At 40.6% G+C, this 122930-nt stretch overlaps 1 protein-coding gene and 1 long non-coding RNA gene across 4 annotated transcripts; one reads left to right on the plus strand and one right to left on the minus strand.

Annotated features, from left to right (window-relative positions):
* Positions 1-10613: 10613 nt before the first annotated feature.
* LOC113983427 (versican core protein) lies at positions 10614-109342 on the minus strand. 3 transcript variants are annotated; one of them, XM_039386514.1, is made up of 16 exons: positions 109115-109342; positions 100737-100812; positions 94754-95125; positions 85171-85345; positions 84932-85059; positions 74060-74353; positions 62966-63379; positions 60446-61441; positions 38428-43911; positions 36239-36352; positions 34036-34149; positions 27968-28126; positions 26719-26801; positions 14543-14687; positions 13854-14036; positions 10614-13365 (listed from the first exon to the last, which is right to left on the minus strand). In XM_039386514.1, exons 2-16 carry the CDS (start codon positions 100804-100806, stop codon positions 13235-13237), a joined length of 8862 nt encoding a protein of 2953 aa, XP_039242448.1. In that variant the 5' UTR covers positions 100807-100812; positions 109115-109342; the 3' UTR covers positions 10614-13234. The 3 variants fall into 3 exon arrangements, with proteins under 3 accessions (XP_039242448.1, XP_039242449.1, XP_027568338.2); XM_039386515.1 differs by lacking the exon at positions 60446-61441; XM_027712537.2 differs by having other exon boundaries at positions 60446-63379.
* Positions 78343-87817, plus strand: LOC120324302. The gene is made up of 2 exons (XR_005565506.1): positions 78343-79033; positions 87650-87817. It is a non-coding gene; the product is annotated as an uncharacterized LOC120324302 (long non-coding RNA).
* Positions 109343-122930: the final 13588 nt, after the last annotated feature.

The raw sequence follows: 122930 nt of genomic DNA on the forward strand, positions 1-122930 counted from the left end.
AAAAAGGGAAGAAAAAGAATCTTTCCTTGGATGCTGTTTCTTCTTGCAATAATCCTCCTCTATGTGACATCTAGTGTTCGTTTACTCAAAGGACAAGCCTGTGTGAAGCAAAGGAAAGAAAGAGAAAGAGCCTGGAATCATCCAAGTCATCCAAGTCATCCCAACGGCTCCACCGGGGGGGTGGAGGAAGGTGTATCGTTATGATACAATTATTTGATAACAGGTATGAAATTGCTTTACCTGTTCTAGCAAGATCATTACTAGTAATGGACCTGAAACGAATTAACCCAGTTTATTTCATTTAAAGGATGAATAAAACAGCCTTTCTCAGGTGTTCTCTGGGTAGTGCATGAGGTGGGTTCACAACCAGAAATCAGTTAAGGAAATAAACTTCACTGAGTGAGCTTTAGTGCTCTACAGAGTTACTGACATTTGTAATCTCAGTCCTTGTCAGTGGACAGGTCAAAGAAATAAAACACAGAGGAGAGGCTTTTCAGAGGGTCCTAAAACAATTATAAGGAAAAAAGCTGGACAGTACTTGTGTCCCTCAATCCTCTTGACACTATTGTAAACCCACCCTCAGCTTTGTAACTTCTTTGGAATTCCAACTTTATCAGGGAAAATACAAAATCCTCAAGAGCCTTTCTTGTTGACTGGATGATAGGAAAAAGAAATATGCTTTTAAACATGTGGTTTGTAGTTTCCATTTAAAACAGTATTTGTGGCTTAAGATTAAATTTGCCTTTTTCGCCAAGGCTGTCAGCGAATGTAACAAAAGGCAAAGGTTATAGGAAGGTAGAGGATTTTTTATTCCCTTAACTGATCTAGTTGAGAAAATGACATTTTTACAGGGAAGGGGAAAATGGAAACCCTTAAATCCTCTGTTACAAGAGGAAAACTGAGAAAGAGCTGCTGGGAGTGCAGTGCTTTCTTTTTTCCCCTTAAACTGCAGATGTCTGACTTGAATCTGCATATCACCACATTTTTGCAGTCCATCCATACATAAAAAGTATCTTGCACTGCACCACAGCTACACATCCCTGAAGAAAGCTGTCGTAAAGTCCAAGAATATTCGTACTCCATGCAGGAGAAAACACACAGCACATTTTCTCTGTAAAAAAGCAGAAAAAAACATCAATTCATAGGCCACATGAGGTCACTTTTTCTCATTAACTGGAAACAACAGATGGAGTACTGGAGACAGTTTTGGCCGGGAGCTGCCAGAAACCAAATCAGGTTATCAGAGAGGCACCTGGAATTGCAGAGGACTGTAACTAATCACAGAGCTCATAAAAATAACTCTGCCCATACTCAGCTACTCACAGGGAATAAAACTCCAGAGGAGTAGCAGGGAATCAGATACTTGGGAAGCTTGACTTATAAAGCACTGATATTTTAATTCAAAACCCACCACCACAGTCTGCATGATTAAAAAAAGATAACATAACAACCCCAACATCAGTGGACACTAATCCTTAGGTAGGATCTGTTAAATTACAAATCCCTATAAATCTCTCTCAGGTGACACATCACAGAAACTCATTTCTCCTCCTTTTCCCTTAAATCACCTACTGAAATCCTTAACCACACTTGCCTTTTTATGCCTGAAGGGGAAAGGCTTTGTGTGTGCTTTCTGTAAAGCTCTTGAAGTTTGACAAAACAGCCCTTAAATGGATCTTGTGCTTCTTCAGTAAAATACATAGGGAAGAAGGAAATAAAAGCTGATGTTTCAGGAGTGTTGTGGTACAAGGACAGGCTAATAGCTGAGAGCTTCATATGATGCACAGTGCTTGTTGCTGAAGAGGAGGCAAACATTGCACCCTCCCACTTCAAGGTTAAATCTTAAAACTGGTCCTAATATGGTCAGAAATGCCAGGTTTCTCTTGAAGCAACCAACATATGAAGGAGCAAGGGGGTGGGGAAACAGTATTTTCACTGAAAACACATATTTTAACACTCCCATTAGTGTTTCTTTCTTTTATAAGGGACATGCATTGCAACCATGAAGACTCAAATAGCACAAGAAAAAATATGTTTTTTTTTTCCTTTCAGTTCAAGAAATTTTAACAGGAGTCACAATGAAAAATATGATAAAGAGCACTGGATTTTCCAAAGTTAGTTCACCATAAGATTACTAATAAAACACATAGAACATCTACTTTATGTCTCAATATTGACTTTTTGATGTGTCTGTGCCTGTCTATCACCTGCGAAGCTCTTTTTTTCAGTATCCCATGGAGGCATCAGATTCAACTCTTACACCACAGGTCCTGTAATATTTCTGGGTTCCCCAATCATTCAACTATACAGAATTCATCAAAATGCAAAAATTTTCAGCCTGGTAGTTTCCAAGGAAAACCTAAAACAAAAACAGAAACGAAACAAAAACAACCAACAACAAAAAAAAAAAAAAAAAAAAAAAAAGAACAAACAAACCAACCAAAAAACCAAAACAAACCAAAACAAACCAAAACAAAAAAAAAAAGGAATTATTAGCATTCCAGCATTTCCGAGGTTAGAAATGAATTTTTTAAATATGACAAGTTTAAAGCACAAGGCTGAGACAATCATCATGACACGAGAGTCCTCTGAGCCATGTATGATGCAATGCTGAAGCCTGGAAGAAGGATAGAAAATTAGCAAATAATGTATAGAAAATCTGGCTGTGAGGGTGTTTGGAAAACCCAAGCGCTGGATGTTAATAAAGGATTTGCAGACACACAGGTGATGTAGGATCTCTCTTCCTTTCCCAAAGCCCTCTCTAAGGTGGGGTCCAGCATCTGGGGAGATTCCTTGTGTTACTTGTAAGCCTTAGAAACTAAAAATTGGCCTCTGCTTGCAGCAAACAGAGTTTTCTCATTATACACTTTCTGCCTGAAAATTTGGTCTTGCAGATAGTCATGTTTTGCAGCTTCAACTCTACCATTCTGAACATGCTCCTGAACACACAGAGAAGCAAATCATGCACATTTCACAGGGGTTTTTTTAAGTTGTCTTTGGCTTTGTATTGGCAAACATTGCCTCTGGGCCTAATGCTAATCATACTGCAAAATCAGGTACTGTGTGATGATAATAAATTTGAGCAAAGCCTCACATCCCAAGTGTACTGAACCATTTTCTGTTGGAAATTAGTTTGCACAAGCCCAAATCTAAATGAAGAGCGAGTGTGTGGAGACTTAAATTCTTGTAAGAGCAAGTTCTTTATGTTCATGCATTTCCTCATGATGTTTGAATACAGGTATTTCCATTCAGAATGATGCTATAAAAGTATGTCTTGTTGGCGTTGCTTGATAAGCAATGAATATATTTATTTACTTCTTTTATACTTGTTTATTATATAATAAGCAATTAATACACTTACTTTGTAATCTATCATCTTTTTTTCTTTCTGACTCTGATCCATGTCAGATCAGATTATATAAAACTAGTAATGATACAAAACTGACATTGTAGCCACCCCAAACAATTCTTTCAATAGCTGAACAGCAATATAAATTATTACTGACCAAAAATATGTGCTGTAAATTTGTAAAGCAGCTTACAATTTGGCCCTTCCTTGATTAGTCCCCAGCAACCAAAAGTCTGTCAGTTACTAGGGAATCCATCATCAAGAAGAACAATTTTTTGAGGTGATGAATTCTCCCTAATGGTATAAAATATTTCCTCTGATCAGGTAATTTTTTTCATTTTGAGATTTTGGGGAAAAAAAAATCCTGATTAGTTTTCCCTTTTTTCATTACTTTTCAAGGCTTTTTTCCTCCTGCTTTTGAACTTTCACAAAGCAATTGCACTTTTAAATAAATAATACAGAGAAGGAAATAAAGCTTTTTCACCTCCAACTCCCCGAATGACAGTATCTCAGATGTTAGGCAGCTGCAGGACAGGTTCTAAGCAGAGAGATACAGCCCCGTAAAATGCAAAAATTTCCATTTTGCTACTGTCACCCATTGCTAGCTGTTTCATCCACAGCTGTTTTGCCCTGGGCCACAACTATATAGATTTAATTTTTTTGGCATGTGTGAAGTTGAAGAAGCCCATAATCGTTAATAAAATCCAGGTAGTCCAATTCTCCTTGGAGTTTATCTCATTCTTGAGTGTGGAGAGGCTGATCTTGGAAGGAGACTTACTAATATCCACCAAAACTTAATCCCAGATAATGATTTTATTTGTAATATTTCTCTAGTGTCTTGTTCTCCCTCTTTACCCACTCATGCAACAGATACGTATCTATTTGTAATGTTTGTGCTAAAACTGATGCTTTTCCACATTGCTAAGGAAAGACTGAATAAAACACCTCCTTCTGCTTGCATTCTATAATTTCATAGAATAGAGAATTTGGTTGGAAATTACTTCTAAGCTAATTGAATTCAAGCCAGCACTACCAAGCCCACCACTAAAACATGTCCCTGGTTGCCACACTACATATTTTTTTAACACTTCCAGGGATGGTAACTCCACCACTGCCCTGGGCAGCCTGTGAGAGTGCCTGACCACCCTTTCAGTAAAGAAATTTTTCCTATTATCCAATTTAAACATCCCATAAGCAACAGAGCAAAACAGAGAAAAATGGGTTTCCTTCACCACAAAATGTCAACGGTGGGTTGAGGGAAAAGGGATGCAGGGGTTTGCATTAGATCTTGGTGATGTTGTGCTCCAAGGTTAAAAGCATGGGAATAGCTCCCAAAGGTGACTCCAAAACTTCGCAAAGTATAAGTGCCCACCCAACAAGTTGTGCAGGTAGGTCAAGCTCTAAATGTACCTGCCATAAAACAGCTTAGAGGTGTGAAACTGGGTATTTCACATCCAAATTCAAGTGGGTATCAGTCCCTTGATTTAGAAAGCTTCTTTTTTCCTCTTAACTGTATAATTAAATCCTGATTTATTAATTCATGTTCTGGCCCAGGTTTCAAAGGCGTTTATTTACCTCTGCAAAACCAGGTTACTATAAATCACTGCAAAGGATTCCTTCTCCGCCTGGTCTAGTGGAAGATGTCTCTGTCCATTGCAGGGTTTGTAACAATATGAGCTTTAAGATCTTTTCCAACCCAAACCATTCTGTTATTCTATCATTCTATGAATGTAACTGAAAAAAGGTGAACTTGATTTCTCCCGTTCTAAGAATGGAACATGCCTTTTACTCTGGATTGGATCTGTGTGAAATAAGTACTTTACCTATTTTGAGAACAAAGGTAACAAAGTGAGATTAAGGCTACTAAATATTTGCACTTTGTCTTTACTCTGGGAGAGATTCTTCTTACTATCATGATGATCAATTATATTTAAAAAATTGTCAACATTTATTAATTTATGGAAGTTGGAGATCATTAATTAAAGAAACACACTTCTTGGTGAGGTCAAATGATACCTGTTGATCTATATTGGGGTAGGAGGTTTAACTCTTCACTGGGAATGGTCAGGGTAGGATATTACCATTGTCACATCTGAAGATACACAGGTCTCAAAAACATCTATTATAAAGAAATATATCATAAAAAGTAAAGATATGACATTTCACTGCTACTAAGACTGTTGCTTACGTAAACAGTAATACAGCAGAGGTGAGAAAGGAAAATAGTTTTTTCCTACACAAAATTCACTTGTTTCCTTTTTGTGATCTGTACTCAACATCCACTGAGCACAAGTTGAAAATTTACAGCCAGAAAGGATTATTGCTTATGTGATGTGAGATCAGCTGGAGCCATGTATACATTGGCTATCACACAAAATATCTTTGGGCCAAGATCCAAAGAGGTGTCTCTGCTTTGAGGAATTCACAGAAGTCATCGGGCAGACCTGGTTTTTCAGGTGCAGATGGCACCATACTCTTGTTAAGAAGATAAGGTAAGTGAAGGAAAATAAAACAATGTGTTAATGGATTTCTGTGATTTTATTAATCTCTCCTTTGGAAAATACTTTCTCTTTCTAAGGTTTTTTCTGATGTTGTTACTTGTACCTTGGACTCCCTATATTGAACCTATGAAAACACATATCTCTGATTTTTTTATCCCTGAAAAATAAATATTTACTATATACAACTATAAAACTATGTCCTAAAAGGTAAAAGTAGTGTCATTCTTTGTGCAGTCACATGTTAGTATCCAGTACGCTGCCAATCTCGAAAGACTTTTGTAGACTAAACTCCAGGTTTTTCCTTAGCTTTTGTATCTGGAATCTCTTTTTCAGGAAGAATCTCCCCCTCCACTCCCAAGAGCAGCATAAAGTGATGCTGGACGTCCAAAGCTCTTATCTTTAGAAGTCATTCCACTCCATTAGTATGTTAATGTCACTTCAACTTGAAAAATCCCTGTGTCCATGCTGCCTGTCACTTTAAACTCAAATGTTTGGCTTACAAATGCAAACAGCTGTTCCTAACAATTTTCAAGGACTAGAGAGCGATGGGAAGTGTAGCCTACTATCACAAACACAGGCTAAAAGGCCTGTCTTAAATAAGGCCTTGAAGGATTGAAGTAGCTTTTTAAAAATAATAAAACACCTGTCACCATAGAATGCAGACAAAAACTAACACAAAGTGCACACACATTTAGGCCAGGTTATCAAAAATAGAATAGTGTATGTTTTGTATCATATGTAGCTGCTGTACTGGTTTGTGTTTGCTGCGAATATTACTGTCTGATTGGTCTAAATCCATTGGTATAAATTCAAATTCCTCTCTAATACAAAGCTAACCTAGAATGATTTTACATTTTCAAATCAATACTCTTTTACTTTTCCTCTCATAATTCTTTTGAAATTCACCAAAATCCACATGTTTTGTTAATAGAGCATGGGTTCCCATGGAAATGCACTTTTGGGAGACACAGGGCCTGTTACCCTGCCATGTACTAAAAAAGTCCATGTATTTTGGGTTTTTTGATCCTTGGTAATCCAAGAAGTCTTTTGATTCCTGGATTTTGAATCCTTGGTAAAGATTTGAGCAAATCTGGAAGCTGTCATTGTTTAAGCAGCAGTGGAGGAAGAATTGGGGCTCCAGGGAATCAAAAGGATCCCTCATTCAGCAAGTAAACAGCAGTCAGCAACATCTGGTGCTTCTTGCTGCCTTACTAAGCTTATTAAGAATATATGTTTTGACAAAGATATAGCACATGGGTGAGCCCAAGGTTTGTTCTAACCTGAAGAGAGCAAACTGGGATCCTGCTGCCATTGGAATTAAATCTTCCATTACATGCTTAGAAAAGTCACTTCTCTTTTTTTTTTTTTTTTTTTAATGTGAAAGAACAGGGTCTTCAGTGAACACAAATTCCTCTCTCAGGTCTGCTGCAGATCTTTTTGTGTGACCTCTGCCAAATCACTTAGGAACAAGATGTATGATTATCACCTCAAAGACTATAAAAAACACAGGACCAAAACTCCTGCCATTCTCCTGCTACTGAAGAAAACTATACCATTTATTCCCTTTTCCAAATGGATTACCCTCTGTAGTGGTTTGGACTTTGTTTTCCCCAGAGGCTAAGAAAAGTGGTAGACCCCAAGGGGTGGAAACCCCTGGAAGTTTTGAAGTTCTGCCCAATGGGCGCTCCTGCAAAAATGTCAACATCCCACAAGCTCACCGGAAGAGATGAGTTGTAGTTTTGGTTGTTGAAGGAGTGGTAGCCATGTTGTGAGCCACGAGGAAGGGGCTCTGAGCCCCTCGGGCCCTCTGGGGCCGCCCAGCCCAGGCTGGGGGGATTGCAGAGACTTGGAACAGTCTTAGACTGGGTTAAGTGCCTGTAGTTATGCCAGAAGATGTTTTTCTCCATGGGTGCAGAGCAGCAGCCGACACTGACCAGAGAAACGGTGGCAGAGAGCCAGGACAGATAAGAACCTGAACCGGAGGAGCAGCAGGAACAACATGCAGCACCGCAGAGAAGACTCCTGGAAGGAGAGCTGGGAGAAAGAGAGCCAGCAGCTGAGAGACAGAGTTCTGGGGGTAAGAACTAATACCAGATTCCCCCCAAACTCCTTTGAGACCTCCGAGAAAGGAGGAATAGATGGACTCCTATTTTGGAGAAGAGTTTTGGACATGCAGCACCAGAGAGAGAGAGGAGCTAAGAAGCTCAAAAGACGTCCCGGATCTGGACCGGGACGGCCAGATGGAATGCGGAGGGAGTTGACCTTGGCTCCCCCCTTGCACTGCTGCCACGGTGGCAGCCTGAGAGACAGGGCACAGAGGCCCTGCAAGAGATACCAGACCGTCACGAAGACCCCCCTGTGTCTTCGTGATATGACGTGGTGAAACGACCGTGTCTGGGGTTACGAAGCCCACGGAAGACCCCTTTGCCTGCGTCAAGGGGACCGAGGGAGCTTGGATACCTCCCTTGTGAGTGCTGGTAGCAAGCCAGCCACAGCTGCTGCATGTGGAGAAGACAGACAGATCGCTGTCTTAGAAGACGCTGCTGCTTAAGGACTGGAAGGGATCTGTCCTTCTTTCCCTCCTGGACTTTTATTTGGAGGAGAGAAGAGATCTGATCCATTGTAAATACATATGTCATGGTAGAGATAGTTGTGATCATGTGTATAATGTGATATGGTATTTATTTGTACAGTCATTGTAATATATTCCCTTTCCCCCACTTTGAGTCTGGTGTGTTTTGTCTGGAAAAACCCATCTCACACTAGGTTGAGATTGGGAGGGGGAATGGAGCTAGGGAATTGGATTTTGGGGCTATCTCAAACCATGACACCCTCCTGTCTTAATAAGGACTTTTGGTGCCGTGGATTTCTCATCACTCCATGATGTCACTTCCAGAGCCTTTAATTGCTCATCATCCTGTGGCATCTATGCAGGATGCATCAGTATTTGCCTTCCTTTCATCTTCTTCACTCTTCCAACCACCACAGAAATTCAGCTACAGGACCATTCTCATCTTGAATCCATTTCTTCTAGCTCCAGGCAGCTGCTAATCTAGAGGCATTCTGGTGGTAACATGAGTCCACTCCTGCCTTTGCAATAAATTCCTCACTAACATACCTCAAGGTTCCATTTCTCTGTTCTATCTGCATTCACACAGCAGCAGAGCCTCTGCAGCAGTTATAGCCGATGGCTTCCCCACTTGAAAATATTTGCTATGAAAAACAAAATTTGCCAACAAATTGCACTTTACAAGATCTTAAGCTTCCTTCCAGGTCTACTGGTGAAGTTTTCAAATGATGCACCTTTTTCTGGGTCATATTTCTGTCTTTACTTCTGGGCTCCACCATGCCTGATGTGGCCTTCAAGCTTTTGTCCATGCTTTATCCAAACATTATTTTCAGGAAAATCAGGGTGCTCATAGAGTCCTACACATGTTTCTGCTTACAATCAGTAATAGAGTTGTATATTTTCTCTGGAAAAAAGAATGCATTCATCTTTTTGCACCAGCTGTTGTATTTTCTCTTCCCACTGCCCAGGGACTGTCTCTGCATATGCTCAGAGCAGAGATGTTGCCTCTAGAAATGAAGACGTCTCTCCTAAGAACGTGTCACAGACATAGATCTTAACTATAGCCACAGATTGAACCTCAATGTTCTTCCAGCCACTGCCCTGGCAAAGCAATTTCTTACTGCAAACTCCTCTTGGCAGCACATCCTTTCAGCTGGCAGCCTCTTACCAGCTCACCTGCACCTTGCTGGCCCAGCTGCTGCAATTCCTGGGTCTTGTGTCTCCTCCTATTGTTGTTCCTCCATCCCTAGTAGCTGATGAGTTGTGATGTCTCAGGCAAGGGGTCCCACAGAAACCAAAGTATATCCATGAGTTCTACCATCAGGGAGCTATCTTTTTCTCTGTTGGTTCAAAGAGTTTGTGCATCTTTTTGGGTGTAGCTGGAATTCATGAATGTTTCCACTGACCCGCATCTCCTCTTGCTACTTAAAAGCTCTCCCAGAAGAGTAGGCCTGACTTACTCCTGCCCTGTGTGGTGTGAACCTGTGCAGGATTTGAGCCCCGTGCCCTGGGGTGCACACCAGGAGTCAAATACTGTCAATATCTGCAGGGACAGGAACACATTCAGAGCAGAAACTGTTACTCTCAGGGATTTTCATTGGCTCACAAAATGCAAAATCAGTGTTCAAGTCATGGAATCATGGAATCATTGAATGGTTTGGGTTCGAAGACACCTTAATGATCATCCAGTCCCATTGCCTGCCATGAGCAGGGACACCTTCCACTATCCCAAGTTGCTCCAAGCCCCGCCCAACCTGGCCTTGGTTACTTCCAGGGATGGGGCAGCCACAGCTTCTCTGAGTAACCTGTGGCAAGGCCTCTCCACTCTCACAGGGAATGTTCTCCTCAATATTCCATCTAACCCTGCTCTCTGGCAGTGAGAAGCCATTCCCCCTGTCCTGTCACTCCAGGCCCTTGTGAGATCTCTAGTTCTCTCTTCTCTCTACTCCGATTCCAATACACTTCCACAGACTGGACTTCAGAGATGTTCTACGTAAAGGAATCATGGCCCTCATGGTGGAATTGCCTGGGATTCACAGCAGAGCCAACTCTGTGACATGAGGGTGTGCTTTTTGCAGGGAGTTGGTACTGGAACACTTTGGAGTTTACACCACAATTAGAAAAAGGCTCCAGAGCTGAATAAATTACCATTCTCTGTCTAAATAAACAAGCATGGGTGACAGGGATTTTTAGGTTTTGTTGTTGTTGTTGTTGTTTTTAATAAGGAATGTTGTCAGTCTTATTTTATTATGCATAATAGAAGGTGGTGAAAAAAAATCGATATAAGCTCTGAATCTAACCTAATTAAAACTACAAACACAATGTTATTTGAATGTCTTACAACATTGTTTAAATCCAACAAGTAGACAAGAAAACAACAAATCTATGCAGGGGTTTTTATACATATGGTGAAGAAAACTTGCAAAGTGTTAAAATATATTTTCTGTTCTGTATGTTTCTGGTACGAGGAAGTGATGTGTGGATTACTGTATATTTATGAACAGAGCCTTGACTTTTACAAGCAATAATCAGCTTCAAAACATACAATGTATATCTTAAAATATCCCCTAAAGCTGCTCATACAAAGTCAAATCCAGCACCTACTAAAGTTCAGCCAGCTGACTCTTTGACTGGGCACTTGACCAGGCCCATGGTAATTGTGAAGTACCTGACAGTCTAATTGTATTCATATGAAAAAAAATCACATTGCATAGATTTAAACAGGAAGACATGCAATAACAAGACAAGTCACAGTATAGCAAAAAACCTTGTTTCTTTGGTGAAACAAAAGCATATATAAAAGTTACAAAGATTTTAGACTTTCATTCACAAAAAAAAAAGCCAGACATTCACATTATACACTATACAAGATAATAATATAAATAGAAAAAAGTATTATGTGCATTGTTTGGGGGCAAGGGGTGGGCAATGAACCAGCCAACTGTGTTGGACACACGAGGGTTGAGCAGCCACTGCCTTTTCCTAAGGGATGTTGTCTGAACTGTGATCCCAGTTCCCAACCTATGGCCTGGTCACTCCATGGGCAGCTCTGCCATGTTAGCCGGCTTTCAGCTCTTATCCTTTCCTTTCCAACCTTTTTCATTACAACCCCACATGAACACAAAGGTGTCAACCTCACGTCTGTGTGTATTTGTCATGTTGCTTTAAAAGGTACATCTTAAGGAACTTACTGCTCTTTATCTTCATTTTTTTCCCTTTTTTCCCCCTTTTTTTGTTGTTTGTTTTTGTTTTTTTTTTAAATCTCGTGCCCAAAGGTGTGCAAGGCACTTGGCAGGAATAACAGTCCCTTCTGTGGAGAGGTCGTTCCAAATGTTAACTTCTACTTCACTGTACACATCAAGGCCAGTTATCGCACTAACCAGGGTAAGAAACCATAACAGAAAACTCCTACCTACACACTGCACCAGCTACAACCTAATCATCTCTCTGTGCACACACTTCTCTCTAGAAAGCCAAGATCCTGATTATTCTGTAAGTCACACAGTTCTCACTCATTTAAACTGCAAAACAAATGATCCTGTTGAGCAGGAATTTTGCTCTCTGGGGAAAATAGCAAGTTGAACTGAAAGATGGTTCCAAAAGTGGAGCTCAGGGGCTAATACTGCACTGGCGAGCTCTTTCAATCTTCTTTGTATGGGTAAAATAACATCCAATAAATTAAATCAGTATGGCTTACTTCATTTATTTATGTACGCTTCACAGCTGCAGCATTCATACACAAACATTCATTACTTTATAAAAAGGTTAAAAAATGGTTATATATACAAAATTATTTACTTTTTTGATTTTTGCTTGTTTTTTACAAAAAAAAAATCCCCCAAATACCAGGTCTACCTCCATTTTTGGAATGCAGAGACCTGTAATATAGACCTTGTGGTTAATGTCGTGAAAGTAATTTTTTTCCTTTCTTTTTTTCCTGTTTTTTTTTTTCTTATCTAAAAAAAAAAAAAAAAAAGTAGCCTTGGTTGATAAAGTTAATGTATTAGCACTTGGAATTTTACAGGCTCTCCCTGTCATACAAAACTCCTCCACGCAGTCCTTTCTCATGAGTGGTGAAGCTGGAATGGAGAGCAGAAAAAAATGTTCCATATTGCAGTCCCTAGTTCATGCCTCATGCCACTTTTATGTGCTCTGTCTAAACTTTGTATCTCATGAGCACAAACTGTACCTTGGATGGGAATTGGCACAGTTCTCATTAAAAAAAAAAAAAAAGTCATGTAACTTGTGTGTTTATCTTCACCTGATAACAGCAAATTTCAGTCAGTGAAGTCATTATTTCAACCATTTCCAGCCTAGGTAAACAACATAAAAACAACGTCATAAATGACTGAGGACCTCTGAGGCCGTTCTAACCATAAATATGCCTAAAATTAGTGTGACTTTTCATTTTATATACACGATTTTAAAAACAACACACAAACAACATTAAAATCATCTTATTTACATTTTCATTGGTGCTAAAATCGAGCTGTTTAAATATTGCAGAAGGCTGGTACATATCATTAAAATGGTCCACACCGATGGCATATAGAAAACTAATAATCTTTACAGGCTGGAAATGGTTTCCTTTTATCCCCATAAGCACTTCTCCTCTTTTATTTATTTATTTATTTATTTCTTAGATTTTATGATAAACACCATATCTTTTTTTATTTTTTTGCAAAAACACATTGTGAATACTGCAGTCCGTAGTTTTCAAAACAAGTTGATAATACTCCTATAAGTGATAGAAAAGGCACAGGAAGTTATGACTTTGGCTGAAATGGTGGAGATCTCCCTTTCACCATTTAGCTCTCAGCGCCTTGAGTCCTGCCACGTCCTCATCCAGCGGTGGTAGTGCTTCGACGAATTTAGTGATGTTCCCTTCCCCAGTGAGGAGTGTTTGTAGTAGTACTTCTTAGAGTAAGTCCTTTGGTATGTGGATGCTGCAATGAGAAGGAGGAAATTAAAAAAAAAAAAAAGGGAAATTAGTTTAAAGTTCTTTAATTGGCTACATTTCATGACACAGGTCTGTTAATTCTTGGTTAATTAGAGAGTTATGCTATGAGTGCTATGACTATGAGTGCGATGACTGTGTTACAGGCAGGAGAAGCATCTCTTACACACAGTGGCAGAAAAAATCGTTAGTGATGTTAGGAACCTGTTGATTCCAGAAATTATAACAGTGTTATTGTTTATTTTTAAAGAATCTCAGTGCCTTCTGTAAAGACAGAAAGGAAATATTTTCATTAATATTTTAGTAGTTTTGGAGGGTTGGTGTCCTTTCCTGTGGATAGAGCGAGCAGTGCTGCTGTCATAATCTTTCATACCACATTTGCTCTTCTCTTATTACTTATTAATTACTCATTACTTATTGATCATAAATTATCCTACTGTTTCTGGTCTGGCACCGTTTTGCTTTCAAAGAACTCACGATTCATGCAGGTAATTTTGGGCATGTCCCATCTTCCATTCCCTTGGCATCGGATGGTTGGGATGTGGCGCTGGATGAAACCGTCTTTGCAATGGTATCTGATGAGGGAGTTGATCTCGTAGCGAGGCTTCATCTTTCCAAAGGTCTTGGCGTTTTCCACAACAGGAGGTTGACCACAAGCAACTTGAAGGAAGAGAGAACAACACTCAAAACATCACCCTGCAAACCCACTTTGAGCTGGGACTGCCCTCTGAGCCCTAGCTAAGGGAACGGGTCAAGGGACCTCAGTCAGACCCCTAAGAGGTACATCCAGACAAGGACAGGGGATCAGTCTTTCCTGTAGTTCTCCAGTCTTGTAGACCAAACACAGTAGTGATGTAGATTGGAAAAATGGCAGATATTGTGGTTAGTATCCCCTTTCTGGTTTAAATTGTGATGTAAATTAGAGCCAAAACTGTTGGCACAGTCACACAAAGAAGGGATTTTTCAAAAGCCTGAAAACCAGTGAAGTTACTACAGGCATTTAAAAAAAAAAAAAAGTCTCATTTTCAATATTTCTCATGTCTTCCTCAATGACACTATTTAAAAGGACTTAAAACTGAATCCACCAAGGTCCAAAGAACATGTTAATACAAAGTTTTAAATGCCAGTTTAGAGAATTATGCTTTTTATCACTGGAAAGTTTGTACCTGTTGCTTTCTTGCAGGTGTAGGTCAGGTGATAATTGCATGGTACATCATTCCACTGCCCATTCTCATGCCAGATTATAACAACACAGTCTTCTCCAGCAGAAAAGAAGCTGTCTGGCTGGTTTGGTCTCCAGTTCTCATATTGCTGCAGAGAGGTGAAGCAAAACCATGATCCCCAGTGCTGGAGAACATTCACATTCCATTTAACAGAAGTGCACCTTTGGTGAACAGCAATCTCAGTTGTTTGATTCAGGCTGTTAAGCATGGACTAAATAAAGTTAGATTTATGAAATGCTCCCAGTCTATTAACAGGTTTTCTCAATGGGAAAAAAATATTCTGGTCTAACACCTCATTTACTGTAAACTGATGTCAGGTGAACAAAACAAAGAGACACAATTCAGCACAAGCAAAACTAGATCCTAAGTGTGTCAAAACCACTCTTTCCTACATAGACAGACATGAAGTAGAATGCTAGGAAATAAAGTAAATAGCCCATAACCCTCATTAGTCCATATCTACAAAGTGGTAAATCACAGACTGGCTTTTTAGACTCAGATTATTTATTCTCTGACCTCATTTAATGAAGTCACTCAATGAGATGACGTGCAGAATTAGGTGAAACATAAGTGAATGTTTCCCCAGACCATCCCAGACTGATGTTTCCATTAAAAATGCTAGGTGGCAGACTGAGCACAGACAGCAGCCTTTCGGCCTTAGAAATGGGGATTCAAATACTGCCCTCTGCAGAAGAGCTGACTTCAGGCATCTACGAACATATATACAAATAAGAGCAGAAAGTGACAAACTGGTTTTAAAAGTAGAAATCCGGTTGTTGGTATGTGCAAAACAAACTAACAAAAAAATCCCACAGAAGAATCTTCAAATGGCTGTAAAATATCTGCACAATGTCTTTTTTGGATGAAAATTTGGGAGGATTCAGTCTGTTTTTTCAATCAATCAGGAGGAAAAATAGCAACATAGGGAGTGTCACACCAACTGAAACCTGTGCATCAGTCCTTGTCAGGGACATACAACTTCCTCCCCTAGCAGTCAGCAGAGGTGGCATAATCCTGATCCCTTTTCTCCCCTAACCTTGTTCCCAAACAAAGCACAGTAATTTGAGATTTGCACAGAGCAAAGTGAGAGAAGATTTGGAAACCGTTCCTAGAGATTTTCATTGGGATTTCTGTTGTCTGACTCTGAGAAGGATAAAAATAGATATCTGTAAGAGCTGGAATTCACATAAATGCCAGACATTAACCAGGCAGCTAGCCCCTTGTATGGTCAAAATTACACAGTTTCTACAGTGCTTATATTTTCCTCAGTGCTTACATACAGTGCTTATATTTTCCTCAGTGCTTACATCCTTCTGTCTAGAGCTGGCCTACATAAATGTCATAAAAGTTTAGCTTTCTATTTTTTTAACTTTATTACATAACCCCCATTCACTGCCTGGGTGAACACATTTTAAAAATAAAGTTAACATGCCCCACACAAGTAGTATTTACCTTCCAATGAATCAAACTACGAAAAAATAAATTAGTTAAGTACTTAACATTTTCCTGCCATGTGTCATCTTACTCATCACAGGTTTTAATTATCCAGGCAGTTTAACCATCACAGTCTAAATAAATTTGTTCTGCACTGAGTTTATTACCTCTAATAAACTTCCCCCTTTTTATGTGGAACTAACTTAATTCCATCTTGACTTTCCAGTGTTTAACAATTCTAAACTACAATGAACACTAACTCATTTACCCAGGTCCAGAATCCATTTGCTTTCAAGAACATGCACAGGCACACAAAAATTGAGGAAAGCAGTAAGTCTAATGGTAGAAAATCTGATCAATAATTGAGAGCAAAGGAAAGGCTGCAACAAGCTGTTTCTTGTGGAAATGACACCAGAGAGCTGTTTGCTTCAGCAGGACTCGGAGTGTGGGAATGGAGGATATTTGATGGCTATTGGGGGCGTGTGAGCTGGAGGCGCTCCCACCCTCAGCACACAGACTCCATATGCTCTTGCCTCAGCAAAACGACTCCAAAATATGCATTTGCTTTGCTGGCACGGCTGCAGTGTAATGGCAAAGGATTATATCTGGGCCCTGTGGCTTGTTTAAGAATGTCTAATACCCTCCAGCATAACTTGCTATTACCTCACATCTGATATCATAATTGCACAGATTTATTTTGGCTGAGGACCTCTGATTTTTGCCTAGGTTTAGTGCCAGAGTTGCTTAGCAGAGGAAGTTCCAGACTTCTGAATTGCTTTCTTAGGTCTCCACCCAGATCTTCTGTAGTTTTTCAACTCCTTATTTAGCCACTGATAATGGGACGATGATACAAAGAGATTCTCCCTGTTTGAGTGGAATAAACAGCTAGACAAATAAACTAATATTTTGCTTTCCTTTTATGGATTAGATCTTTGCAGGATCATAAGTATGGTTCTGATTTTCACTTACACTAGTGTAACTCAGGTGTTACTGCACCATGTCCAGTAAATATATATCAGCAAAAGAATTAATGAGAAGAAACCCTTGGCAACGCTCTTAGGTTTTGAGTCTATTTAGTTTTGTCTTATGAATTATACAACTAGGTTAATATGCTAAAGAAAAGCTGATACAACCCTTTTAGTCCTCAGTAGAAATACTTACACCGGGTGATTGCACAGTGACCTAAAAGCTATCACTACCCTGGCTTTTAAGCAGCTTTAGTACAACATTTTTTCTCTGGATTAAAATATAAAGTACTTCCAGACTGCACATTTTTGGACATATAACCTTAATTATGTACATGACTCAAAATCAGAGGAGGTTTGGCTCAAGACATTTTTCTCCTGCAGGCTGTGGAGAGGCAAAGCAACAATGGAATGACAGAATGGTTTGTGTTGGGAGGGACCTTAAAGCCCATCTTGTTCCCTACCCTGCCATGGGTAGGGACACCTTCCACTACCCAAGCCTCATCCAATCCGCCCTTGATTAAGCCTCAGGCTCAGACAGACACTACTGTACCAGCCACTCTGCAAAGCTTTCAGCACCCACAGTGGCAGGAAAATTGGGGCTTTTTCTTAAAAGCCTAAGGTTTCTCTGTAAACTCGTAACTGCAGAACCTAGCCCTGGGGACAGGATTTTGATTCCTGTTACCTCCATTTGGTCCTTGGGGAATCAGTAGTCTGTCTTGCCACCATTTCAGGCTAAAAATTGGAGCTCTTGTTATGCTCTTTATGTCTTTAATTATTCTGTAATAATTAATCTTCCTTGTAGATTTTTTTTCTTATTGTTGTTGAAATCAAAGCCTATACTGTCACATTGGATTTACTTGTTCCAACTTTCTCTGCTAAAGGGCCCTGAAAATTTTCCTGCAGGCAGAGAGTGGATGATCCACGACTTAGAGATGGAACTGAGCTGGAATTCAGCTCTTCAGACTTTCTGCGTTGCATTAGACAATGCACTTGGCTGGCCATTCCCAGTCCATGAAGTGGACTCACAGGGGGAGTTTGGATAGAATGGTTACAAAAGCCCGTGAGGGTATTTTTTTTAAGTTCCACATTTTTGGGAAGGATTTCCTTATATGGCATGGCATTAAGTCACAGCCATGTGGTGTGACAGGTTAGCTTGTCACACAAATCGAGTTAAAGAAGCCAGGATTACAGCAAGAGCTGTAAAGTAGAAAACTTTATTAGCTAGTCACTACTTATTCTCATTCAGATGGCCGCTAATTAAACAGGAGCATCATCTTCCCGTAATGAACAAGATCTCACCTTGAGGGAGATTTGTTATTTAAATTCTCAGATAAGCAACCTTCCTTGACGGACTCATTTCCTTAATAATGGGTAATCCACTCAGTTCTGTCAGGTGTTTGCACTGCCAAGGTGAATCTGGGAGTAAGCAGAAGCTCAGCTTTGTGACACTCCTTCAGAAATTTCAGCCATTCTTTATCTCCAAAAGGCCCATCAAGTGGCTGAGATAATCACTTGGATTTTGCATTCCAAAACATTTAACAAGCGCTGTGTTTAATGAAAGACAATAAAATAAAGTACTGGTGCAAACAAAATTTTACTGCTTGACCTCAGTATTGTGTAATGACCAATAATTTACCTGAAATACTCCTATTTAGATTTACAGGTTAAGGCTTTTGCCTTTGCCTTTCTGGGCAAAGGAAGCTTGTCTTCAGCATGTTTAGATAACCTTAAAGTACAAATAAAACTGTCTTGGCACTTCTTGGCACTTGTTATTGCGATTTTTATTTTCTTTCATTCTGGCTGCTTTCCTATCTTATTCCTTCTTAATGCAAGACTAATGAGGCAAATTTAAAAAAACAACAAACAACAGTGAGAGATGTAGGGACTGGCTGAGTGGGAACTACCTGTGCCATTTCATCTGAAAGTGAAGCAGCATTTCCTGCCTGGTATTTATGACTAAGCCGAGACCACCACTGCAAACCTCATTGGCCATCATCCTTTTTTTTGTTGCTATAACAGGAATACACTTTTTTGTTTTTTTCTTCACAATAGCAGACAAAGTCTTAGAAATCTTTATCAGGAAAGCCCCTGAAAGAGACCCTCACTGTGGAGGTTCTGCTATGATTGAATAGCTCAACTAAAAGTTATATCTCACTTTCAGACAGTCCTGGTAATTACTCAGTGGCTGAACTTCGGCAAAATCAGCTTAAGGTTACAATGAGTACATAGACTCCTCATTTGTGGCTCATGCTACTATAGAGCACTGCTGCTGTTACATGAGATATTTGGAAAGTTTGAACAGGATTGCATTTTCTCTAAACAAAAAAAAAAATCAAACATATTTCTACGAAGATTTGGCAATGTCTGAAATACTTCCATTAACGTCACCTGGTATTTAAATGCATTTATACATTGGGAAAGACAGGAAACTACCTTACAGTGTAGACTCCGTTTCACTAAAGTTCACCCCAGTCCTGCAAAGAATTTTTCTATTTAATTTTATGAATGGGAGCAGTCTGACAGAACTCACCAGAAGAATTCTTGAGACTAAAAACTCCATTCAGTGACTGCTTAAGCACGTACCTTGATTTAGAGGCATAGGTAGTGCCTTAAACTCTGCAGGGAAGATCAGATGCCTGAGAGAGGGACCAAGTTAAGGGTATGTGTAAACCTTTGCTGGGAGAAACTCAAATCAATTTGAAGACAACTGCTGTATTTAAACTTATCTACAAGTACACAACAAAATCACATGTCATGATCCTGATGATTTTTTAGGTCATAGTTGAATAGTTTCCCTCTACCTCTTAATCTGAGTTTTGTTTGCATAGGATTTGGGAAACTGGCAGGGCTTGGCCCAGGCAAGAACCCAACACTTGCCATGACTGAGTCACACTGTGAGCAAGACAAACTCCTGAGAAGAGGTTTGCTAAGGACTTTTGCAAAAGATTTCACTTGAAAGGGTTGGGTTTTTTTGGTAACAGAGAGATGGGATGTATTGAAAAACTCTCTGAGTCCTATGTAGCAGCTCGCAAAAAAAAAGGGACTCTGGAAAACATACACTCGTGTGTACCTATGGATATCCACAAGCAGTGATTGCAGATTGAATAAGCAGGAAGATATATGCAAAAATAAATACTTTGGGAAAGAAATGTAATGAATAGGAGTTAAACTAGTGAAAAAACGCCAGCTGATGAAGCTGAAATATAAAAACACTGTCAATTCTACATTTTGGGAGGAGCCGATTGTGAGGTGGAGCAGATAACCAGTTGACTTTTTTTAAAATAATACCACAGTATGACATTTTTTCCATGAAAAGCGGAAAACAGTGAGCATGGCGATAAACCCCCACTAGGTGACACTGTCTACTCATTGCTGAGTCCAAATACTCACTGGAGTACTCCAAAATTATAATTATTCAGAAAAGACACCTCTTTTATTAACTCTTTCAAAGCTAAGTGAACCCATGGACTTTTATCTGCTTTGTATCATGGTTTTGCTGATTTTTTTTTTTTAGAGTAATAGCTTTAAACATGGTTCATACACTGTACAGTTCAATTTTGAGGGTATGCTATGTGTGCTGGGCTTTTGGAAGTCACTTCAGTAAGAGAATTCACTTCAAAAGTAAGTGGCAAAGAGCTGGTGAAGTTCTCTTGGTACTGGGCACATGTTTTACTGTGGAGGAAAGGTATGGTAGGGTGGTAAGTGTTGGTTGGTGTAATGTTCTTTGGGAGTCACACTGACATAATTATACGTTCCCAAATTGTATAGGGTGTGACTTATTCTTTTTGTGCACAGCTACCAGGAGAGCCACCGGGAAAAAAAAATTTATGTCATTTATGTCAACAATTACTGCAAATTTGAAGCTGCTCAAGATTTTTAGCCCGGAGCCAACAATAATGAGGCTCTGAAGTAACTGCTGACCCCCTTGACAAGAACAAGACAAAACCCCACTTTGTCCAAGAGGACCTCCTATACTGCCTACGGCATCCTGGACCGAAAATATACCTGTCATTAATAACATTATATAGTTCTCCTCCATTTGAGTGCAGGTCAAATGAGCATCTTAAAAAGAGACCGTAATGACTGACTGCAGCACAGAACCAAAACATTTGGTAGGTTTAAAATCTCCTTCTCCAAGGACCCTGTGGGACACGGGTACAATGAGCTTTTTGTTTGCAGCTGACTACAGCACTTTTTTAGTTTGTTTGCTTTATTTAACCCACAGAGGCAGGCTCCTTCCCTACAATACTCTGTGCCTTTTTGAAGGGTTTTTTTTTGTGTTTGTATTCAATGAAGTTACTCTTTCTGAGAGAGGGGTGCGGTTACAGATTTTTTTTTTCTCAAGTTAAAGCTTTCTGATTCACCAGCCAGTGAAGGAGGGAAAAGAGAAGGCTTTGTTTTCACCAGAACTAAACTTCTGGTTGTTTTTTTTTTTTTTTTTTTTTTTTTTTTTTTAAATGTAGCTACCTAACACTGACAACCTGAGCACCAGCTTTGCAGAACACAAAGCATAAGTGCTCCTGTGATGAAGGGAAGGAAAACCAGCTCAGATTCTCTAGGCAGCTTTAAAAGTGGCAATATGCCCCATTACTTCCCTGGCTGGCAGCACTCTCCCAGTGACAGACAATCTGGCCACAGACACTGGCCAGTTCCTTGTTGCAGCACTAATCTTATGTAATGGGGGTGAGCTCACCACCCTGCAAAGTTCTAATTATCAGCAGCATTTTCCAGAGGATGTGAATAACCCCCCTTGTGAGGCACCACCCCAAGTAGCTGTATGGGCTTAATCCATAACATGAATAACTCCTTCTCTGCTGTGCCTGCTCACAAGGGTCCTTAGCCGGGAAAACCCAGCCGTCTAAATACAAAGGGGAAGCTGCCAAAAGCAACACCAGATTTTTCTTTTTTTTTTTTTTTTTTCTGTTTGGATGGGTGTGCTTTACCGCTGTAAAAGTTGGTATTCACAGGCCTAAGTGAACTATTTAAATCAATTTTGCCCAGGGATCTTTTCCAGTGTCACATTTTGTTCTCTTTCCCTTTGATCGATTATTAAATGTCTCCACTGATGATGTAAGTTTTGGTGTTTTGTAGTTTGTATTGCATCACATTTAAAGTATAAAAAGATACGAATAGCATGGACAAATTTCTCTGTCCACATAGTTGTGACTGTTTAGGTCTCTGTGTTTTTCCCAAAGTTGTTTTTATTGCTCAGTGCTTTCCATGATAATTGTGGGATGAAGATTGCCCATGATACATCCTTAAAGAGTTGTTCACTATTCAAGAAATGCTGGGAGCAAAGTCTACAGGAAAGTGCAAGAATAATTTTGATTCTGTAGTTTTCTAAATGCAAATGAAGACAATATTTAGCCATTTTCACTCCAGTACAGAATATAAATCAGAGGAAAACTAATGTTTATCCCACACCAAGAGCCAACAGAACAGCCCTGTAACTACCCTGCAACAGAAGGAAAGAAGAGCTAACAAAATATGCTCTTAAAAATACTATAAAATTCTCTTCTGCCTCTTCAGTCTATCACTGTAATCATACCTGAAATGCCTTGAGCAGAAATTGGCTTGATTTTCAGTGAATAACAAAGGTCTAAAAATGTTGGGGTGTTGCGAGTTCCCTGAACACACTTCAGTACCTGCTCTCACTGCCTTCACCTCTGAGACAAATTATCTGAACTCAGGGACTGAGCAGATAAGCCAAAGTTTTCAGTTTACAAATTCCCTTCCTGCTGCTCCACACAATTTTGGATGCTGCTCCCAGTCCAAGCCCATGACTGTGGCAGTGGCCCTTGATCTCCAGCTCTCAGTGAACTTGCTCCACATGTGAGGATCCCTGAGATTTCCTGAAAGAACATTCACTTTTTTATGTTGTACTAACACAGCTGCCATTAGCTTCTTTCCCTTCATACAAAAAGGGAATGACTTATGCTGCCAAAGTGGTTCATCAGCTCCAGAACATAAATCCACCTCTCCCAACTACCAGAAACATTGAAAAATTATTTCTTTCCTGAACAGGAAAAAAAAAAAAAAAAGAGAATTAAAAGAAAGACAGCAGAAACATGTTGGGACAAATTTCTTCCTGCCATGGGGATACAGTACAGCAAATCAGAACAAATCAGATACGTGGGAGTGGCCAATGGATCCCACAGCTTAGTATAATTATAGCTTATTTTATTCTGCTTATTGGCCTTGGCTAAACTCCAAGCTTAGCCGAGGAGCTCTTTGAAGATATGCTCTGACCTTAATCAAGAAGCTCCCAGTTTTAATTTTTTTTTAAGAATCTGCAAAAAAGACAAATATAAGCAGATTGGTCTGACCAAATGAAATCCAGTATAATGATGTATCAGTTACCTGGAAAGCAATTTCTTTATGAAAAAGTACCACCCGGACTGACAATTAGACGTGAATGCATGAGAGGTATGACACAACTACATTATTCATGTAATTTTTCACTTCTCAAGCCCAGTCTGTCTTTGGGATTTAGTGGATAAAGAATGTTGAAAAAGTGTGTTTTACCAGCATATGGTGAGACTTCATCTACACCACTCAGCTCCTTGCACAAGATTATGTCACTTTGCCTGAAAGGCAGGAAACAGCTAAGCAGTTTTAAATAAAAAAAATCAACAACAACAAAAGCCCAAATCAAAACCCAAAACACTTTACAGTTAAGAAATAAACCTGCCAAAACACCCTAAAAGTACCCAGATAATGATGCATTAGACACTTCAGTGAGGTACATCTAAAAGCCTCTTCAAATTCTCTCTGCAGTAGCAGATCTGCAATACTGTGATTTAGGAGTGGACCAGTGGATAATTTTTTTTGTCTTAAAATTTTTTTTGAATGGAAAACAGGTAGACTCAATGCAGATATGGACAAAAGTCATGTGGGCCAAGAAGTATTAAATACTATTTCTTGCTTTCTCGCTGAATCTGTACTTGCTTCATTATTCAAGACACCAACATTTTTCTTGAGGAATTCTGAGAATCAGAGCATGTATTTACTCTTCATTTATTCCAAGACTTGTTTTCTGTCATTATTTTTGTTCAGCATAATTCCAGTTGATGCACAAAAAGCATGCACAGGAATAGAGGGGCATTTTTGACTGCTGCTGGTTTTGATGAATTGCTAACAGCTAGTACTCTCTAGAGGGGTTAAAAAGAATGAATTCCAAAATATCGAGGGTGTCTGATTATTTTTTTTCCACTACTATGCAACTAAACAATAATTTTCAGTAGATCTGTGAGCCTGTCAAAGGTACTCTACATTCAGTGCACGTTTCCCAGTGAGAACCTTAATTCTATATTCTCATGTACATGCTTTGTCCAACTATCATATTTAATGGTGGCTGGCATTTGGCCTCAGTTAAAAGGAAAAAAAAAGGAAAAACAGAAACAGGCATAAGCTGAAAATGTCAAAAAATTACTGCTTTCCCTCCACTGAGCTCATTGGTTGAAATACCTTTTAGGGGTAAAGTTAAAAAAAAGAAAAAAGGAAATGTATTTGGGTATTTGATCCCTTTTCCAGAAATTGCTAAACAAATACATGTCACCTGGCAAAAGAGTTCCTGTCTATGTGCTGCATATTCCAGTTGGTTTCCTCATGTTTGTGGCAAAGGAGTGATGCAAACCTTGTTCCATGATCTTCAGTAATGGTGCCTGTGGTTCAAGGATTCACAATTCCAGGGGCTTTTTTTTTTTTTTGTTTGTTTAAGAAAGAAAACTCATGTGAAAGAGAAATCACTAAAATTTATCACAGTATGGTGTAAACAATTCCGTCCATAACATGTTTTGCTGCTGCTGCTGTTGTTGTCAATTTGCTTTTTCTTTGAAGAAAGAAAGCATCAGAACAGTGTGGGGTTTTTTTCAATCCAAAACCTCATAAAATCATGTAATCATGATTTGTAGATTAAGTCAAGATCTTATTGGAGAAAATTCAAAGTAGTATCAAGATAAAGATGAAAGTACATAAACTTGTAGATGCCCAACCAGTTTTCTGATAGTATCTCCAAGAAAACTATTATCATGGGGACCCTCAACAGAATTGACAAATTTTCCCCTATGCCAGAAGTGTTAAACAGAATTGTAGATAGAGAAGAATATTTTGGAGAGCACATCAAGCTGGGAAATAAATTTAGAAACAGCTGAAGTACAGATGCATCCTGATATGTAAAACATATGAAGGCTATTTAGGCTTTGACTGTAGGGAAAACCCATCTCTAAACTCAGAAATTCAAGTTACAACCTGAGTGTTGATGTAATAAGTCTGATTTTTATGATCACAAATTGCACTAATGCATTTAACACTATCATGAATACTACTCAGCTGCAACTACATAAAAGAGGCAATTTTTTTACCTACATAGTATTCAAATTCATTGCAAAGTTACAACATCATCAGGGAAATACATTTGATGCATATATTTAATTAGGTCATCATTTCTATTAATCACTAGAGAGGTTATAAATCACTATAACTAGAACTGTGATTAGAAAGTATGAGAAATGAGTTAAAAGCCAGGACAAAGGAACAAATGAGGCAGTTGGTCAGCACCACAGGATGCAGAATCCATATGGAATAAGTTACGAGGGAAATCTATTGAAGCAGTGAACATAAATGATTTCAAGAGACACCTAAATTGTTTCTGAAGGAAGAGACAGAGGGAAGTTGTTAAAACTGAAAGAAAAAGAAAGTGAGATAAAAAAAGATCAATCAAAACAGAAATCTGTTGGACAGATGCTCTTATTCTGTTACTAGAAAATCTTAATTTCTTAAAATTGAAAATTACAGTAAAAATATAACACCACATTTGGTCAGTAGCCTGAATTAAGAAGTAGGATCTCAGTTCTAATTTCAATTTTAATTTGCCTGCCTTGCCCCAGGTGTCTTTCTACATAAGTTGCAGCAACACATGCACATGTGTGTCCAGAGGCTTTCTGATTTCAAAATTCACAACTGGAAAACAAAATAATAAACATAACTAGTTTGGGGGTTTTCCCTTAATGTAATTTTCTTCAATGGGTGCTAAATAGCAATAATTCACCTGCCTCTTCTACAAAAGAGATGGGTTTGAGTTGGAAAGAGCTTGATCACATTCTGCATTCACCAGCTTTTTGATTCTCCTTCTGCTGATTCTCCTTCTTGTTTTAAGGCAGAAAGAGGTATCAACAGCATCCTAAAATGTTATGGGTGAATTATTGGTTGCAGGCCCACTGAACCACCTCAGAATGGCTATTTCTCCACCCCAGCTGTAGAGCTGCCACATAGAACAGGCTCCAGCAATACCTGGGAGGCTCCTTTGTGCACTCCAGAGACCCAGCAGATGCAACAGCTTGAATACCAGATTCAAGAAATGCAACCCAAAAAATGCATCCTGCTCCATGTACAGATGGTCGGGGAACTGCTACACATGCCCTTGTGTAAGACAAGAAGTGCCCAAACCAGCTCCACCAGAGACCCTTAAATTACTACTCTTTGAAATCCTTGAGATTTCTCACACATACAAAAATAGGAAGTAAGAACGAGACTTCGGAACTAAACCACAAAATATTAGTTATCCCAAAGTGATTTCACTGGCTGTTTGCTCAGGTCCATATTTGGTGGCAGTTGTTTTTTTTTTTTCTGCACACAACTTCTCTCCTTGCTGGTGGGAATTTGCTAAGCTACCAGAAAAAGAAATGGATGAGTGATTTCATTTCAAAGGCATCTTACCAGTGGGCTACCATCAGTCCAGCGGAAATCACGCTCAAACATCTTGTCATTGAGGCCAATCCACTGGTAGTCGTGCCCAATACCTAGGGAACCAGAAGGGTATTTTCATTAAGCTTCCCATAAATGGAACAGATTTCACCAAAGAAAATAATTTTACACAGACATGAATCAGACATCCTGTCCTTAAGATTTTTCTACTCATTACACAAACAACTGTTTTACAGACCCTTTGTCAGTTTTGTTTTGTTTTGTTTTAAATTTGGAATGTCTATAAAAATGCAGATTCTCATCTAACATTCTTAAACAACTCTGTCTCTTCACTTCTGCTGGTGTCTACCAAGGGAAACAGAATTAGTTTTCTACCTGAGTGCATATGAGGGGGAGAAAAAAAAAAAGGCAATTAAAATATTAAAATAACAAAATCATGTATTATAATCTACATTTTTCAAGTTTTGGTACGGCTGTGACCTGTGTTGTCTAGATTGAGCAACACGACACAGGGAGACTATTTCTGTATGCCAAAGTAATACAATATATGATGGTGTGGGCATTGATACCATGTGCACAAAAAGATCTTAAGCCTCCAGAAAAATAATGTTTCAAGAATTTCCAATGTCAACATTAAAGTTCCTATCTTCTTCCCCCCATCAAAAAGTGCCCTCTTCTCCCCCAAAAAAGTATTTTCTATGCAACAAAAAATAACTTAATAGTGACAGGGAATTTGTATTTGACTGTAGAAGTAAACATTAAGAACACAAAGTGTGCCTTTTAAACACTCTAAAAGTATATTTTAAGATGGAGTTGTAAAAGCTGAGTAGTCAGCAGGGTATTTCGCCAGCTCTGAATCCTCAGTGACCAGAGTCATGGAATATCCTGAGTGGGAAGGGACCCACAAGGATCATCCAGTCCTGGCCCTGCATAGGACCGTCCCCAAGAGTAACACAATGTGCCTGAGAGGATCATCCAAACGCTCCTTGAGCTCTGCAGACTTGGTGCTGTGACTGCTGCCCTGGGGAGCCTGTTCAGTGTCCAACCACCCTCCAGAGGAAGAACCTTTTCCTGACATTCAACCTAAGCCTGCCCTGACACAACTTCAGGCATCCCCTGGGGTCCTGTCCCTGCTCACACAGAGCAGAGATCAGAGCTGCCCCGCTGGAGGATCTGCAGACCCCCATGAGGTCCTTATATCCTTCTTAAACTTTACCCCCCCAAAGCTGGAGGCAGAGGAGCCCTCGGATGGGTCACATACGGTTGACGAAGATCTGCTCCTCATGGGACAGGATGCTGGTCAGATGAGCCCCCTGGAGCCGACACTCCCGCTCTGCCGTGTCCCACGTGCGCCGGTGCGCGAAGTACTTGTAGCACTGCCCCTGGAACTTGTGCCAGCCATAGTCACAGGTCTCTGTGTCTGTGGCAAACAAATAAACCACTTCTCTGTCAGTGGGTAAGAAACATAGGGAAGTTTTGTGCAAGCTGATGGATTTTCTGTAGGGCAAAGCTCCAAGAAAAAAACCCACCTTTTAAGTAGTACAAAAGCAAACATTCATCCATGGGACCTCATTTGCAGATAGTTCTGTTTACCCAGTTTCAGTAAAAACTGCAAGAATACTACTTATCTAAGGAGTATAACTGCAACTGGAAACTTTGTGAGTTTCCACTGATGGAACTAGGCTCTGTTTGGGCCATCTCAAGAGAACATCATTCATCGCTCTGGATGAACGAAGTGCCTGGATGTTCAACTGCGGTTATTCTACATCTCATCTGAGTTTTCTGAGCCTGTATATGTGAATGAGAATTTTTACTTGCAAGGACAAACAGTTCTTTGAGTTAATGTACTGAATTACTGAATTACTTTTGGAAGAAAATTATGAATGAAAATAATACAAAGGAAAATTACTGTGATTGTTCAGCCCACAGAAGCAAAGACACAATATTGTCTTTCTGAACTTACACTTCCAAATGCTGCCCCAAAACCCATCTTCCTTGACAAAGTCTAACTTAATAAACTTTAGGCATCAGCTTCTTGGGAAGATTGCAAAGCTGGAATACAAAGTAAAGAAATTGTACGTTGTCTGTGCTTCTCTGAGGCATAGTGCTGATAAGAAAGAATCACAGACAGAAGTTCACACCAGCCAGTATGTCCTTCCATCTAAAGATAAATAAACTTGAACCTTGGAACAGGAACAACCTGTAGATTTGATGTTAATTATTTTCTCAAGTTAGGCAGCTGTAAACAGAGTAGATGGCAAGATGGCAAGAAACTGCACCTTTTTGGTTCCAAGTTTGCTAAATGAATCACAGAAAAAAGTCAACATTAATAAGAGGGACAAAACAAATGTGATGTCTGAATGTATCTGAGCTGTGCTTGAGAACGACAACAACTTGCCACTGATAAGAGAGAGTTTTAGGGAGGAGTGGGAGAAACAACAGGGAAAACACAGACAGTTTTGAGCTATGACAGACAAAATGGCATCATAAAGGACACTTCAGCACAAGATTACAGCCTGTTCCAACCACAGCTATCTCACCCTGAGGGGGCTCAGTGGCAGGATGCTGAAGAACAGAATCACAAAGCCTGACTTCCCACACCCCACCCACCCACCAGGAATTTGCCCCTTCCCACCAAGTTTTATCAATCCCTGAACAAAACTGTGTCTGAAAGCAACTCTCTGGCCTTTCCAGAGGTACAAAGGCATCCTGGGTATGAAACTGGATTTCTTATTTTCAGTAAGTCAATATAGTCAATGGTCAATAACAAGCTTTGGTCAAAAGGACTCTTTTTGCATTAGTACAGAAACAGCCAATTATTGCAGAACATGCCAAGGACAGATGACTGAAAATGCCTTAACTAAGACATTACTTAGCTTTGAGATACTACCACAACTGTAGAATAGTTTTTCACCACCCCAGCCGGGTTCTCAATTCATAGCAGAAAGAGGCCATTCACATCCTGAAGCAGAAAAGTGTCTAATTTTATGAAAAAAAATTAAATTCCTCATAACAAAAACTACACTTTAGATGTATATAAATGGACTTAAAAGTGCAAATATGTCACATCAAAGGCTTACTATAATTCCTCTGATACTGGTAACACAGCAGTCATTGTTTTAGGAATTTGGTACCAAAATAATTTCTCGAAAGTCATTAGTACTGACATAAATATAATGAATGCAAAGGCATAATAAAGTTTACACTGGTTATCTTCCTTTTATTTTCAGAAAGTTGAACTGTAGGAAACTGCTTGTGCCTTGAGTAATCTCAGTTACGAAAAAAGAAGTGTAATCTACACTACCAACTTGCTAGATTTTTTTATCTTTTCCCTCTTTGTATTCTGTGTGAGTACAGGATGTAGACACATCTTTAATCTCTGATATCTAGGTAATTTTAAAGCTTAGTCTGCCTTTGGCCTTCTAGAACATTTCTTTAACCACACGAGGCTGACTAACAGTCCTATGTCCTTTGTGAAAGCTCTCCAGGTTTTATTATTTATCTTGTACAGGGACTCCTTTGTCCCACAAAAAACAAGTCAGATAATAACAAGGAGGTTTGCATGCTGAGAAAAACGTGGCCAGAGAGGATTTCCATGTTATTCTAATCAAGCCCTCCCTGACCTCTCCTAGGGAAGGAGTGAAGGATTTGAGAGAAGATCTGCTGAAAGACAGGTAGAGGAGGTAAAGAGGCCTGGAAAAAAAACAAACTGAGAGGACTTTGTTCAGAAAATAAGATACAATGGCCTGAGTATCAATCATAAATAACACAACTTCTCTTCTTAAGATAGAAAGTGTCAAACAGTGACCAGAGTGCTCTTTATTTAAGTGCATGCACTGCAATGCACATCCAACTCCTCCTTCCTATACAAAATAGTACATTGCCTTCCAAAAGAGAAATGTTAAATAACTTCTTCTGCCCCTGTTGGTAGCCCGAAAATCTAGAAAAGCAGAAAAAGACAGGACTGATGGCCATAAAATACATAATGTTCGCACATGAGGGAGAAGAGGGTATTTTTGTTTTGGGTTGGTGAGTGGTTGGGGGTTTTTTTTGTTGTTTCTTTTGCTTTTGGTTTGTTGGTGTTTTTTTTGTTGTTTGGGGTAGTTGAGTTGTTTTTTGTTGTTGTTGTTGTTGCTTTTTTTATTTTTGAGAGGAGAGGTTGATGAGAAAAGGGGAAAAATGAACAGGGAATGGAAGATTCAGGAGGGCAGAGGATGAAAAATGCAAAACCAGCCAAGTAAAAATGTGGAGACTGTTTCATCCCTGCACTCATCAACATCTTTGTCCTCAGCTCATGTAACTTACCAGACAAAGAGAGCTGCAAGGCTGACAGAGAGGTAAGGATTCCATATGGGTATAAACTTTTAGTGCCTTTACTGAACCAGTAAAGCCTAATTGCAGGTGGCTGTAAATTTTCTGACTCAGTCACCTGCAAGCAGAGTAGGTGCAAGCACTTACTCCACATTCATTGTGTACTCAGCCAGGGAGGCAATCACAGATCTCTGTAACCTTATCCCAGAATGTGATGGAAAGACTTAAACACTCATATTTATAGTGTTTTGAAACTTGTCTCACTAGCATTAAGATTTATGACAATTTACGGGAGTATTTGGGTGATGTGTGCAAGGAGTTATTTTCGCAGCTTCGTCCCTCTGTAGCTGCAATCGTACATGTGTGACAACATCTCTAAACTCTGCATTAAAAAAAGAGTTGTCTGTAGGTTTAATACATAGATAAGTACTGCTTTTTCAATAGCTGCAGTAATCTGCTGACAATAGGTCCTTTGTCTTTAAAGAAATACCATAGGGGGCGTAAAGAAAATAAAGACTGACACAGGTACTAGAACATAATGAGAGACTTACTCAGCTGTGAATTTTATCTATGACTCTCTGCCTTCAGCTAATGAACAAATGCCAGAGGCTCATTAGCCCACACTTCTTGAGGAGAAACCCATTTTTCTCATAAATATTCAAAATAATCCCTTCTCAGCTGAAAGACATCAGTAAGAGACCATCTGTTTTCAGAAAGTATCTCTGCACTAAGCCCTTCTCAACTACTTCAATCCCCAGCTACCAAGTCCTAGGAACAAAGTGAATTAAATAAGACTGGAGTAATCACAGACACTGGGATGATGAACTTGGGTTATTAAAAAAAACCATTGTTCCTAATATGATAATTAAGAAAACCCAGTTGTCTTGTCTTTGAAACCTGGAAGAGAACAGCTGGTTGTACCATCCTGAGGAGCCTCATCCTGTACAAACAGGTGTTTTGGGGATATTTATGCATTTTAAGAAGTGATGTTCAGATGTCACCAAGTGTCATGCAGAATGTGCATCTGTACTTTGAAAAGATACAGGTGGTGGGCAAAACAGGGTCTAAGAGAGGTACTCCACTCACTTTTGATCTCATCTGAGCCAGAAGTGATGCTACCTGACTGAGCTAACAATCTAGTTTAAAAGTGAACAACTTCAGCTGCTCTGTTTATAAGACAACTTTAGCTCTCTTCAGGAAGATGTTCCTGGGCTCAGACTGTTGAACTGTTTCCACCTGGCAAAAAAAGGGGTGCCAGGGAGCCAGTCCCATGGCTGAGTCTCAGGACTGATTTCCCTCATCCAGACTGGACCCCCCAGAAGGTTCCTCTCACTCCTACCACCCCAAGCTCCCTGATATGCAGCTGTGATGTCCCCCACTCACATCCCCTCCAAATGCTGACACAGGCACGACACCTCAACTGGAGATCCCTTAGTATTGAGCAGTCTCACAGGGGCATCTGGGTGAAATTCTGAGCTCTGCGTTTCTTTCTGCACCAGTGGTGCAGATGTGATGGAATCACCTCCTACTTTTTGAGCCTCATTTCCAGAGGAAGCCCATGCTCCCTTCTCCTGTTCCCTGGCCCCCCGTGGCATTTTGAATGCTCGGCAGTGTGCCTAAGAAAGCCCTTCAGCTTGACTTTTTTCATTTTTAAGTTTTCTAAAATGAATATTATATTTGAAGGGGAAAAAAAATAATGAAATAAAATCTCGGTGTATTTTTCTGTGAGCACCATCTTTTCTGTGGCACTGAGGCAACACATTCTATCATCCTGGCTGGTCTTTAAATCTAGTGAGGTCAGGACTGGTGCCTTGAAATAAAGCCTGCTTGCCAGACAACCATGTCTGAATCACCAACACAGTTTTATTTTGTCTGGTGGAGCGGAAATTTGGCACTAAAACCTTTTCCCAAATCCCAAACCACTGCAGGACTTTAAGCGGAGGAAATTTAAATTCCAAAGCTGAGAGAGCACAGCTCTGGTTCTGATTGACAAACTAGGAAATGTTCCCATTTACCACCTGAAATGCACTCTCAGGTCATAAAAAGGAGCTTAAAGCTACCATGGTACTCAGAGCCACTCACTGCTATGGATTTGCTGGAATGAAGGGGAGGAGGAAGAGAGTGAGAACATTTATTTCTTTTGTTGTGAAAACACTGTCAATTTATAATTTGGGACACAAGATTCAGGAAATCGTCTCAAGTTGCAAGGTTAGCCAGACTACTGAAAAAGGTTAAACCTTGAAAAGTACTGGTCAGGTCTGAGATTTTTCAGCTCTGACAAACAAATCTCTATAAATTGAGCTGGAAGAGTTTGCAAACTGCGTTTCACTGAAGCTGAGAAACAAACATGAAAATACACAACATTAATTAAACAAATCCAAAGGTTTAGTTCATTCGCCTGTGACCAAAAATATTCAACTGAAGAAAAAGAAAAAAATATTTTCATGAGCTGAGCAAGTACATTTTAATACACCATTTCTTTTCCCATGGAAATACCTTCATTAATTTTATTAACAGAATAGATTTTGCTACCCTAGTCCTCCTCCTACATATTGAGTAAGCATCTCATACTATAAATGTTTCTTGTAAATACAGTGGCATTTCTTGCAGAGAACTTTCTAACAATTACAGAGACATGGGTATTTAACCTTATTTCATCTGCCCAGTTTAGAAAGCCTCTTACAAATTACTTGTATAAGTAACTTACTTGTATAACTATAAATCCTCTACCTACTTTGGCTGAAATAACTACAGAACAAGTAATTTTGAAAATTCTGGGATAAAGCTGTCAAATCTATGGCTCCCAGTGGATGAATACATAATCTGAATTATTCAGTAGAGTATTCCTACATGACTGATGTTTATTGGAGGTGAAGGGTTCTGATATGTCTTACAGTGTGTGTAATTTTTTAAGACAGAAACTCAGTCAGTTTAGGAGGCTTTGCCTAGTTACTCCAGAAGGGTGTTGGAATGGAAAAGGACAACCTCCATCACCACAGGCTGAAGAACACACCTTACCTTGCTCACAGAGAGCACCTATGTAGCTTGGCAGGCACAGGCAGGTGAAGGTATTGAGGCCATCAATGCATGTGGCTCCGTTCCTGCACGGGTTGGACTGGCACTCATCAACATCTGCAGCAAAAAGATAAGAGTGGTTTTACAACCCACCCAGCTCCCAGAAGGTAAATGCTCTTCAGCCTTAGTCACACTGGTGACTGGGACTTGTTCAGCACAGAAGAATAAAACACTGTGCAAGATCCAAGTGGTCACTGTGTGGATGAGAAGAAATGCTGCACCATGCAGCATTTTCCTGTGCTGGTGGAAAATTTGACTTTTGTATGTGACCACAGCACAAAAACTCTCACTAAGCACTGAGGACCTCAAATATCTTCATGAAACTCAAATACTGGAAATCTTATCACGTAGCATCAAACACACTGCTAATTTCAGCCTGCAAATCAGCAGGCACTGGCTTGTTGTTGGCTTGCATTTCTCATTTCTTCCTTGTCTAATCTTATCAAGATGAGGACAAAGCACCATAAAGGCCATATCCCTTAATGACCAGTCAGATAGTAGCAGTCTTGCACAATAAATATGTAACAATTTCTGTCCCCCACTCCTCCAAGGCTAAAACACCTTGTCTTCACCTTTTAAACTGGAGCACTAGTTCATTTAAAGTAATTACTTTGTACATGTATTCATATAGTTTATAAGTTAGTCTGTCTTTTCATAAAGATCATATGATGATTTCTAATGAGTTCTGTTTCTCTGAAACAATCACAACTTAAACTTTAATGCAGATTTTGCAAACATCTCAGTCCAAAGTGAATTGCTGGTAATGATTCACTCATTGAAACATAAGACAGAAGGTATACATATCTACAAACCAAAAAACAACAACTAGGAATAATTGCTGCATCATGAGGAGGGCTTTTTTTAAAAATATTTCTATTTTAAAATATACTCTGTTCAAATTTTTGCTAGGTCTTACTTGCTCCAGTCATTTGGAAAGATCTCGAGGTAATATTTTAGGCTTTATATACAGAATATCCCTGAATATAAGGGCTAAAAATGCTGAGATTTCCTTTCTTAGGTATCACAAAACCTATTTCTACATGGCAATGGTCTGTGGAGAGACACACTCCAATTTTTGGATAAGCCTCTAAAAGTGCTAGGGGACACAAAGTGCACAGATCCTTATTTTATAATTATTATACCTGACCTATGTTTTGCAACCAGAGGATGCCATATTCCTTGACAAAGATTTAAGATGCAGTATCTAAAATGTGATGTCTACCATTAATGAACTAGTGAAATACCAAACTCATCAGGATGAGCTAGGAAAGCAGAGAACAATATTAACTATTTTTAAATCACATACAAAACACAGATTTGTCTTACAGAACACAAATAAAACCATATTAATCCTGACAGCTATGCTGCAGTGATTTCTTCAACCTTTGGGTGGAGTTGAGTTTTTTTCTCCCAACCTATATATGATGAGTTAAACTCATTTTTGCATATTTTTTTTCTTTCAAATTTGGAAGGCAACTGTGTAACAGACAAATCCATGGTATTTATCAGGGAATGAAACCTACAGCTTTTCAACAGTCTAAAGTATCTCTGCACTAAACAGCCAACCTACCACTTTTACCATATTTTGGTTAGATTTCTGGAAGAAAAACTGTTTATTTTACACTGTACAGGTGAGTCTCTGGAAATCCACAGTCGCAGCAGGTACACATGGATGTCACAGGCAGCTTGAAGAGGTCCTCAGGTAGAGTTGTCACAAAAATACCAATCTATACCAAATATGCATATGATTACCATAATATTTACAATTTCCTGGGAAAACAAATATCAGACTGGCATTCAGTACTCATCTTCCCAGTCACTTTTAAGATAAATTTATTTTACCAGCCTTCCAAATAATTACTCCAGGCTCTTAGAGAACTATCCCAAATATTAATGCTTGTTTTGTTTCATTTAGGTATTTTTTAACTTAGTGTTCTGAATTTGAGTTCCTGCACAGCTCTCTCAACCTTTCTGTGCACACATCAGTGCACTTTATGGGGAGAGAGAAAAGAGAGGACCTCCTCTATTTTATTGCTCTTAAGGGACTCACTGCAGAGTTTTTCATATGTCTGTTTATTCTTCAACTTCAAAACTCAGCACTTGTGCAGATCTCATGTAGGAAAACTTTTCTTAGGCTTCATCTTACCTAATTCACACTGCTCTCCACTGAAACCTGGAAGACAGGTACAGATGTAGAATGAACCACGAGAGTAGCAGGTGCCACCGTTGAGGCAGGGGTTGCTCTTGCAGGGATCTTGGCCTGTTAAACAAGTAGAAAAAAATGAATTTGACTTCACAGTTTCAAGGAAATAGTATATTTTCAATTTTTTGGAAGAAAAAAAATCTTCATTGCTGCATTGATGGTGCAGTTTTACTGTGATTACAGAAACTATTAACACTGGAAGTAAGAGTTTTGTAAAAAACAGTAAAGCTTGTCTTCAGGCATCACCATATTTTAACTTTAACAACAAAATATGGCATTTACTAAGAACTAATACAAATTATTTTTAGAATTATGCTTTTTCACAGCAATTTGCACTGTATTTGGCAGTCATGATACTCTAAGGATTTAGTTTGCATGACATGACGCTTAATTATAGCTGAAAACAGTTAAACATATGCACAATGAATGAGAAATGCTTTTCTTTTGAACAGGGTTAGTTTATGCAGAATGACAGGGTACACAGAACATACTACTGGCTGCTGTTGCTTCAGGTCTTTCTTCTATCTGATCAATCAATGCCTGCAAAGTCTTTCTTAGAAATACATTTGAAGAACAAAAATAAAGATACTGAGTACATTTGTAACCGAACTAAAAAGCCAGAGAAAAGCTTACCTGATATGAAATCCTCGGTTGTTACAGGAGATATCATTTAAATAGCTTTTCCTTACAGAACTTTATGCCTTCTAGTGGTGTTTATTTCCACTGAGTTTAGATACCTAGGTATTTGCATTTGATTTCATGCCTAGGAGAACTCATTCACACAAACAAGTGCACACTAAACCATTTCTAAGTGTTAGCTTCTCAGAGTTAGAGGGAAATCCTGAGGACAGTCCTTCTAGGGTACAAAAATAAAGCCCTGGCTTTGAAAATTTACGAAATGGTTCAGAGATTTCTGTAAACCAGAGAAATGAGAAAAATTAAGATTTCTGATTATATTTTCCACAAAAAAAAAATCTGATTATGGTCAATGGAAAAAAAGGTAAATAGCATCTATTTTACCCTTGCAAACCGGACATTCAGTCTTCCTAAAGTACCAAGTTCCCTGTCTAGTCATAGGAATGCAGAAAGTCCAGCTGAAAGCCTCCTGAGGAAACTCTCATGTACATAAGTTTGGGAATATAACTAAATAATTAGGGATTTCACCTTGGAGGTTTTGAAAAGGATCTGATAACATCCATACAAGAGGGTGTTTGTTTTAGGACTGCTTCACTGAATGTCACAAATGTAGGGCTGCTAATGATGTTTATTGTGTGCTTGCTGTCGCTTTGTCCTACTGCAGACTGGATATTTTGCCAGTAAACATTTTCAAGTTGACAGCTACCTGGATTTTTGAGGAAAAATAATACAAACCCCTATAAAATTAAGCCCATTCTTTACTCAGCTATATCCGGACAAAAATTTGGATTGAAGTTACAATACTCATAGAGACCCTACCTGCATCATCCATGTATTTGGTGAAATGGTGCCTAATAACCATCATGAAAAAAACCTCTGTGGCAAGTGATGTCTAATAAAAAGATCTGTAATTTTTAAGAGGCAGACACTTTATCAACCAGTTAAAGCTACAGATAGGCTGAAAACAAGGTCTTGTTTCTCTCTTGTGTGGAAAGTTATCTTGTAGGTTAGGAGGTGCTAATTTTTGTGAAAATTCTGATCTTAAAATGTTCATGAGGGTTTCTTTTTAAGTCAACTGCAAGATGTTAAGAACAACTCTACCTGCAAACCAGTTGTATGAGTACTATCTTCACGCTAGCACAGAAGAGCTATCAGACAAATTATCTGCTTGAAATTGGAAAATTTAATAATTACAGCAGAATTCTCTACCACAACCAGTGTTACTTTCCTGCCTTCTAGAACTGGCTTGTTACCTCAAGTCTGATCCAGAGCTCCACGATGCAAACACTCATGAAGAGCTACTGGGCTGGAGTTTGGAAACCCCCATCCTCCTCCACTCTGCATGGGTTACACCCACGCTAATCTCACAGCTGGAGAGTCCCAAGAGCTGGTGTTATTTCACAGGATGCTCTGGTAGTCACACCTCTCACCAGAGCTAAGACAACACTTTTACAGGTGTAAACACAAGTAACACAGTGATCATATTTGGGAGTTACCTGGGATTTGTACTGCTGTTCCTTCAACTGAACCCACACTGGTGCCAATCACAAAATCTGATCCATTAGTGACTTCAGGAAGGGAAAATGAAGAGGTTACAACTTCAACAGTGTTTGGCTCCTCAGAGCTCATTGTGGACTGTTCATTTTGGTAGGGACGGTTGCCAGGAGCAATGCCATGTGTTGCAATGTTAGAAGAAATTGTTGTGATCTCCCCTCGACCAAACAAAGCTGATTGTGTTTCTGTGCTTCCTTCCAGAAGTTGGGAAGGTGAAGTCAGCTTTGTAACTGCTCCCTGGTCGCGTTTAAATCCTTCACTTTCAATGCTGTTGGGTGAGTTCGGTGTGGAAACGAGTAAGGGGTTCTCTCTCTTAGTAGTCCTGTCTTCTTCTTGGTGGGAATTACTCACTCTCCCCGAGAAAGCTTCAACTTTTGTTGTGCTAACTTTTGGGGCATCTGTGCTCACTCCTTCTCCAAAATTCAGAAAAGCAGTAGGCAAGACATGTGTTGATGAAGAATCTCCAGAAACTGTAGATTCTTCCTCAACAGAAAAATCAGTGACAGGGGTTTCTGTCTCCTCTGTCCTGCCTGTTACCAGCCTGCCAAAGCGAGGAGTACTTTCCATAGCTGTGCTTTCTGGGAAAGACTCAGGAGAAAGCTCCAGCAGAGAAGACTCTGTTGTGTCAAGAAGGTCTGTAGTACGGGGTTTATATGTTGCTGCAATATCAGAACTAACCTCTTTGAAGGATCCTTCTGATGAATGATTGGGCTGATCTGAATCCTTTGTTGATGATGATGATGTACTTGGAATGATTACCTCAGGATACTCAGACACTCCATCAGCTAAATGAACAGTTACTGAGGATGTAGGAGTTTGAGGGACAGAATGAAAACTCTCAGAATCTGTTTCTTCATACTCTGCTGATGCTGATTTTGTGTTTATGTATACCACGGTGTGATTTTTTGCATTTTTGCTCGGTGGTACAGTCACGACCTGGGATGCATGCTGTGTGGTGACAATACTCAACTCAAGCAAGTCAGTTGTCACAGGCTTTTCTAGCTCAGTAGCTAAAACTGTTGTAAGGGAAGGAACCACAGGCTGATAATCGGTTGGTTCTTCTTGGCCCATTCCAGAAAAGTCAGACACAGAGATTGTTTCACTTGGGTCTGCTATTACTCTGTTGTTTGCTGAAGTATTTGGCTCATAGCTGTCTTCTGTGGTGCTGGTTACAACACGTTTAGACTCATAGGGCACCTGAGGGATTCCCAGAGATGGTACTGTAGGAAAGAAAATGCTCAGTTCAGAGAGTTCAGTAGTGGTGAGAGTTTCTGTTGCGACATTCATGGCATTCCCTGAACCCAAATCCATATCATCTGGTTTTGGTCTGTGCCCAGCTGTTACCAATTCTCTGCTTGGTGGACTGGAAGTAATCAAAGAAAGACTATCACCAGATCGAAGGGTCTTCTCTTTGGTTATGGAAAATTTGGGTGTTGAATCATATTTCTCTCCTTTAGCTGTCATACTATCATCATCACTGCCATATGTTGACTGTGTAACAGGATTTGGCATTGTCTGCACACTTATTATATCTTCAGGCATTGATTTTGAGTGATCCATGTCTATAATTGTTGTGTCTTCTGATGGGATTTGAAATCTCTCTTCGATTAGAATGATGTCACCATAAACAGAAACGTTCAATAAAGTGCTTTTTTTGTCATCAATCATGGGAATAATTTTCTCATCTATCCCCGTGTCACTTGCTAGTTCTTCTGATGTAGCTGCCTTTGGATGAACAGTAGATGGATTTGACACAATCTCTGTTTCTTCAGTAAAAAGGGATGCTACTCCTGTGGTCACAGTCTGTGACCCATCTGTCAGCGCCTCTGTAGTCATAACTTTGGAATAAATATGCCCAGGAGCACTAGATGAAGCATTTAGTTCTACTTTTGATACCGGGGGTATTGACAGATGAGTAAACTTGTCAGGAGAAGATGACTCCAAAACAGCAACCCAGCCAGATCCTTCTCCAGAGCTTTCAGGTAATGCTCTGCCTGGCATTTTTGTTGTTGACGTTACAAGACATTCGTCTGCTTGAGGATTGGGAGTTCCATTCAGTATAACAGACCCAGGAGTTACTCCACCTTTAATCACAAAATGTGAAGTTTCCTCTCGTGAAACAGCTTTAGAAGTAGCTGTTGTCCTATCTGTTTCATTTTCTCCTCTCCTATAATTAGTTTCCCGATTGTGAGGTTCTTCAGTTGCCACAAAATAATGGGTCATCTCTTCCATCTGTTTGGAGATGAAGCTCTTGGAGCTGACTTCCGTTAAAGCTGGGAAACTGGGGAACACAGAGGTGGGGAATTGGTCTCCAGTTTCTGAGAGCAGCTCAGTCACAGCATTTGAAACTTCTTCATTAACTTCAGTGTTTGCTTGGGTGCTTCCTCTTTCAAAGTCTTGTGTCTTTACAGTTGAAAGTTCAGGTCCCATGTTTGCAGGATGAGAAGTTGGAGGACTCTTGATTCCTTTAACAACCAATGGCACTATAGAAGGAATTACATCAAGGTCATCTCCTGATCCCTGTCCTGAAAATAATGGATCATTAATGAACTCATTATTTGATTGTTTTTCTTCCTGAGATGTCAGCAATGTTCTGGGAATATCTTTTGTAGGGAAAATGTTTTGTATCAACTTCTCTTGTTCTATATCTGTAACTGGAGAGCTTATGTATTTTCTTTCAATCCTTATAGGTTCAGTTACTCTATCATCATTAAATGGCAAAAGTACTTTCTGAACAGGTTTGGTTTCTAATTCCTTTTCTTCTGAATGAATGACAATCGGAACATTTGAAAATTCCAGATGTTCATGGGTAGCCTGTGTACTTTTAAAGAATGGGTCTGTTGCTGCTTTTTCTTCAGAAGATTCCATAGCTTTTGGCAAAATTTCCCTTGGCCTGTCTTCCCCAGAATACAAATCTTCTACCAAAGGAATCTTCATTGGAAAAGTTCTCACTGTCAATTCATCAGTGGTTTTCTCTTCCATTCTCAGGTCAGTTACAGTTTCCATGGTGGTTTCGTCACGTTCAGGACTTGTGACTGTCTCATCAGGGTTAGTGGTGAAGGCAAGATTCACAGATGATGTGCTGGCAACATTGTGATTGTCATGCTTCTCCCATGTTTCTGGGCTCCCAGTAGGTGAAAATTCTGTTTTTGCAAATGATCCAAAGAATGTGTCTGGTTCTCCAGACCCCTGATTAGTGAGTGAGAAATGATCCCCAAGTATTTCTTCAGTAGGTCCATTAAACATCACTTTTGTGGTGCTACTGTCGTCTTTGAATTCTTCGCCAGAGCCATGCTCAATCAAGAGAATCTTGCCCAGTGAGGCAGCAGAAGAACCAAATCTTACATTTTTGCTTTCTGTGGATTCAGCTACTGCTTTTCCACTGCCAGTACCACGTGTCACCACATTGTCATGAGGGCTGTTATGAACCATGGATTCTGGAGATGGCATGACTTCACCTGATTCTGAACCTTCTGTTTTAATTCCTGGTGCAGTATGAGGTCTTACCTCTTTTATAGAACCAAATATTATGTAAGAAGGAGCTGTGTAGGTTGGTTCTGCTCCCATGTTTTGTTCTCCTGGCTTTCTTGTACTAAACACATCCAAGGATGCCTGACTTGCTCCTCCAGACCCCTCTGTCAAGCCATCTGACCCAGTACTTGAAACTGTTACTGCAAATTCACCTGTTCTTGCATGTTTCCCATATTCTGTTGTTGCATCCTTTGGGGAAGCATCATCTGTGTTGTAAACTTTTCCTTCATGCTTTTCAGTATATGTTTCAGTGACAGGCCTTAATGGAACTGAAGTCAAAGTAGCAGACTGAATGATAAGGTCTATGTCACCAGAACCTGGACCAAAAAATGCGGAGTCAGTACTTACCACTTTTTTTGTGGGACTCCCTGTAAATAAGTCTGCTGGTTCTTCTGCTGATCCTTCATTTATAAAAAGCTTCTTGTCTCTCAAGAAAGGAATGGAGGTGACCTTTTTGGTTTCAGAACTTATGGTACCTGGTACTCTTTTACTGGGTAAGCTGGGCTCCTGAATTACAATTCTGACTTCACTTGTAGTGCTCTCAGATTCATTCAACTCCAAATTTCCCTCTGCAGCAGTAGCTGAATTTTGGTGACCTGAGTAAACAGTGGTCTGTATTTCCTTTTCATCATCAATATTTTTTTCAGTTACATGAGAGATAGAAACTACTTTTTTCGTAATAAACTCAGACACAGAGTTGGTGGCAACAGGTGCTTCAGGACTTTGATCAAAAGCAGAATAATGAGTTATACCCCTGGGCAAAGCAGAGGTGATTCCTGAGGCAGTTACAGAAACTTCTGTTGGCATTACTGCGCCAGAGCCCAAAGAAATATCTTGCATTGAAAGTGTTTCTGTTGCTGCTATTTCCTCTGTTGTTACAGTGATGTCCTCTTTTTCATCCCCAGAGCCTTCCAGAATCATAAAAGAAGCAGCACTCATCTCAGGCTTTGTTGTAGCACTTGTTTCCAGAATATTATCGACAGAGGAATTTGCACTAAGTTTAGCAGTTGATTTATAATGACCTCCTGGAGCAGAGGTTGCCTCTTCTGGAATAGGGTCAGTCACACTTTCATGTGCTGTGGCAGGAATAAAAACTGCATCCAGAGAAGCAGTTACAGCAGAACTTTCCACAGTAAATGCATCAGGAACAGAAGTTACACCAGAATTTTTTTTGTCATCTTCCTTTCTTGACATTGTCACAACTTCTAAGGCAGAAGTGGATAGATCAGATTCCATGGAGCCATCTCCAGAAGATTCAATAGTATCCAAAAGCAAGTTTTTGGCACCCTTAGTAGAGCTCTCCTCATTTCCATGCCATGTTATGATCTCTTTATTGTTTTGCAGAGACTGCTTGTGTGAAGAAGTAATGGCTATTGATTTATCTGTTGTGACAACTTCTGACTCACCACTATAGACAGGCTCTAACATTGCAACATCTGCTGTTGGCTGAGTAACTTCAAACACCCCTGTCACTTCTCCAGCTTTGCTTGGTTGCATAGTACCAGAAGCTTCAGATTCAGATATTATAAATGTGTTTGTTTCATTGATTTGAGCAAAGGTTACATTTTTGGAATGTGCAACACTTTCAATTTTGTCACTTCTCGCTTCCTCAGCCTTTGTGCTCTTAGGGGCACTGGTAACCTGCTGCTTCCCATTGATGAATTGCAAAGCTGGAGGAGCTGTAACGTCAGTAGTATTTTCACAGTCTTCCTCTTCCTCAAATTCTATATAGTTTGGAAAGAAAGGATCCAATATTATAAATTCAGACGAATCCTGCACAGAGTCTGAGGTACAGGGTTCGGTCTGAGCTGACTCTGCATCAATGTGGGTCTCATCTATTGCATGGGGGAGCACGTGGCGATTGAACAGATCCAAAAATTCATTCACCGGATGATCTGCAAAAAAAAGAGAGCTTTTCATAATCCCTGAGTGACAGCAATAGTTGTGCATTACAGTACACACATGAAGTACAAGCAACCTGTCAGAGAAAAAAAAAACAAACAAAAAAGCCTTCAAAATTAAACAATTTTTTTAAATTCAGTGTGTTCTTCTGTTGACACAAAGTTAAACTCAGCCATGATGTGTGACTTTCTAGTTGAAGCCTTTCTGCATATTGAACACAATAATTATTTAGTGCTGTTGATTGTCATATGTATTTGACCCCAAACCCACACCCAAGTCTCGTTGTCCTATTCAGGAGAGATGAGAAATGGACAAGATGAAAATAATTCTTTAGACCAACCTGTTGTAACTGCTTCCATGGATTTAGACACCAGCTGACCTTTACCAAAAACTAAAGTTAGACAAAGCTAAGCAAGGTAAAGTTTAAAATAAAATAGGACATACAGGTAATACCTATGCATCTCCATTATTGCTTAGCATAGAGTAACTCAATTACTAGGAACGCCATAAAAACTACATCAATTCCTCTGTTCATTAGACTTGGACCCTAGGTCAGTGAATGAAGTATTGCTTTACAAAGTGACTGCTATTTGGAATTTTAAAGCATTATGAAGCAAATATGAAAAAAAATCACAGATTCAAGAATCAAGCACCACTCAGAGCATAACATGAGTAAAGTCCAGTAATTGTCTTCTGGTTACCACTCACTCCAAGGTATTTACACACTCCCACAGGTCGCAAACATCTCGGATTTTTTTCTAAGTGGCTAAGCAGAAAAGGAGGAAAAAAGAAGATCTAAGAAGGTAAGATTTTAGCTGCAGAAAGCCTCATGAATTCCTCTAATATTCATGATCCCAAACTCCATAGACACTTTTTAAACTTGCCCTTTCAGCACAAACATTACTGCAAGCCTTCTGTTCCAGACAATAGACGCTACTCCCATTAAAACGAAATCAAATAAATAAGTAAAGAAATAAATTTTTTTTAAAAAAAGAATACAACAGACTTAGTCAAAAAAAAAAAGTATCCACATTTCAAGCTTGTCCAAGTGACTCTAAATTGGAAACCTTGAGCTGAAATCTTATTCTATGAGAATTTCTTTCTTCTGAATCTATCTTTATAATCATTTTGTCCAATGCAAAATTACTTTTTGCAGCTGGGGCAGCCAATGGAGCTTTGTCCACATCTGCCAGAAGATGATCTGAACTAATTAATGGCACTCCTGCCTTACTGTGTTGTCTGCATTGACTGATCCTCAAAATATATTTACAGAATATGACAGAGCTCATTTTTTTTAAGCAAAACTTCCCCATTAAAACTATTTATAAGATATAGAACAATGAGAACCTGAGTCAAGGTACTTCACCGTTTCAAAGTAATTCCCCTACCTGTGAAGATCATTTAACCTCTATGACTACTGAGTCATTAGAGAAAGAGTCTTCAGGTGATCATTCTGGAAAAGAATGTATTAAGTCACATTGAACTGACACAGAGCACCGCGAAAGGCTTGTGATTCCATGGCTTGGGCTGTTCTGTGTGTGGAAATTGACAGCAACTTGGTTTTGAAAAGGTCACTCCAACTCCATTGAGAATTAATGTCCTAATATCTCATGCTGTATTTACAGCTAAACTCATAAGTGTTACTGAGTCTTATCTTTGCTAAACCTCCAGCTGAAGAATAGAGAAAATAAATCACCTTCAGCATTATTTATTTCAATCACAGTGTTCCATTTGTACAGCATTAAGCTCAGCGCTCCCAGTGCTATGAAATAAAAGTTGTTTTTAACCTCAATTCTGCCTGGCTGTTCTACGTTGCCCCAGTGAAACCTGGTGTTTACTTTGTGCCATGACAGCTGTATTAGATGACTACAGAACTGAGATTTCTTCTTGCTTCCCTCACCTGCGCTTTTTGGGAGTTATTTTATGCAATGCCTGTAAAGGAAGAATTTCTTTCTCCAATAAATTGAAAATATTTACAGAGGCTGCCCGAAACCACAGAAAAATAAAGTTTTATTTGAGCTTCCCTAGATCTCTGTGAAAAGCAAGAATTTGGTAATCTGTCCAAGACTGGCAATATGACTTCAAGTGTTTAACAACATCACTTGCAGAATCCACAAATTATAGCAAACAGCACCACCAGTCATATTGAGAAAACATGTTTTCATAAAAGTAGAAGCTCTAAACAACACAGAATTGAATACCATCCCTTAGAAATTGTGAAAAAATATGTGGAAATTCAATAAGCAAAAGAATAGCCAGGCAAAGCTACTGTGGAGCTCTGATAGTTTCTGATTCTCAGTAATTTTGCTAGGAAGTAACCGCACCCACACATAGGACCATAAAACTACACCTAAAATGTGCATGGGCAAAAAAGATGTCTTGTACTGCATACACAGCTGAGGGAAGAATATGTACAAATAACCTGGCATATAGACTAGTGTGCCATAAAGATTAATTATAATTTCATACACAGCAGTTGAGTTTGTGTGACAAAGCCTGTAGCATGCTTTTGCACAGAACTGTACATTAAAAGAAATAAATTAAAGCCTGGATGGGGCTGTGTAGGCTATAATTTGTAGGAGGGTGCCCTGACTAACAAGTTCTGACCAGCGGTGTAGTATTTTTGCAGCAGTGCACACCTGAGAGTCCTTCAAATTACTGACTCACGGGAAGTCATTTATGGTAGGTAATAAATTTAGTGAGTAACATCTGTTCCAAATTCACCTAGAAGACACACACAAATTCTTACATATGCAGAGATCTCTATCAGACCCTCCTTTTACTTTGTTAGCTTTTTCAAGATCTCACATGCCACAAAGATCCACATAAAAGAACGTTAGCTAAAAGTATGATGTTCCAATAATAAACTTTCAGGAGGCTCTGTCATTAAATAATAAGTGTCTTTGGGGATTTTGTATTTTCTTTTTCCCCAAGGCAAAAATAACCAGCTTTTAGGAAGATCATGTTGCCTCTTCCAGCTGCAGGTAAAGACGCACAGACCAAAGACTACTAAAAAGACATGAAATTAGGACTTTAAGGGAAAGGAGTTCGGCTACTAAACATGTTTATCAATAGCTCACACGTTGTCATGCAAAACCAGCCAAAAGAAGTACTTGTTCAACTTGTGCAAGTTGTAACTGACTCCAAGAAAAGGAAAGTAAAAACAAGTAGCTAAAAAGGAGTGAAGCCAACGGTTGTCAGCTCAGAGAGCTAATCCAAACAAGCCCTGAGGAAGATTTATCAGTAAAACCTCTTTTTTTGAGGGAAGTGATGAGGTATGCACTGGAATAGAGATGGAATGGATAGATGGATGAGTGTATATGCAGCATAGATTGTTTCTTAGTTCATCTGTCTAGATGTTTTAAATTACCTGTATGGAATAGGCATGTACCTCAACAACAGTAGCTGTGAAGTGGAAATCCCTCTAGCTACAGGGTACTTTTTAAACTGCTACTACAAAAAACCACAGAGCCACTGCCCGAGGTGGCACCAGTTTTCATTACAACCCCACTTCTAATCAGTCACAACTGGTTCCAAACCCACACCAGTTTTTCAGTGGATCAAACAGAAAAATTCCCCCTCTGCTCCTGATGCACAAGCCAACTCCTGCATACATCCAAATATGTATCATGCAGTAATATTTTCTCTTCAGAAGACTTAATATTCTACAGAGAGCTTTTCCAAGACTATTTTTTGAGGGGGCAGGCAGTAAAAAGCATTTTTCTCTCTCCAAAGCAATCAGATAAGCAGCTGAAGAAGAATTAGTAGGGAATTAAATATAAAACATGCTCTGATGTTTTCCAAACTTTCAAAACCCAAAATATTTCATTCAGTAGACATGGATTTAGAGCAATTTTGTGACATTCTCATTAAAAAGGAGGCTGTTAGCATCTAACCTGGCATCCTGCAGATAACAGAATTTCACCTGCAGATTTCAGCAGTTTGTTTGTTTATTGATTCAGAGCAACATGCTGAGTTTGTGAGCAATAGCGGAGTTCAGTCTTTTATAGAAGGGTTAGAGGTCTGATAAACCCATGAAATTCACAGAAACGGTCTCAAAATGTTCTGTGGACTTTAAATCAGGTCCTGTATTTTGATTAGAATAGAGCTAAATAGAAAAAAAAGATTTTATTAATAAGAACAAAACTATTTTGGACTGCTCATTTCAAAAGTATTTCATTGCCCAATGTGATAAATGTGATACTATCAAAAAATCTGTTATATTCACTACAAAGAACCCATAGCCACAAGACAGGGCTGCATGAAAGATCAAAACAGTTTGCATTAGTCAAATTATTTCCTGCACTTGATAATCAGAAGTTTATTTTTTGGCTTCAATAGAATTATATACAAGTGAATTAAAACTAAAATGTAATTAATATTATCGTTGGATTGAGGAAAGACTTAAACAGCTTTATGTCATATTCTGCCTTCCCTGAAGTCGGCTCTGCCAGGGACCAGATTTGCAGTCTGGGTGGACTCGAGCAGTTTTATGACTATGCTTTGCTGAAAGTCCTCCAGCAAAAAAACCCCAGCTTCGACCAATTCCACAGGAATGTACCAGTCTTGTTGAATATATTTTGTTTTAAAGGCATATTGAGGAGGTAAAAAAGGTGATTTGACAAGCTGTTCCCATACAAAAAAAACCAACCAAACAAACAAAAAAACCCCAAACCTTCAAATTTAGTGGGGTTTTTCCCCCTTAAAATATTAAATTGGAACAGAAAACTTCAATTTTACAGAAATAAACCAATTTGATAACATCTTTAGGGCTGTTCCATAGTAAAAGGATTTTTTTAAATGTTCTTCTTTTCATCTCATTTCAAAAGAAACAAGATTTTGAAATATGGACATTTCCTGCTGAAGCAAAATTTCAAGTGTCAGCCTCTGGTACATGCAATTCCTCCAACTTGTGCCATCTTGTAGCATCATTAACCTACCTAAGCACAGTCAAAGTGCAACAGTGCTCCAGGCATATCCCATCTCCCCTTCAGGAAAAGGTGGGAATACTGCCAAGGAGATAGTCTAAGGCGTTAAAGAAACATGGCTACTAATATATATACCTAAGTTAAAAAACCAAAACAAACAAACAAACAAAACGAACAACAAACAAAAACAAACACAAAAAAGTCCACTAAGAAAGGTCCAGAAAAATTAAATTTTTGATACTTTTAATCCTTCTACCTCATGTTAACATGACTAGTATATATGATGAGGTGTAGTAAAACCCAGTTTTTGATTACTGCTCAATCTAAGTAAACAAAAGATTTTATTTAGTTCACTTTAAAATGTCTCCCAGCTGGCTCTGTAGTCCTAAAATTTTTGTTAAATTTGGCTCCCTTTACAACTGCTTAAGGTTGTAGGGCAGGTTTCAATAGTTTGGGGATTGGATTGGGTTTTTTTTAGACTTCTAAATTTTATCAAAATTTATGGCTTTGTTATCCCTCTGAGAGTCAAAAGACACAAATGCATTTTAGATAGATAGATAGATAAATAGATAGATAGGTAGATAGATAGATAGATAGATAGATACATACATACATACACACACACATATAAATTTACCTTGCATAAAAATTCAATGACTCAGGTAAACTTCTGGAAGAAAATCATTGTAAAGGGTGATTTTTGCACAGCTGGCTGAGTAGAAGTTGAAAGAAATTCAAGGTGGGTGGTCAGCCTTGCCTACTGAAATTCACTTATCCAGTCATCTGCTTCACCATATTTGGGGGTTTCCTTGCAAAATACAGCCCTGCTGGAAACCTGAGCATCAATTTCTGGCATGTTGCTAAATTGCAGCCTTTTTTACAGCCACACCAGTCCCCCCAGGCTCCATCCTAATGGAGTTTTTGGCTATGACCACAGGCATCTATGGAAAGTGGAGGTAGCTGTGGTGAAAAACTGCTCTTCACAAGGCTTTTGGGATCCATGGATGTGCTCACACATCCCTACCAAACTTTAGAGTGATAGACATGATGATGCAGAAACCATGTCAGAAACAAACTGTTCTATTTCAAGAGCATCTCATGAAGACTTCTGGCAATCCTTGGTGTTTCCCTCAGCCTCATGGCTTCCTTCGTTCCTCCACCTCAGGCTGAGGGAAATGTAAAGTTGTTAAAAATTGCAGCGTCAAGGCTAAGCCCCAGCAAGGGCTAACTTAAACCTCCCCTGGCACAATTCTAAAGCTCCGTAGGACTAAACAACCCAAACCCAAGCAACTGACACGCAGTAAATCATTTTCCTCCAGGTGGAATCACAAACAAAGCAAGGAGATGGACTGTGCAGCTGCACAGTGTCTGATCAGCTGGTGTGTCTGGGTGTGCACAGGGGGAAGTCCAACTCGAAAGGGAAGGGAGAAGGGGAAGGGGAAAGGGAAGGGAAAGTTGGGAAGGGAAAGTTTGGGAAGGGAAGGTTTGGGAAAGTTTGGGAGGGTTTGAGAAGGGAAGGGAAGGGAAGGGAAGGGAAGGGAAGGTTTGGGAAGGGAAGGTTTGGGAAGGTTTGTGAAGGTTTGGGAAGGGAAGGTTTGGGAAGGTTGGGGAAGGTTTGGAAGGGAAGGTTTGGAAGGGAAGGTTTGGGAAGGAAAGGTTTGGGAAGGGAAGGTTTGGGAAGGGAAGGTTGAGGAAGGGAAGTTAGGGAAGGGAAGGTTTGGGAAGGTTTGGGAAGGGAAGGTTAGGGAAGGTTTGGGGGAAGGTTTTGGGAGGGAAGGTTTGGGAAGGGAAGGTTGGCGGTTGGGAAGGTTTGGGACGGACGGTTTGGGAGTTTGGGGAAGGGAAGGTTTGGGAAGGTTTGGGAAGGTTTGGGAAGGTTTGGGAAGGTTGGGAGGAAGGTTTGGGAAGGTTTGGAAGGAAGGTTCGGGAAGGGAAGGGAAGGGAAGGGAAGGGAAGGGAAGGGAAAGGGGGAAGGGAAGGGAAGGGAAGGGAAGGGAAGGGAAGGGAAGGGAAGGGAAGGGAAGGGAAGGGAAGGGAAGGGAAGGGAAGGGAAGGGAAGGGAAGGAAAGGGAAGGGAAGGGAAGGGAAGGGAAGGGAAGGGAAGGGAAGGGAAGGGAAGGGAAGGGAAGGGAAGGGAAGGGAAGGGAAGGGAAGGGTAAGGCAGGTTTGGGTAAGGCAGGTTTGGGCGGGGTGGGGCGGGGCAGGGCAGGTTTGGGCAGGTTTGGGCAGGGCAGGTTTGGGCAGGGCAGGGAGGGTTTGGGAAGAAGGTTTGGGAAGGTTTGGAAAGGGAAGGTTTGGGAAGGGAAGGTTTGGGAAGGTTTGGGAAGGGAAGGTTTGGGAAGGTTTGGGAAGGGAAGGGATATCTTGAGATATTTATACCACTTATCATGGTACTTTTCTGCTATTTTATCTCCTATCATTTTCCAAGTGTTTTTTCAAACACCTCATAAGCACACTTCTAGTTTAGTGTTTGCACAAACCCACTCTTCGTGAAGCCAACACTCAAAATCACACTATTTGGCTGCAGTCCCTGCTTCTTTGGGAGAGTTATTAATCATGTAACAACATATAATCATTTGTCATAGCAAATCTATTTTTTTAAGCTTAATTTTTCTTCAGTGAAATACCACTAAAGCTTTGCTGGAATAGTTCATTGAGGCCCAAAACACCCTTGTCCTAGACCCATCTGCTTCTTCAAAAATATTTGAGTTGCTACAGCAGTGTCAGTGATAACTCAAACTATTAGACGATCTTCATGACATCTTAAAGTCAAATAAGTCTTAGAATACATAATTAGGGTGGTTACATGCACAAACATTGACATATATGGCACATGGATTTTTGCACATAGATCTGAATCTTCTGCTTTTCAACTATTACTCAGAAGACACAGAGTGGATTCAGTAATTGCAATTTAATGGCGTATTATTAACATCACCCTTTGACTTCTGAAAATAATAAAAAACACAAAATGTTTTAAATTTAGCTATAGGGGTTAGGAAATGAGATTGCTTTGGGTATTAAGAAACCAAAGCAACCCAGGGATAAACCAGATTCTCAGTTAAACCAGCATAAGGCTGCAAAAAACCCACTGCTGCAGACGGAATAACACAAGTGTGACTCTCTTTCAGACACAATTTCGTATAATGCATACAGAACATGAGCTTCTTTTTAGCCATATAATCACACGCATTTTGCTTTTAAAAACAGAACTTTTTTCATCCAAGGTTAGTTTTTTTTCCCCTTGGCAAAACTGAAATATTTGCTTTGAAAAAATATTTATTTATTTTCAGAAACACTTAGGATTTTTTTTAAAAAGACCTTTTTGTTGGACAATACCCGAGAACAAAGGTTTTCAATCAACTGCAGATGAAAATAGATTCCTAGCTGTGGTAAGCCCAGGACACCAGTAAAAATCAGCAGAGGGGGAGGTATTTTTGACTATGAACCCATTAGCACAAAACTCCATCCTGTACTAAAATGGTGACATGACTACAGAATTTGTTTACTTTTGAGAAGTTCTGTATGTGGACAGAATAAACTGAAAAATGTATGTGAGTCAAGAAGTCAAAAAATTCAATTAAAGTATGAAGAAATACATGTTTGAGTAACATTTTGGGTTAATCCTTGCCTGTCAGTTGGACTAAGTGTCCACAGCATTTCCAAAGGACTCATGAATTTTGCTTTTAATGCTCAATATTTGGCTAAACACATCACTGGAACTCACTACAAGTCCCTTTACTGGAGTAGTAAATATATAAGTAACCCCAGAATCATTTTAATCATCACTTCCAAGAAAGGAAAAAAATGTTTTAGACAAATACCACAATAAAATATGATCAAAAATCCCTATGCTGCTCTTTGTGCATATAGGCATATTGTTTCTTGCTACTTTGGAAAAAAAAATAAAATTACATCAGACACGGAAATTCTTGTCCTAATGCCAAAAAACCTCCCACTAAAACTATGGAACTCTTGTTTGATGAGGTATTGCATGAAAAATCCAAGATTTTGGTTGAAAATTAGAAATTAATGTTTCTTATGCAATCTTTGAGCTAATGCTCGGTATCAAAAAGTTAATGAAGTGCAGCAGAGGTAACACCAAAGCATGGAAGATAAGATCCCTCCTGACCAGGAATAAAATTCCAACTACATTTCTCCAACTCAGGAAGAAGAGAGTTTTCACACTGAATTCTCCTCATTTAAGCAAAAATAGTAACACACCACTGGTCAGAAAAGTCCTAATTCAATGAGCAGTTAAAAAAAAAAGACTTACTCCATAGAAAAAGATCAATAACTTCAGTTATTGAAGGAAACAGAAAACATGCAGCAAATATTTTGCATACATTCTCACTTGTGCCAGGAAAAAATCCACAAGTATCCTGAAAGACACTACGGGGTATTTTGTATATCATTGATTAAATTTATCACCCAACCACTTCCAAAAAGAGGGAGGTAGAAAAAGACTGGCTGGATTAGCAAGGATTAATTCAATCAGTAAATCTTAAAAGGTGAGAAGAACAACTACAAAAAAAAAAAAAAAGACCACTGAAAACTACATACTCAGAAAGTTACAGTCTGGATACACTCAGAAAACTTTGGTGCAGAAAACCACTTTCCTAAAAAAAAATTTAATTCGTATTGCATCACCATGTAAAAGACAGCTCATCTTTTCTGCATTAGGAATTCTTAAGGCTTTCTCCACATGCAAACAAAACTTCTAAAAGGATTCCTGTTCCTTAAAACAAAAGTATGAAAAACCACATTGTACCTATGACTAAAAATCCTTCATTTCTCTCATGAATAAACAAAGAGCTATAAGAAAGCAAGAAATGTGTAATCCCTATGTCTAAATCTGAGATGTTTCCTTGGATACAGTGCAAAAACAGCAGGGAATGTGTAGGCATCCTCTGAACAGTGTTTAATGTGAGGGCACTGTTCCTTGGAGGTCTAGAAAGGAATGTGGAAAAAGAAATTATCGTTCTATAATAAGACTTCAGGAAGAGCCAGAAATAGTGGCCTGAAGATCACTTATTAATTCAGTCTTAGCTTCTTGTTAAACTTTCTAAGTATCAAGTTTCAGCTCTGTTGGATATGGGGCTGGGGTTTTGTTTTTTTTTTTTTTTTTTCATTTTCCTTTGTTTTGGAAAAAGGAGAAGTGTGCAAAAAGCTTGAATTTATTACAATTACCTGTTTATTAGATCTTGCTTTCATACAGGGCATCATTGCTGTTGTATTTTAAGTATGATTTATATGAGATGGTGTACAACCTATTTTAAAAAGCACTCCACAGCACCGGTGAAAAACAAGTGTTCTAATATAGAAAAACTCCTACTGGTTGAATTAATCAATGGTTCTACCAGTTTGGGTTAAAGGTGTGACTCAAATGTGTTCTAAAGAAAAATAATCGTAATCATAAATAATCATAAAAAAATAATGATCCAGGAGCATCAAAAATGTTATGAAGACATTCTGATACCTCCTATCCTCACATCCCCACAGCAATTCTGCCCTCAATCACCTCATTGGAATTACTATGGTGTAATTACCCTTGGGAAGATGATATCAGAATCTGGCCATCTTAGTTGGAGTTTAACACTTCAGTTGCTTGAGACACAACAAGAGGAATGTGGCTGTCCCTGTGACAGGTTTTGTGAGTAACATGGAGAGTCTGGTCATTCAGGACATGAAAATTACTTCAATGCCTGTCAGACACTGACAAACCTGTTTCATTTGAAAATTAGAGTTAATAAGGAGACAAGCCCAGCTCTCCATTAAAAAAATAGGAGATTTTATGTTTAAAAAGACGGGAAATTGGCTCAGCCCACATGAGGCCACTCTTACTATTGCTTCAACATCCCACTAGAAATGAATTCAGGTCAGCCTACAGCATCTTTCCTCACGGTAAACCTTGATTTGAAGTAGGTTCTATGAATAAACAATAGCCTTTCAATAGCACATGCTCTTCATTTGAGGAAAAAACAAATGGTGATTTCAGCAAGTAAAACACCAAGTCTCCTCTCCTTCAGCAGAAGTTTCTCTAACACTGTAATTACTGCTTGTACTTTTTGAAAAGTACACCAATAATTGCCCCTAGCCCATGTGTGTACACCACAAAGTATGATATCCAGACAGATTATTTTCCATAGGGCATACATAAAATAATTTAAGAGAGAACAATGTAGGTACGGGTGCAGACAGATCCATGCTCCAAGCTTTTGAGTTGTCTCAATTGGACATGAGGAGCTGTCTGGAAATGGCATTTTGAGCCACACTTCTCCTGTCCCTTCACATCTTCATCTGCTCTAGTCATCCCAACACCCTCAGCCCCCAGGACAGAGCCAGAGTCTCTCCTCCCAGCATGGTACCAGTGCATTCCCACTCTCTCACACACATTCCCCTCAGAAGTGAGCAAAATGAAGGCTGAAAAAAGGGGACGTGGTTATTCTTTATGACTGAACAGAGAAACAAAAGTACCAAGGGATAAGTGTCAGGAAGAAAAAAGACCTATTCAAGCTAAAGACAATGCTGGCAAGAATAAACACGGGTATAAACTGGCCAAGAAGCAATTCAGGCTAGATGTTAGAATCAGGCTTAAAGAGAGCCATGACGGTCTTTGACAGTCCTCCAGAAGGAACTGTGAAGACAACAGGATTAAAAGAATTTTAAGGCAAGGCCTAAGATGGACCTGAAAAGACTCCATTCTACCTTCTTTGTTAAGGTTTATAACTATGACTCATTACCATTCTACATTTCATTCAAATTTCACATGCCCTCTCACATTGCTAAGGCAGAAATATGCATGTCAGAGAATTACATGTTGAAATACAAAGGTTTGTAACCTCTTTCCATAAAATTTCACATCTACAAAGCACAAGTTCCTGCAATTTCATTCTCTTCAAAGTTGGAAGGGACAAGAAACCAGACAGAGCTGATGTGAGTCCCAGGGTTCAATAAGTACTTTGAAACACATTTCCCTAAGTAAAGACTTTTAAATGTCTCCAAAAAATGCAGGTGTGCAAATTACTCCTGATACAGATGGGAGTTATGTTTCCAGCATCCCCTCAACCACTGTTAAACAACACCCCCACAAGCATTTTTCAGCTCATAAAAGCTTTATGAGCTGAAAAGTTCCTTCAGGTTTGGGTTTGGGTATTTTTTTTTCTTTTTTTCCAGCTGCTAACCTAATACCTTCCAGCACCAGCATCAGTCCTCACCACTACAACACACGGAGCTATGAGGATACAACAGGGCACAAGTTGGCAAGTTTTGCATCCTCGCAGTGAAAGACTAACTTCTCTGTCACCTCTGATGACATGGAAAGCTGTTCAGGTGGTAACACTTCACAGTGCAGGGGATATTTTTCTTTCTCACTTCCACAATATGGTCATAATCCCAAGGGAATAGCCTCCAGTTCCACCCAAGCAGATGAAAGTCCCAAGCTCCTTCCATTATGAAACATGTCCTTTTTGTGGCATAAAAAGAGACGTTTCCCCGTGTACAAATATATTTTCCCCATTAATTGAAACACCTGCCCATGTGCCACAGGCTGTCAGAGAAAACACATCTTATTACCCTCATTAATTTGTGCACCTGTCTTACGCTTGACCACATGGAATTGCAAGGATTGATTGTACAATACATTTCCTCAGTGAAAACTGCTGTGTTCTTACACAAATAAGCAGCTTAATCTATTCAGCTGTGTGTTCTTTCTTATCAGCACTTGAAGGCATTTTCCAGAATTTAAGCTAATGAGCTTGACCTTCCACCAGGACTCCAAATTACTTCTGTTTCCAGGCTATTTATTTTTTTAATCTAAAAGTAACTGAAATTTCCTTTATGAAAGTTTTAATTGATTGCAAGGATACATTTTGAAGGCCAGGAGTATAGCTATTTACCTCTTGGATAAGGAAAGTAGTCCTCTAGGAGAAACTCTTTCTGGTCTAATAAATGTAAGGGCTTAATATGCTAAAGAAATGAAAATATTTAATATCAAGTTTCAGTTCTATATTGTGCACTTCATACTAAGGAGGATGTGTGTCTAAGACAGACTAATATCCTTGCCACCATATTTAAATCAATTTAACCCAGTCAACATGCAACAACTATCCAGTGCAGCTTGAGTCTACAGCAATAATGAGGAATAATATATCCCCCACATTCCATACATCCATAACACATTCCATACACCAGTAGCACATTCTAGGCAAAAACTTCAAAGCGCCTCAGCAAAGTTGGTGCCAGTTCAGGGAGGGTTTGAGAATGAGAAGAAAGGCACAAAAAAAATCCTTCCTACTTCTCCCTCTACCTGTGCATGGCCACAGGTGGACTCACCAGAGCCAGTGCTGCTCCCCCACACTGCACAGGAGGTAGGACACACACCAAGAGCAAAGGGGCCCCTGTTCTCCATGGGATACACTCTGTCCTGCTTGCTGGAAACTGCTAAAATTGTCTGCAACCCTCAAAAATCCACCCATTTACTGAGACCCTTTGCTCCCACGTGGAATATAAAACACTGCTCCTGACTAAGAAAGCCTAATAGCACCTCCATGAAGCACTTAAATATTATTATGCCTGAGCTACAGATGGCAAATGGAGCTGCAGAGAGTAATATTCAGCTGTGCTGGTGTAACAGCAAGTTTTTGCTGTAATTGAGTGACACGGCTGATAGGAAACAAACCGCGGTGCTGAATTTCTGCTCCACCATGAAACTGTTCCTCCTGGCAAAAGTTGGATAACAAGGAGGGGAAGAAAGAGGGGGAAAATTAATCTCATAAATGGTTCCAGCACTTGTGCATACACAGAAATGAAATTATTATATTAATTTATACGCAATGCCATCTATACTGCAAACCTCTCATTATTATTCCTATTTGAAACAGTTGTTTTTTGAAGGGCTTTGGAAAGCAAGCTATCTTTTCTCAGGAGGCACTTTTGGACTCTTGACTCAAAGATCAAGAAGACCTTTGCATATAACATTCACTAATTAATTTTAAGAATGCTATATTACCTTGAAACACGACAAAGGAGGAAAAACCTTTGTTTTATGAGAGAGATGTAAGGATGAAAACCGTATTTCTAGTTCTCATCCAGCTGAGAATAAAAAGCCAGAGGTACAGTTTATGTAGTTCCTTATGAATGAGGACCAATTCTCAAATAAAGAGTGATGGAATACGAAGTTAGACCATGTCCTAGTGAAAAGCATATATAGTAATTTTTGCCAAATTTGCTCCTCTTCACCACTTCCTATGCACATTTTCTTCAGCACAAAGAAAAGTTTATGGACTGAGGAACAATGAAGTGAAAATGAGCTTGACAGGATTTTTCAGATGCAGTCTTTCATTTCTGTAGAAACAAAAGAAAACACCAATCCAAATTCTCGAACAGAATAAATCTTTGGCCTCTCTGACTTAAGCTGTGGTAAGTAAGTAGGTATAGGGTGTCTTTTCTTTGTGGAAACATAAGTGGTGGAATTCTCACTGATGGGGTCTGAAAACAGAAAAATAAAGAAAACTTCATTTTAACCTTGCACTGGATACAGGAAGTTCCCTATGTTTAAAGAGAACACAAATAGTGCCATATTGAGACTTTAATATTATTTCAAGAAAATAAGGGGGTTTTTCTATGCTCATAGACTAAATAATTTTTAAAGGTAGATTTTTTAAGGATGTATAATTTAGGTCTGCTTAAAAAGATGCTGACACATAAGCACATATGTAGATGGGAAATGTATGCAGAGTTTTGAAAGTTTGTGAAGATGAAGAAAACAAATCCTGGAGAAAGTTTCGCCTAAAGACCTGATCACCCAAGGGAAAAGCAAGAGTAGTTATGAAGAGGATTTAAGTATTGATCCACTGTCCCTTAGATAATCCAGTTTGAACTAAATCCTGATTTAATGAATCACAGTACACACATAATTCTGGGAAAAAAAAAGTGTAAAATAAGACTGTCCTTGATGTATATGCAGAGAAATCCTACATCCACATCCTTCCAAATCATCCTTCTTCTCTCCATCTCCTTGGAATATGCAGCTACCCAGTACAACCCACTCTCCCTTTTACAATAAACCATAGTATAGCTAAAAAATCTAACAGGAAAAACACTACACAGTGCAACTATTCATTTTTAAGTCAAATTAATCAAATTTCCATGGGTACAAAAGTATTTATCATGTGGCTTAACTCTAGTCTTCAGAAGTTCCCCTTCTGCTCTGACTTACAGGACTTGTCTCACTACAAGACACTGATAACACATAAAGCTTCAGACAAAATAATGATAATATACCACAGAAACAAAAGGAGTGTTTAAATGTTAAGACAACAGAACTATCATTTTCTGAAATAGAAGGTCGTTGATATAATTTGTGCAGATTTACAACTTGTAAACATAAAGTGGGATAAAAAGCATCAAGTGAATAAAGATACAAAACCACTGCATGAAAAGTCCAGCCAGGATAGGGCATATCTCAAGGGAACCACTGCTGATTTTTAATTTCTGAATGGAACTTTACCAAGCCCAAACCTGACAAAATCATCCGAGACTCCCATAAATTATGGATTCTGCTGGATGAGTTCTTTAGAGAACCAGTTAGAAAACAGTTTCTTACATAACCATTCAAAAGCAGTGCATGTGGTTAAGGTATATAAGACATAGGATCCATTTTTACTGTCTTCCTTAAAAAAAAAAAATATTATGTAGCTATAAAATAATTAAACAGAATAAAATATTTAACCTAACAACATTCTGTGCTTTGTCCTGCTTGTCAGTTCTTTTACATTTCATTTTAAAAAATAAGGTTTTACCAAGACATCTTTAAATAGTAGTCAGTTAACAGGCTTCTTTATTGTGAAATTGCATAGCCTTCAGCTATTGCATTATGGAGATATAATCAACATAAAACCCAGCAGTTCATTACTACTTTAGAAGTTTCTGTTCTGGATACCCATGGAATTGAAGCTACATACACATGTACAGAACCATCAGCCAAAAAATGAGGCAGAATTAAAAATTATGTCAATTTGCATCACATATTCTCTAAAACCGATTTTAAAAAATACCATGATATGATACAAAAACATGAAAAAAAACCCCTTTCCCCAAATCACAGGAGGCAGTAGAGTGCTTTAACCATTTTTTAGCTGACTCCACTGTACATGGCATTGTTAATTGCTACAGACTAATGGAATGTTAAAATAATCTGGCACTTTGTTTAGGACTAGTAATGGATGGAATGGAAACCATGAAATTAAAATGCTTGTTTCACAGATAGCTGAAGTTAAATCAGTGACTTGATAATGTTAAATAAGAAAACTAGACTATAGCCATCATGACTTTTAAGAGAAAATACCAGAGTTTCATATTCATTCTTACATAGAAATTAATCTTACTGCAAAGCAAATGTAACATACATTTGTGAGGACTTTTTATTGGATAGGAAAATAGACCTACCAATGTTCAGTAAGTTGCTGTCTAGATAAAACTGGTACTTTGCATCCTTCAGTGATCCAAGCAACATCTCCAATATATCCTAAAGGACACCTCTTTGTTATGACAAACTGTCCATTCTGGTGGACTGCAGGTCTAAAAGGCAAAATCTTACCTGTGTCATTGCCTGTGATTTGAATAACATACATTCTTATGTCATTGTCAGGGTGTGAAGTAGAAGGAGACACCTCCCGATGTTGCAAAGCCTCTGTGGCCTCCTCCACCCTGGGTGGTGCTGTTGGCCATACCACTGCCGTGGCTGTGGATGCTGTGAAATATTCCTTGTCGATCTCCGGCTCTGACGTCTTTCCTGTCAGATCCTCATCAGCAGTGGTTTTACTGGGAGAAACAGACTCATCAATGATGATGATGTCATGGCTCGTTACCTCCTCTTCTTCCTCAGGGATGATACGAGGGGACTTTTGAGTGACTAAATGTTTGGATGCCAATGTGGGCTGAGTTTTGTCTACAGCACTAGTGGAACGTGTTACACCGGTGAGGACTGTAGCCTTATCTGTTGCAGTAGCTGCAAATATTGGCTTGATTTCTTCAGGTTCCTCAGTCATTCCTGAACCTTCTGTGGTTTGGCTTGGAGAAGCTCCCAAGGTCATATGAGTGATGCTTTCCACAGTGGAACGGCCTGTCAGCACTGTATGAGGGGGCAACACAGGTTCCCAGGTCACTGCATCCCTGTCTACTTCCCTGCTGGGAGTTCCTTGGCTTTCCTGGGCACCAGCTGTCATGGGCATTACCTCAGTGACCTTCTGCTCTTCATCAGTAGCAGTTTCAGCTTTTGGAGACACTGTGAGGTGCAAGGTCCTGGTGCTGATTTCATCAGGTCCCAGAACTCCTCCATGGTCTGTGAACTCTACTGCAGGCACTGGTACTTCTGTTTCTGGGTATGTCTCATCGTAGGCTGAACCTGTCTCATCCTGCTTCTCATTAACAGGTGTTGGAGATGATTCAGATCCTGGTGATGTCCTTTGTTCATGTGGTTGGACAGATGTCACAGATAAGGTTGACTCTGTGGTAGTTCCTGGCTCATCTTGATCTTTTGTGGAGGGTTCCTCTGGGAACACCTCCCTGTGTTTTGCAGTTGTTTCTGATGCTTCTGTATGAAAGATACCATCAAAAGGAGTCTGATCAGTAACTGGCATATCTCTAATGACCTCACTCTCTACAGTAACCGGAACTAGGGAAGCATCATGTTCTTTCCATGGGATTGCAGTATCTACCTCTGTTACATCTGTAAATACAATAGTTCCATTTGTCCCTGATGTTTCACCTCCTTCATGCTCAGTTACCCCTACAGTTGTGGCCATAGCACTTGGCCATACGTTTGAGGAGCTAAAGGACCCTATTGTTGCACTACTTTCTTCCACTGGTATTTTGGATACTGTGGTCATTTCCAAATCCAAAGAGCTGCTTGTGTGGGAGACACCTGTAGTATGTCTACTCTGACCAAAATCAGTTGATACCACTTCTTCATCATTCGTGGTCTCCCCTGGCTCCATGCTTGTCTCAGTTTCATCTGTAACTGCTGAAATTGGAGCTCCTGGGTGTACTGTATATTCTGCAGTCTGCCCTGAAAATGGTGTAGGCTCCATTCCAGAGACACCCTCCTCTGTACCTAACTCAAGGATTCCCTCAGTGTGAGATGACTCCTCTGTCATATACCCCTGATATTCATCTGTTGGCAGCCATGTTTCAGGAGCTGGAGGAGCCTGTGTGAATTTCTCCCTTACAGAACATCCCTCAGACTCTGCTGCGGCACAGGGAGGGATGATGGCTGTGGCAAGAGGGGTCTTAATGTCCGTTGTTCTCATTTCTGGCTCCTTTGTTTTTCCCTGCTCCTCTGAAAAGGCTGACGCTTCCATCTGCTGAGATGAAGAGATAACGAGTTTGCTTTCTCCCAGGCTTGGTGGGGGATCAGTGCTTCCTGAGGCAGCCTCACATTCTGTTTGACCAACACATGATACAGAAAAGGATACAGGTGTCCCAGGTGACAGGGTAGGCTGCACATCTCTCAGGTCCTCTCTGCTTCCTTGGGCCGATGCCTCACTATCAAATGCCATTGCAGAACTAAATTTAACAAGTGGTGTTGACCCACTTGCTGAAGAAAATTGTCCAGTGGTTACTGCATGTTCATCTAAGAGTGTCTCTGATGCAGCAGACTGTTCTGATTCTGGGACACTACCTGTAGCCGTGCCAGAAACTCTGTCAGGCAGAACGGTGTATGTGCTCTCACTGCCCTCCCCCTCTGCAGTAAGATCATACTGATCAGTGAGCAAAGCTTTAGGGATTACAACAGTTGTAAGTCTCTTGTCAGATTTTGCCTCCATTGACTTTTTGGTGGGTTCTCGTGTTGAGTGGGCACCATGATACACATTCTCTTTTGTTAGTGAAAGTGAAGTCCCTGACCTGGGAGACTCTTTCCGGGAAGTCAGTAACAAGCTATCTGTAGCTGTCATCACAGGGCCCACTTCTATTTGCTCAGTTTGATTATCAACATCATGGTTTTGTGTGTCTCCTGTGTCAGCATCTTCCCAAAAACCAGTAGAACTCTTATCTACAGCTGTGCTATCCTGAAAAATTACAGAGGTCAAGAAAGCGTCCTCAATGCTTTCAGACCTACCTTGTTCCTCAGGCAGTTCTGCTTCAGAGTAAGTGTGGTCCAGCTCCAAAGCTGCAGATGTGCTCTCTGTTAGCTTGGGGAAAACATATTCAGTCCTTCCCAGTGTATAGTAAGTGCTTATTTCGCCATCTGTAACAGTCTGAGGTAGAAGGGTGGTTAACTGAATGTTCTCCATAAGCACCTCCATCTCCCTTTTTGTTTCAGCCAGTTCAGTAGTCATTTCTGTGTCTTCCTCACTCTCAGGGGTTGTTTCCTCCCAGACAGGGGCCTCTGTTTGGGTGTCAGGCACTTCAGTAATCGGAGTCTCAAAGACAGGAGGTTTGAAGGTAACTTCAGCAAGTAGCGATTTCACGCTGTCAGTTTTCAGAGATGTAACGGGCTCAAAAGTTGTAGGCTGTGTTGTGACTTTTTTACCTTAAAAAAGGGGGGGGGGGAGAAAGAGTTAAGGAATCATTCAATCAGAACACAAATGACTGTTACATTAATTCAGTTTGAGCATTCCCAACAAAAACTAAATGCCACACTGAGAAATAAGTGTAAAGGTAAAAGGCTTTAGATAGTTGTTAAGAGCTTTGAATGACACACAATAACACAATATTAAGGTGCAGAACATCTAACTCAAAGTCAGATGAAGTGAGAAGAGTAGCAGTATTCTCCATATTTTTTTACTTATGTAATTACTTCTGGAAGTCCTTGTGCTACATGAGTACCCATCAGAGAGCTCAATGCTGATCTGGGAATATAAAACTTTATTTCATGATATCATGAATGAGTGGAGCTGCAAACCTCTGGGTTTTCTTCAAAGTTTGCTGCAGCATCCAACCCAAATGCATAAAGGGACTGTAAAATTGCTTTAGTTTATTTTCAGCACATAATTACAAATTGCAAAAAGGAAACCTCACTGGAGTGAGAGAGTGGCTAATCAGTAGGATCAAGCATGCCATCAAAAAGTACTGCATTTAAATTCTGCTGAGAGAAATTTATTATGGGGAAAGGTGAGAATGGTAAACCAGACATTAAGATCATAAACTTAATACTATAGTGATGTTGATCTTTGGAAAACACTTCAAAGATCTGAAGTGTTCTGAAACTACTCCACACACAGAAATGCTTCTATGGGAGTGCTGGACATGAAAAGGCAGAGTGTTGAACCCTCTGGATGGTGGCCAGAGTAAGGGGTTAGCTGTCCTAGACCCACAGGAGACACAAAGGAAGGTTCTTCAGTGAACCAAATTGAGATGTTTTAAAGAATCTTGTTGCCTCGCTCCTTGTCCACTCCTTCTATCCCAGATTTCCATTACTATCTGAGGAGAAAATGTGTGCCAGCACTGCGAGGCCTGTCAGCAGATTTTAAATTCCTGTAAAAGGAATTGCTCTGAAAACAGGTTTTACTTAGGAAAAGCCCAGGGTGGGAACATCTTCCCTTCTGCCAGTCTTCCAGATCAGGAATCTTCAGAGGGGCAATAGGAGCATTCAGGTGGAAGATGTGAATGTCTTAAATAAGTGCTGTTAATTGCTAAGTGACTGAGAGCCAAAAGCCTTAGAAGGATTCAAATAAAGAGTAAAATATAGTCTCCAAATCACACTAAGCATATGAAGAATGTTTTAAACAGGTCACGTGTATGAGGACTCACTGCTTACCAGACAGACACAACTACACTACAACTTTTTGAAAAACAAAATATTGCTCAGCTTCTAAGGGAGCAAAGAACTCTATTCCAGTCACAGGCAGAAATCAGAATAATTCCACTGTTTTACAATTTATACTCAAGCATAAGGAGCGTGTATGCACAAATCAGTTCTTTTCACACACCCGTGACTCATTAAGTGTCCCATTGACAACTGTAGATATGAATTCCACACATGTAAGTCAGAGTCACACAAATATTTGTTTAGTTTCATGCACCAAGCTTTGAAAATGTCACCTTCGCAAGAGACCTGCTTGATTTACCCTAGAGTAGAAAGGCTTACCAGAGAAAAAAGAGTTGATATTTCAACTTTTATGCATGAGAAGTGAAAGTGAAAAGGAAATTATGAGGGTAGGAAAATATGACATTGCTATGTTTAGAAGTGGTGGTGGTCTTTGCCAGCAGAAAGGAGAATGGATTATTACCCCTACTATATGTTAAATCTTGTTGTGGTTTTACAAAGAAGACTTAACTACTTATATAGAGAGATTTATTTTTTTCCCCAGTAAATAAAAACATTCAGCTGAGCAAAAAGGAGTAAAATTGTTGAAATCCCACCAAGCAAAAGCACAGCCTTAAGACAAGAGATTTTTGTGTTTTGGGGTTCTACCGCCTCAAGTGGATCTTTGTTGTTTTCAATGCCGATGTGATTCAAGTATGAGATGGCACTTCCAAGAATCAAGAAATCCTTGCAATTTTCCCCCCTCTCTGCTTGTGTGAGGCTGGTTTAAACCACACAAGTTTTATTTCACAGCTGGGGAGCAAAGGGTGTACACAAGTGCTGTGTGCTACTGTAGCTCTTAAAATTTCTACCAAAGAATTCACCAATTTTTTTTTTCTTTAACAGCTATTTTTTTATGGCAAAATGGAAAGGAAACAGCCCAGTCTCAAACTCTCTCTTGTAATCATGGGATCAGTTTCCTTAATTCAGATGGAATTGGTTTTGCAGCCAACACAAACGCTCATTCAGACCCCAGTTGCCATACTCTAAGTGACTATCAAGTTCACTGTTTGAAGGAATATGAAAATGTAATACCCTCTCACAAAGTTAGAAAATGAGGGCATGGGAACAGACTTTAAAACCTGCAGAAAAAAAAAATAGGTAACTTTATTTCATCACTGCTGGGAAGTTGTGTATACTTACTCACAGCCACTTATGTTGCTTCCAAATTTCCAAGAAATGCTTGGAAGTCACAAAAGTTCACATACTTATGCCTGAGATTCAGTTTTTTATTGTTCATGACTCATATCTGCCAATTATTTAACAAAATAGGTGTATATTTATTATGCAAACCTGAAAAAACACTGAGTGCATTTTATTTGCTTATATTAAGAAATGAATAAATAAATATTAGATTTATATAGTAGTAAGAGGCAAGCCCACATTTGCTAAAAGATTATCAATAAACAGCCAAATTTTCTCCCATGGAAACTGTGTGCAGTTCAACTCTGGTTAAAATCAACTACAGGACCTCTAAAATCACTTTGTCATAAACATGACATGTAAGTTTTTTTCATAGAGGTTTGCAAACTTATTTGAGTGAATAAAAAAAAATTGTGCTGCTTCAATAAGAAATCTGTCAGTGTTATATTTTTTTTTCTGTGGGAAAAGAAAAACAAAACAAAGAGGAGGTTGCTTTTTTAATAAGCAACATGATTTTGAACGCTGTCTGCTCCATCCAGATGTTTTGTATTACTGTGCTCATTGCCACATGCGTGCAATGTACTATCTCCTTTGTCCTCCTCCTGATTCAAGACATGAGGCAGATTTTCCTAATAAATTTCATGAACATATTAGCAGCAAGAAAGCAAATTATCTCACCAACAGCTGCTCATATCAAAGACTGTCTTTTCTTTCTTTTTTTTAATCGAGTCCTTTTATACTGAACAACTTGCATGAAGATGATTTTGGAAGGACTACATGACTTTGCAGAGATACTACATTTTTTTCTCTGCATTTATTTATTTTATGCTTTTATTGTATAGAATTTTCTTCCTCTGTTGTTTAAATAAGGATTCAAAATAATGAATCAATATTAAAACAATATTTTTTCCAGGAAATCAAGCTGCACAACTTTAGACAGGGTTTTACTTCGCAATTACCAAGTAAGGATTTTAATATGTTCTGTGCTGTTTAATAATAATTTCAAGTTATACAGGTGTACTTTCTGGAGGAGTAATGCTTATCTTTAAGACTATAAATATACTATGATTTATGTATATGCTTTTTCAACATTACCAATTCTAAAAAATCTTTACTCATATACTTAACTTGAACCACTTGAGCAGTTTTTCTGCACTCAGAAATATTGTTTGCATGTTTACATTCAGGTATGTTCCTAAAAACCTGGCAGAAGAATATAGACCCCATAGACAAAGATTGCTCTGAGTCATTGCCAACAGCCAAAACAACAAAAATTGTTTTAAGTGGGAACAAAACATGAAAATAGTGAATTCTTCATGTGAATTATAGACAAAATAAATTATTAGAAAATAACAGTCAAAAATAATAGTTTAATATCTTCCAGCCCAATTTGAGCATGATGCCTATGCAGAAATCTGCTCTGCTTAGTTTTTATGTATTTTTTGTGTTAATTTGTTGAGTTTGTTCTGCGTGTCTGTCCCTTCCCTGTTACCAACCCTAGCAGAGAGGACAGTCTTGAATGTTCCCCTGACTCCAAGAGTTTTGCTAACTGGAATTTAAACTACTGGCAGAACCTTCCAAACTGGACAAGTCTAAGATTAAGAACAGATTAAAAAACAAAAATAAAATAAAAGAAAAGAAAAGAAAACAAAATCAAACAAAATAAAATAGTGCTCTGAGTTACAGACTGAGCAAGAAACCTCTGATTATGGTACCGACTCAGTACCTGCTCCTTCACGCCTTTCCAGAAGCAGGTTGGTGCACAGGGAATGTGGAATTGTGTTCATAAATAGTGAGACCTTTGGTAGAATAACAAGAATCCAAAATCTGACCCTGCAGCTGTACGAATTTCTCTCTAACTCCAGGTGTATACTTCCACTTACCTACACTGCGTTTTTTGATGTCAAATCAAAAACCAAATGTAATGAGAAAAATATGAAAATCTAAATGCAGTGTCCATTGCACAAAATATGTGCAATATCAGAGAAAAACCAGTAGGATTCTTATAAAAATACAAATTTGGAAGCTATCAGTCTATCTTATCTGTAAGAAAAAAACTTATAACGAACAGTCATGCATTCTCTTCACACCATTGCCCAAGGCCTTTTCTTCCAGCTAACAAAACAGCAGAGGCAGCAGCTCTTTTAGCTCTGTGAACACAAACACTCTTAAGTAAAACCACTTGCTGTTTCATAACATCTGAAGTCAGATTGTTAAAGGGGAAAAGATATGTTATCTCCTGGTTTCCCCACATGCAAGTATAGTTCTGTGAACGAATTATAACCTGCCAATCTACCCACAAAGGAACAATAGCAAAAAAACCCAACATTTCTCTTTCCTCATTATTTATAATAAAACTGCCAAAGAATACAAAAAAAAAAAAAAAAAAAAAAAAAAAAAAAAAAAAAAAAAAAAAAAAAAAAAAAAAAAAAAAAAAAAAAAAAAGAATAAACCAGCAGGCCCCTTTAGTCAGCTCTTTCTAATTAAATCTGTATCCCAGCACCAAATCAAAGCAACAATCTTTGCTTCATGATTGCAAAAAAACAATTGAAGGACAAAAAGAACCAAGATTGTCACTTGAGGAAGAATTGACAGCAAAATTCTTGCTGCTTTGCTTTCCCCACCTGGTGTGAAAGGAGCAAAATCACCCCTAGTGGAGTCCAGTCCCTGCAGCACAACCAATTTATCTTTGCTGCCCATGAACACTTAAAGGGATGAATCTTTTGCTTCTTCACCTTATTGCTCCTAATCCTGTCCTTGTTACCTAACCCATTCAATGACCTGAGGGAATGAAAGGAAAATGCCTCCAGACGTGTCTTCTTCTCTTTCCTCTCTCCCTCTGGCCACAACATTTGCACTTAGAGGTTACTCTTAAAGCACCAGTTTTGAGTCACTCAGATAAAAGCAAGTTCACTTGCTCTGGCAGAACTCCTCAAGCGCCACCTCCTGAGGCTCCCAGCAGTTGCTCCACACGTCAGTTAGATTGATAAATTGGGTTTTCTGTTTTCCTACATTTAAAAGCTCAAGCTGCACCTGACCACCTCCTTCTCAGGGTGAGGTACTAGAGAGGTGTTATAGCACAGTTGTTTGAAGTGGATTGAGATTTTTCTTGCCATTTTCAGCACGGTTTGACTGACTTCTCAAAATCCCAAGGCAGAGTGAGGTGAGAAACCTGCAGTGAGCTGTCAATGTACACAGCCTCTGTGCCTGTTGCTATGAACTCAGCAGGGACCTGCAGGGACTTATTAGTCCCACACCTAGTTCAAGGTATTACTGTGGATCTCTATATATGCAACTATAACTGCATATCTGACAGAAGCACAGAGATTTGCCTTCTTAGGAAAGTAATAAAGGGCTGGAGAGTTGTTATGGTTGATGGTACCTGTCTCAGTAAGGTGGCTTAATCTCCTTGCATACCTTCACCTTCACAGAAGGGAAAGGCAGCTAGAGCAGAGCCAACAGCCTTGTACACACCGTGGTCAGTGCCATGACCTCGAGGTGCTTGTCTGCTCAAAGGCATCTGCCCATTCTGATACTGGGTTGTGAAATGGTGGAGCACATTGGCTTTATTATGCCCGCATTCTACTACCTTTCATATAAGATAAAACTTCTCTTTTTGGTTTTCTTCCTCTCTTCAGGTCAGCAATTTTGCTTCCTGGGTATCACCATCACACCCTAGGTCTTCACTGTTCTGTGGTTATTTCCAAGCTGATCAGAAATCCACAGATCCCCTGTAATGCAGTTCCTGACATCAGGCTGGAAAGAACTCCCTCATCCAGGAAATAGCTGGGACACGCAGCTACCGACAGTTGCTGCGGAGAAGAACAGGACTGCCCAGTTATTCAAAGTTTTCCAGCTAAGTCACATGCAGGAAAAGGGAAGACAAAGTTTCCTTTGCCAGCTATTGAGCTGTGCTTAAGAGTCTTATCCTTCCTGCTGCCAGACAAGCGGAGCACTGTGGATGATTCCTGAGGCTCTGCCTGCAGTTGTGGTGGCTCTTCCTGTAGGACCTCTTGAAACAGAGGCTACATATTATGGAGATCATCATTCCCTATATTTCTTCTATAAAATCATGTTCTGATTTTGAGCTTTAGGTGGATGAAGTATCAAAGCCAGAGGCCCTCAGTCCCAAATAGTTGTTAGCTTGGATACACTCTTGATGATACTCTGTTGGAACAATCAGAACAACATGAACTCCATTCCCAATGAACACACATGGCAATACCATCCTAGAAAGGAATTTCACAATCCACAGCTAAAATTAAGCCATGGTGCCGAACCAAAGTGGTATAACCAAAGAGAAACAATAAAGGTGTGTGAAACTGAGTCAAAACAAAAGAGCAAAATGTGAGAGGAAAATGGGACAAATCCAGAGCGAAACGATCAACACATGTTTTGAGTCAAGTAAAAAAGTGTTTTGCCGAAAGGTTTGCCAAGATCAATACAGGTCTGTGAAACAGTTCGTAAATCAGTGTTACTCAGCAAAATGGGGATTTACATTTCAAAAATTCAATGACTTCTGTGTACAAAGCTCATCAAGTTCAGTTTTGTTGCAGGTATGTAAGGAAAAAAAACCTTGCATACATTTTGATTAGTGCATTTCTGGAGTGCAATTTGTCCTGCAGATGTTGTAGGACAAAGTGGCCCATCCAAAGTCAGCTGAAGTCTAATTTCTACTCAGACCAGTGAATTAGGTCTGGAAAGACTGGGAGGCTGAGGGATTGGATTAAATAAATACACTATAGCTTTAGGCAAGAAGTATTAAATAGGTACCTATTAAAGAGAATTTTTTTTATGATAAAATGCTTTAATGTCTTAAAAATTAACATAGGTGCTCAGCACAATTGTTCTACTTTTTTCTAAAAAAAAAATTACATTAATATATTACAAGTCCTATATGTTAACACTTGAAAAACCTTCTCTCTGATGATGCCTCCAAGGAGCTGCAAGTACTTAATCATATGTCTAACATGAATCTTTTTCAGGCCTCATCAGATACAAGATTAGGTATCTCTCAGGAAAAAAAAAAAAAAAAAAGTCTGGCAAAAGCCTTGGAGGGATGAAATTAAACACACAGATGTTTCAGAAGCTCAAAGCCATGTGGCTTCTGCAGAGTGAAAAGCACTTGTGATCAAAGAGATGCAGTTTTCAGGCTTTCTAACAAGACTTTCTGATTTTAAATCATGTGTTATTAGTCTGGGCCGCTCTTATTTTCATAAAGTCAAGACACTTCATACCATGTGATTTTGTAACCAAAACACTGCTGAAGTTAAAATCCTGAACTTAACTGTGCTTTCAAAAGTTGCCCAGGTTGGCTGCTTTACTGAAACTAGTGCATATAATTTTTAAATTGAATTTACTTCCTGGATCCATTGTATATTTTAATAAATATGATTCCTTTTTAAAAAGTAAGCAAAATGTTCAAAATATGGATTGAATTTTCTTTCAACTGCAAATTAAAATTAATATTTTGAGATTTTTTCCACCAAAGAGACCTTCAATCACAGAATAGGGGTGAAGAGTTTAAGCTAGGATGAAGGAGGAGATATTCCCCTTCTTAAATACATGTTTTGTCTTTGTGATGACTAATACAGGTGCCTGGTTTGCCACAAATCTGTTGTGGTATGACTGGGCGTTCAGGTGAGGAGGGAAACAGCAGTGTAATGTGAGACACATAATTAAGGGCTATGAGCACTGAATTGGGGTTATAGGGAAAGTCAAGGGCTTTGGGAGCATAGTTTTGTTGTCAGGCACTGTGGAAATCTCTCTGTAAAAGCTTCACATTGACCTAAAAACAGCCAGAGCTGGGGAATGGTGGGGTTTGTGATGGACTAACGCACCAAAACTTTGAAACAGAGATAATGAGAAGCTTTGGAAGACACTTCTAGACAAAAGATGGTTTGAAACAAAGACTTTAAATTCAAGCCTTCTGCTCTCACGCAGGACCATTTTTTTCACCCTCTCCCTTTTTCTGCCCCAAGGGAGGGACTGGTTCCAAGGCTCCAGTAGGAGAGAGTGACTCACTCCAAAGCCACTGCATCAGGCAGCTGCTGGAGATGTGGAGGACCATGATGCCGGGAATTGAGTCTCATTACTCACCACATGCATAAATCTTTTAGCAAAAGCAGTGAGGAGTCACAGCTGGCTTCTGTGGGGTCCCAAGCACCTTCTGAGAGGGGGAGACAACTTTCAGTAACTTCTGAAATATGCAGTAGACAGGCTCCCTGAAGGAGGGTACAGCATTACACTCCTGCATTTCCTTATGTAAAACCAGATGTATGGCAAAACCTGAGTCATGTAGCTAGTGGTGTTTAATTAATTCTGATGTAATGTTGCTTGTAATTAAAGTTGCTAGAGAGCAACTCACTCTTTATCAAATTGTGTTGGTCCTGTTTAGTCTAATTGTGTCTCATAAAAGGGTTGATAGTTCTACACTGTCTACTTCCTGGGCTGCAAAGTGATGAAATATTTATTCTTCACGTATCAAGGGCAAGAGTTTGCAGAAAAGGCAACAATTCCATACTTAATCAAGGGGTTTTTTAGGACAAATTGTCTGTTACTAAAATTTGCTAACTAAAACTACTGGGAACAACATTGTAAAGGCACACGCTGCTTGAAAGGGGTGAAATTCCCAAAAACAAACAGTAAGTTGGAATTTGTCCTAACTAAAGACTAGGTTACAGGCAAAATTTCCAGCTCCTATTCCAGCCTTTTAGAGGGACTGATGAAATTCACCCCCATTAAAGACTGTTTTATCTACAAGAGTTTAAACAGACCATAAACAATTTCGAGGAGGAACACAAGCAGTGATATGACAAAACTCTGTTCTGCAGAATTGAGCACAGACCCCTGAACTTAACTAAGTCCTTTTTCCTGTGTGCAGTTCCCTTGAAGTCCATTAGTACTACTTTCACATGCAGAGTTTTAGAACATCATACCCACAAATTATAAAGGAAAATTAAAAAAAACAAAACAGTGCCTGAGAACAGCCAGACTTCAACAGATGTTGGGATTTCTTATCAAAGAGTTCATAAATAGGTCTTCAATTCCTGAGCTAGAAAGATCAGCAGCTGCAGTTGGTTCACCATCCACAAAAATGGGGACAGTACCAACTGCACATTTCAGGCAGTTCTGAGTTGGAGGCACAGGACTGAGTCCAAAAAACCAAGATATTCATAGTTACAACCAAGCTCTGCACTTTTAACTCAGCACAATGTTAATGTCAGTTGTGCTATTTGCAACCACAGGAACTTCCTTGAGCAGAGAGGCCTGAAGGAAAATTGCTGGGCTCTCCAACCTCCCTGTGCTGCTGAGGGAAGTAGGAGATTCAGCTGGGAGACTGGTGAAGTTTTGGGACAACAGGAGCCTGTGCAGGGATAGGATGCACCATAATAGCAGAGCCAGGCAGCGATCACTGGAGATAGATGAGGTTGCAGGGGAATATTGAATCCCAAAGGAAAGCTGAGAGGTGTGGAGGACATCTGGTTTAGACTGATGCAGTCTACCATGTGACTGTGGCAAGTGCTTGATGTGCCTCTGAAAACACCAGGAGGGAAACAAGCAGCACTAAGAAAGGCAATTTAGACAATTCACGGGGACTGAGCAAGTAAGAGAAATATTATGACGGGATAAAGTGTCTGGGATCCAGAGATAGCCCCAAAATCAGAGGCATCTCAGAGACCTGAAAGGGACCAGGTTTGTACACAGCCTGTTAACAGCCTCTCCTACTGCCATTCCTGGAGGCAGAATACCAAGTTAGATGACAGTCATTCACCTGGTCAAGTAGGACATTTCTGTTTTTATCACAGAATCAGAGAATAGCTGGGGTTGGAAGGGACCTCTGGAGATTATCCAGTCCAACCTCCCTGCCAAGGCAGGGTCACTTGCAGAAGGTGACATAGGAACATGTCCAGGTGGGGTTTTGAATGTCTGATATGTCTTGTGTCCACTGACATGACACAAGTATACCAGGTTGCACTCAGACATCAAAAAATGGAGCATCCACAGACTCAGGGTGACTATGGGCATGTGAAAATACTGCTCAGGCTGACATCTTACCTTAAAACCTTGCCTGTCTTCATCTGCCAGCATTACTTTATGACGTTTGCTTTAGTTTGGCTTTTCTCTTTTTGGTAAAGCAGTAGTGATAAAACCAATTCTTTTAAAAAAACACATGTGCACAGCAAGAACCAAAATAAAACAAATATTTAAAGAAAACAGGGTAAGCACAACAAAAATAATGACTGAAAAAAACCTGCTTACGTTCATAGCAGTAGGCATCAAACTTGCTATGTGGGTAAGGGAAGCCTGTCTGGTTCTCATAGCGATACAGGGTTCTCACCCCAAGCAACCCTCCTCCGCACTGGGGCCGTGCCACGGAGGCCGGGTAGCGTACACTGCCATCCGCCAGCCACCCGTAGTCACACTGGTCAAAACCATTCCTCCAGGCCACGTACAGGTTCCCCACAGAGGCCAGAACACCCCCTCTTTCCTTGCAAAGCTCCTTGGCTTCCTCGAAGGTGAACTTCTCAGGGGCTGAGACATGAACCACTTCATCTAGGGGAAGAAAAGAGAAATAACAAACACTGTCAACTCAGCTTAGTTCTCCTCTTCCAGTCAATATCTGCAAGGTTGGATTTTTTTCCCAAATATGTTTTTCCTTGAAAGAAAAAAAATCAGCTAGCTGGAAACCAAATGTTCCACATTTGATTTTGAAAATTAACCTACCTCAAAGCACGAGCGTTTGTAAGCAAACTTCATGTCACAAAGTGCACGGTGGTTGGACACTGAGTCTCTCCCTCAGTTCCTGAAGCTTTGTTAGACTTTGTTAGACTCCTCTGTTAAACTTTGCAACTCAATTGAGCTAATTAATCCCAGTTCAACACAGTTTACTTTCTCTGTAGAACAAATCTTTTACATTTGCAAGCATCTTACCTAATCATTTAATCATCACTAGAATCTCACTTGAGACACCCCCTCAAAAACAAAACAGGCAAATGTTCTGCTGTTCCAGAGCAGCTTCTAGGGTCAGATTTCTGCCAGTCTTCACCTTGCTCCACAGGGAAACACAGGTGGGGAAATACAACAGATATGTTTCATATACAAAGCCCTTTTTGTGTGAAGAAAAGCTAGAATGTTTTTAGTATTGTTTAGCTTCCATGGACTAACAGTTTGTGAGTAATAGCTGTTCAGCTTGAAACTGAAACAAAGCGAATAGCATGTGTGATATTTTACTTCCAAGCTAAATCACCCTTATGCAGATGTCTAGGTTGCCTCATTCACCCAAGCACTATTAAAAAAAAAAAAAATAAAATAAAATCAAGCCTCTAATGTTCATGTCCTGGGAATGAAGCAATAAATGACTCTTTCCCAGTTTTTGCTCAGACCTCAGATGGAAATGATGAGACCTAAAATCAGTATTTTCAAATCAACAGTGTAAAATTCAAAATATTTTTTACAAGACAGCAGTTCCCTTCCTCAGATGGAGTAGGCCAGAACACAGCAGCCAGTGTTGCAGGAGACCACTGCTTTTTCATACTGATCATGCAATCTCTCTTAGCCCTGCACTAGTCTGAAGGGAACCCAGAAAAATGCAGACAGAAACTACATCACCCCAAGCAGTTCCATTCACATCAATATTACACTTGTTTGGGGACTGAAAGGAATGTAAGTGTGAAAGGAGGCAAAGTGCCAACTTTCTTTTTCCTCCCAGGTAGAAACTCTTGATTTGTTATTACAGCTGTAATTCCAATTCCATAGTGTAAGTTTCTTTATACATGTTGTGTGGAGCTTCCAGCTCAGAGGTAAAGGGCCAGAACATATCTATGGGAGAGGGACAGATAAGGAAAGCAAGGAACCATTAATCCTCAGAAGCACCAGAATACTTCATTCAGCTCTTCAGACTACACAGACAATGAACTCTTCTTTTTATTAAACCATTTTGCAGAAGGCAGCTTTTTCTGCATCTGCATACCAGCTCTGGTGTCATGGCCAGCACAGAATGATGGATACAGTTATCCCACAATCCTGTCCCAGCACCAGTATCATGGAACAATGGGGCAAGGTGTGGTGGTTTGGGCTAGGCCTTCCTTGGTGACCAGTTTGTAACCAAGGAAGGGTCCAGATTTACCCAGTATTCCCTACGATTTTTACGTAAGCCAGATTATAAGAAGAAAGGAGGAGAGGCCTTCGCTCTCTTTCCTTCTGGCGGCTTGGAGGTGCAGGTTCCCTGCTGTCGGGTCTGCCGTGTTGGGGAGCGAGGCCTGGTTAGGCCTTGCCGACCTTGGGAGACGGAGGTTGCCGGCAATCGTTCCGGAGCGACTCTCGGTTGTCCCAGGAGAGTAGTGAGCTATTTTCTTTGCTAACTCTTTTAGTTGTTAGATATTGGGTCACTAATTGGGATATATATTTTTTTTATTTTGGTTTTGTTCCCTTTCCTTTCCCCCTCAAAAATGTCCCGGGAGAAGCTCCAGAGGGAGCTCAAGGAGTCCCAGGAACAGCTAAAGACCTCTCCATAGCAGGCCCATTCTGTTCTGAGGAAGATCACTGATCCTCTCACAGCAGCTATGATGTTTACGAAAATTAGCAGTTACAATGCAATTAAATTGAAATTACACAGCAGTTATCAGTCCAATTAGATAAGAAAATGAGACAAGTAAAGGAGAACAATGAATTGTCATGATTTCTAGATGAAAAAATGGATCAAAACCTAAATAATGTCAGACAATCTGACAACATTCTTTCTGGGAGAAACTCACTGAATAGACAGGAAAATAGGTAAACATGAAAGATTACTAGAAAAGAAATTTTTCCATCAGCTGATCTGGATCACTGGCTCCGAGTGGCACTTGTGCATAATGTCATTAATGTTGGTGTTATTTATTCCTCTGAGCTGTCATCTGTACTCAGTTAAGGCAAATAAACTTAGGGAATGGTCATGTCTTGCTGTAAGATTTCAAAATACAAGGTTCTTTAAGAGAGGTCACTCTGCAGAGGAATTACTTATCTAAATTGCACAACAGCATTTCTATATGGAAGTCTGCCTCAAATTTGCCTTGGGGTTTGCCTGTATATGTAATATTGATAATCCTTCACATTTAAAAGACGGGTGGCATATCTTTCTTTGTATTGAATCTATTCTATTGACCCCGCACATATTTATTTTGTTCATCTCTTAAAAGTCATCAGCTGGCATACAGATACTATCTTTGTCAACGGCTGTTTTACGAAAAAAAAAAAAAACCAGCAAAATCATAAAACCCCCATGTGTCTAAGGCAAAATGTATCCTAACCAGAACAATTCAATTAGTGAAATCCAAAGTATTTGCCACCTAACTGGTATATTAAAGAATTTGTGCCAATAAACTCACAAAGAAGGCAAAAAGGCAGCAGAGGAATCAGTAAAATTCCATCATATACCAAGTAAATATTCATTTATTTCATGAATTCTAGAGATAAGATAAAGCATAAAGATGGTACCTTAAACATGGTACCTTGCAAGTGCTCTAGTTAAAGAGCATTTTTCATTGATTTCCACAATTATTATTTTTTTATAAATCAAGTAAAGTGCAAAAGTCAGATTCCAAATAGCAACCATTTACTCTAGGAGTTATGACTCCACAATTTGTCTATCCAGTCTGAAAATAAATTGAAGTTCTGTGTGATTGAGTGTGCACTTAATGCACATAATAATTGTTGGAATAAGATGTGAAAAATAAAGCAAGAGTTTAATAAGGGCCTTGCTTGCTATATAAATCCAGAAACACCTAGAAGTGGTCATGCAATCTTCTAAAAACACCTTACCATAAAAAAAAGTCTTATTTTTTTTCTTGAGTGCATTCACTTCCAGCACGACTGAAACATCCTGACTCCTTCAAAGTACCAAAGAGAAAAAGACTCAAAACTTGAACAGAAGTTTCTTTTAAAATGCAAGAAAAATAATGCTGAGGCTAATACAACTTATTTAATCCATGAAATCTCTAAAATTTGCTCCTATTTTTGAAAGCACAGCAGGTTCTACATTTAGCAGAGGGACTGATCCTGTCACACTCTCACAAGTGTTTTTGTTATAGTGACTGAAAGCACCTCAATTTCACAGCCAAAACACTGAAAACAAGGAAATTAAGACAGAAAATTTTTCTGGTTGATAAACAAATGACATAGCCACAGCACCAGGCAGGGCAGATCCAGTTCTGTGCCTGTTAAAGCCAATGTTTTTATAGCTGGAGTTCACTACGAGTAACTGAACAATATTACTCAGATAAACCCCAGGGCTTAGACCAGCAGATGAGGAAAAACCAGCCCTGCAGTACCAGGAGGTGAGATGGAGAACATGACAAGGTTTAGACTGCAGACAATAATGCAGGGTATTTTTGCTGGCTCCTATCTAAAACCAAGCTCCAGGCTGATGGACCAGTCTCAGCCATCACAGCACTTGAAGAATCCCCAAGATTTTCCTGTCATGTCTGCTTGTTTTGCTTGGTTAAAAGAGACACCTGAAAAAAGTCATGCTTTTTCCATCTCTTTCCAATACATTAGGGCAAAAAAAGAAGCCAAGTTTTCCTTTGGAAGACAGAAGCTGATTCACTACAGTCCCTAAGGAAAAAGTTTAATATCTACAGGCTTATCAGCCAGTTTTACAGCAAGTTTCATCCCTTTGATTCACTTACTCTCTCCCATCAGGAGGAGTCTCGCTGAGCTGGGTGTGTTTTTCCAATATGAATTTCATGAATCACACATCTTAAAAGTAAGATGGGAAGCGAGGCAGCCTCAAACCATGGCCAGGGTCAACACGTACTGACCGAGGTAGACATCATGAACCTGGATGCAAACCCTTCAGAGCAGACCTTGCTAGTAATGTTTTTTTTCCACAGATGAAGCCAAAATCAAGGGATTAGTGGGCTGCTACCTCCTAGAGGACACTTGTGAGCCTGACTATGTGGCACTCTCCTCCCAGAGCAAAGCATCATCTCCACAACTTTGCTTAGCACAGCGCCAGGCACAGGAAAATGAACCACAAGTCCCTTGTAGAAATGAAGGAATTACATGCAAGTCTGCAACAAAAGCTTTACAGAATGATCCTCCGAAACTGCAGAGAAGCTCAGGAGGTAACCTGTGAATCTCTGACCAGATGCTTTTAACACTTTTTTGACCAGCTGCTGTGGATGGTAACTGATGAAGCACCTGTGCAGAGTCCTTGCTATTACTCACTCCATGTGAAGGGAATGAACACATAAGGTTTGCAATATTTTTAGTCTCTTTCCCTGTTTTGTTCTCTAAGCCTTTATTAGGGCATGGTTTAACGGTGAATGTAGTGGCGGTGCTGGGTTGGTGGTCAGACTTGATCTTAAAGATCTTTTCCAGCCTTAGTGATTCTATGATTCTGTGATTATTACTGTCCCATCTGGAATTTGGTGTTCACGAGCTTCATCTTGTACTTGGGTGCTCAGATTCCACAACCTTCGCTACCTTCAGTGTCAACTAAAGAAAGACATTAAAATATCCAGAGGGATATTAAAGACACGAAAATCTAATCATTCCTGTAAATGGAAATGCTTAACTCTCACAGTTTTAAATAAAAACAGCACAAACAAAGTTCCAGTGCTTTTTCATCTTAGCTCCTTGGTGGAGTTCTTATTTGAGGAGAAGAAACATTATCTTCCCACTAAGAATTTGGCAGCTCTCGTTTTTTTTAATGTGTCTATGTTGAACTCCAGACTTGCTCATTAGCTGCTTCTGAGAGATGGTGAAACCCACCAAGTTTCATAAAGCAAAGATGCCCTTTTGGGGGTATTAGAGCTCCAGGGTTCCGTGTCTGCAGTAGCAGACCAGGATGCCCTGGGTCAGTTATGAAAGATGTCTCAAACTGACAAAATATCATCTTTTCTGGCGTTATATAGAGCATTCCAAGGACATTTTCCCACCTGCGGCTATAACCTGCTGTTTCTTCTCCTCATAAATGTTTCGCCACAGCCACATGGTTGGCAGGTCAAAGCTCAAGCAGTGATGAGGCAGTGCCATCATGATTTTCTTTTACTCAGAAACATGGAATCTGCTCAAAACTTCATTCCTAGGACACTATCAAGTGTGCAAAGAAGCAGAAGTACCATGGGCACTTTGGGGACTAAAGCATTCACCCTTGCACCTTCAGGACCACGTGTCCCAAGAAATTCCATTTCCTCCTCCTCTCTTTCTCTGCTGTCTGTGTTCTCTGACACACCAGAGTAATAAAGAGGTGTCCTTAAAAAAGTCACTAATTAATAGGAAACACCTTTTAGGAATGGAAAATCACAAACCTCTAAGAAGTTTGGTTCAGCCTTAAAGCAGAAGGCTAGACAAGGTGAAGAAGCCTTTTTTTTCCTCCAAGTGAGTCAATTCCTTTTGATACATATCAGCAATGATTTAATTAAACTCTCCTGAATGCCTTGAGTCTATTCTGTGCAAACCTGTAGGCTGAACAGGAATCCTCTTGAGAACCCTTGGATCCATGAACCCTGCATGATGTCACACAATCCTAGGCTGGATAAGTCTCCTGGATAAGCTAATGCAAAGGCTGTGACTCTACCACAGGCCCTGAACTAGAAAGAAAAAAAAAGGTTCTCTTCCCTGTGACCCACTTTTAAAATCTAATCCAATTGCTGCAGCAGAATCAGAATGGATTCCAGAGAGGATCTTTAGCTGCCCCAAACACAGAAACAACATCTCACCTGAAGCCGTATTTTAGACTATGACTTCTTTAATTATTGTTATTATCAGTCCCACAGAAATTTCCATGACTGTGGCAAAATCACATGAGGGTAGGTGGAAAGTATTCAAAGGACATCTGGTTTTGTTTCTTGTTTTTATTCCGTGTGCTCACTGTAGGCGGTAAATGGTGCAATGGAAGGGAAGCTGTATAATCTTCCCCACAGACACCCCAAAATAGCTTTCTTAGCGTGAGTCCCCATCTGCATACGTTATAGGTTTGTTAGGCAGATATGGGTTCTCGTGGCTTTGGCCAGGAGACAATCCTGACAGGCTAGTTTGTGCCTTGGCTCAGCACCAGACACCCCAAGGCCCTCACTTGGCATTTTGTCTCTGTCCCTGACACCACAGCGCTGTCAAATGAATCACACACCCCCTTTATCTGAGGGCAGGATGGAAACTCTTCCTTCCCCAACACCCACCTCTGTCCAAGGGATTATTCCATGGATATTGGTGCTGACACTGCTTCAGCTGGAGGTGTTCAGAGAACCTCAAGAGTTAAACTGAAACCTCTGCAGCTCAATCACTTTACATTGAACTCTTTAATAGCAAGTCATCTCCTGCAGTTAAAAGTATCCTAAATGTTTCTGTTAATGCTTGGTACACTGAAATATATGATAAAATATGAAGGATGTAGATCAGTTTGCAATAAGAGACCATGCCCAGCACCCTTTTAATATTTTGACTCCAGATTCCCATTTTTATCACTAGGAGCACAGAAATTTTAAATCCTTCCCATAATTATTCTTCTGAGAGTTTTAGCAAAGCTCAATATTTAAATTAGGATTTTATAGCTTTTAATCTCTCTGGCTTTCCTCAGAACAAGGAAATGGTAAGAGTTAGCCTAGATAACTGGTTTTAATTTAAGCTAATCATTTGTGCTTCAAGGAGAAATCCATTTCTCTGGCTAACTTCATGATTTTATATGGCTAGAAAGGAATAAAACTGAAATGGAGTTGCTCCTACAAATCCTCAGTGCAAATACCAAAATTAGTACTGTAAATTCAAGGCACATTTACTTTGAAATGTATTGCAAGAATTCCTACCACCATTTATGGCCTTCTGAGTAACACACAAATAGCAGCCAACAGACCAATAATTATTCAATGGCTTCCATCCTCACTATGGACCAGATTTTAGATATCATTAATCAAGCACCATCTTATTCCACGAATAGTCATTCCAATGATACAGACTCTCCAAATAAGGACCTATTTAATGCAAGTAAGTCTAATAGTTTTGGTATTGAATAAGAACAGGCTATGCAAATATAAGATTTCAAATTTGCATGGAAAAGCCTTGTTTAAAGCCTTGTTTAAGCCTTGTTCTACAGTATCCTCAGTGCCATGGATGTCCTTTGTTATGAGTTAAGTGTTGGGAGTGCTCATTACAAAAGAAAGGTCGTACCTTGCAGAATCAGCCTTGGATGGACAGGGCAACCAGGAATTTGACATATGCTTAAATTTTGAACTGCAAGTTTTCCACCAGCACTGCAATCTAGTTGAGTGCAACCTTGACCTTGTAGGAACTTCATTGACATTTTGTCTAAATGTGTGTCTTCCGTGGGTGAGTGGCAGTGAATTATAAACTCATTAATGTTACGTGACTGCTATCAAGCTCTTCATTCGAAATTACCTTTTTTCTCACAGAAACTGCTTCTGTTGTACAGAAAAAGCCACCTTGGCTCCTTAGTCCCAACTTAAAAGAGAGTCTGGCTCAGAGGCTCACATTTCTGTGAAGGCACTGAGGAATAATTTATCCTTCACTATTTCATGACGTGTCTTCCTAACAAGCACCTGTTTATCTTCATCCACACAGAGTAATTTAACCTCTCTGCATCCCACTATAACATGCCTACACCACTCCTGTACCCTATATCTGTAAACAATCGCTCCTTCTGGAAATCGCAGAAGTTCTTTCCACACTCCAGATCACTTGAAAACTTCTGAGAAAATAGGGAAAAAAATGTAATCACACACATGAAAAAAGGAAAACAAACAAACCAGTGGAGAAAAAAGGGGGGAGTATTTTTGGCTAAATATTATAATAATCTAGCATTAAAATTGATCAATAAATGAATGTCCTTATTGCTACCTGGGTTCCTAGACCAGATATTCCCTATATTCTGTCCTGGATTACATTTCTTAAATGCTGAATGTTTCATATCCAAGCAGATCACTTTACCACAGTACATTTGATAGGCCACAACAACAGGCATATGCTTAAGCAAACCATCACCCACAACAATAGGACAGAAATTTAAGTGTATCCAGAGAGGAAATCCAGCTCAGAAGTCTTGGTAAATGAAATTTTATAATGAGTAAGAACCAACCAATACCCATGAGAAACTGAAAATCTATGCATATGCATCTTCACCCACAAAGACCGCACAGTCATTGCAATTACTTTGAGCCTCCCAGCCTGGTTCCAGATTGTTCCATGCAGAGACCACAAGCTTCAGTGAAAAATGCTTCAGTTTTTTGGCTTATTTTAATTTTTATTTTTGAAAGCTTAGTGGGAATATTTGACCCTGAGAAATTGCTGGCTCACAAGCATCCAGGATGGGCTTCTCTGTATTAAGTTACACTCCTCTGTTCTTAAAGAAGGATCAAAGAACTGCTCTTCATCCAGGATTGAAACAGATTAGTCAAAAGGTCTTTTTGTAAAGTAGGAAAGACCCAAACTGAATTTAACACTCTTGGATCAGAAGTGATTCAGAATTCAATCCCATCAAGGACTGATGGAGGATCAAATGTTATGAACTGTAGATGTCCAGGAGTGCTGCTCACTAACATATATAAATGGGACATAACTAAAATTAAGGCAATGAAGAGAACTAACAAAATTCTGTCACTTAATTTTCAGATTTCTCAAGTTTATATATTTTTGGAGGCTTTGCAAGACTTGCATTACTTGTACTTTATAACTCTCCAAGCTGAACATAACTTTGGCCAGATCTTCAGCTGCTAAAAGAAAAACATTTTTTGATTTCAGTGACTAAGGCATCTACAAATCATCAGCAGGAGAAAAATTTGCATGATCTAAGCTATTCCTTCTCTAAGACAGATTACAGACACTGAGCACCTTCATTTTGCAATTGCTTGCTGCAAATATATGTACAGAAGCCATGAGTGATTTATTGTTCTGCTGCCTGCAAGAGCACCAAATGAAATGTATAACTGTCAAGGATCTTCCCAAAAGATATTTAATTAGGAACTATCAGGGTTTCTTTAGAAAGGAACAGTGAAACTTGTATGGAATATAAACTTGCAAAGGCAGAAGAAGTGTGACACTCTCAGATCATTGTGGTAAATTGAAAATGTACTTTGGTCGTTGTTGCAAAGTATTTCTGTACCAGAATGGGGGTTCCCATGTGTATAGCCAGCACAAAGCCAAAAAAACACAGGCTACAGGACAGGAAAGATTATTTCTGCATTTACATTTTAATTCTATGTATTTAACTAGTCATAGTAATGTCTAAGCATAAGCATATTTGATGCCCGGAGTGTATCTATGGGCCCACTGAAAGGATATAGTTAAATTCACTTCCAGAAGGGAGATTATAAGAAATTATTACATCATCACACCTGTAGTATGGAGATTTGTTCACATGGGCTAAACTGCTTTATTACAGAAAAATTTACCATATTTTTCTCTTTACCATCAAACACTTTCTTGAATAAGGACTGATCATAGATCCCAACAATGGATCACAAGATACCACAGAGTCCACAACATGATCCGTAGCTCACAGTCACCATGTGGTAGAATCATGATCACCCTCATGAGCCCCTTAAATAGCAGATTTTCGAAAGACTATAGTTCTACTGTGAAGTGGCAGAGAGTTTTACTAAAGGAGGTCCAGACTTCTCACTAGAAAGTTTTTTTTTCTTGTTCCTTTTTGATGCTAAAATGCCCCCCCTCAAAAAAGATATTATTCAAATTAGATGGCAACTCGATACCTGCTTAATTTTATGTCATAAACACATAAAAAACTTGTTTACATACTCTATGAACTATAATACAGCCAGCACATGTACTATGTCTACCTTTATATATATATATATTTATACATAGTTTCTCAAACATTAAATGTGTTTCTATGAAAATACTTCTATAACATTCAAAAAACCACAAGATGCTTCAACAGCAATTTTTGTGAGATCTGCTGCACTAACTATAGCAGCTTTAACCCTGACTGTCTCTTTGCAGGGTCCACATTTGCCTTTAATTAAGACCTACCAGACCACAAACTGTAGGTTTGCTCCATTCAGCGATTGCCTGCAGATCCAAGGCAGCCAAAACTTATTTTAAATGGGATTTCCTATTTCTTTGCCCTTCCACATGAGGATCTGCAGCCCAGATCCCATGAGTTTTGCAGACCCATCCTACCTTCCATGTGCTCCACGTAGCAATACACATCGTAAGTCTCGTTGGGGAAGCGGCGCCCATATGTTCTGACTCCTTTCTTTCCCATCTTATCTCCAAAGCAGCCAACTCTTGGATGTCTAATTGGATACCTGGAATGCAGCACAGTTAGATTTATTAGGGCAAGTCAGCAGTTTAAGCCTGCACAGTCAAAGCATATAAATTTTGGGAAAGTGTGTCAGCGGAATGTTTAAATGCCTCACCTCACAGTCTGGTCAGACACCCAGCCAGCATCACACTGCTCAAACCCATCCTCATAGGCTGCTTTCAGTTGCTCTGGGCTTGCCATCACAGCACCGTTGTCCCGACAGGTCTGGTGAGCCTGTGTGAAATTCAAGGTGTACCTGCTGGTCGCTGCACGGTAGTGAAATACAACACCTGAAAAAAACCCAAAATTTTTTGTTAGTGACATGTTTTCTGTTGTTCCTGTAGTCATCATTGTGCTGTAACTCTGCCTAGACGTTGTTAGAATGCTGAAACAGATGGATAGAATAAAAATAGTAAAAGGCTAAAAGATGTATTTGATATAAATGAGGTTCCCCCTCTAGTGGTTGATACCAATAATGATAAAATACCCCAAAAAATTGTGCTTTTGAAGCACATTGGTTAGCCTGATCTAGTTCTATAATCTGTTCCTAATGCATCAAAGCTTACTACAAATATTAAATTTATAAATATATGGCTTTTAGTCAATTTTTCATAACCACCTTTTCCTGCACATGATATGAATGATACAGACAAAACAAAGTGTGTTTTTATTTGGGGTTTTTCTAGTTCTGGAAAGAGACTTGACAACTTCAGCTGGATGTTTCGAGATGAGGCCTACAGTTAAGATGGTTTTGGTTAAGACGGGATCTGTCTAGAAGCCACATTCTGCTTTCTACATACACATAATTCCCACTGAATTTGACAACAGCTGAAACAAACCAAAAAGGGCACCGAAGTGGCAGGAAACAGCAATTCTACCTTGCAAAACCACTTCCCCCTATTACCACTGTCTTTTACGGTTTACTATCAAAGGAGTGTCCCCTGATTGTCTCTTAAAAATAACATCCAACCTCACTTATTGCACTCTAAATACTTCAGAAGCATTGCAACACCATAAAACACCCACAGAATGATAACAAAACAAGCAAAGAAAAAAGAAAAAGCCTAAACCATAAAATGTTCCTTTTCTCTGATGATTTCACTGGAGTACTTCATGATGAGGCAATAATATACTGTAATACAGTTTGCAAAAATGGTGACATTTTAGCAATAATGATTTTTAAAGTATTTGTTATTAAAGCATTGTTGAAAGATGGAAAATATCTGCTAATTTACAAGTAAAAACAAATATGGGTCACTTAGTGAAACGATGCAAGAGGTTGCAACACATTTAGAAATACTTTTCTCTTGCAGACAAATTCAGTAAAATTTTACCCCTTATCAAAGATCTACATATGGCCAATAAATGGAAAATATACATTTTTAATCTTGTTGTGATGGAATAAGGAATTAAAATAGAAAATTTTATCTGAGAACTACTCACAGATAGGTTAAACCTTGGCCATCAGACATAAATTTCATCAAAGCTACTTGCAGAGAAACAGGAAATGAAAGAGGAAATGGTGGGAATCCCCATATTACATCATTTGATGTGGAGTCACACACCAACTGCAGCCACTAACTGGAAATTTGCAGACCACGAGCATCCCTCTAAATTGCCTTTTCAGAGCCACTGACAAAACCTACCACAAAGAGTTTCTTCTAAGCAGTGATGTAATTTCACCTTTGAATGGACCCACAAGTTGTTTGGCAGCAGTGACAAGCAAAGAATACACCCTGAAAAATTATGGCTGTGTTTGCATCACTAAATTAAGTATCCCAGGTGAGAGATTTGGTCATTAAGGGTGTTAAATTGCTAGATTAGTTCGCTGCATTATTTGGCCCAGGCCCCATGACACTGTTCCAAGGAGTTTCTTAGCCAATTTCAGCAACTAGCAGAGAACAGGGACAGCTTCCAAAGGGCATCTTCATCTGCTGCTGGGAGCCAAAGAAGCGTGTCAGGGTGGATGGGGGCCACATTGCTCCAGATAGCCTTGTTGCAGAACAAGTCAGGCAAGAGCAAATAATCACATTTGGCATCTAAAATCTTAAAATAACAAAAAAATATTCTTTGGAGGTTATTTTTTTTAAAGATACTGTCTGCACTAAAATATTTATTTTAATATATTTAGAATTTAGTAACATGGGCTGACACTTTGAGGAAAATACCTGCTGGTATAAGTGAGCATTGCTGTATCAGTAGTACAATAATAAATAAAAACAAAAGTTCAGGTGACCTGTTTGGTGTTCTGAGTCTAAAAGTAAAAAATGGGCAACAATTGCAGAGCTCACAATGGAAGCAGATAAAACATTTACCCTGAATCACAACTACAACCCATAATAATATTCACAAGCTGAGCATCTGCCTTTACTCCATATTATTGTTGAATATGCACAGACTTTTTAAAACTTTCCTTTTTTTGGGAAACACTGGTGTTTCTGTAATAGATAATGTTTGGTACCAACTCTGTAACTCAGAGTCAAACCAGAAATATCCAAGTATGTGAAGCAATTTTTCTATTCAGTTTTAATGTTAATTAAAAGGTATTTTGTATTAATTTAGATTAATTGCCTCTTTTTTTTTCTTTTCCCAAGGTTGCTTAACTGATACTACACGACTTCAGCTGGGCACAAGAGCCCTGATTCTCAGTACAACCACAAAAACTTTCACTACCTTAGCAGGGGATGGCAACATATTTCTCTGAAGGCGCACTTTTAAAAAAAGCTTCCTGCTGCTTAAATATATGAGTACATTCTCCATAACCAGCCATCTCACCTCTCATTTCTTCTATATTGGAAGTAACCACTGCCATTCCTAGCTGATATGTACTTGGGATATCCCTGTGACACCTGAATAAGTCAGGACTAAAGAGTTAATATCCCCACCAATTTATAGTGGATTTTGCAGTGAGCTAAGAGCCTTCGGTCAATTGTAAATCCTGGAAAGGAACTCGGAGAATGCTTTGTTCTCCTCAGCCTGATCCTAAAGGTAAACTTCACCTATTCTTAAGAGCTGGAGGCTCTTCCATTTCCATGGAGGAGGAGCTGATGGACATGAAAGAGCCTCCAAGATGAATGGGAAGGAGGAGGTCACTATGCATAAGCCTGTGCAACAGCTGCAATAATTAGAAGACCCCCTGGGGCTAAGAAGATTAAAGTGCAGGGCTTTCATTGTTTCAGTTAGACAGAGAGAGGGGCAAAACCCATTGTCCCAGCCTTTGCACTTTAAAACATTTGTAAAGGTTGTTTTTTTTTTTTTTAATTCCCCTTTTGTCTATTTCCTCCCTGAAATAAAAAAGGCAAGGAAGGAGTTGTCCTAGGAACAAGTAAAGCAACTGGAAAACAGACTAGAACAGTATAATGTTGTCACTGAACATCTGGCAAACAAAGTCAGCGTAATTACAGGAAGGAGTAGCAGCAAGGAAGAGCACTCACAGGGACATAATTTGTAGCATCCAAAATTCACTTCTGTCAGAGCAAGAGTGAATGGCTTTTAATCATTTAGCGCATGTCTTAGATCAGAAAATCAAAATGTAAAGTATTTAACTTTTAACAAACCAGAGTTTCCATGGGTTAAAGCCCGGTTTTGTGTTTCCGCACCTCTAGGTTGCAACTTTCCTGTAGTACTTGACAGGGTATGGTGCACCAAAACCTTGTGAAACAGCGGGGGAAGTTAGTTTACTAGCTCCTGGTATGTCTAATAAATTACAGTTCACCCTCAGCAGTGAGCTCAGGCTGCTGCCACATGCGGTGTTGGATGTGGCCACATAAAGCCTGAATTTCAGAAGTTGTCTCATACAGCAAAGAGAGAAAAGCAGAAAAGTTATGATGGCAGTGGTTGTTATTCTGTTAATTTTTGCCTTTAAATGTTGGACACTGTGGTGCAGACTCCCGAAATAAGCCCCAGCCCACTGACAAAACTACCACGCAGTTTGATGACTTTCCTTGCCTTTAATGCAGAACAAAACTTACATCACAAATACACCCCAAAATAGAGGTTACAGGACTGAGCACTGTATGAAAGGAAGGAACAGGGCAGGGTTTTCAGCTTCCCGCATGAATAATTCATGTATGTCCCTCATTTGAGGTTTTCCACTCATATTCTGACCCCTGTCTTAGCTTTTGGCAGCCTGAGGAGCAGGCTTGCCCTGCATCAGCAGGAGCTGCCTTGCCAAGCCTTGAGGAACTCACTGTGAGGAGAGATAGTGCTTTCCAAGCCCTCTGCCCTGCACCTCCTGCCCTGTAAGGATAGAGATTCCTGGCACTAACTGTGTCTTTATTACCTAGAAATAAATTTCTCTCTCCCATCCTTCAGTGGTAGCTACCAGTTGTGCCCTTCCCTTCCCAGGGAGATATCTTAAAAATGCAGAAGCCCACAATAATTTAGTCAGAAAGGAAGCACAGAAGTTCAACATCAAGGGGAGGTGAGGTTTCAAGACAGGTAAGCCTAACAGATTAAATAAAAACACCTCTTCAAACACTTAAGAGATAAAGCAGGGGAGTTCTTGTGGAGGGAACAGATTAATTAGGTTGTCAACATATCTCTCAGGGCTAACAGCACCTTTGAGTGGCAGCATTCCCACATGGAAACAACTTTCATTAATTATTATTATAATGCTTGTAAGAAAGATGAGTTTGCATAAACATGAAAATGTGAATTGCCATCTACCCTGCTTCCCTAATTGCTGCTTCTTTCCATTAGCAGGATCAGTATTTTAAGCCTAGGATTTTCTTTACTGGCTTTAAAAAGAGAACAGAAAAAAAACTGGGGGAAAAAGTCCCCCAGATTTGCAGCAGAATCAAACAGAAACAACCAAAATGAGGTCCATGAAAACAGTGGACTCCCAAAAAATCAGTAAGAAAAGAAAAAAGTGCTCTCACTTTTGGGAAAAAAGTATTTACTGAGAAGTTGTGACAAAAGAGTGAGAAAACTGGAAGAATCCCATTTGCCAGTTTGATCTCTTTAAATCAAATTATCTCCAAGGAAGATAACAAAAATTCAGCTCAATGAGTTCTTCATTCAGATTTAGGTTTTTTTAATTACACTGGGTCATACATGTTATTTTTTGTTGTCCAATATCATAGCATCACATAAAACAAGAATTTAATTAAATATTCAATTATGTTCCAGGATAAAGAGTAGCATCCCATTTCACTTCTACATCAGCTTTTTACAGGGTAGGTCAAAAATATTTTATACAAGTGGACTTCATTACAACTAGAGAGAAGGAACAAATGTGGACATAGAAAGGTACAGAAATACTTTTTAGAGAATTCTTTCTGGGATCCAACTCACCAAAGCTGGCTTTGCTAAAGGTTAGAAGCCAAGTCTAAAGTTGTCACCTGTAAATCTCTCAAATCAGTCACCAGGGATATGGAATGGCAGAGAGCTCATCTCACCCAAGAACATTCAAAAACCGTGAGGCCAAGGACTCCCAGTGGGAGACAGTTTGATCTGTGGGTTTAGTAACATTAAGAAACGTTGGAAGAAAATCTCAAAGCATTGTAGAGAAATGAAATTACAAAACCTGACAAAGGAAGATTTGCTCCTGAGACAAGGGGAAGATTTCAGAGGAACATGCACAGAAGGCAGAGAAGAAAATACGTGGAAGAAAAAATGAGTGTGAATTACTTATTCTGGAGTATTGGACTTTGAGGACCCTAGTGGGTCCCTTCCAACTCAAAATGTTCTGTGATTCTACATTTCTCTTCTTGTAAGAAGCTGAAGCATCTTAACATCGTGATGCTGTTGGATCCATTCTGAATACCAAATATCCTTGTCTGAGAGGTTGATGTAATTACAGCAACAACCAGGGTGTGAGGAAAGCACTTCCCACAATTAGAAATAGGAAAGGGTGTATCCAGTGGGACAAAACTGCCCCTCCATGGGCACCATCCCCTGGATCACGGACAGCTCTGCAGATGCAATTAACAGGCAGGGTAGATATCTGGCTGCCCTGGGACTTCCTGCGTGGGCTAAAATTGTTTCCCCTCCTCACTCTCTTACACTCTCAGCAACTGCAAAATGAAAAATAGCAACACTGATTTCAGATGTGGAATATGGGAAGCACCTAATCCATGTGAATGGGTGTTCCCACTTGATTTTGGGATTATTAAAGGCAGGCAGCACAGCACATAGTGTGGGGACTCGCAGTGCTGAACGAATGAGTTCAAGGGGCCCAAAATGTCCTTCTACTCCTACTTTGCTACGACTTTCCTGTCACTCTTTGGAAGCTTTTACCTGCCAAAAAAAAAATGTAGCAGAAATATGCAATGCAGAAAAAAAGGCAAAGAGGGTGATGAGAAATGTATCTTCCTTGTGAATAATAACTAAGGTAACCAGCTGTGGTTAAGGGGTGGCTTAATCTGTAGTCCAGCTCTAGATATTAAAAATCCACAGACATTCCAAAAACAAATGGAAAAAACCATATCTGCTCAGGACTGAATACTATAAAGCCTCTGTGTGAGTAATTCCATGGGTGACAAGTCTCTGACAGTAATAGAGTAAATATTTAGGTTTGCCCTTTGATATAATCTATTGTTGCTTTCATTGGAATAGGACACTTGGACAGACAGATCTTTAGTTTGAAATGGTACAGACACAAGTTTGTTGTTAATCACATAATGATTATGACTTTTCAGAATTTCAGAAGTTCATTTGGCATCTAAAAGAGCAAATTAACTGGATACTGGCATGCAAATTATCAAATTCATCAGTTGTGATAGCTAAGCAGAAAGAAAAATTAGATGCACAAATACACAGAACTTTTGTAGATGGTCTTGGGCTTGAGGCTCAGGCAAAAAAATAATTAGGCATTAAAAGCTTTACGTTCAATGCCTAATACCAACTATTCATCTTGTACAGCTTGACTGAAGAAAATCTATATGCTACAGAGAAAGCTACTCTTCCTCAGAAATCCCATTTTTAGTTCACAATACATTCCATTACTGGTAAAATGCATTTGCTTGATGGACAGTGTGTTCAACAGCAGTTTTATATACCCAGCATACCTAAAGGATAGAAATAGCAATTACAGTAATTTTATTCAAATTAGCTCTCGCAGATACCTATTATGTTACTAACAAAGGTTAATTTGAAAAACAAGCAGGTCAGCTGTCTAAGCTTATCCCTCTGGCTTCATTGATGCTCGATTGTGCTTTTTGTTTGAAGGTTTAAAATTAGGGAATGTCCATAAAACAAAGGGAGATCCTGAGCCTAATAAATCTATTATCATGGCAAAAGAAGAATTACATCTACTTCAGAGCAATGCTGATATTTTTGGCTTACTTCATGTGAGCATTAAATGTGCAAAATAACAAAAGTGGTGATAAATTTGCCAGGACTTCATGAGTCACCCTGCAAGCAACAGCCCCAGCTCCACCCAGGAGAGCTGACCAAAGCACAGTGCTGAAACTGCCCTCAGCTCTGGAATTACCTCAGTTGACATGGAAATACCCCACGAAGGACAGGGAGTACAGAGTTCACAAAGAGAGTGTACAGGAGATCACGTGTCTTCAACTGATATCACTTTGGGGTGCAGATTAAAAAGGCAACACAATGGAGATAATTCACTTTTTGGACTAATGGTTTTTGTTTTCACACTTACAAGCTGAAATCATAAGAAACCATAAAGCCTCACTGAAAAGGGGGCAGAAGATTTGAGCATCAACATTCACAAGAAATTCATATAAGTCTGATAAATGACATTTGTTTACACAACATTGTAGAAAACTGAGAATGGATGTTATTTTTCATTTGGGTTAAGACCTAGCTTCTTCCTCTCCTGAAATTTTAACATTAAAGCAATCATGGAAAAGAACAGTCACAGAAAGAAAATAGAGCATGTGAAATTTTCTTTGAATTGAAAACATAAATGTAATCAGTTCATCACTTTGCAGTGTTTTTCCAGGAGCACTAACTACAAAAGCTGAATAACATCAGATATTTTCTTGTAGTAAGTATCTACTGCTCCTGGATATAGATATATAGTCAAGGGAGCACTTGAAGAGGCGTAAGGAATGCCAGATACATTTGCTACTAAAAAGTAATTACTAAAAAGTAATGTTCAAACCAGGATCCCTTTTGCTTTTTTCATTAGGACCAACAATTTATGAGGTTATGCAGGCATTAGTGGCAACATTGATTTATTTCATTTCCAAATTAAGACTACACCTTCAAATCCTTTTATTGAACCTATGGCAACAGACTGTTCACGTTAGGTAAGGCATATTGGAAGAACAATGCAGTGTTAAGCTCACCAAAAAAATCTAAACCAAAGCCATAATTTCCAGCAGCAGATACTAATGCTTGTTTTGGGATCTAGTCATTTGAGTAAATATTGGACTTCCAAAAAACACAGAACTGCAAAGGAGTGCAAGGCAGGGTCCAAACCAAGGCTCCTGTGAGCAGATATGTCCACACAGCACATTGTTCTAAGTACACACAGTAAACCTGGGTCCAGAATTTGCCTATGCATGGCACAGAGCCTGGGCTAATACATCCTGCCTTTCAGCGCAGTCTGTTAGCTCAGACTTGGTGACAAACCGACAAGGCTGTACAGCACTAGGCTCTGGGGCAGCCTCTGTGCTGTACTTGATGTGCTGGTTAAGTGGCTCCTGGGAGAAAAGCACTTATAGATCAGATATTCCTTTTGCCACTATTTTTTACATAATCCCCTGCAGCTCCAGACTGGGGCAGAGGGGCTGAAAAGCTGGAAAAGGTCCTGAGAGTGCTGTCCCTGTGCTGGGCACTGCTGGGGCCACACCTTGAGTGCTGGGGCCCCTCAGATAAGAGAGACATTGAGGGGCTGGCGCACTGAGGGAACAGAGTTGGGGAAGGGTCTCGAGTACCAGGAGTGGCTGAGGGAGCTGGGGAGGCTCAACCTGGAGAAAAAGGGGGCTCAGGGAGGAAGTTCTCAGTCTCTGCCACAACCTGATGCAGGATGGAGCCAGGTGAGGATTGCTCTTTTCTCCCAGGGAACAAGGGACTGGATGAGAAGAAGAGGCTTCAGGTTGTGTCAGGGAAGGTTTAGGCTAGATATGAGGAAATACACCTTCCCTGAAAGGGTTGTCAGGCATTGGCACAGGCTTCTCAGGAAAGTGGGGGAGCCACTATCTCTGGAAGTGTTCAAAAAAATGCATGGATTTGGCATTTGGAGACATGGTTTAGTGAGTGAACATGGCAGTGCTGGGTTAATGGTTGGACTTGATAATCTTAGAGGTCTTCTCCAACCTCAATAATTCTATGATTTTGAAAGTCCTGTCTCTTCTGTCTCTCTACAAGCAGACTTCTCCCCCTCAAAATTGTGGAGGCTATTTCCTACAGTGATGGCAAGCAAACCGTTATCACTGGACACTCCACATCTAGCAAACCCCTCCACTAATTGTTTTCCTGCAGCTTCTGTCAGATGAGTTTCCCTCTGCCTACACAACCTTTACCACTGCGTGAAAAGCAACTTTCTTTGTGCTTGACATTCCTGCCGCAGAAAGAGTGGTTCTGATGGCAACATGGTTTGGTACATCAAGATGGGCCAACCACAGCTTCAGCTGCAAGACTGTCACTTCTTCTCATTCTACGCAAACAAGGGCAAATTGCTGAAGATGCTCCTTTAAATACTCCCTAGTTCTGTGTTAATTACTAAGTTTTACTAATTTAACCAGAATTAGTGTTGGTTACAAATGAAACAGACAAGTCCTTACCTTCAACAGCCAGTGAGACAATCCCTTGTGTATCCTCCACCCCGTACATGACGTCGCAGCGATAGACCCCAGCATCACTTGCACGCAGCTTCGAGAAGGTCAGCGAGGCGTCACCCGTCTCTTCTGAGTGAGCTGGGACAGACACTCTGTCCTTGTAGCTCTGACCTATCTTGATGTTGCCGTTCTGGGCCACCAGGACGGTGGTTTCTTTCGAGTCTTTCCTGCTTTTATCCAGTTCCACCTTTGACCACTTGATCCGGAGGTACTCAGCTGCATAGCTGGAGGCTATGGTGGGGGTGGTTGAGAAGAAGCATGGCAGCACTGAAGTCCCAGAGAGAGAACCCTTCACCACGGTTTTTTTTTCTGCTTTAACTAGGAAAAGAGGAGAGAGGGAGGAGAGAAAGGAGAAATCACATTAATGAAATGGGAAACAAATATATTTTGTTGTTATTTAATGATTTGCTTGCACAAGACCTGAAACACCTGAACCTTAGCTGATTTGACTGGTTAGGATAAGATAAAAAAGAGTTTTTACCAATCTTAGACTGCTGCTGGAGCCCTTTTCTCTTTGGGCAAATTTAATTCTGGTTTATTTTCTCTATTTGTTACAGTCACCAAGTTATTGACTTTTGGAAACTGGTCTGAAATTTCAGGTGACAGATGAACTGCAAGGGCTGTTTCTTCAAGTGACAGGCAGAAGATCACTCTGAGTGAAAGATGATGAGTTATCTCTCACCTGTTGCTGACCAAAACAATATATATATATGGGAGCTTACTGGTGTTTACACCTTGCCTTTCCTCACAGCAGCTTGTTCATGTGCTCCTGTCCTCAGAGGAAAGCACAGCCCATGACTTTGCCCACATGATATCCCTGACTCCTCTATTCTTCCAGGGGTTAACTCTTTTTATTGCAGATGTGCTGAAACAAAAGACTTTTCAATGAGATTCCCCCAAATAGTCACTCTTTCAAGGTTGTTTCCTTGTAGCCTCAGGGCCTTTAACACATTGCAGAAATTAATTATCTCAGGATGTTAAGCAAAGAAGGAAGTAAAGCACGGAGAAGGTCCCTGCTTGGCTTAGACTTGACGTGATAGGACCTTTATCATTTTTATGACATCTCCAGCTGCAAACATTTTGCAAACACTTCCATCTGACAGTATCCCAAGGGAGAAGTTGACTACTGTTCATCCAACCCGCCCACAGCAATTTGAAAGAGGATTTCTGATGGATTTACTTTTTTATGCACTGTTATTTCATCATACATGGCTTAATGAACATTAAAAGCTGATGCACAACGGAATCTATTTCACCTCTTTCACTGTCCTGCACTCTAACATTTTTTGAAAGGTGGAACTTGGTCATCATTGTGGTGAACTAGGAGTCATAAAGTTTAGAAGTATAATAAATTAATATACTAGACACCAACAAAGTGATACATGAAGTAGGAGACACCACTACATGAAAATTATCTAGCTATTTATCTATAATAAAAATATAATCTCTCCATCTCTCTGTAAAGAGTAGAGGATTGGGGGAGGGAGGGAAATTAAAGAAGAGGAAAAGAGAAAGAGAAAAAGAGATTTTTTACCTTTCTTTAAAAAGAATGCAAGAAAAAAGAAGAAAAATGTAAAATTGCTCAAGTTGATTATTTTAACAAAGACAGACTACTTTATACAGGATAAAGTATTAGATAACAGTATTATCTAAAAAGGTTCAATAAAAGAATCACAGCTTGATGCCCAAGCATTTCAATAATAAAGCACTAACGAGAAAAAGAGAAAAATTATCTGATACAGGGGATCCCCAGAATGGAAGTACTCAGGTCCTTTCCATCCAGCCTCCCTAATTAGAATTCTTTGGGAACACAATTCAGATAGAGTCAAGATGATGGCATCAAAACTGATTAGATCAGTGACTTTTTAAATCACCTTTAATTTCTGAAACTTCCCTGAGTTACAGTAGGTTAGAGATAAAGAAGCAGAATGAACTCTCAGTTCTATCACTTGTGATGGAATTACTGCCAAATTTCACAGGTGGAAGATTAAAATCAGTCTCAAAATATTTAGTATTTATTATGATCTCTTATTATCTATAGACATTACAGGAAATTTCTTCTTAAATGAAGAATGACCTAGTTATAATTATTCTGACTGACAGAATTTCAACAAACATTTGAGAACATTGTTTCTGATTATGAGTGATCTGCAATATCAGCACTGAACCCTGAGGAAATTTCCTCTCTTTAAAACCTTCATATCAGCTAACTGTAACCCTGGGCAAATAACACATATCCTAATGACATGCAAACTAGATCCAGTCTAAATTGTTTTACATCCCAGAACAGGAGACTGTAGCTACAGACACATTTCTCTAACTCCAGAAAGCACCACAGAAAAAACCCTATTTGTTTTGATGAGAGGAGGGAAGATAGAGAAGAAGGAAGAGAAGAAGGAGAAGGAAAAGGAAGAGAAGGAGAAAGGAGGAGAAGGACAAAGAAGAAGGAGAAGCAGAAGCTTTTCCCTACTGAAAAAAAACCCCAAAACTATTTGTCTGATATGGTATTTGAAATATAAGATTAATTGATGTCCTGCGCAGTTGTGAAAAGCCTGATTTCTAGCAGCAGTCCAAATTAGTTAATCTAGCAGAATTTACTGACCAGTGCAGAAAGTATCAATGTCTTATAATAATCCATATAGCCCTTTTTTTTCCTTTTAGCATTTTCCCTATGGTATACTCCATGTCATCCACTATCAATGGTATGTGATAGACTATTTCTTAGAAGGGATACAGAGGGCAAAAGTATGACCAAAACATTAAGTAACTCTCTGTAAATTGGAAAACAAGCTCAGAAAATCAAGTATTTGCCAATATTAATACCAAGTTTCCACCTCATGTAGGACCTAGAATACTTATGACATCTGTACTCTTAAGAAGAGAATGGTTTTGAAAATATTTTGCTTGCTGGCAATGAATATAAGCATTTTCCTCAGTTGCTGACTAACTGGTATCACTCAGGCATAATTAATTTATTAGAGAAAATGCACAGACAATAAAGGAATAAAACACACACCTAAACCCAAATTACCTGCCCACAACACTTATTTTGGCAGAACTCCCAGTAAAGTCAATGAGGGAGTTGTACAAGATGGTGGGACTAGAGTTGGTGCAGTTGTATTTCGGGCAGATCCTGGAGGTAATGTGCCTCACACATTGGGGATTTTTGTTGCCATGCTTCCACAGTTCCTCCCAGTCCACTATTCCAGCTGCAAAGTCAACTTATCCTACCAATGACACATAGCTTGATAATTTCCTTTGGAGGTGGAATCAAGGACTTCTTGCTTGAGGACAAAGCCTATTTCTCTAGAATTTGTACATTTCTTCTGTGGTAAATGTTACAAAATTCTTAAAGTGTGAATCTAAGGAGATAAAAAAAATTACAGAATTCTGCCCTTCTGTTTCACATCAGCCATAATGACCAGACTGGTAGGTCTGCAATGGACAAGGATTCTGAAGAAAAGAATGCCCTACATGAAGTGACACTGCTTAGAGGAGTGATTTTGCTACATAATTAAGCTTAATTGAACTGATGTTGCTACTGACTATGCAGACAAATCTCACATGCTTAAAAAATAAAAGATTCCATTTATTTTTAGCTAAATTTATGAGGAAAAAAAAAATTGCATCTCATCTTTCAGTTCATCAACAACCTGCCTAGACATATGGTATATTGCCCCGCCTAGCAGCGGAGACAGAAAGGATCAATAAAATTATGTGTTTTCTTAATCCAACCACTAGCACTGAGCCTAAGAGAAGTCTTTTCATTAACCACAAATCTCTTAATGAAGATAACGATGAATTAAATTGAGTGCACCGCTTACACAAATTTGTATGAAACTGACAGCAGAAGCAAAGGACTGAGGCCCAACAAAAACCCTCAGGGAGTCTTTTACCAGTTGGTTTGTGGTCTAAGCAAGAAGAATAAGAGAAGGAGGCATAGAGTGATGGAGAACCACTTTTATAGTCTGCAGGAAAGTCACAGGAAGCCAGGCAAATATAAATCTCAGCTGCAGAATTCAACATAACTTATGCAGACATTATAGACATGAACACAAGTAGTTTATAGCACCCATGACACAAACATGATCACACAAACTGATGTTTACACTGGCATGTTGTTTATATATTTTTGAAAGTATGTACCACATGCTACAATCTAGGGGATTTCTGCTGCCTTCTGGATTACAGAGCTTTCACAAAATGGTGCTCACCCATGGCATGGCAAATAGACACTTAAAAGAGGTAAGGAAAACTCCAGCATAATCACAGGGTCCAGCTCGTAAACTACAATACCCTAACACCAGTTCAAAGTGAGTAAATGCCATATCAGCAGCAGGCATAAACCTTGATGGTGAACTTCTGTCGTTAATCCTTCACCTGTACCCAAGCAAAAAAAGGTCTCACAGAGGGACAGTCACGGAACCCAGAACCTTAAACTCCATTTCCTGCTGCCTCTTGACACACATCTGAGAATTCAAAGTCTTAAAGAACCCATGCAAGGCCATTCTCAACCTCAAAGGAAAAACACTTTTGTTACTACATAAAATCTAAGGAGAATGCTGTGCAAACACTGCAGGTATTTATGAATGTGACCATTCAAAAAGATGAGGGTGAAAAGCAAAGGCAGGAATAGTGGTGAGCGGTGGGAATTTGTGTCTCACAAAAGATTTTAAGGCTTCAATTTTGTGTTCAAATTAAGGATTTGAAAAGAAGAGGTTGAAACTCAAGATGTCTAACACTTCAAAATGCTGAGATGTATTTTATTTTTAGAGTATTTTCAAACAAAAGAAACAGCTGCACATATAAAGATTCTGTAAGTCTTCTAACATTCATCCTTAAAAATATTATTACACAAACTGACTGACGTTTCTGCAAAAGAGAAGGATGAGAGTTGATCCCCGAGACTCTTTGGGATCATGAATTGAACCAATTTATGAAAAAGGAAATTTTTTACTCTTTGTCTTCCTCACCATGACCATACTTTGAATTTGTTTAAGTCTCTCTATGGTAAAAGAATGGTCTTCAAAAATAAACCCCACAAAGTTCACAGTGTGTTCTAGGAAAATCAAGGTTAAAAATTCTCTCAAAAATTTTGGGCAAATAAGGATGGGTCGCAATCTGGTTTACATTCCAAAGAAGTCCTTACTGGGACATTCATCTAGAACTTTCCTAAGGACCAAAAATTCTACTCTGGAGATAACAGGAGCTTTTAAGAAGTAATAAAAAGTGAGTAAGTTAGGGGATCTCTAGAGATGGCCTGCTATTCCAGGGATGAAGAATCCACAACTTGTCTGGGTGACTTGTGCCACTGTCTCACCACCCTTACTGTAAAATATTTCTTCCTTATATCCAATCTAAATCTATTCTCTTTCAGTCTAAAACTGTTGTCCCTTGTCCTGCTCTAGTAAGAAACCTGCTTGAGGTAAAAATCAACTTTTTTTTTAGTTAGCTCCACTAAGCATAACAGTCTTCTCCTTTATCTTTCAGGACTGCCTAAAGATTTTGCTAGCAACAGTGTTCAAGCCAGGCAGAAAAAAAAAAAAAAAAAAAAAGAGTAAATTTGATTTTCCCGAAGGCTAAATTCAGCTTGAGGAGTTCCTGGAAAGAGGGGGAAAAGAAAATAAAGATCTTGTTTTGAAACTTGGGAAAGCTGTTATCCCAATTTTGTGAACCTGCAGCAACTGTAGGGATGTTGTCCTTACTGACTCAAAATTTCAAATAACCATGGCAACCACACATGAATACACACTCTAGTTCTAGCATGTAATTGCCGGGAGAAGTAGTAAGGGCTCTTTCCACTTAAACTGCAGACCTGCAGCTGCCCTGACACATCTTTGCTCCAGACCCCAGCAGCTAAGTCCTGGGAAACACACCACCAATTGGATTAATTGATTTTAATGAATGGTTCTGGGTACAACAGACTTACCTTTAGGTAGCATATATGTTATAACTAATGTAGAGCACATCCATAAGATACTTTTTATACTTAACAACATCTTGACCTAGAAATAAAGAACAAAAGGATAAGTTGTTAGCGTTGCATTGTGCTCTTAACAAGTGTTGTAACTCAGTATATTAGTGTTTGTCACTGATATCAGAAGTGGTCCTTCCTGCTTGCGGGGTGTCTCCCTTTGATAATTTATGAAGGAGATTTGTTATGATGACGATGTGCCCCTGTGGAATGTAGATCTATAATGAGTTTCAGGTGATTGAGTCCAGAGGGATATTCAGACACATCAGTTTCATTTGAATTTGCTTCTCATTCCCTTTACAGGCTCCACCTTTAACAACTGAAGGGTTCTCCACATGTATCATATGTACAGAACAATAATTGCATCTTCATAATAGTATTTCTCCATTTCTATTTCAGTTCATAGTTACACACACCAGACCTGTAAACCTCTCAAAAATTTCAAAAGCATGCTGACAATAGCATTACAAACCCCACAGACACCAATAACTATTAGGGGTTTGTAAGTCCCTCATCCCTAGGTACCATCCAGACATCAGAAGAAATAACTTTCAGCAGCAGTTTTCCAAACCCTGCCATTGAAAAAGTTTTATCACAAAACCCTGATAATTGCTGTCAAAATATGCTACTTGGGTTCCTCGCTTGGCCAAGTAGCCTGACTGACAGTTTTCTCCTGTCCAAGAGAGATTACTCAAAGTTGAGCTGCTCTAAGGATCAGTGTAGCAGAGATTTACAACACAGAGATATGTCTGTGTTACAACTATGGAACCTGCATTGCACAAATGTATAACAGAAAACATTAATACATTTAAAAATCTTCACAAGTAATAGTGAACATGACAGCAAGACACACAGAAAGACATCTCCAGAAAACTGCTGTTGACATCCTCAACCTCAGGACAGTTCTCTCCACAGCTCACAGCTGCGCCCCATAGGCACATACTTCATACAAGTCTTTGTGAGCTGCTGTATGTTCTGTAACATCTGAGCAGTTTGACACAAAACATCCCAAACCGAGCCTTTCCAATGAGCCAAGCTAAAAATTCCCACCCGCCAGGGCTGAAAACCCCAAAGACCTTCATTCCCTATACATGGATGGCCAGAGCCAGATGGTTGCACTAGGAAACATCTGCTACAGCGTATTCCCAGGGCGTGGAGGAAGAAACGCAGCTGCTTTCCACAGATCTGGCTGTGCGCTGCCAAGGACACCCCATCTCTGCCTCAGCCATTCAGGAGGGCTGAGTGTACAGTGTGATATCACTTATTTTGCAACATGAACTCCATGGAATTTGCGCTTCTCATGTCCCAAACAAGAACCAGGGACATCTTTGACTTCATTCGGTTTAAGCCCTATCTGCCATAAAACTTTTTCTGAAGACCCTAACACACAACCCCAACACCTAGACAGTTTCATGTCTCCGTACACTTACATAAACCAACCTGCATGTGAAGAAAATAAAGTGGCTATTTAATAGCTAGTCTTAAAATTCTATACTGTGCTCTGATATAAATTCCCTGTAGAAGGTTGCTGTGAGTGAGGAGGTTGCACAAATTCAGAGCTGCAGACATTAAAGTCCTTTAAATGCAACAGACCAGCTCTGAAATACAGATAGTCACGTTTGCTGAGATAAACACTTAAATGATCCTCATTATTACACAATAATTAAAGAATAGAGAGGTCAGTCTGAGCCTACACAGACTAGAAGGCCCTTCAAGCAATGCTTGTATCCTGAAGCTGCTGGAAGCCCCAAGCACCAAACCGGTCCCTACAGTAACATAAGCTCTCTGAAGAGAGGACAGAAATAAGACTGACAGAATTCTCCACCTCCCAAGGTGGTGGGTGATGGACCTGCCTGCAAGACAATGTGAAAGATCGGGCTTCTGTGAAAGATGAGTGGCTCCAAACCTTCTTTAGAGATTTTCTGTCCTCATGTGCTCTTGTGTGTCACACATTGGCTACACCAGCAGCAAAACAAAAAATCCTGAACAGAATGTTTACAAGTTTAGCTTTCCATATTTACCCCCATGCTTTCTCTTCCTCCTCCTCCCCCCAGAGGCAACCTCGGCTTTTGGGACCAGAAACCAGGAGAATCAAAGACAATGGCCAAGAAAAAGAATAAAGTATTTTCTTTTTCCAGGACATGGATTGCATGTTGCATCCATCTCCTGCTCCATTGTCCTGGCTCTGATCTGGAGTTCCTGGACACCTGACACATGACAATGGAAGCCCGTTGCCCTTGGAAGCTTGTTGCAATACTGTCATGACACAACTGATTCTAGGTTTGGCAAAGACAAACCCTACTGCTCCGCTCCCAGTCACTAAACACAACATGCACACCCACAGTGATGTGTGAAAACAGAGAGGCAGCTGTGGAAGGACAATTTTTGAGATATCCATGGGAACAGAAGAGAGCACTTGTGGCTGTGATGGTTCTAAGCTTTTTATTGAGCAGAGCAGGAATTACAACTGCCGCACCAAGAGCTCGGATGGTTCCAAAAAACTGCACTGTTTGAGCACCGAGATTAATATGAGACATCTGCCAAAAATCCCCACCTGTCTATTGGAACACCACTTCTTGACTTTTTATAAATCTTCCTTATCCTGAAATGCTTACTGGAGTAATGAAAAACCCTGGGGGAATGGTCTGATTTCCAACCCGCAGGCTCAGGAGAGTGATTCCCAAACAACCCTCCACACCTGAGGGTTGGTTGCCACATTATGGTCCTTGGTGGGCTCCCATAAATACTCCTGGGTTACCGAGTGCTGTTCCCCTACAGCTGCCAGAATGAGATGTGCAATTATTCCTGCCACCCTCTCCAAACATGCAGACCATAGCAGCAGCACGCCGCTCAGTCCCCCAGGGCAATCCAGCTTAGGGGAAAGAGGAGCTTTGCAGACCTGGTGCCAAAAATCCTCCCCAGGAGCCACAGGCAAGGCAGAGGCTGACTTACACCTTGCATCCCAATTCCCCTTCAGTGCTGCCCATATTTCCAGGACACTGGCCTGTGGCTGCTCCTGCCTCCTCCTCTTTTGCTGGCATAGGATGCAGCTGATCGTGTTCCCTTGCAGCCTCCTAAGCAAAATCCCTACTCTAAAACTGGTTTGTGTTTCCCATTCCTGCACTCTACAGCTCACATAAGTCTGCTGCCTTACTGCCATACTGCCTCTAAGTCCACAGTAATTAGCCAAAATCCTTCTAAACTTACGTTTTCCACAGGCATTTTTTTTTTCCCCTTGGTGTCACTACACCCAGAGTAAAAGAAATCCATAACACTATGAGAAAAGCTTGCCAGCTAAAGCTGCAAGACTTGAGTAAGTGCTTAATTTCCACCTTCTATTAAAAAAAAGTATCTCACTTAACATGACCAAACTTGGGTTGCCTGCTGACTGGTTTCCAACTGGACTGATTCACTTTATTAGGAGCTACCACAGGAAGATGGATCTACAGTGGGAATTTGCACTGCATTTTTAAATGGGATGCAACCCTGAGCGCAGCATCTTTTAACCTAAAGTTGCCAAAGTCCTTGTCAAACTTCACATTTTTAAAAACTTGTAGTGGGGGTTCTCTCTGTGGGGACAGAGCATGTCTCCTATTTTTGCAGGCACTGCTACCTTCCTTTACTACAGCAAAAACTCATAGAAGCAGTAAGTTCTGACCAAATTCCAGCTTGTGTTTAGTTTACAATGTAAGCTTGATCTCACACCAGTGCTACTTTAATTTAACCAGGTGGGAGAACATCATGTCTCTCTTTCTGTTTAAAACTCCAGGTTCAGAAAGACAGTGAATTGTCCTGGTGTGGAACAGACTAAAGTTCACCATCCAAAAACTACTCCCATTTTTTCTGAAGCTGGGACAGTGAGGAATTAGCTGCTTTGATGGAGGTAACACTGTCTCAAGCCTGCAACTCCTCATGTCACACTGAAGTTGATTCAGCACATGCTCCGCAGCTGCACTGTGAATGCTGTACGTGTTTCTTAAACACATAAAAAGCAGCCTCTGCCCATCGACCCTCATAGTGAAAGTCAAAAGGATATAAAAAACTAAAAGAAAAAATAAAAATAGGAGGGAGGAACCCAACAGAATCTAGTACTGGAGAAGTGAAGGAAGGTTGCTGCTCATAGTAATGGGTAAAACAGCAAATTACAACTTCCCAGTGGAATCCCAATAAGCTGGAAACAACCAGAACAACTCTTGATACCTCCCAAGCTCTGAAACTTCACAACTTCCATCCTTTCTCAAACATGCACACATCCTGCACTTTCTTTTGCTTCTGCAGCCCTTTGATCCTTTTACACTGCCTGTTTATTGCTGACATGTATCCACCTCAGCATTAACGCTGCTTAATTAACTTTGCCAGTTTCACCATGTCTATGCTACAGGATTAATTAGCCCACTGTGCTGCCATATGGTGCATCAGCCTGCATCTGATTCATTAGCAACCTCTGCTTGGCCTGTTATCACTTGGAAAGGTCCTCCTAAGGCCTTGCAGAAGGTCTTGGGGGCTACTGCATCATCCCTTCCTCATCACCTTCTGCAGCTGGGGGGAGAAATCTTCCACACTGAAGCCTCACTAGCCAGAGTGCTGGCACTAGCCTGGGGCACAGATAGGAAAAGTGAGCAGAGCACAGTGTGTTCCGGTGGTCCTCCCTGTGGCAGTGCTGCCTCAGGACATCCCTCCCAGTCCCGTGCTCATTTATGCCAGAAGTGGCTCCAGGCTCTTGTACAGCCATGCAGAGACATGCTGGAAAACTTCCAGAGGCAGCGTGTGGAGAGATGACCCAGAGTCCGGTAGCCTGTGGAGGAGCAATGAGCACACCTTGCTCCTCCCAGCACCACGCCAGTGCCAGCTCCAACTTCCGACTCCTGCTTTCCAAAGCCATTGAATATCCCAAGCTGCACCCATAAGGATCATTGATTGTAACTTCTGGCCCTGCACAGGACACCCCAAGAATCCCACCGTGTCCCTGAGACCATTGTCCAAATGCTTCTTGACCTCTGGCAGCCTTGAGGCTGGGACCACTGCCTGGGGGGCCTGGTCCAGGAGAGCTGCAGACATCCCCTGCCCACCTGTCTTGAGCACCCACACTGGTGAAGGGAGCAAGAAGCACAGTCATGGATAAATGACACAAAGGTGCTGCTCGTGCTGCCATCACAGGGGCTCAGCTCCAGGACCAGCCTGTGGGCTGGGTGAGGGGCTCCTCGGTGAATCTTGGGGTCCATCCAACACCAGTGCTGAACTCAAGGGAGGTTGAGGGTGCCCTGCTGCACCTTCTCCACAGCCCCAATCCCATCTGATGGCACTGAGGGACCACCTGGAGCTGGGAAAGACCCCAGTTCCACATCACTGTCAAACACAGCCCTTCAGGCACTGCCGGCTCCCCTGTCATAGAATCACTGAACAGTTTGGGTTGGAAGAGACCTCAAAGATCATCCCATTCCACTCCCTGCCCTGGGCAGAGACACCTTCCACTACACCAGGTTGATACAAGACCCATCAAACCAAGCCTTGGACACTTCCAGGGATGGGGTACCCACAGCTACTCTGGGCAACCTGCACCAGCCTCACAGTGCACCTGCACCTTCCCTCACCAGCCTCACAGGGAAGAATTCCTTCCCAATATCCCATCTAACCCTGCCCTCTCTCAGTTGAAGCCATTCCCCCTTGTCCTTTCACTTCAGGCCCTTGTAAATAGTCTCTCTCCATGTTCCTTGTAGTCCCTTCAGGTACTGTAAGGCCACAACTATGTCACCCCATATCCTTCTATTCTACAGGCTGAACAACCCCAATTCTCCCAGCCTTTCCTCACAGTAGAGCTGCTCCATCCCTCTGATCATCTTGGTGCCTCCTCTGGACTCGCCTCAACAGGTCCGTGTCTTTTTCTGCGCCCAGAACCCCAGAGCTGGATGAGGAGTGCGAGGAACACACCAAAACAGAGAAGCCACAGAGTTGTTTGGGTTTTTTTTTTCTTTTTTGTTCGAGAGTATTTCTTTTTAGTTATTTTATTACGATGCTGATTTGGGGTTTGCGGTGGTTTTTTTCGGGGGGATGGGGTGGGAATTTTCCCCTCACAATGAGGAGTCCGGAGCCCTCGGGCGGGAAAGCAGCGGCCGCTGCGATGCCGCCATTGCCGCCGGGGGGCGCCGCGGTGCCGCCGCCGCGCCCGCCCCGTTCCTCGACAGCGGCCGCGCCCCCACACTGGGATCCCCAAACCTGGGATCCCTAAAACCGGGACCCCCCAAACCGGCCCCGAGGACACCGAACCCTGTCACAGCCACCCCCTGCCCCAGCTGCGCGCCCAGTGGGCTGCAGCATCGGGCCCGCCCCGTCCCGCGCCCCGCCGGCCTCTCCAGCTCCTCATGAGGGAGGAGGAAACTTCCTCTTTCGCTCCGGCTTGTTTAAGGAAAAAAAAAAAAGAGAAAAAACCCCGGCACAGAAATAAAGCCAATCCCTAAACCCAGCCGACATTCATACTCTCCCATCCTGGGATGGGTCTCAAAACTCATGCATAAACTGAAAAAGGAAAAGGGAGGAAAAGGGAAAGGAGGAAGAGGAAGAAGGACGGTGAAAGGAGAGGCAAAGGGGAAAGAAGGATGGGAAAGAAAAAAGGGGGAAAGGGAAAACAGGGAGGAAAAAGGGGAAAAGGAGGAAGGGAAAAAAGGAAGGGAAAGGGAAAAAGAGACAGAAAGGGAAAAAAGGGAGGGAAGGGGGAAAAAAGGAGGGGGAAGGAAAAAAGGGAGGGGAGGAGAAAAGGGGGGAAAGGAAAAAAAGGGGGGAAGGTCAAAAAAAGGGACGAAAAGGGGAAAAAAGGGGGGAAGGGGAAAAAGGGGGAGAAGGGGAAAAAAGGGAGGGAAGGATGGGGAAATGGGTGGATAAAGGGGGAAAACAGTAGAGGGAAGGAGAAAAAAAGGAAAAAGCGAAAAAGAGGGGGAAAGGGGAAGGGGAGAAAAGGAAAAAAGGGGTAAAAGGGGAAAAATGAGGGGGAGAAAGGGAGGGGAAACGGAGAAAAAGGGAGAAGAAGAAAGGGGGGAGGGAGAGAGGGAGGAAAGCGGAAACAAAAAAAAAGGAAAAAACGGGGGAACGGGGTGAAAAAAAAAGGAGGAGGAGAAGTCGGGGGGGGGAAGGGTGGGTAGGGGGAGAGAGAAAGAAAAGGAAAAAAAAAAGAAAGAAAGAAAAGCCGTCGGGGCTAAAAGGAAAAAAAAAAGAAAGAAAGAAAAGCCGTCGGGGCTTACTCCCGAGAGCCGGTGCCGGGAGGGAGCGACGGAGAGGGGGTGGCCGAGTAGACGTGACCAGGGGGACAATGAAGGCCGGAACCGCCCTTTGTGTGGGGACGGGGTCGGGGGACGGAGGGAGCTGCAGAGGGTCCCATCTCTCCGCACATACACACACACTGCCCCCGCTTCTTCCCGCCGTCCGAACTCCCTCAATTCCCTCCACGATGCTCTCACTTTTCCTTTGTAACACAAAGGCGAGATCCCCGGGAGCGGAGGGGGAAGACAGTGCCCGTGCTACAGAGAAGCTGGACGCGGGTCTAAGAGGGGGCGTTTTGCTCCACTGACCTCGCGATCCTCCTCCTCCTCCTCACCCACTGCCTCCCTTTCCGCAGTGAAAATGTGGCTCAGGGGGATACGCTGCTCTCCGGCTGCTCGGGAGAGAGATGCTCAGCACCTCGGCTCCGCTCTGCTCTGCGAGCAGCTTTCCAGGAACATCAGGAGAAGAGATTAAAAGGGAAAAAAAAAAAAGGGGGAGGGGGGAGATGGATGGGGAGAGCACACAGGAGCGAAGGAGACCGAGCACACGCTTTTCCCAGCGCTAGAAAAGCCGGTGGCTGAAGGGAAAGGTCCGTTCTGGTAGCTCCTGCCACACGGGCGCTTTGTGTACTTAACATCCAAACGGAGCAACTTCCTCCCGTCTCCCTCCCGAGTCCAAGGTGCGGCTCTGCCTTCCCAGCCATCCAAACCACCAGTACCAAACACTTCTGCCAGGGCTCCCACCCCAAAGTCTTCTATTCCCTAGTTTTCTTTGTTCTCCTCCTTGCACTGGATTTCCTTTTTTTTTTTTTTTTTTTGTGGGTTCCCGAGCATCCCTCCTTCTCTCCCCTGTGCGTGTCGTTGAACTTACCCCAGGTTGTTTAAATTCACCAATCATCGCTTATTCCCTCCCGCTTAAGATTTGCAGTTCAAACTCTTTGTTGGTACAGCAGTAAAACAACTGTTTTAAATCCCACACTAAGTGTTTGCTGCCAATCATAGGTAAAGAAAAAGGGGGGGGGGGGGGGGGGGGAGGAAAAAAAAGTACAAAAAACCAAGCCGCAATAAAAGAGTTATAGTTACCTTAAAAGGTAGCGTATTGCAGAGATCGCAAAAAATCACAACGTGGTGGCTGGGCTAGTCCAGAGATCCCAGTGGCCTCATGAAAGAGTAAATCCCCTCGCTAGTGCTGGAAGGAGCCGGTGGATCCGGGGTCTCCCCTTCTCCCAGAGCTCGGTCTTCCCTCCTTCCCTGCCCTCCCGCCAGCGAGCACCTGACTCCCGGCTGCGGAGCCAGGACCGAGCTGTGGGCAAAGGGAGCTCGCCTGCAAGTTCAAATGCGAGCCTCAGCCACCCATCATTATTATATCGTTGTACCGTCAGCGCTGCAGAGGAGGGGCGCTGGCTCGGGGAGAGGAGGGTTCACAGGCTCTGCGAGAGCCTCCCTGCAATTTCCAAAGCTCCCGCAGCTGCTAGGCGCAGGAGAGCCCCCAGCGCCCGCCTGCACCGAGCGGGGCCCCCCTCTCCGCCCCCTCGGGGCGCCCCCTGCACCCCAGACCCGCAGCGGGACCCGCAGCCCGGTGCGGCGGGACGGGCACTAGCCATCCGGAGAGGGTGCACAGGGCGCATTGTTCCCCAATTAAACAATTAACCGAGAAAAGAATGCAGAGACCTCCTGTACCCTGGCTCCGGAAGCCGGTTGAAATGGGGGAAAGTGACTGGGACCGAAATCCTTTTTTTTCCCCTTTGCCTCCTCAGTCTCAGCGGAGATTGCAATGAAAGAATATATTGGTGCTGGCTCCAAACTTCCCCTGCCAATACTAATTCACAGGCAGACTTGCATAGGCAGCCTCCTGAGCCAAGCTTCTCCACCCTAGCTTTATGAATCTCCAGCCATTTTTCTTTCTTTTTTTTTGGGTTTTTTTTTTTTTTTTTTTTTAGATTAGACTCTGCTTTTGCTGTCCAAACCTCTCAGAGATGAAGTCATAAGCAGAATTCTAAACCACTCTTTTACAAGGGACTTTCACCAGTTAATAAAGGGTCTTCTGTCCTCTCCAGGCAGCTCCTGTCCCAAAATGTTCCTGTCTCAGTCTGTGGGAGACGCTTAAGGCACCCTCTCAAAACACTGGCAGGAGAGGTGCCTCTGGCATGTGCCTTCTCAGACCACTGGATGCCACAAGCCCCCCTCCTCCAGGAAGGTATAAAGCCCAAGCCAGAAAAGAAAACCCTGGAGGAATAGGTGTGTCTGATCACACTGCTCACACCTGGGCACGTCTTTGGCAGCCCCAGGTACAACTGGAAGAGGCAGAGGAGTTTTCCTTCAGCACCTCTTGCTGTTACTGTTCCAGATGGTCTGTCCCCAGATTTATGCTGACAGTGGATTTCAGACAATCCCAAAGCCCTCATTTCCAAAGACAGACCTCCATTGCCAAGTTAGAGGAGCTGCAGGTGGAAAGATTACAGACAAACAGGGGGAAATGGAGACCTGGAGGCTTAAACCAGACAAGGTTTGTGTGAGCTATGGCCTGGAGATGGAGTGCTGGGTGAAATGCTTATCTCACCTTGCAAAGCTTGTTGATCTTTCCACCTTGAATAGGGTGAACCCACATCTGGTTACTTGGGGTGCTGGAGAGAGGCTGCTCCCCTTCTCCCATGTGAAGAAAGTGCAGGAGCCCTCTTCACCATTGCCAGCCCCCACCAGCACCAGTCCCTCCAATTCCCCGTGCATGGATGAGACCCTACCTGGCACATGTTCCTCCTGTGCACTGGTCTTGCCCCATGTTGGGATGCAGGTTTCTCAATCCTTGAACCTTGTGTGGTGGAAGAGCTGACAGAAATACAATTCTTTGCTTTCAAACAGGCACTAAAAAGAGTTGCAGGCACATTTTTGAGAGGGTTTGATACAAATTCACACAAAGGCTTTGCAGTTCCTGTTTTTGCCAGCCTGGCCTTCCCTGCCTAGCAGTGTCACTGCTGAGATGGTACACACTTCCTCTGCACAGTGTTGTGATGAAAGGAGAACACTTTACATGGAATCTCTCCCACATTGATTCAAACAAGCCTCTTCTGCTCTCCCAGACATAAGGAGTCTGTGTGAGACACACTTTTAAGGCACTGTTCCCTCTCCCTACACAGTCTTAGCCTGTCCTTTGCACCAATTCTCTTTTCTGGATGAAGAAGTGGGAGACCATCCTGCCACCATCCCAATCCTCTGGAAAGGACAACAGGACATACCCCATAACATTGGGTATCTACCTATCTCCAGGCCACCCTCAAAGACAAATGATGAACTTGTAAATGACGAGGCATCACAGTCAAACTGAAGTTGCCTCTCTATCCTTCACCATCCACCTCAACTTTCCAGCTTGTTCTCACTCACTCCTGCCTTGGCTTCAGGCAGGATGGGTGTCCTCTGATGGAGCAGAAGCCACCTCTGCAGCCCTCGTCTTGCTTCTCCATCATCTCTTCACTCATGTCCGCTGGAGACAGAACAACTGCTCCTGGCAAAGGATGGGAAGAGATGATTCTGCTGTCCCCACCCTGTGGAGATCCATGCTCTGCCAAAGAGCGTCTCCTTATAGCCGTGACTACCCCAGGTGCCAGCAGCACAACCCCGAGAGGGGAAGTTGGACCTGTCTCTTCCCACCGGGACACGCGCTGTTCTGGGGGTCCAGCTGAATTGCTGACCAACCTTTCTGGGAATGAGGAGACAGCATGACCGGAAATTTGGGGTGGGGGTAGGGCGGGGTGGTAGGGGGTGTTCTCTACCTACAGACACCTATAGACACAAGAAGCAACGAGGAGTTAAACCCCGGGGCTAACCCAGCCTTGCTGCTGGCACATCTTTCTTTTCTTTTTCTTTTTGTTGTCGTTGTTGGTTTTGTTGGGTTTTTTTTCCCCACAATAGAAAAGAAAATAGATTATTTTTCTAAAAAGAAAAGACCCTTCAGCCCTTCCCTTTCCTCTCCCACCTCACGCCTGCCGGAGCCCTGATGAAAACTGACTGGCCAAGCTGCTCGATTTCGGAGCTGGGAAGAAAGCAGAGAATGCAGAAACCACCGCCTTTCCCCCTTCCCATCCCGCCCCACCACCTTCCTCCTCCTCCTCTTCCTCCTCTCCCCCCGGAGGAGCTTCTGGAGCCCCCTTTCCAGAGGGGAAAAGCGAGGGGGGCACAAGGAGACGAGGCAGACGGGGAGCCCTGTGTTTCCCCCGTGCCCCCCACCCCTTCACTTCGCAGTGGGATGGGGGTTTCTGGGTAGGGGGGTGGGGGGCGATGCGGAGCGAGTGAAGGTGGTAGCGGGGCTTCCCTTTCCCTGTGCTCACCCACTCTGATGGGTTACACCAGAGACCCTCGGGGCTCTCAAGAAGGGCTGGGGAAAGTGAAGAGCTGATCAAGCTGCAAAAACAGACATCTGCAATCTCCCGGTGTTTTCGTCCCACTTTATTTAACTCTCCCCGTCTTCCTCCCGAGCCAAGGTTTCTGCACTGAACCAAGAAACTGTCTAGAAAGGGGATCTCCTTTCTTCCTCTCAGAGAGACCACTCAGGCTGCCTCCACGGATTTTGTCAGAGGCCCAAAACATTGTCTGACTTACTGCGAATGTCAGATATTTTGCTTTGTAAATATTTTAGGAAAAGTAGAAACAGTAAACCTTTCCTCCAGCTGCCAAATATCTCCCATGACAAATCATTGTTTTCAGATGTTCAGATTTGTGTGAGAAAACCCAAGAAAAGGGAAAATGTTTAGGCTTTGTCTGTATCCTAAAGCAATATCACTGGAGAAAAAAAAATAATCCTGCTAGCTACATTGTAGTCCAGAGATGAAGAAAAAATTCTATTTTCATTACACACTTTTTAAGCATAGGTTTTATGTTACGGGCTTAACAATGACTATGATTTTAAATGTGAAACATAGACCCTAAATGGTTCTTTATGAGAAACCATTGTTTTGAAATATCTGAAATTAATTAGACCATGGCTACAGCCAATGTGCAAATATCAAACTGAACATCTGTGGAAAAAAAAAGCTTCCCATCACTTGAAAGAATACTGTGAGTCTAAAACACAGTCTCTCAAGGAAAAACTAATTTGTCTAGCGTAGGTTCTCTTAAGCCGTCTTTTGTGGCTTCACAATCACCTTTTCTTTGTCTTTTCTGTACTTGTTTCCTCTTTTTTTTCCTCCTAAGCCACTGTATGTGAAAAACCTTACATAAAAGTAAAGGGAATAATTAATGTAATTTAGATGCCAGCAGCACTAAGGTCAGTTTAAGCAAATCAAAGATCCCTGCAAAGTTATTCCACTTTTCAAGGCCACTAGATTTGAAGGTCCAGCTTCCCATTCCCATCTCCTTGTAAAGGGCTGTGCCATGCCACATGTGCTGAAAAACAGTCCGCTGACCCAATTTTCCCCTTTCAGAGGTACAGAACCATCGGCTGCTTCCTGATTCTGCAGTGGTTCAGTTATCTAAACCCCAGTGTGCTTTCAGAAACCACAAAATCTTTTGAAACAATAGACTTCTGCAAGTTCTTGGATTCCGTGTTTAAGAAAAGCTTTTCCCAGTCCTTCTCTTTCCTACTCTTTGAGTCAAATGTGTTTTCAGAGGCAAATTAAAACTCTTCAGAAGAGTCAATCTTAGCAGCAGCAGTAACCATAGCGTATACAACCACTTTCTCAAATGAAACACTTGATGGCTTTTGTCAATGTTTCTTTTGTGGCAAAACCCTTCTCCACCTATTTTTGCTCCATGTTTCTTCAGCGGAGGGGAGAGCACTCAGCTATGATTAGAGTGTTTCATTTGGTAACAGAATAAGCCACAATTGATGGTTAGGTATTATTTCTGCATTAAATGTAATGATGCAGACACGGCATTATCTACTTTGAGATAGTGTGTTTCCAGGACAGGGTTTATCAGGAGTAGGTCCAGGCTTTCAGCAGCACTGGGTGGTGGCAAAGACAATGGTATGTTTTCCTCCTGTGTTTCGGTGCTGCCTTCTTTTCTGCTGCAATGTTTCTGCTCTGACTCCAAGGACAAGAGGCCAGACTGGGATGTTTTTTGTTCCCATGGTTAATCCCCTCAAAACCTTTGTCAGAAGGCTCTGGTGGTGTTTGGTTCTGCCTGGTGTAAGCCAAAATATCAGGCTCTGTCTTCAAGTCAGGCTGAAAAAGCAGTCTGCATCACACAGCCAGATCTGACTCCTTGAAGAATAGTTGCTTTGTAATTTTGGGCAGGAGTTGTCAGCGTGGGTAGGTCACCACCAAGGTCTTTCTCAGTGTTGATCCCTATGAGGACCAAACACAGGACAAGGCAAGAAAGGGGGAAAGAAACTAAGAAACTTATCAGCACAGGATGGCCTGAGCCATAGTCAAGTGTTGTTCTAATCCATAGTGTCCTGGGCTTCCTCTGATAAACTCCATCCTGGGCATGCATTATTTTTGTTTTGATAACTCTGTGGCTGGATCATAAGCTTTAGCGAAGAAGTAACACTGAATAATCGAATGTGGGTTTGTTCTCTTGCTGTTACCAAAACAAATGAGTCTTTTGTACTCTTTTTAATTTATTTTTTTTCCTTTATGATATGAAGGTACCACCATTGTGCAAAGAATAAACTCTCTGGGTCTGGTTCCACACTGACAGGGCAAACTCTTGAAATGGATTAAGAGAGATTTTCTTAACTAATCTCTTCTTCCTGGGCCTTCTCATCGTTGGCTAAAGGAATAACAAACATTCGCAACGCGATTAATCCAAAGCCCACTGAAGTCACTGGAAAGATCCTCCTGACTCCACAAGTGTCAGTCAACAGTTTCTTCTCCCTTGACATGTGTGCAGGGGAATCAAAGAAGTGATATAGATCAGAAAGACCCTAAAGAGTCAGGGAAAGGGAGCATTCAGGCTTTTTCATCATCCTCCATCGCGCAGGAAATTCTATATTTTTCTTTCCTGGAGACATATTTTTGCAGATCAAAACAGAAACGTGGAAACTTGGTAGCTGTTAGCAGGCAAGGAAAGATTAAAAGATTCATGTCTACAGGAAGAGTCATAACCCATCATGAGACAAAGAGTGTAAATAGGCTGAAAGAGCTGATCCAGGCCTATTCCTGGAATCTTATGTCTTTTGGCTGGCTCTCAGACATGGCCAGGATAGCATCTGTGATAACATCATTTAAAATAAGTAATAAACATATAAACAAACAAACACACAAAGTGGGCTAGTGGGGTCTGCAAATACTTCTTGCACAATTTGCAAGATTCTTGGAGTAGTAGTAAATATTTGTCTCCCAAAAAACTTATCACTAGGAAGTGATAATTTTTTTTCAGTGGGGAGAGGATGGGTATAAAAGCAGAGAGAAGTATTTGGTTATCCCCTGTTGAAAACTTTGCTCTGTTGAACGTTGCTCTGATTTTTAATGCTTTTCTATTATTATTTTCCTGAATGTCCTCTGTTTTTTAATGCACTTTTAAAATTTTTATTTTCAAGGCCTCAAACCAGGAAATGTAGTACCTACAAAGCTCATTTTCCCTTAACATGGAACATGAATCACGGTTGTAGCAGAGAAAAGTTTGGAAAGAAGAAGCAAATTCACCCGAAGACCCAAACAGCAAATAAAAATAATCAGTGACAGGAAAAAAACCCCAAAGACAGCTCCCCAGGTGAGCCCTGAAGGCCAGGCATCAGGCAGTGCTGCTAAAATGTCTCTGCAGACTAAACCAGGGCACTCTGCCCAAGGAGCGTCAAGCTCCGTGTTCCCCCCACACCATCCCAAGCTCTCCTCTGTAACCAAGTATCCTCAGGGCTGTCACCAAGGATTCCTCACCAATTTTTGTGAAGACATATGACATTTTTATCCTCCATCTGCTGAAGGAAGGAAATATTACTGGTGTCCAGATATTCAGTGAAAAGTTTTGTCTGTTGCAGTGAGCAGAGTCTCCCAGGATGAGGGAGAATGGGAACAATGTTAGCGTTCATGACACTGGCTGTAGGAGTTAAAAGATGTCCTTTTTACCATAAAATCAGACAGAAATAGCAGAAACTTTGTGACATTTTTCTGTACTAATGCAAGGGGACCTACTACTGCTGTTAGCCTGGTGCCAAAGTGCAACGGAGGGTCCTCTCTTCACCTGGCTGAGCACAGGCTTTCAGCAGACGGCCCCACAGGGTGACATTTCTATGCCCAGAGTGCTTAGATAGTAGCTCCTGCTATCTCTTTGGAGTGGTGAGTTTGCAAACAGGGTCAGTGGTGTGCTCTGGAGCAGATAAGGAGCTCTCACACTGGGGGCACAAGCTCCCCTGAGATTCTGAAACCTGCTGCCATATGGGTATTTTGTAATGGCTGCTGGTCCTTCCTGCTGGCTCTGTGAGCCAAGAAACATGGAGCTCTGTGGCACCATAAATATAGATAAACCACTTGCCTGATATTTTATTTTAAGGGATGGGAGGGGGTTAGGTCTCTGCAGAATGGGAGATGATGGTTTTTTTCTTGCTTCTGGCCTCAGCTACATCATTGCACATATCATTACAAGAAAAGCCATTTAAGAAGGAGCTGTTTAATCACCTTCTTATTTTTATTTTTTTCCTCTGGTTCAAATGCATAAGGCATACAGGAAGGCATGTTTTTTGAAAGTTTCCACTGTAACCAGTAGCATCCCCAGTTTCACAGCTTCTGTGTCTTGCCCATTACCAGCATTGTAGGATATTGCATTTTTTTAGGATACTGCACTTATTTGTGTTCAATGGGTCAAACAGCTCACCTTTCAAGATGGTTGTGGCCAGGCTGCTACAACAAAGCTCTCTGAAGCACAGCAACCTCCCTCTCTTCCAGTTTTAGCACTGCAGACCCAGGACAGTCCAAGGAGAGAAACGGTCTCCCCGATGTGTTCCAGGGAGGCAGCTGTAAGCAGCTTGGGGTGGTAGGGTCTTCCTGCTTCTATGCTTCTATAAAAGCAAACCAGGAAATTTGAGGAGCCTTTGGGACAACAGAGACTGAGAATTGACTTGGCAGCAGCAAGGCAAAGCTCTCAGAGGGATGGTGTGGCCTGATGGCAGGAGCTGCTTTGCACAGCTGCCCAGGCAGAGGAAAAGGGGGCTGAGGAGCAGCAAGATGCCATGAAAACAGCAGAAATCAGGGGACAATCCAGCTGAAGGAGGACGAGTGTCAAAACAAACTCCACAGAGCAACAAAAGGCAGGGGGGAAATAAGTGTTTGTTTTTCTCCCTGTTTGCTTTTTAATGAAAGTGGGCAGGCGAGTGTTTGAGGGTTGTTAGCATTTCTTGCTAACCTGCAGCTGGCACATTTTTCACCCACTTCTGTCAGAATTTACTTGAGTTTGGTACTGAATGCTGATCAGACTTTGCCCCTTGCTTTACTTAGGCTTGGAATTGCTTATACAGCAAACACTCTCTACTAAGTTTCTCATTAATCCACTTCTTTGTTGAGGTTTCCTAGAGCAATTCCTATTTGGTAAACCAAACAGAATTAAGAGGAATGCATCTGCACTGGGAATATCCATCCTGAGTGTCTAGGACCTATTGTCCCAGTTAAATTAGACTAGGAGTCCTCCCCTGTTTGTCTGGAGCCACGATTCCCATTGGCACTTGATAAACCATTAATAGGCTGTATTATTCCGGGGTATTTAGCAGTTTTGGGACTACAGCAGTGCGGGATATGGGTTGCAGGATGCGCTTCCGTGGCGCGGTCCACTAGGTGGCACTTCCCTTCTTACAAATTACAGTAATTAATGCGAACATCTGACACAGCTGATGAACATTGCCCACATTATTTAATCGGCTACAGAGGATGGAAGCTGATGCACAATATTTTGTTTTAAACACACAACTGGTGAATATTTTCTGCCTTGGCTTCTTATCTCTGCTCTTTTTTTTTCAGATTCTCGGGGCTCACTATGATTTCTTTGCCTCTGTTGAAACTTCTCAGCCTCCTACATGTGTGTAAAGTTGGATCTCTTCCTCCAGAGATAGTCCTTGTTATTGAAAACAGACAATTTTCAGTCCCAATTCATTCCATCTTTGTTGCCTTGGTATCAGACTCCACCAATGCGACACGAAGAAAGGATAGGACGGGAAAGTCAATGTGGGCCTTCCAAGCTACTCCTTTCACAGCAACCACAGAGAAAATTTAAAATGAGAGAAAACTTCACAGCCCAGCCTAAGAAAATGTACACTTTCTTTATATATATATATTAAAAAAAAAAAAAAAAGGTAGTGCCAGGTTTTACTGTGGATTATATGACACTTCGCTTTGTGCTTTAGGTTTCCATAAAGCCCGCTTTGGGTCAAACCAATTTTTTGGCAGAAAACCAGGCACAACTAAGAGCTTCATATAGCTTCCATCTGAAAACATAAATCAAGCAGCAGGCTCAATGACAGCTCTGCCAAGGTTTTCTGAATCTCCTGGCCCCAGACAGTGGGGCTTTCAGTGGATGTAGCCTGATACACAGCACCGGCTATGATATGAAGATATGTAGTTTGCTTGTTTTGCAGAATATCTGGGTGAGAGAAGAGAAAGTAAGATAAGTGAAATGTGGCTCTTTCCAGGGCCCAGGAGCTGCCCCCAGCTGCCCAGTTGCCAGTGAACAGTGCGCTCTTTTACATAGCTTAGTGGAAGCATGTGGCATGCAAATGGAAAAAGGGGATGAAGGGCTTTATACGTACACATGTTTTTAAAGTGTGCACCGATGTATTTATACTGTATCATCTGTGATGCAACCAAATATCCATTCATACCTGCACACTCCCATTGCCCCTTTTACTTCTTACCCATTCATCTTCGTTAGCTCCTTTTTTTTTTTTTTTTTTTTTTGTGAACTTATAGCTTTGGACTTTGCAAGATTCGATTTTGCCAAGACTTGCATGTTCTTTTTACCCAGCCCCTTCCCTCTGTGTTTAGCTCTGTTAGTTATTCTCATGCTGTCACGTAAGAATTGAGAACTTTGTTTGCAGGGCAGGGTCTGTATATTTTTTCTATGAAGTGTATTGAGATGTTCAGTTTCACACAGGTACTTATGTTTTTTAAAAATCTAATGAGAAGACAAAATTCCTTGTTTGTGGAATCATGTGACAAGCTCTCACAGGCTTAAAGCAACACAAAAGGAGGCTTGAAAATTTGCTCACTTTGATGTAATTTTGATTTTGTGCTCTGAAAGTCTGGTGGCTTCTAGCAGAACTCTCCACATCACGTAACCTCTGCTCCCTGCAATCATTTCACTCCGATTCACAGAGGGCTGGATTGTTCCTGTCCCTGAGTATCCCCCAGGATTAATGCTTTTAAAAACTTCCCAATGTATTCCAGCCAATTCTGCTCCTTTCAGCATCTCACTGAAGACTTTCACTGCACCACTTTGTACCACAGATTCAGTGCCTTATTAACAAACTCCAGTTATATCATGGCAGCCACACATTGCAATAGTGGCCTCATATGCAGCCCAGGTGTGCAAGATGGGGGGGGGGGGGGGGGGGGGGGGGGAAAATAAGGATAAATGCCCAGTGCAAAATGCTGGATGGATAAAAGGTGAGAGAATTTTTATACCTGTAATATTTCAAAGCTGGCAAGAAAAAGCATGTTCCAGTTTGTGAATACAGGGATGAAGCCAAGGGATCCAGCATTGTTGAAATCCCTGGGAAGTGATCTGGGAACTGAATCAGCAGGCTCTCCAGAGAAGTGCCTTGGGGCCAGTGGAGGTCCTAGAGCTCTGTTAGCCCCGGTAAACCTGGTGTACTTATCAGCAGCAACTGAAGAGATCTTTCTACGGAGCTTTGTTTCTCCTCGAAGAGTTTGTCCAGACTCTTCTGTTCATATATGTCTTCCTTGAATGTGTAACTGCTTCCTTCCAGGGCCTCTCCTTTCCTTGAGCAAACACTCCCTCCTTTTGACCCAAAATCCAAGAAAATTCTGACTTTTGGGTGGTGTTTGAGGTCCCACACACCAATCTTCACTCTATCTCGTGCACTGGTGGAGAACATGATCTGAGGTCATGTCAACATCTATTTTCACAGGATGGTTCTTCAAATCCCTGCTACCTCCTGAATGGCTGATTGTGTCCCAGAAGCACTCATCAGCAATAGTTCTGTTCCTGAAATCATAATCACTTCCAACAGCACAAGGGAGATTGAATCATGCGTGCTAATACTGCCGCTGCACATATCTGCTCGACAATTCTTTTTCCTCCTAATTAAATTACACAACTGTGAAACTAAAGAGAGGAGGAGCTGAACAGAGCAAACACAGGAAGAAAAGATTTGTACATTCATTGCTTTGTGTTAAAACTTCGTGCAGAAGCTTTTGTTTTGATGTAGGAATGGAGTTAATTCCATCTCAACAAAGAAAGCAAAGCAAATAAAGCACTTTTCTTAAGTAGGGAAGTTGAGGAAATATTTAAACTCTTACATATTCTTTTACAGATAAATTAAGGAGCTAGATCAAAAACATCCCCAAGATATAAAATAATAATAAGCTATTCACTATGGTTAGGGTCATAATACCTGTGGGATATATAGGTGTCATCCATAAGAGTTCCCCAGCATTGTCCTGCTCTAGGAATGAATTAACTATCCAACTATAGATGACCCTCAGGCCCTGAAAAGCTACAAAAATACTCATTAACTGAAAATAGACTGATGGTAACCCTCATTATACGGATAGAAATACCTTGCTTGGAAGCCTCGACATAATTTTTGCATAAGAATTAGTGGTTCATGCAGAAAAATAAGAGAAAAGTTCCAAATCAAGAAAATAATGGTTGTTTCTTTTGGTTTTCAGTATTCATTGGTTCATAGGAAGGTGCTCCTGCAACTACTCCCAAGCAGCCCTCACAGTCTTAACCACTGAATTTTTTTGATTTCCCAAAGAATTAAGGAGATTCTTAAGATTTAATTTGCAATTTTTGCTTGTGGGGTGCATATATGTAAACACATAGTTAGAACCTATCCATATACTTTTACCACATTTTCACTGTTTTTATTGCTGTTGTATTGGTTATTATTAGATTTTATTTTTTAGACTAGAACAACCCTTTGAATGAAGAAAATATTGGAGGTATTTTTATCTCTTGTTTCTTTTTAGAATATATACCTAGTCTGGAATCTTTTGACTTTCCTCAGGAATCTTCTGTCAAGCTTTGAAGAGCTTTATGCTCTGGCGTGTTCAGTAAAAAGGTCAAACAAAAGGAATATGTCGACAGTGTTTATGCTTCTACAAAAGGAAACCTGAAAGTATTTCAGTAGAAAAATGCTATCTTTCCTAAATGCATGTTTTCATGGCCAGACATTTACGCCTCCCCAGAAGTCTCCAATAAGCTGGTCACTTAATATCAAAATTAATTTAACAGACTCAGGTAGGACACCCAATTTGTGTGAGTTCATGCACCCACACATAAACCACAAACTCCACCTGTCAAGAGAATTCCCTAGGTTTTGTTATTCTGTGACTATCACCCTTAGGAAAAAAAAAAAAAAAAAAAAAAAAAGTATATTAACATTGAGTTCAGGGGCTTAGTTCAGAGCTCTGAGTTTGCCAGATGAAAGCTGAGCCCTGGTTTGACTTGGGCTGGCTTTGAAGAAGGAAGAGATAAGGCAGTATTAATCTAAGTGAGCAGTTCTTTTTGCCTGAAGGGAGAGATCTGGAGCTCCTTCAGGAGGCCAGAGACCACCTGGGCATTCATCCTATTGGCCCACAAATCAATGTGTTAATAGTTTGTGTACAATAGCCTGTCAGAAAGAGCAGGAGGTACCTTTAGTGCTTCTACAAAACAGTCAGGAACCGATTTATTTTGTCCCCGGGACAGAAAAAGTAGATATTACTTCTAACTCAGAGCCATATAGCCCTTTGCAATAATTTCTTGATAATTTGTGTGATTAGATGTGGGTAATCATACAAATACAATTTTGTGTATGCAGCTGAAGTGCTTTTTTGGATGGAAGATTATGAAAGGAAATTGATGTAAGTGCAGTTGCAGCAGCTTTGTGGACACAGCCAGTGTTGATGATTGATTCAGGAAAATTGTCACAATTTTAGACTGAAATTTTCACTTTGGGATGTGGGGCTGTGCATTGCCATCTGCTCAGAGGAGAGATAGGAGCAGATTCCAGAGACTCAAGCCACAGTGTTCATGCAAGGACTGGCCCAAAACAGGTAAGGTCAGAGTGGAGAAGCTGTGACTCAAATGCACCAGCACCGCAATTCCTTGGTGTGTAGCATAAAGGACTTCAGTTCCACCACAGATCATGTGCCCTTCACAAGAATTTGATATTAGAGACCTTCTGCTTATGTATTATCCATATATTAACATTTCTGCCACCATGCACCCAGTCAGACAAGAATGTTTTTAATATTCCTAACTTGAAAAAGTGCTCCCACATACAGAGCAATTCCATTATTGGGTCCCAGATAGCAAATCTGGGAAAGAAAAGGACTTACTCAATGACCTATTCAGCTTAAAATTTGTACAGGCAGCCCCTTTTTTTAGAGCAACAGATACTCCATCAGAAATCAGACAAACTAAAAAAGAGTAGATATTTTAATATTGCAGCCATTTCTACTTTGGTATGAGGAATCATTCAATAAATCTTAGCATTCATTCGGAAAAACCTTTCCAATTACTCATCTCTCACTTATACGCATACTAGCATGAAATAGGTGACCTATCTCCATGGACAAAATCTAAGTGATAAATATTCAGTATCCTTGTACATCGTAAAAATACAGAAACTGATACGGTATAAAACACACCTCAGCAGTCTAACACAAAGAAATCAAGACCATATTTGTGCATACTTTGGTCATATTTATGCATACATAACCAGCGTTCTCTTCTCTTTGCACGTGTGATTTCACCTTTATTCTTTGTCACACCAAGTCTGTCCTGCAGACCCCTGGCATGACTTCATGGA

The sequence above is a fragment of the Pipra filicauda genome, unplaced genomic scaffold, assembly GCF_003945595.2.
Source record: "Pipra filicauda isolate LSUMZ 115617 unplaced genomic scaffold, ASM394559v2 scaffold489_size442543_pilon, whole genome shotgun sequence".
In the NCBI taxonomy this organism is placed as follows: Eukaryota; Metazoa; Chordata; class Aves; order Passeriformes; family Pipridae; genus Pipra; species Pipra filicauda.

Excerpts from the sequence above, each read along its gene's own strand:
- LOC113983427 (XM_027712537.2), bottom strand. The coding sequence starts at position 100,806 with ATGTTGTTAAGTATAAAAAGTATCTTATGGATGTGCTCTACATTAGTT. Across the intron at positions 34,150-36,238 it reads TGGAGAGCAGTGTGAATTAG|ATGTTGATGAGTGCCAGTCC; the intron begins GTAAGATGAAGC and ends TTTTTGCTGCAG. Across the intron at positions 14,688-26,718 it reads GGACTGATGGTAGCCCACTG|CAATATGAGAACTGGAGACC; the intron begins GTAAGATGCCTT and ends ACCTCTCTGCAG.